Source organism: Ambystoma mexicanum, chromosome 5p, assembly GCF_040938575.1.
Source record: "Ambystoma mexicanum isolate Mex_15411 chromosome 5p, UKY_AmexF1_1, whole genome shotgun sequence".
In the NCBI taxonomy this organism is placed as follows: domain Eukaryota; kingdom Metazoa; phylum Chordata; class Amphibia; order Caudata; family Ambystomatidae; genus Ambystoma; species Ambystoma mexicanum.
In genome coordinates, this window is record NC_090930.1 from 711,081,477 (window position 1) to 711,225,655 (window position 144,179).

The following is a 144,179-nucleotide window of genomic DNA, read 5'->3' on the forward strand; positions in this document are numbered from 1 at the left end:
CAGAATGCATCACACCCATGTCACCTACTTCTGCATGTCCACACTGTACCCATCCTCCACCGCCAATGTCACATCTATGTGAGTCCAATCACACAAACCTCCCAACCAGCAGTGAGTGTCACAGTGTGCAGCAAAGTGATTGTCTGGCCACAAGCACACATACCCATATGCATGTGCCACAGACCGACATCCAGACATGGCTGCATTGCCTCAACAACCCCAATGACCTTGCCCCCCTGGTGTCCCTCCCATGCAGGTGACTTTGGATGCCCATTGCTGCTATGGCTTATGACACCTGTCAGGCATCCACAGACCCACCAGGAGAATGCGTACAACTGTGCGCACATCAGGACGAGCTGCACCATTGAGCAGACCTTTGGACTCCTGAAGTCAAGGTTCCACTGCCTAAGCCGATTGGGGGGTAGAGGGCACTGATGTACAGGCCTGTGAAAGTGGGCAAGATTGTCCTGGACTATGCCATGTTACACAACATGCATGCCAGGCAATAACATTCCACTTACCCCCCAGACATGGACATGCCTCTAGCAGAGGGAGATGGGAGTGATTCTGATGCAGACATACAAATGCCCTATCACAGGGAAGACAGGGGTGGGCGTGAAGCCCGCTATGAACTAATTCAGAATCACTTCTGAGCACAGAGAATAAGCACACAGTCCAGGCCATATATACACAAATAATAAAGCACACTACCACCAAAAAAAGAATGTCCAGTCATGTTTTGCAATGTGAAACCAGGTGTTTTGACTAATGCATGGGAAACAGAGAACTCGTGGCCCAACGCCCCCTACCCACACCCCCTCCCCAACTACTCCTCCCCACACCCCCTCCCCGACTACGCCTCCCCAAATCACCTCCCAAACTTCCCCTCCCCACACCCCTTCCCTAAAATGTGAAACTATCAGCACACCCTAGAGCACAAGAGACTCAACCCATGTATGTCCCATTTTCTTTTTTTAATTTCTTTTTATTTAATTTTATCGGTTTATCACAAACCTTTAAAATATTTACAAACAAAACACAAAACACAACACATCGAAGAATCACAGTCCTTTAGAAATTCCCCTCCCATTTGCTCTTCCGTGCGGTTTAATCACTATCCTCATTACTCATCAACCAACGGTAAATTCAAACGATTTTCAATTATCATTAGAAAACGTGTCAATGGTAGTATCAATTTCATGTCCGATCCTTGGAACATATTGGCCCACCAATCGTCGGCACAAAGGGAGGGGTAATTTAGGCCCCAAGGGCCCAGATGGATTGTCCTTTCTGATCGAAGTGTCGTGCAAAATAGCACCAAATGCTTAAGGGTTTCCTTGTCTTTAGTGCTTAGTCTACACAATGGATTTGTGATTTTATAACATTTCCATGAGGCCAACCGTTCTTTGGTTTTAAATATGTTTAGACGGAGCATCATGAACACTCTTCGTGCCTGAGGATCTGGAAACAACTCAATGTAGCGTTGTGGAGAATTAAATGCCCGAGTTTCGAGCGGCGCCTCACTCATCATTTTTGCTGCAGCTCGTTGTGTACAAGTTTGATCCCAATCCGCACGCCAGATTTTTAGTTTGGCGGCGATCGGGTCATTATGAAGCATGTCCAAACTGATTCCATATTCACTCAGAATCTCTTCCCATCTCTTAGACCACAGTGACACCATGCTGTTGTTTGTTGGTGTTATCTCGTGAAAGATGTCGAATTGCAGTATTTGCTCGCAATGGCGAGTTTTGCAAAACAAGCTCACCAGGGTCCAGCATACCCTAGCATGGAGCGATATGAGCGACAGTTCATATCTCACACATGCTGTCAAAATTCCCCTTGGGAGAGCCAATACCTTAGACCAGAAACAATTCTCCAATTCTCCCAAACTTCCCCTCCCCACACCCCTTCCCTAACGTGTGAAACTATCAGCACACCCTAGAGCACAAGAAACTCAACCCATGTGTGTCCCATTTTCATTAACGTGGCTTCTTGCCACATGGCCCGCCCTTCGGTGGCGCGGCTGACAGGCATGAGGACTGGTGCCTCGGGCTGCTCTGCTGGGTGTCTGCAGGTGTTGTACTGGAGGATGGTGGGTCAGAACCAGCTACCTGCCTGTGATGAAGCGCAGCATGCAGGGCCAGTGCAAGGTTCTCAGCCTCATTGCCCTCCCAGAACCTCTGCGCCATGAGGATGACTTCTGAGGCAGTCCAGCCCTGGGCACGGCAACATCACCGGCCAGTGGCCCGCACAGTCTCAAGGATGAGCTGCATCTCCTCCTGCATGAGTGTAGACTCCTGAAGATGCTGGTGCACAAGCTCAGCCATCTCTGCATGTCGCTCCTCCATGCGGCAGAGCCTCGCATCCATATCCCTGATGCTGAGGAACGCTGGTGGTGTTGGGCTGTGCAATCGATGGGGGCGCAAGGTTGGATGGTCATAGGCCCTATGCTCTGATGTGCCATCAGTGGTGTCACCGGTATCCAGCCCAGCATTCTCATCAGTGGATGCACTCATGTGCATAGGTGTCTGGGGTGGAAGGGAGGATCCCTCCCAGGAGAAGCTACTGCAGGAGTTGCCTGGGTTGAGGCAGCCTCTGGTGTCGCCTGGGTTGGGGCAGCTGCTGGTGTTGCCTATGTTGGGGCAGCTGCTGGTGTTGCCTGGGTTGGGGCAGCTGCCTGAGTAGGATCCACAGCAATGGTGGGGCATGCCTACTCATCCTCCATGGGGCCGACCTGGTTTTGCTTGGGTCACCTCCTTCGCTGTCTGAGGGCTTGCCTGTGTGGGAGAGAAGGGCAATGCGGTCAATGGAGTCTGTGGCGCGCCATGGCCTTGCAACGTGCTGTTCAGTTGGAGTTACATTCAATGCCTAGGCCTGAGGCATACAGTTCTTGCATTCATATATGTGGTATGGGGCACATTCTCAGGTGTCACGGGTCAACCCCATTTGAATGGCATTGGACACAGGCAATGTATTGATCCGATGCAGCCATAGTGGCCTTTGTGTTATGCTCAACATGCAAGTGCAGGGTACGCTTCAATGCTTAGATAGTCAGGCTGTGGGTATGAGTACGGGAGTGGACATAGTGCAAACGGGCACACAAGGGGCTGTTTACATTTTAATGGCAGCACCAGGGTCAGGTGCAAGTCCCTCCCTAGTACAGGTCAGGGTTCCCAAGGGCAGGTCCTGTGTGGTTCGGTAGTGGGGATGTGGCCTCGATGTCCCCATCCAACTGTGACTCATGGGGGTTGAGGCCACAGACTCCCTTGTGTGTGGGGCCAGTGATCAAGGTGTGGGTCTGTGTCATGACAGGGACCTGGTGCAGGGTTGCTAGTCCGTGAGGGGAGCAGTCACGGGGCTGGGTGGCTGATTTGTATCAGGGGATGAATACTCAAGATGTGCATGAGGGGGGAAAGGGAAGGGAGAGGTAAAATGAGGGTGGGCTATTGCTGTCGTCAGGCCCAGTGCAAACCAGTGCCTCACGGGCATTTGTGTTAGGGTGGTTGGTGGAGTTGGGGAGGCTGCCTCTGGGGTGGTGGAGTTGTGTCACATGTAGGATGGCCATGAAATTGTTGGTAGGCAGGACACTGTCATCATTATGTGGGCCTTCCCCATCTTGCATGGACCAGAGCAGGGAATGGTTAGCAGTCCATGTTGCATGATGTGCAGTCAGACAGTCATTCATGGAGTGGATGGGGTGGCTGTACAGGGTGTGGGTCTGAGGGTGGGCAGTGTGTCATCAGCTGTGGTGCATGAGTGATACCTCAAGGTTGGTTTCATGGAACATGTGTTGGTCCTCCTGTGTTCATTGTCAGTGCAAGGCCAGTGTGCATGTGCTGAGTTGTGTGTTTCTGTGTGTGGTGGGATATGTGTCTGTGCACACTTGGCCACCGAGTATGGTTGGTGGGATACTTTTGGTTTGGCAGTAGTCTGTTGATGTGCAGTTGGACATGTCTATGTGAGGTATGTGCTACATTGGCATGCACTCTGTTACATTCCTGTTATTGCACAATTTACTCATTGCCCTCTGCTTGTACTCTAGCATCAGCCTCCGCCTCCGCTGACCCGACTCCCTCTAAGCCTTGCAGATACAGCACGATGCTGCATCTTTCCTCCCAATGCATGAGCTTTATGGGTGACGCCGTCCCACCGCTTGCTGCCATACATTTCCTTCTGTGCGCAGACAGCAGGTTTCCCACTCTGAGTTAGAGGTCGTCCCACCGCTTGTGGCAGTTGCGTGCACTGTGGCGGATAGGGCCCACAGCCAAGACCTTAGCTATCACTTCCTCCCATATTGCAGACTTGAGTTGATGGCTGGTGCACTTGCAAGGCAGCAGAAAAGAGCACCCCAGCATTGTCCACTATTGTGTCAGGCAGCATGTTGAGTTCTAACTCTGTAAATCTAGGGTTCCGCATGCAGACTTGGGGCACCTGGGATTTTCCTCCTCCAGACATGTTGCCAGTGTTTCAGGACCCGGATAGCAACAGGAAGTGTTCGATTTTATATGGATTGAGTTTTCCAAAATGGCCACCACCGAGTTTCCGTCACCAGTGTTTCCCATGTGGACATTCCGCTAGCGGTGCCACCGGCATTGCGGGTCATGGTAGCTACGTCAACAGTGGCTTTCCACTGTGATTCCGTTGTCCTGGTGTTACTGTTTCCGTCAAGCCAGAATGCACATGCTCGTGCACTTGGGAATGGACAGTGATTCAGTGATTGCGGATGGTGGAAACGGTGCCACCGTCATCACTGAATCACCGGCGATGTACCGGATTACTTGTAATGAGGCCGACTGTATTGAACGTTGCACCTTATTGCGCTCAGAGAAAGCCATTGTTTTGAAATGTGCACCTTAATATGTGTTTCAATCATAGGGATCATGTTATGCTTTGCACCTTTCTGCGCTCATAATTAGCCATTGTGTTGAAATGTGCTCCTTGCTGTGTTTGTAAAATAGGCACTGTGTTGAACTTTGCACATTTCTCTGCTCATAATTAGCCATTGGCCCTCATTACAAGTTGCCAGTATTTTTCTGGTGATTCCGTGGAGGCGGTGGCACCGGTTCCAGCAACCACAACCACAGAATCACCAGCATCTCGCAATCTCGCTGGAGCACGCATGCCGCATGCTGGTAACGGTGCGAGCGGCATTATGGAAACACTGTCCTCCACCCTCAAAATTGTTGGCACTGGCACCAAAAATACCAGTGTCATCGTTGCCAGCATGACCCCCATGGAAACACCAGCAACGGATGCACTGGCACTGGAAATAACGTAATCGCCGGAACTGGAAGCTTGCCAGTGGCCATTTTGGAAAATACAATCCACTTAAAATCGCCTTGTTCCAGTTGCCATTCAGACATGTACACACCAGCAGCTCAACAGCAGGCATGTCACCTCAGGTCCCTGAAGTGTGGCAGCAGAAGCCATGTTTCTCTGAGCAGGAACTGAACATACTCACCAACACCATAGTGGAACATGCAGGTGAGCTGTTTGCACAGACCACTGGTGCAGCACACAACTGAGGAAAACTGCCATCTGGGAGGAGGTGGCGTAGATGGTGTCAGCTGTGGGAGCCGTGGCATGCACAGTATGTGACTGCCAATAGCGGTGGGATGACCTACGCCTGAGGGTCCACAACCTTCTGTCGGCCCACAGGAAGGAATGCCTTACTACTGGTAGTGGGACGACCTCACCGATTAAGCTCATGCCGTAGGAGGAGAAAAGCAGCAGTGTGCTGTACCTTGAAGGGATCAATGGAGTGGGAGTGGCAGAGGCCTGTGCTGGGACACATGGAGACACACACACAAAGCTGTTGATGCCGGCAAGACATTATGAGGCAGTAAGGTGTGTAGAGCTAATGTAAGTGTGAGTGGGAATTAAATGTAGGAGAGATTATGGGGATGAGAGAGGAAGTGTAGAGGAGAAAGAAGAAGAAGGTGAAAGCAGTTGGAGTGACGCGTGGGGATGCAGTGAGAGGAATGGTAGAGTTGATTCAGAGAGTAAAGAGAAAGGAGGTAAGGGAGATAACCTTGTCTAATCTTCAGTAAATAATTTTCTTCATTTTCTTTGCAGCTGTTAGAAATAAGCTAAACATTTATTTTTGATGTCCTATTCTACAACATAGATATCAATATGGTTACGTCCCACTTTTTTTTTATCAGGGGCCTGTTTCAAACAGGGACGAACATACTTAAAGCTGCAACAGACAAGGAAACAGGCTATCCCTCCCTGTAAGTACTAAGGACGAGTGTGTGTGTCCTTTTTGCATAGACTTGCATAATAGCCTGGCACTTAAGGGGTTAAATGCAAGCAATTATGATCAAGACTTCAGCAGGCAGTTTAAACGTTGTCAAACAAGTAACAAGATCCACAGCCTGTTTATTGTACCTAGAAAACACTAAACTAAAGTATGTAGAGAAATGGAGACTAAAGACAGAAAGAAAACTGTCTCCACATTCTAAGGTTATTGAACGTCTTCCACAAAAGAGAGTTGATAATCTCGCTGCACAGTAGGATGGTTTGTAGTGACTCAGGGATTGAATCCCTTGAGGGGATAACTGACATTGTTGTAATGTTTAATCAAGAACAGGTCGACACGCTGGGCCTGATTCATGGAAGTGTTTTATAATGGCGAATTCCCACAGGAAAACGTGCCATGAATCAGGCCCACTGTGTTTCAGCCCCACATTTCAGATACGTCCATCCTGAGACGTTCTTCACGGATTGAAAGAGGGCCTTCACCAGGATGTCAGCTTTCTTGAGAGATGCAAATTAATCTGGCAAACCCCATTTTCCCTTAAGGAGAGAAAGATAGAAGACCTATTTAGCCATATTACCCCTAAGGAAACCTGCAAGTGTGTATTTTAGTGGATGTCGTGATATACAACTGACCTTAATCTTAATGCTGTGCGTGTGGGGCTGTAATGAATCTTCTCTTCTTTTAGAGGGTTTAGATCTTCCACTTCATGAAAAGAAAAAGCCTATACATGTATTGCGAGTTGAATCGCACTCTATACGTGCATAGACGTATTTTGGATAGAGAACACTAGATACTACTGACCTTCGCCTTGTTCAGCATAACTCTTCAGTTTTAGCAAGGCAAGTTAATTTCCTATAGACGATACTAGGTTTAAGTCATCATGGCTGTGCACTGGTAATTGCAATGTGTGGGGCAATGCAGCCCTCCTCTTGTTACTAATAAACTCCTTTTGCTAACTTGGGGAAATATAAAGTTCCTAGGACTCATTTCAGGAAGACTTCCGGTAAAGGTGCTCAATTGAACGAGAGAACGCAGGAGTAGTTTTCTCATCAATGGCTTGGTAAAGTGGTTTGGTCTTATTGAGAGAAAACACCAGCCGGAATTATGGCCCTCTAGTTACTGAAAAAATATAACTGAAGACATGGATGGAAATACGGGAGCCCTGATGTTCAATAGCCATTGCAAACACGGTTAGTAATTTATAAGAAACATGCGGCACAGTCAGTCCATGAGGGAAGTGTGGCCACTGCCCACGGGACAATTGTAGTTCACGTTGGTCTTGCTGAACTCAGGCGTTAGTTGACTAAAGACCCTGCACCATACGCAGTCCATTAGGCGTTACCCTTCATGCAGCTACTTTTTTGCATTGTAGAACTATGAATCAAATAGCTTAATGCTGTCAATAACATAGCTCATGCACAGAAGACTTGAAGCCAGCAAGTGCTTCACTAACACTGCGTCTAGTCTTGAGGGATTCTGGACTTTTAATAATCATTCTGTCCTGTAGATGGCATAGTGGTGCATTTGATGAATGCTTAGGGACAAAGCCTGGTACTGCATGGTGGCCATCTTGGTGTGGAGTTCAGGGGCACCGAAACAGGAATAATCTGGCCACTGGTTAGCCATTTAATGGAATAGAAAAACTGTGTTTCTTTGGGTCACACTGGGAATTTTTATTGTGTGCAACAGACATTTGTGTCACTATACGGAAATTATGTGAAGAAATTGTATAAATGCATCCATAATTGCAAATGTATAAATCACACATTTATTAGAGAAAGACAGTGACAAAGTTTAATTTATGAACAAGCCCCATACAATGGTCGTGTTGAGACCCCTTCTTACAGAATCCAATATGTGGATCAATTTTTGTTTAGGTTTGCGCAAAGCGGTATCTCTGTCGCCACCACGAGGGAGTTCGTTGGCAATGTGAATAATGAACCAAAACAACTCTGTTGGTTTATGGTTCTTTTTCACATGGGCCGCAAATGGTTTGTTGGGTATGTGATTTTTTAAGTAGGATATTGGGCCTCATTACGAGTTTGCTGGTCTGGAAACATGTGTGCCGTTAAATTCACTGGCACCCTTGTTTCCGGGCCGGCAAACTACGAGTTTGCCTGACAGGGCATGTCTGAGTGTGCCGGTGGCCACGGTAGGCAGACTCTTTGCGGAAGCGTTGACACCTTTAGCGACGGTGCCAGCGCTTCCGATTCCCCACACCCATGGAGTCCTATGGGACTCCACCGGAATGGGGACTAACATTTTACCATCGCCTGACTTCCCGGGCCACCGGACTTGTAATGTCCCGGTGGCACCGAGAAGTCAGGCGTCGGTAAAATATTAGGAGTCCAGCAGCAACCCGCCCGAAGCACCGGCAGGGTTACCGCAGGACTCGTAATGAAGCCGGTTGTCGATTTCACATTTAGTTTTGCCAATGTAAATGAGTCCACAGGGACACTTAATCCCAAACATGGCCCATTGTGTTCTGCAGTTTGTCAAAGACTTACATTTCCAATTCAAACCATACAGATCGATGCTTTTCATATCTTTTGTGTAAGAGCAGACTGTGCAGTGGCTGCCTCCGAAAGGGGCCGCTGACGTAGTTGTGAGCGAAGCAGGAGCCGGTCTCAGATGTATTCGTTTGTATGGACTAAAGTTTGTCTCAAATTGCCTTGTCTTTTGAAAGCAAATCTAGGTGTTTCTGGATTAAAGTCAGGTGTTTTAACTGTATTCCAATCTTTTAGAATAGTTATCCTAAGTGCTTTACATATATGATATTATCTGCCTTCGTTCTGCGCTGTTTAGTGAGGCAACTATTTCCGCTGAAGTTGTGTGCATGTTTTTTGGCATCACATATCACTTTCCATGGATAGCCTCAGTGTTTGAGTCGTACAGTTAACTTTTCACTATGTGTATCAAAGTCTGTCTTCATTGTACAGTTTCTGCGTGTTCTTAAAAACTGGCCGAAGGGAAGGTTGTCTTTTAAACTCAGGGGGTGGAAGCCTCGATAGTGGAGCAAGGTATTTTTGTGTGTGGCTTTTCAGTAGTGAGTGTGGTTTCAATCAAGCCCTAGCAAGATTGTAAGCCTCCAAGGCCCAAGAATTTAATTGATTTGGAACCATGGGACATAGTGAACTTGATATAGTTGTCCTGGAAATTCAACCAATCTAGAAACTCAGCCAGTCGTTCCTCAGTTCCCTTCCTTGTCATGAAGACGTCTTCAATATATCGATGCCAGCTGGTGATGTTATTGATGAACGGATTGTCTCACCATGAAATGTGAGAGACTCAAAATGGTCCATGTAGAGATTTGCTATATCTGGGGCGAGCGTTGCCCCCATACGCGTCCCATGTTTTGAGTATAAAATTGGTCTTCACACAGAAAAATATTTTCAGTGAGTGCAATTTTTATGCCTTCAAGGCTGAATGCAGTCGTGACTTTATTGAGGGTGGTGGTGCGTCCGTCAAGGTATAATCTCATCACCTCTATGCTAGCCATTTGCGGGATACTGGTGTAGAAGGCCTCGACTTCAAGGGACACCAGCAGGACTTCGTGTTCCATACTAATCTTAGAGAGAATGTTAATCATCTCAGTGGTGTTGTATATGTATGATCTCATTTTTTGTATGAAAGGTCTTAGGAACAAATCTGCGTAAATGGACAGGGGTTCGAGAATTAAACCAATGGCGTAAACGAACCCTCTATAACATGACAACTCTGCAGACAAGTTGTTTTTAAATCATCCTTTATATTCTGATGATTAATTAGTAGTGTGCTTCCAAACGACATCTTACATAAGGCATGCCATTTTTTGGGTACATTTCTCTAAAATATGTCTGCTTTCTCACATCTCAGACCACAGGCGATCCATGGTATTTTCTCTTCCTCCTCGTCATGGCAATTGTAGACTATTACTATAGATACCTGCTGTCTGAAGGTGGGATAGAAATAAATGTTGTTTAATAAAATAAGCAGAACTGCCGATGATGGCTTGAATATTAAAAAAGATAAAATAAGATCAAGCTCAATTTGAAACTGAGGCCGCGGAAAGAGTGAATGGCGAAGAATAATTGTAGGAATTGTTTCTTTACATACCACTATTAAAGTTGCTATTTTCATTCCCGAGTAATTCGTTTCATTTCCTCCCTTTAATTTCCCCAGTGAGCTAATAAAATGATTTATCAGTGAAAATGCATGCCAGCATTGCATCGTAAAAAGCAGTTTGCTAGAGGGTGAACTGTAATGCAAAAGTGAAAGTTAATTTTACGTTTACTACCACATACCTGCACAGTATGGGCCTTTTTTACAAAATGTTTTTAATGAGACCCTATGTCTATAAACTCTGTTGGACAAACAGAAAGTGGCAAACTTAAAGTATTACTGTTAATATGTAATTATCCATCATTGAAAAAATAATAAATGTAAAAAGGGGGGTTGAGATTAGGAACATTTAGAATAAAAATAACATTGCATTCCAAGAAACAAGGAGTGAAGATAATGAAGTAACTATTTAAATCATTGCATATGAAATAGCGCCAACAAACTTCATGGGCAGAGGCCACAGATGGGTGCTTGCGCACCATATATGGCATATGGAAAATAGAGGTGGCACGCTGTGGGCCCCCTAAAATGCATATGTATTGGCATGTCAAAAGTGACATCCCAGACAATTATGTCACAGGAACTACCATGTGCCTGATACTCAAAGGTATAATGGGAATTCATAGTACAAGAAGTTACCCCGAGTAAGCAAGAGATAAATAAACTTTGTGATGTGCAATGCATAAATGAACACTGCTATCATTATTATATTATATACCATGAGTGGGGCTCTTTTTGAATAGCTTACAGTGTGAACTTACTGAAATACTTCTAGTGACTTCTAATTTTGGCAGACAAACCACAGTGAGATAAATTGATTTGTCCACGATCACACACTTCAGTTAAATGTGAAGCTGGGATTTGAGTGCAGTTTGCAACTCAGGCACTTGAGTGCATAGTTTGTGCAGCTCTAGTTGGTAGAAATATATGCTATTTGGTTTTCAAGAATATTGTGTTTTAAATAGATCACTTTCAAAAGAGCAGAAATCACATAATTAACACATTTGACAAATATATGAACAATTCTAGAAATGTCGTAAAATGAGTATGAATGTACCTTTATATTCCCTATCTTGAATGGGAGACTATAAGTACACTAATGCAAAGAATGTGAGGCTAACAAGTAAGTTTGGTGATGATCTGATGTTAAATCTGTGTAATCACTGCCAAAATAGTTACCGTCACTGCCACTTGGTCCCCTGGCAATACCATGTATTATGAGTGATGGTAAGGCAGTATAAATCCCCATTTCTGGGGTTCATAGGCGATTGTCAATGTATTCATCGTGAGCGTTAGTACTGCACAGTAAATCTCCCAGGTTTTGGTGGCTTTGTCTCCAGCAAAGACTGGATGTAAATCCTCCACTTTACTTCCAGACCTGTAGTAGAGCGGTGCAGTAATGCAGCAATAAACTGGTGGTTAATGGAATTACCCTCACTGCTGTTTTTACTGCACCACCATACTTCAAATGATGCCCATTGTGTGATCAAGTCGACTTTTTTGTGTGTCATGTAAGCACAGATGTAGAAAATAAGTGAGCCTGTTTAAAAGTGTTTTTTTCTGTGAGACAAATTTGATTTGTTTCGAATGAAGCAAAGATGTGCATAGATATCTGGAGGCATATGTGGGCTTTTTAAGAGAAATATATAAGTTCTTGTAGCCCTAATGTTAACACTTACTAGGGTTTTCTTGGAAACAATGGTTACTCCAATGTACAATCACTAATAAAGCCGTTGCAAGGCACCAGTGACCTGTTGTCTCTGCGGCCAGGGAGGCAGGTCTAGTTACCTCTCTAAGGAAGGCCATCTTCTCATCACAGCTCTGTCAATGAGAGAAGGCAGCAAAGTCTTGTTCTGCTGCTCATGCGGCCCATCACTTAAGCGCAACCCTGTTCAAGGAGCGTGTCTAGTTCTGTGAATAAGTACACTGTTGGACTTTCCATGCAAGGCTGTGGCACTGTGCAATGTGCGCATGCTTGCATGGACAAATCTGGGACTGGGAACTCTCAGGAGTTAGATATGAGACTAAGACGCAGGGTTGTGTTTGCCCATTGAGTTGTACTGACACGAGATTTGTAATCAGGGTGAAAAGTGAAAGGTAAAATATCAGGGCTTTTGTGAGAAAACACAGCACTCTCACTGACAGGAAGAATTGCCACAAATGGGAGTGTGCACAACACTCATTGGTTGCAGTCAGGTGCTAGTCCACATCACTATTATGAAATCGGTATAATAATGTTGCTACACCAGCACTATCATGCAGCAGTAGCTGTCCTAGCTGCTAGGAATCAGAGGGCACGGGGATGGGAGATGTCTTGAAGCCTGAAGGAACGATGAAAAAACAAAGAAGAAAGTTGCCCTTTTGGAGTGAGGGAGGCGGTGAATACATGTCAGTCTAAGCACAGGTGAAGAGAGTCACTGTGGGGAGAAAGAAAAGTAGGGTGTCACTGTGCAAAGAAAGATAAGGTGGGTGAGAAAAGGGAAGCCCATCTTGAAGGTGTGAAAGATAATGGGAATATTGTGAAGATGCAACTATTTGTTGTTGTCATGGGAGGGTGCCAAGGATGCTCCTCACTTAGGGTGCAATCTGGTCTAAGACTGGCCCTGGCTGCCACAATAAAGTGTCTTCTACTAAAGAGTTTTCAGGCAGCATGACAAGTTGTTGTTATAATGGCTTAACCATGATGGTAGTTAACCCGGTCTCTTTTAGTGAATATGTAAATATGTTGTCCATATACATAACACTTTAACCTCATGTTTGGCCATTAGACTATTTCTGTTTTTCCATCGTTCTATCAATCTATTTGCCCCTCTATCGGCCGATCAATTCATTGATCACCTTGCCTGTCTGTCTTTTTCCACTTGTATCTGTTTGGGAATCTAGCTAGAGCAGCTATTCATGTAGTCATCTATTTCTAACTGTGCATTCACGGTTTAACTTAATGAAATGAGCAAATAAAGAACATTAAACATGAACTGAATTCAAAGGCTGTAATCTGGAGAACAAGCATAAAAACATCAACGTGGCCTCTGTCAGGCCGAAAGAACTATTTATGGACACACAATTAAAAACAAAATTGGACAGGAGATTGACGTTTCTTCCTCTTTCATTCTTCAAGGACATACTTTGTTCCATTCAGATACAGCCAAATGCAATTGCCATGACAACGCATGCTTGGGGGGCAGCAACAGAAATGGCGTATTTAAATCAACAGTAAAACCTGAGCCATCTTGAATAGAAAACTCATCCAATTTTAATGTAAAGTGATTATTATTCCATAATGGGGGCCTGCACGGAAGAGATTTGAATTATTTGACTATATAATAGTTGCTCTTTTTATTTTACGTTTATTTTGCCCCGCAGTAAAATGCTACTTGTACTCTTCGTGTACTTAATGAAAAGATGTTCAAATCATAATCATGAACTTTTGAAACTAATATCTAATTGAACAGTGTGGCTATTATAGGTTTTTTTCCCCATCAGATTTCTCTCTGCACGACACACTATTTATTATACCATGAAAAGTGGCACTTCCTGTCTCAAAGGACTGACTATGGTTGTTTTTTGAAATCAACTATAACTACAAATAGGAGGAAGTCAAGAAATAAAAATGCAATTCATTTTACAGAAAATAAGCAGCACGCAGTCTTGAAATGTTGATAAATGTATTATGCAAATGCAAGTTATGTGTACCAGCTTTCATGATAGCATGCACCCCTTCTTCGAGCAGTTCTCAATGACATACAGTACATGTGAGTGAATTTTGTATGTGCCACTTTTTTTATTGGCCGAATTCACCTCATCAGCCACAGGTCTCGATGCTCGTTTAGCCCCAATGTATCTTTGATATTGGTCCTGCACGCCTGTTGAGCTGTTTTAAAAAAAAACATCATTTCACCACTAGGTGGCTCCTTGCCATTCCATGTGGGCGAAGCAGACGCACCTTCATACCCAAGCACTGGCCACAGGAATGCTGCAAGTGGAAGGGGAGTCTTCACTTTTACAATTTACAGATATGCCATTAATGTAGTATGTATTTATTGTTTTGTTTTTCACCTGTAACCGGTTTCTTTGCATATGTGTTCATATACCCTTCTTTTCAGTGTGCGGGAAATTACCACCAGAAATATGCACTGGCAACTATGTTTGGTGTTACTTGTTTATTGTTCATTATTTTAATGTATCTCCTACTGTTTTCACTGCACTTATAGAATGCATGGGGTAAACTGTCTTAGCATGCTCGACATACGACATACAACACACAATAGAAACAATCTACGGTACACTTCTTGATGAACCGGCTCTCGACTCCTCTAATTAAATGTGCTGTTCATCTCAGGCTCAGCCTATTTTTCCCTGGTGCAGCTATCCTCTGCCAGTTGTTGACAGCTGACAGCATCAATATCCCATGTGAAAAGCTAAGCATGAAAAGACCTTACACCTTTAGTAGGTTGTAAATACAACAACAAAAAATAAACAATCTTCAGTACACTTTACTCCTCAAATGCGTTGTTCAGCTCAAGCCTATTTTTCCCTGGTGCAGCTATCCTCTCACAGTTCTTGACACCTGAAAGCAACAATATCCCATTTGAAAAGGTAATCATGCAAACACCTTGTACTTTTAGTGTGTTCTACCTAGAACACAAAACAGAAACAATCTTCAGTACACTTCACTCCTCTACATGTTTCTTGGAAGAGTAAGAAATGACGAAAGGTGACCTAAACCTATAGTACAAGTTGCAATAAACTTCTCAGAACAAAGAGAAATGATTCTAAATGTTTGTGTTCGTTTAGCCAAAAACAAAAAACAACATTGGTTGTCAAGCAGTTCTGACAATGTCTATTTGATGCCTGGAGTAATTATTTCAAACTGTCCCTGGGCACATTGATCCATGAAGAGCCTATCTCCAACTAGCAAGTAAGTGAATAAAACCACTCTGCCAAACAAGCTGGTAACTGCTGCCCCACGTGTGCATGCGTGTACTGTCCATACAGAATGGTAAACTGCAACTAGCATTCATTGTCTGTTTTTAATTAGTTTCCTCCATCCCCTCTTGCAACATTAAGACATTGCAGTTAGAATGTAAGGTAAAGCATTGCAGTATATGCCTGTAAGAAAATGCTTAAAAAAGTTAAAGTTAAAGGCTTTATTATAGTGATCTGATTTTCTCCAGTCCAGCAGTGCTAGTTAACGATGTGTAGCGTACTTCCAGAACTTTGTTGCCCTGTTGTATCACGCAGGCAAATATCACCATCACACAAATTGTGGGAAGAGTTGGTGAAGTTTTTTTTTAGATGAAACTCAAAAAGATTAGAGCCCGTTTCTTTGTCCCAGAAAAAGTCTTTGCTGAAGCTTATGGGCAAAAGGTGTACAGCTGTTCTGTGACCCATATCTGGCATGGCTTCTGAAGGCCTTCCGATCCAGCGAAGTTTCAGATTTGAGGCAGAATATTAATTATTCACAGGTCAGAGCTTGGAACTGGCTCAAGTCGTTTTTGGCAGGCAGAGTTCAAACAGTTTTTATTTAGACTTTTTGTTCATTACAGAGATCTATCTCATGCAGAGTCCCTCAAGCTGCCTCACTCAGCCTTTTGCTTTTTTAATCTTTATTTGAAACATTTGTCAGATTTAATTCATAGGGCATGAATGGCATTCTCTATATACGCCGATGATTCACCGATTCCTGTATGCAGACAATAAATACACAGAGGATCCTCTGGTTTGGAAGTCCTAAAGATATTGCAGAAGAAAGTTATAAACATTAGGAGGAACAGGTCAGGGAATGGATGACTATGAATCAACTTCAGCTTGAAGAGCAGAATATGGACATGCATAACTTTCAAAATAAGGTGGCCCAGCTTTCAGTCAATGCTCCAGAAGCATCCTCCAGCAACCCTGATCTCAGCAACATCTAGTTCAATCAACAATGTTTAGGCCTTATCACTTGGGGCACTCCCTATGCCAGCCAAAAGATTTTGTATTGCAAGTACTTGGACTCTGGACTTTTTATGGATACTGAGATAAGTAAACTGACAAGTAGTTTTATTTTTAAATTGCGAACCCCGCAAAAGGTTCCAGGGCAAATTCACTTTTCCCACAAAAGTCTAAATGATTAATGCCTTTGTGGCCTGTCAACTTGATAACTGCTACTCAGTTTATCTGTTTGTCTAAAGAAATGTCTGGAAAAACTCCAGTATATTCTGAATGCAGCCCCAAGAATGATATTTCACTTGAGTGATCATGATTATATTTCTTGGGGCATCCACGACTCCACTGGTCACCAGTGGCACAATGATTGGAGTTCAAAGTTCTTTGTTTGGTGCATAAAGCCTATTATCGCAAAGAGTCTTCATTTGTTTGTAGTCATCTGACACATTACATGCCATATCTACACTTGAGATCATCCTCTGCTGGCATATTACAGAAAGTTTTCAGTTTCAAGTATCAAAAATCAGTGAGACGGTTCTGTTTCTGTTTAGGCAGCACGGTTATGGAATGCCTTGCCATTAACACTATGCCTTCGCGAAGAAGACGTGGTATTCAGGAAAAACTGAAAACCTTCTTGTTCTCTAAGCAATGTAATTGTTACGTTTTCAAAATAGTCAAGGTCCTGTAAGGTGTTTTATAAACCTATTGTTTGCCATTATGCCCCTTTGATTGTAAGATGTTTGCATGTTAGAAATTCCGCTACACCTCCAGTTGTCAATGGTTGTCAACGGTTTCAAGTCAACTCTCTAATCAATGCCTGATGACAGCAGTTCTCACAAACATACAGTAGCACATGTAGTCACAACTGGTCTAGAGCTGGAGGGCAGGCTGTGGCCCACACAAGTGTTATTAAATGTTGAACAATTATATGTTATAGTACAGCATTTTTCTAAGTGGCCGTTGTACCTTTTGTTCCACCCACATACAATAAAACATTAAAGATTGATAACCATAAGACAAGATGAGCATGGCTGCTCCCATTGGGAGATTAACTGCCACTGCCAAGGACTATGCTGCTAGTTGGTGTTATCAAGCAGGGAACTTTAAGTGATGTACAGGTATATCACTGAAGGATTTTTCAACTGGGACGACATTGCCACATAGCACAACCTCTGTCAATACTATCCCATGAAATGTGGAGATGAGAAATGAACAAGCCTTGGTGATACACCTGCTTCGATGTGTGTAACTTTTTAAAGTGATCCAATGTAACACTAGAATTGGTACACACAGATGTCTGCAAATGTTGGCTCTCCAGATGTTTTGGACTATAACTCCCATTAGCTCTAGCCAGCATCATCGACACAAAAGTTGTAGTCTAAAGCATTTAGAGACTAACAACCAAGACAAGGAACACTTTGTTAGCGTGCCCGGTCGACTAGCCGTGATATACCTTCATTCTCCCCTAACCCGCTCATGATCGTGAACAGGACACTTACCCGCTCTGGTATCTCCAGCTCAGAATGGCGACGCAGGGCTGAAGCAGCGCCTCCCTGTTGCCTATGTAACCAACTCTATATAAACACTGGCATGTCATGTGATCCTATTAATGCAGCCTCTTAAAGGAGCCACACGTGTAAATCCTACCACTGCCCAAGGCTCATGTTCCTCATTGTAACAGTCTGTGCCTGGGTGTGGACCACATATCTGCATGTGTCCGGCCTGTTTCCTCATTGAGGCCAGTCTCATGTGTCCTTAGTTCGTACATCCACCAGGATTCTTCATGGTTGAGTGTGCTACCACTATTAACAGATGTAGTGGCTATGGCAAGCACCCACCATAGAATGTCCTCTTGAGTGTGATACTGTTCCACATAAGGTGCCACCAGTGAGGCTGTCATTGTTCATCACATGATTCATGATCCATGGTCAATGATTCTTTTGTGTATGGGCCTGCTCGTTTGGCCACGTATCTCTTGCCACATAGGCATTGTATGCAATAGATTATGTTTTGGCACTTACAATTGGAGTGGTGCCTGAGTTCCCAACTTTTGCCTTTGATGGTGAAATATTTTATTTTTCTCGTAAACCTGCACACCACGCATGATCCACAAGGGTAATGGCCGATCACCTGTCTCAGGTTACATAAAGTTCTTTTAGCTGGCTCTCTTTTAAACACTGAGTGCGTTAAGTATTCTCTCAGGTTTTTGGATCTATTTAGGGCAATTCTAGTTTGCGGCTTGTTAGGCAATACAAATTCGTCTAGCATTGTCAGGATGTGATATGTGTTGCTTTTTTGTGGAAATATATGATTATTCTGAATTATGAATTATGTGAAAATAATTTTTTTTATTGTTTGTTACATTAAAGAGAAAGAAAAATGATTAAATAACGCAAAATAAATTCTAAAGAATTAGAACATATTTAATTCCTACCACCCTTCAAAGAAACATTGAATTCAATGCTAGGAAATAATCTAAATTGGTGAAATTGTTATAAGTGTGTCAGAAACACCCCTTGTGTTATATTTCACCATGATTCACAACCTTGGTGGTTAAGCATAGAGACCATTCATCACTGTTGGTAGAAGGGTCAGTGTGGCTGTTTCTGACTCTGAACCTCACCAACTCCTGTCTCTATTCGCACCTTGTATCTTTTCATATGGGACCCGGATGCTCCCAGGTGAAAGCTCCTGCAGGAGGGGAGGGGCATTGAAATAGGGAAGTGCAGCTTGCACTCCTAAAGGCTTTTTTGAAAAGTCACCCCTAACAGCTACAAGGCTCATGAAGCATCTGTTTGAATATAGGGTAGCAAAATTGCTTGTGATGGAGCACTGAAATGTGCACACTTTACATGGGACACCAGGTATATCCCTGTTTCTACAGTGTGTGGATTCAACTTTGACTTTCCAAAAGCAAAAAAAAAGATACAAATAGTTAAAAAAAATTAAATTGGATTTGGATGGCTACGCGGCTTATGAAAAATGGTGATTCGTGTGGAGCTGGAATTGTTAGCCTTCTCTTGACTTTTCCCCTATTTCTTTGAAGTTGGGTAATTAGCTGCATATTGAATTGCCTATTACCTGCTAGTTTTTTATAAAGCATCCTCTAGAGCAAATGTCACAAAAAAATATGCTTGGGGGGCACAATTGCGCCGACCTCCGGTCCCGGGTCTGCACACATCAAAGCACAGGTGACTGGCCTCAAGGGACTGCCTGCACCCACTCAAGATTTCCAGGCTGTGTTGGCTCCCGGCCCATGTGCCCAGAATCGCACCCTTTACCAGCTAGACCGAGGCGGCGTGTGGGACACTCAGCAGAGGCTGTGCCGCGGCGGGGACGGCTGGGTGGAGGTGGAGTGCAACACTGTGAGCCCTACTCTGCCCTCCTGATACATTGGTACAGCAGCTCCCCCCACTGCAGGGACTGAGCGGGGGTGACCAGCCTACATAACGGAGCGGGCAGTGCTGGATGCTGGTGCCTGTGCACCCAGTGGCACGGCTGTCCCACATGAGGGTCGTGGGCAGTGATTCACAATACTTCTGTCCCCTCTAAACGCTCCATGACTGGCCCCATCTGTGGGAGGCTTCCATGACCCTTGGCCTCGAGGGGGAAGGGCACCAGCGACGACCCATGCCTTGCAGGGAAGGGGCAAGGCTGTTCCCATGCTGAGATTGCGGTGAGTGTTCTGGGCACCATTGTCCTCTGGCCCCCAGCTGTGGGAAACCTGATCCACCCTCATACTCCCGCTACTTGCAGCCTTACAGCCCTTTGGCACCCACAGCCGCACTGGACTGCCCCACCAGCTCGCTGCTACTCCCAATGCCTGATGTCAGTCCCGCTAACCCCTGGGGCCCGGAGGGATATAGAAATGTGGATCCATATTTAGTAAAGTGCTGCTTATGACTGTGCCCTGGTCACAGACTTCTCTACACATCGAGTGCTTCCTACCCCCGGGTTTTCTGGTCTAAGCTGCCAAACCTACCTGCTACCCTCGCTCCATGCACGTTGTGCTGACCCAACCTGCTCACCAATCCTGTTTCTTGATACCGGCTCCTTGCTGCCGTACTCTGCCACAACTGCAAGTGCAACCCTGTACGGCCATGACTAAGGGAACAGGCACGAAACAGAGCGCAATCAACATGTCCGCCAAGGCAGCGCCAAAACCCACCGAGGCGCATTAAGTGGTCGAAGCACTTCCTTCAACATTGGGTGAACCCACTGAACTTCAGAAGGTGATGGCATATATGTGCGAGTGGTTCACAATGCTGCATATGAAACTGGATGATATGAGCGGGACGATTAGCTCCATTAAGGCCAGGATGGAAAAGACCAACACTCGAATTACTGAGGTGGATGCTAGAGTGAGTTCGACCGAAGACAGCCTTGCAGAACTCAGGTCCAAGGTCACCTCTCCGTCCAGGCAGGTCCAGACCATTAGTAAGAAGAACGAAGACTTGGAATCCAGATCAAGGCACAACAACCTGCGCATAATCAGAGTACCAGAAGACAATACTAATGGGCCCATGGAAGAATACGTGGTACGCATCCTACTCTCTCTGTTAGATGGCTCCAAGCTTTCACCACAGTTTGCGATTGAATGGGCCCACAGCTCCCTAGCTCCGAAGCCTCAGCCTATAGCTCCACTGCAGCCCATTATAGCCAGAGTACTTAACTATCGAGATAGGGATGCACTATTGCAGGCTGCCAGAGTCAGGGGGGAGTTAATGTTGGGCTCCACTAGGATCCACCTTTACCCAATTTCTCTGTTGCCATCCAACAAAAATTCAAAACCTTTCTAGCCTCCAAGTAACGACTTCGGGAGTTGGGAGTCAAATACTCCATGTTGTATCCAGCTAAACTTAGGGTCAAACATGCTGATTAGGTCTACATTTTTACTATTCCGGAGGAGGCCTTCAAGTTCCTCGACGATCACTTCCCTGGTTGATTGTTATAGGCCCGCTGCACTGATCAGGAGCCCTCCTGGTATCCCTCACAATTGAAGCCTTTTCCTGTGCCCTGAGAAGTGGGGTTCCACAGGCAACACTTTTGGATACCTGCAATGATGTTTTGATAAGTCTGAAATATGAACCATAGTATGATTTTTACGTCTCACGTCTGTGCTGAGGCCGACCTTGGTCAGCGCACAGCCCCCATGCAGACTTGCAATTGTTGCTGTCATTGGTTGAAGGGAAGTTGGGGATTCACTCATCTGATTGCGAGGGGGGTGGAGTGGGAGAGGGCAGGAAGGGACAAAAGTTTAAAAAGTAGCTTGACTTGCAATTGGAGAGACACGATTAATCTCACCCCTGGTTTGCTTATGCCATGAGTTACCTTTTCCTGGCCTTGACCAGGCCTCAGTTATCATGCGTGTACCAGCTAAATGGCAGATGAGGGTCTTGTATTTATGAGCTGGAATATTAAAGGCCTGGGCAACCCAGTCAAGATGCGTAAATTGCATCTCTATGCGGAATGACACAAGGCCTGGGTCCTTTTTTTACAAGAGACAAACAAATTCGCTAGGGGTTGCGATAGGTTTGCAAAGTCATGTGGCACACACCGCTACTACACCACCTATTCACCCAGAGCCATGGCGTGATGACCCTACTGCACAAGTCCCTCAAATTCACTCATAAGGTGACACATATAAATCCCCTGGGGTGCTATGTCCTATTTTACGATACTTTAATGGAACAAGAGGTGGTCCTCCTAAATGTCTATGGTCCAAATATCGATGATCCTGAATTGTACTCACAACTCACCACCTTACTGGCCCAGTTCCCCCTTGTCCCTATAATATGGGGTGGAGATTGTAATACTATAGTCGACACCGACCAAGACTCATCAGCTGATAAAGGCGGCTAAGACCATTATAGAGGCGCAAGCCTCACTAGGTTTAGTCGCTGCATGGAGACTACTACATCCATCGTCCCGAGAGTTTTCCTTCTACTCTACGGGGGCATGATTTGCACTCGCAGATTGACAGATGGCTGCTGTCAGATACTCTAGTTGGACGTGTTGGACGGATGTCAATTCTACCCAGGACCTTCTCAGTCCACTCCCCGATCACAATTTCATTGTTATGGGGTGAAAGGTGCAGGACGGTGCAGTCATGGAGACTGAAACCGATTTCACTGTTAGATCTTGTCTTTGAATTCAAGCTTGGATCAAGTATTGACGAATACTGTTGGACAAATACGGGGACCGTGGGCTCACAGCCTACTCTATGGGAGGCCTTTAAAGCCTACAGCTGTGGTGTTACCCTGACAAAGGATTCTGGGATCCTCAAAATGATCCGTAGAACTATCCCGGAGAGCAAGCTCCTACTTGCTCAGCTCGAGGTTCAATATGCCTCTTTCCCATCCTCTGACACACTTGGCGAGATCGGAGTTGCTCTAGACACTTTCAGGGATCATGCTGACCGGGAACGTAAGTTCCTAGATGACCCTAGATCTGCCAGACAGTATGGTGAGGGATAACTTTCCGGCAGACAACCGGCCAGATTGGTTCGGCAGGAAAGTGGCACTCATCATATTCCCCTGATCGAGAGAGCGGATGGAGCATATGGCTCAAGAAGTTAATGCAGAGTTTTGCTCCTCCTATGAATCATTATATGCTAACAACGACTCAGACCCCCCATCTGATATCGAAGACACCGGACTGTCCAATGGCAAGTGAGGAGATACTGAGAGCCATTGTTTCGCTCTCGGCGGAGAAGGCCCCCAGCTCCCATGGCCTCACCACTGACTTTTTATAAATGTTACAAAGGACGCTTGGCTTCTCGACTATCTGCCTTGTGGGAAGAGGCGTGCACAGTCAGGAGGCTGCCCCCCCTCGCTAGGTGAGACGGTTATCTCAGTGCTGCTGAAGCATGCTAAAGTGGCTACACAATGCAGTTCCTATTGCCACCTCTCACTGATAAACAGTGATGTCAAGATCTTTGCTAAGGTGCTAGCCCTTCGGCTGGCCCTTTATATGATGCATATCGTTCACCCCGATCAGGCTGGGTTTATACCAGGGTGCTCCACGGCGCTTAACCTACGGCACATTTTCAACATACTGTCCTGGATTGATCCAGAGACGCAAGCAGTGGCCGGAAACAATGGACCTGCAAAAAGCCTTTGATTCGGTCTCTTGGCGGGTCTTTTGGGCTGTGCTGGATAAGAGCAACTTTGGTCCCTGCTTCCTGTTATGGGTGAAGCTGCTATACACATCTCCTGTGGCCAGAGTTTGCACTGACAGCCTTCACTCCGTCCAATTTAAGATTGCCAGTGGAACCAGACAGGGCTGTCCGTTTTCGCCTCTTTTTTGCAATAGCCATCGAACTTCTGGCGAACAGGATTCGCCAGAGACATGCTCACAGAGGCGTAAGACTTACTGGTGAACCATGATGGTCATTTCACTTTATGCAGATGACGCACTGCTTTATGTCTGCACCCTTGATGAGAACCTGGCGCCAATTATACGTGATGTCACCCTCTTTGACAGGCTATCCGGGCTAAGGGTTAATTGTATGAAGTCCAAACTATTCCCACTGACGGACGCCACTGCGGTCACACAGGACCTCCTTGGGTTCGTTTGGTCCCCACTAGAGATAAAATACCTGGGGGTAGTTGTTACGCGCCACCAGACCTCTCTATATGACCGCAATTATGGGTTCTATCTGTCATCGCTTGAGAGAAAGCTTAGTGGCTGGGCGAAACTAGTGCTCCCGCAGCCGGGGATCGAATTTTTAAAGAAACTCACTTCAGCGATTAACAGCTTTCTGTGGCAATCGGGTGTGGTCCAATTGAAATTGGATACACTGGCGAGACCCTACAATCAGGGATGATTGGCTGCACCAAACCTCTAGAGATACCGGATCGCAGCCCAGGCTAATTTTGTTACAGTCTGGTTTGACCCTGTTCGATCTCACCCTGATGTCAAAATGGAACGGCAGGCGGCGGGAAACCGGGACATCCATTCCTTTGGTCTGTCCACTGGAAGCCACCGACCCCACGGGGGTCACGACATTTGCATGGAGCAGAATGTGGAAACTGGTTGGTGCCCCCTTCCCATTCCAGGGGGACTTCCCCCTTTGGAACTATCTTCCGGGGGCTCCCCCAATGGACAAAACGACTGTACATGATTGGTAGTGGCTGGCTTTGGCCTCCTACGAGATGTCTACAACATGAGGTTCTTCACGGAATGGCAGGATCTGCCTGTACCCCTGAGGGTGCGCCCCTCCAGATGGTTGCACTATGCAGGCCTGCGCCGGGCGATTAAGGAAAAATGGCAGGAATTTCCCTCGCTCCCCCCTGACGACCCATTATTAAGGATGATTATGGGTGGCACCTCGGCACGAGGCGGGTATCCAGGCTATACAGGCTCCTGCAGGACCGAGCATGCCAGGCACTGGACAAGCTCCTTGGGGCCTAGAGTAGAGACCTAGGCATTGACATAACAGACAAGATTTTGGAATCCATGTGCGCCCACACTAATGAGGTATCCTCCAATTATGGATTTTGCCTAATTCAATTTAAAGTTTTGCAAAGATACCACTACACCCCTGTTAGACTGAACTTTATGATGAGGGACCGCACCTCGGAGTGCCCTAGATGTAACACTGACAATGCATGATACATCCACATGCTTTGGGCCTGTCCTAGGATCGCCACCTTTTGGAGGGTTTGTGAGGCTATGTCACTGATGCTTGAATGTGCTAGGGAGCCGACCCCAATGTCATGCTTGTTCCATGAGTTTCCTCACCTTCGCCGCAGCTATAGCAGTTGGCCGGTCTCTGCATGTTATTAGCAACACGCTGTAAACTATTACTTTGGCTGCGCCCTGTAATTCCCACCATAGACCAATGGCTACACATGGTTACCTGGGCCTCGGACATGGAGGAGCGCTGGTCTGCTCTACAGCCAGCTGCCAACAGACCAATGAACATTTGGCCCCCTTTCCTGGCTCACCTGCAGTCCTTGATAATTGACACTGATGGAAGTACAGACTCCTCCCTGCCCCCCGAACTGTAACATTGGCGGTCTAACTGTCACCCGGCCCCTATCTCAAACTCTATGTAGCGAAATGTGTGAGATTCCTGCATCCGACCCTGCGTGGTCACGCTGTTGAAACCTAAATTGCTAAATATTGCTCGCCTGTCGTCGTAATGTCAAGCAGGTTAAATAAAGGTGTTTTTTTTAAATGCTTGGTGTGATGCTAACTGTAGAACTAATAAAGCAAAGATTTTACATCTTCTAAAAAATGTTGGTAAAGAATAAGATTCAAATGATAAGGGCAAGAGCACCGTATGAAAAGCTATTAATATTTGCAAGGCTGAACTGGATCCTTTGACCTGGAGGAATCGAGTGTTATTGCGGCCAAGCCCAAAACAAGAGATTTGGGGCAATTAATACATCATGGACATAGGCATGTTAGGGAAGATACTTGGCCTACTTCGAATGTTCAGAATTCGGAGTGGATTGCACACTTTATTAGATTGTGTAATCCTGCACAGAATAGTTCTATCCTAGGGCAATCAGTAGAGGGATTAACAGCATTGGTATGCGTTTAGTAAAGCAAAAATCCATTTGGCAATCCATTACAAAGCAGCTAACAGAGGTTTGGGTCCTGATGGTAGCACGCAGATCTTTTTTGGTTCCTTGAAAATGTATGGGCCCCACTTCTAGCTAACATATTCCATTGTATGCTGGAAAGAGGAAAGTTTCCAGAGTCCAGGAAACACGCTATTATCTTCCTGACATTTAACAAGTGTTCAAAGATTAACCCAGCTGCTTATCAAACACATTTATTTACTGGAGTCCAAGTTTAAAATCTTTTGGTGGGTGATTTTAGCCCGACTACAAACATGGGTGGCCTCTGAGAACATCTTGTCAAAATATTCAACTTGGTGTCAGAGAATGTCTAGGTGCTGATAAGCAGGCACTAAATCTTTATCTAATTATCTCAAATGCACTGTTCATTAAAACCGAGAATATATACCTGTCTTTCATGAACCTGAGTGTGGCCTTCAATAAAGTTAATAGGGCATACATTTCTATATCGAAGGTCCCTGCACCCCATGTTTCCCTATTCACTCTGGTATAAGACAGAGCTATGTCCTTACCCGTGTTTGTTTACTTTATGTACCAATAAGTTACAGGAATTCTTACTATGGTCTGGGGCTAATGTACCTCAGTTTGGGGATCAGAGTGCATCAGTTCTCACATATGCGGATGTACACTTTTAATTGCGTGAACTTGAATATCCATTCAACATCTTATTAACAGTTATAATGATTTTATGAATAACCTTAACCTTACAGTACATGCAACAAAATCAGCAGTCCTGGTATGCACAAATAGCAACAGACGTCTTAAACTGTTGTCCTTTTTAGTAGGGTAACAACGACTAAATCTTAATAATTCATTAGAATATATAGGTGTTTCCTTTCCATAGAGATTAAACAGTTTGAGCCATACAGAAAAGCACACAGTGGGAATAGCATAGGAATTGGGGGGGATTTTTCATTGTGTGAATATGTACACGGCTTACCCAATTGACATGATGCTTTAAGTATACTGAATGAGAGCCGCAAGTGCCATAGACAAATAAGGTACATGATTGTGGGCAATCTCAAAAGCTTCGACACATTAAATTCAGGGAAACATTTTTTTTTTAAAAGATTTTTGGTTTACCGCCTGGTGCTCCAAATTATGCTGCACGAAGTGAACTTGGATGAATTCAGCTTTTAACCCAATAAACTCTCGGTAAAAGTGTGATCTAATCCAAAGGCAACTCTGAAGCAGGCTATCCTAAAGCATATCCTGTCATCCCAGGGCACTTTATTTGTATTTATTTTATCGGGTGTTTGTAAAGCACCTATACGTAAAATGGTGTTTCAAGGAGCCACAAGACAAAAGAAGGGGGGGACAGGGGAGAAAACAACAATAACGGTCCTACTAGGCCTTGTGACATTTGGGTTGTGCAAGTGCTATGGCAAGAATTGCAAGTGGGAGGGGAGTGAGGAGGGGGGAACACTAGGGTGGGAGGGAAGTGGGGGGCAGAGTGGCAGCATACAAGTGCGGGGAGGGAGGAGGAGGGGAAGAAGAGGGCCCCTGGGGCAAGGCAAGTGCTAAGGGGAGGCCAGGTGGGCAAGTGCCAGGGGATGCAGGGAGTGCAGGGAGTGAGGACCACATGCTAAGTGCGAGAACAGGGGTGGACCAGGGTCAGTAGGGATGCACCTCCCACCAGGATAATCAGGCGAAGGGGGTCCAGAAGGGCAAGTGCAGGTTAGGGGAGGACAGGGCAATCGGTGTGCTGGGGTAGACTGGGCGAGGCTGGCCTGGTGCCCTGTAGGACTCAGAAGGGACCAGGTAGCAAGTCAGTTCAGCAAAAGGGGGCATTAGCAGGGGAAGGAAGAAGAGAAAAGGAGAGTCTTGAGAAGCTTCTGGAACTTAAGTAGATCCGGCTCAAGCCTGAGAGAGGCAGGGAGGCCATTCCAGTGGGATGCTCCAGCCAAATAAAGAGATCTACCCCCCACTCTCTGCTTGGAAAAGCATCAGATCGGCAGAGAGTTGGAGCTAGAAGACTAAAGGGCTCTAGCAGGGAGGTATTTAGAGATATAAAGTTGGATGTAGTGGGGTCCAGGGCCCCAGAAAGCCTTGTGGATGATGCAGAGGTTCTTGAACTTGATCTTCACAGCCACCAGGGGCCAGTGGGGAGATTTTATGGCTAGAGAGATGTGGTCCCTGGGCTTGAGGCCAAGGATAAATCTCACAGTCCTATTCTGGATTAGTTGAAGGGGAGAAGGGAGGATAAAGGTAGATTGAGGAATAGGCTGTTGCAATAGTCCAGCCTAGAGAGGACCAGAGCTCTGGAGACATTGACTTTCTGGGGGAAGGTGAGAATGCCTCTGAGGAGGTGCAGCTGAAAGTGGCCTTCTTGACAAGGTCCGCGGTGTGAGGAGAGAAGGAGAGAGAGGAGTCGAAGATGACACCAATGTTTTTAGCCTCACAAGAGGGTGGGGGGAGGGGACCCATGGTCCAGAGAGTAGGATGGAAGGAGGGAGCAGGGGTCCTAATGAGAAGGATCTCAGTCTTACTGGCATTAAGGCAGAGATTGTTAGCAGCGAACAATGCCCAAATAGCAGACAGACAGTCAGGAAGGAGAAAGGAAGGAGAGGAGGAAGTGGAGGGAAGCTTGAAGGAGAGCTGCGTGTTGTCCGCATAACACTGGAAAGGTGGAGAGAAGGTGGATATCAGGTAGGCCAGAGTGGCAAGGTAGATGTTGAAGAGCCACAGCAAGAGGATATAGCACACAGGGATGCTGCAGATAGAGAGTGTGTTGGGGTAGAGGAAAGGGCCCAGTTGACCCTGGGAAGGTCAGTCAGATAGGGAGGAGGTCAACCAGTACAGTGCAAGGTACTTTCTTGCATATTACGTGGTTGGTGTATGTCGATACTGAGTTGGCCAACATTCCTTTTGGACATTGCATCTCAGACCCAACCAATTTAAATAGAATACTTTGTGCTGCTACAAAAAAGATGTTCATGAACATCGGGCGTTAGAGAGAGAATCCAATGAACTTAGGAAACCCTCAAACCACTCCTATGAAATCTTGTCACAAAATTGTTTGTCTAATTTTTTGATCTGGTACATTTACAAACATGAAGATGTCTTGATTGTGAGAGCAATGTTCAATTTACTGCATCTGAGATTGGTAGCTGCCAAATGCCTACCTGCAATTGATGTTAACTGCATTTTTTTCCTTTTGATTGGGACATGGTGAGAATTTGATGTACTTTTCAAATTGAGTTATTGTTATATTTGATAATTTTGCATTTATTATATTCAAATGATTGATATTATTATTTATTATTTCATGCTTATACCCTGCCACATGCCCAAAGCCTCAGGCGCACATAAAACAGATATCCAAAGATGGCCCTGGGAGCCCACGGATCAAACCTTCTGCAATTTAAAACGTGGTTGTAAGATCTTTTTATCAGAATTCGACGAGAGCCGTCTCCTGCGTAGATCATCCTTAAGCAGGTCAACAAGATATCGGGGAGCATTGCCATGCTGACATTTATGAGTCAGTGTAAGGGTTGTGTGCGCAATTCTATCCTCGACAGGTAACCAGCAATGGGATTGTTTGACTGTGGAGTCATGATCCTACCTACTCAGGCCCCAGATAGCCCTCACTGCTCCATTCTGAATGGTCTGAAATTCTTGTAGATTAGCCAGAGAGGAGCCTGCTGTTACAGTAATCCAGTCTGGAGTTTGCAAGAGCAGAAACCAGAAGGGATAAGTTTTCCTCAGATAAGTATGGTTTGATCTGTCCCAATAATTTGATGACATGGGCACAGGATGTCCCCAGATGAGAAGTATGTTTCTTCAGAGAGAGCTGGGAGTCCAGGTACACTTTGAATGTTTTGACAAAAGCGGCCACACAATAGTACAGCCTTCAATCATGAACTGATTGTAGCAAGGCTCCAGCTTTTTTAGCTGAGGGCCTGATCCTACAATCAAATGTTCGTGTGTTATTCACATTCAAGGCTAAGGAATTAGGAACCATCCATGACTGAATCAATAAATAAATCCGATTGATGGCAACTGAGTGCAGTCGCAGTCACCCAAAAGTTCTAAAACTATCGAGGTGTTGTCTGCTTTGTTCATATAGCTAACATCAAAGCTATCCAAGAGATCGAAAAGGGGCCTGGTAAAGATGTTATAAAAAGTCAGGGAGAGACAGGAACCCTGTGGTAACCCACGCATCAGTGGAACAGGGCGAGCTTCAAAATCACCCACAGAGACCTTGGCAGAAAGATTATATCCATGCTGCTGCATTGCCTGAGCACCTCGCAATTTCCACAAACCTACTGACTAGCAGGGTGTGATCAAGCAGGTCAAAGGCTGCTGATAGGTCAAGCAACATTAAGAGAACAGTATGACCATTATCAACGATTCCCTATATGTTTGACTTGAGGTCAAGAAGTGCTGTTTCAGTACCATGCTTAGCGTGGAAACCTGATTGGCGAGCCCCAAGTAAGTTGGTAGCCTCAATAAATTCCTGGAAATGGAGTTAAGCTATCCTAGCCAAGATCTTTAGTAAAAATGGGACATTTGCAATAGGCCGTTAGTTGCTGGCCACAGCAGGATCCAGATTTTCCTTTATCAGCCGAGGTGTGATTCATGCCCCTTCAAGTAACCCAGTACACTAGAGGCTGCAAATGAGGCATTCACAATTTTGGTAATCCGGGGAGTAAGTGTTTTTAGAGAGTCCTTAATGACATTTGCCGGACAGATATCCCCTTTGAAAGAGGGTGGTTTCATGACCTTTAACATTTAGAGGACCTCACTTTCAGAGACCTGTTTCAAGAAGAACTTAGGCAGGTAATTGTTAGGAAATCTAAGGGATGTACCATGAGCTACTTTAGAAGGGAGATTTGTAGCTCCAGTGATTGTTGACATGTTCAAATGGCCTGTTGATGATTTGTAAAGTTCTTAGTTAATTTGTCTTGAATGTTCTGACACAAGACGTCACTCTTTTCCATCTCTGTGCTCAGAACCCTTTTCCCTTCTAGCTCTCTCAGAATCAAAAAGAGTCCTTGAACTCGATTTGGCATAGACTATTCTGGAGTTGCAATCAGCCTGTTTAGCCAAAGTAATGGCTTCTTTATAACCTGTTACTGCCTTCCTATAGGTAGCTACAGTAGCTAGACAATGATTATGATGCCAGGATCATTCACAGCCCTCTTGAGCTTCTTTCAACTAATTACCTCATCGCAGAACCAAGAGTTTTTATTATATTCAATCACTCTGGTGTCAAGGTGTCAATGGCCCCCGAGATTATCTGCTAAAATTGTTCAACTAGTTCACTTGTGTCAGAGATTGATGTCAGGTTAATAAACTTAAGTTTAATCAGAGATGCAAAAGCCTCCAGGGTAACTTATTTAAAGTTCCTTATCCTTTTAGTCACCCTGGAATTAACATTAACCCACTGCAGTTTATCTGAGAGCTGTAGATTAAAGAAAATCGGGCAGTGATCTGACATGGGACAAGGGGAGACAGAGACCGGGGAGATATTTATGTTGTGTGCTAAGATCCAGTCCAGACTATTACCCTCTCTATGAGTGTGTACATTAACATGCTCCATAAAACCCAAATCCTCCAGGGAAAGGGCTAATGAAGCTGAATCTGAGTCCATATCATTGGCGACCCTCAAATTAAAGTCACTCAGCATGATGAAGTGTGAGGTTGGTTTTATTATATCGCTGAGTAAGGCAAGCAGATGTTCCTCAATAAGGGGTGTTTTTTAGGAGCCCTATAAAGAATTAAGAAACTAATTGAGGTGCTATGATCCACACTCAACTTGACCAGTGAATATTCACAGATATCTAGTGCCATAGCATTAATAGAATACATGTTGTAGAGTCTCCCTATACATAAGAGCCACCCCACTCCCTCTAGAGCTAGTCTGATCGACCCTGAGCATTTAATAGCCTTCAGGGGTAGCAAGCATAGCTGCATGAGCCACAGCATTCTGCAGCCATGTTTAGGTGATGGCCAGTATATCCACCCCTGAGTCAACCAAATAGTCAGCTAATTCAACAGCATGTTGAACCAATGAGCATGTATTCAGACGTGACACTTTCAAGTGGGGGCCCTATAACAGGAGCCTTGTTTTAGGTTCTCCAAGTTATCCCACCCCTTGACTGGATGGCAAATGGCAGACAGCAAATTTCTTGTAACAAGCTGTAGTGCTATTAAAAAATGTAATATCTTTGCTATTTGAAATGCATTCTGGGCATAGTGAACATTTTACTCCAAGCCTCAGTGAAGGTTTCATTTCAACGTGACTTCTGAATACTGCCTGCATTCACTCGAAAAACAAGCTGTGTTCAAGAATAGTTTAGAGTTTCTGTTTGATAAATTTACAGGAGCAGAAAGCTCCCATGAGAAACAGAATGTGTTTACTTGTTGCAGTATTCTGCATGCATACTAGCCCAATGTTAGTGGAGTGCTGTCAGCAAATGAAACTTCTGAAAAAGTACTGTCACATTGGGGGGCACTGGATTAGGCTGGCAGAGAGAGACACAAGCTTCTGCTGGGCTGGAGAAGTTGGATGCATCTTGTCCGGTCTATTTCTGTTGTGAGGATTTCGCTGTGCCAACCTGGTATGGGAAGCTGTCCAGTGAAGTTCTTGGCAAGATGAAGTGGTGCACAACAATGCCAACGGTGATGTATTTCTTTCCTAATTCTGCGTTTTATTCTGTAATGTATATTCGAGTTAATAAATGGCCACATATGAGCCAGATTTATAATCTAACTGAGAATGAGTAAATTCTTGTGTTCCAAGTGTACAATGCTTTCCAACTTAGTGTATTGAGGAGCAAACTAAGTCAAAGATAGACATCTGTGCACTTATTTTGGGAAAAGCAAAACACAAGCGTTGTCATGGGTGTCAGCAATAAGTTGGATATCTAGCAAGTCTGCAGAAGACAGCGATATAGCTGGCCCATCCAGTTATGTTATCTGCAACAGACTCCCCCTTGTCATGCTTATCCAAAGAGATAAGGACGTCCAAGTTCAAGGTCCACCCAGAGGCAGATATACTGCATCAGGGGGTAGACCATCTACAGCTGGATGCATCTTGGACTTGGACCGATCACTCTCTCACCACATCAACACTGTGTCTAGAACATGTAATTTCCACCTACGCATCCTCAGGTGAATCTTCCCTTATCTCTCCTACCTTCACAGAGCCTCAGCAATCCTGGCTATCATCTTCTCCCACCTAAATTACACCAATTCCCTCTTTCTTGGCACTGAAGGGGTATTTTCTGAAGCCCAGAGATACAGGACTATCTGGTGACCTGGTGTTATTCATATATTGGGATTATGAGCGACAAGCCATAAATCGGACTTTGTGCACACTAGGGCACAATGTATCCGCGTTAGTGCTATTGCATTGGTGCTATTTTATTTGTAGTATTTCATTGGTGGTGGAGCCTCAGAATAAACTTTCCAGGTCACCTGGAACCTGCAATATGGGGAATCAACTCCTTATTTTTGACCCAGTTCACAGTATTTAGAGTACCTTACTTTTTACCAGAGGCGGTAAAAACAGAAAAATACCTCCTTAGCTTCATACCTCTCTATGAATTATTATGGCACCCAAACTGATATGTTTTGTTTGCATACTTTATGAGCAACTGAGATTCATGAGTGACACAAAACCATATGCAATTCAATGAGCTCAGTATGACATTTTCTGCAATGCAGAAACAAAGCACACATCGCTATTGCAGACTCCACATTTCAGGCCAAAACAGAGTTGTGGGCGCACTTCACAGTAACTGCCTCCCCCGGGATAAAATCCTTTCTGCCACAATAGATTCCAATTACATTTCTAGTGTTGTAATTCAAAATACTGTTATCTAATGGCCTTGAAACATATCGTTCACTTTAGCAGACCCTTGATCTTTCAGTTTATGTATGTGAAATCTCCTTCTTGGACGGAGCAGAAAACACATGAAAATAGTTATCTATGTTAATATTTGTAAATGTTACACATACCTCACATCTACTTTATTCTCATCTAAAGAATGCTTGAAATATTCACACCAGCAGACTCAGCGAGGAATAGGTTCAGTCTGCCCTTGGTCGCACCCTCCTTCCTCTGCAGCTGGACAAACCCAGCAAAACACCCACCTGATCCTCAGTCAGCAAAGGAAGCAGGTCCTCTGATACATGTGCCTTTTCTCTCTCTGCACCTCCTCTTTAAGGCCTCTCTTTGTGATATGCCCCTTGATGTATGTTTTTCTACAGAAAGTGTAAGAATTGACTGCCCCTGCCTGTGATGTCACCTACCAACCTACCAATCAGACACCACATCCCAATCGACCAAACCTCTAGCAGGTTCCAGAGAACATGTGTGTTGACTGTCAACTTTTCATCGAGATTCAGGGCAGCAAGCAAATGCCAAAAAGAGTTACATTTCTCTATGCTGGCTTCCTGCAGCAGAACATGAACAATGGAGCTACTTTGAGCAACACAACCTTTAACATTTCTCATCTCACATCTTCATTGCAGAAGCAGCTTTATTTCTAGTATTTTTCAAGCAACGCTGCACAGCCTGTGCTTGCATCTCATGCGATGTGACAATTTGTACCAATAGTATGCACCAATGTTTTGCACCAATGAGGTATGGACTGAACTGCCTTCAAGAAATTGCCTAAGCAAAGGAATTAAATGAAAGTGTGGAAATTAAGGAAAGAAACAACAAAAAGCAAGACGTGCCGAAAAACCAAGAAGACAAAATAACTGAGTTAGATGACTCAAACAACTCCTGGGAAATACAAGACTCCGTGAATATTGCTGCCAGATCTGAAGAAGATGCAATCGACGCACTGTGCGCCGAAATCTCAATGATGGAGGCAACACCATTTTCTGTAAAAGAAAAAATGGTCCACAAGGGCAAATAAAACAACAACATGAGTTAAAAACAAAAAAGACAACTAATATCCAGGAAAAGCCTTGTATAGATGGTAGCAAAAGTAATACACAAAGAGTAATCTCCAATTGTCAGAAAGGAAAAGGATCAGCCTTAGAAACAGTGTTGGCTCTCCAACTGGGAGACGTTTTAAGAATACGTTGTAATAGGAGTAGAGATGCTGCAACTAAGGGATGCCACAGAGGCTGACCTGGGCTTGGACAAAACTGAAGAGAAAAAAAACCCTCCTGTCGCGCTTCTCAATAGGATTAGATATTGACACAGGTGAGTGAATTTAAAAAAATGGAAGATTTAAGTATAGACACATATGGGTCGAAGGACAGGTTAGTTGCAAACAAGAAAATAAATCACACATGAAGTATCTGTTGTCAATGTAGAATCCAATTAGATGCAAAATAATAATGTCCTTAGTTACTTTCACTTAGTCTTAGTACTTGGATCACTTGGGTCTAGATTCTTGGTTCTTAAATCAGGATTTCCAAAAAAGTTAAAGAGATATGACCTCAGCTGTTGTCACTGGGTCTGGGTTTCCTTTGGTTGGAGTGGATCCTTAATGAAATTGTGGCCTTAGTTAGATTCACTAGGTCTTCTTATTTATGAGAGACAATGTCTTTCTGAGAGTGGCCCAAAGTTCCAAACTGGAATTACAAGAGCAATTGGCTCTGAAATTGGAGTAAGTCCTTGGGTGGACAGTCCTGTAGTGAACACAACTTGGAAGTAAAAAGTGCAATTCCTCGTGATTGGAGTAAGTCCTTGGGAGGACAGTCCTGTAGTGGACACAATTTAGAAGTGAAAAGTGCAGTTCCTCTTGGGAGGACAGTCCTGTAGTGGACACTACTAAGAAGTGGAAAGTGCAGTTCCTCAACACATGCCTCCCCACCGCATGGTCGCGGTGGTTCTTCAGGAGGAATATGTAGTATGTTGAGACAGAAGTTGTCTGAGAGGAAGAAGGAAAAAGAAGGGTTTAAAGAAGGATTAGGTCTTGTGCTTTCTAATATTTGAGGTGAAACACTGTTAGTAATTATTAGCACATTAAATAAGGTACTTACAGGTTTGTGGGTTCAGTATTATGAGAATGATTGGTTCAGCTCGGTAAGAAGAGCGCTTGTTGATTGTTGCAATAGGTCTGATCTGAAATATTTAGATCGTATGCTAATTATAGTTCTTGTGTTAAGATATTCTGAATTGGCAGCATCAAATACATATATTGTGATCTTAGATTGAGTGACTAGGAGTATATATATATAGTAAGAGGAAGATATTCTAAAAGTATAACTATGAAAACATTGTTAAATATGTGCATGTTAGGTAAAATGAAGATATTCTGAAAATGTGACTATGAAAACATTTCTAAAAATAATACAGAGCAAGTGATGATAATTGGTGCTACTTACTGCTGGCAGTAAGCCTATTCAATATTTTGAGTATGAGGCCACATTGAGAGTAGTAAGGTGAGCTTAAGTAGGATCATAGCCTTCTAGATTTTAAAAAATCAATGTGGACCGCAAAGAACGTGATTAAGCAAGATGTCAAGGAAAAGAATGCTTACCGCTGCTAAATTCCTTTGGTCCTTCTCGTTTGATCGCTGCTATAGTTCTGGTTAAGAGTGGTGTATTTATAGTGAGTTACGCCGTGTAATGGCGTGTTCGCGATGATGTCATACGCAAGCACGTTGCTGCGTGATGACGTCATTGTGTCCGCGTATGGTCGCGAAAATGCTGTGTTTGGTTTTGAAGCCAGCATATTGAAAAAAGAAGGTGAGAGCTCGAATAATGAAGGAAAAAAGAAGAAAGAAGGTGTGGAAACTTTCCACTTACCAAAGAAGAATTGAGTTTGAAATACAATATAGAATAATGATCACCAGCCAGATGTTAACTGGGTTGATGAAAAAAAGGATGCACATTATTGATTGTATGCTCGAAATGAGGATCAATTAGAAAGTGCAAGACATGCTCTATATTTGAAAAGGAAAAAACAATGGCTGATTCGATGATGTAATTAGGGGGTCATGCGGTCTAAGGTGGAAAAGGTAATTGATGAGAGTATTGGAAAACGTTCTTGGTAAGACAATAGAGGTATCAGGTATGTTAATGATGAAGAGCGTCAACATGTTTAGAATAATTGGGTAGAAGGCTGATGTGACATTGTGTAATGTAATGGTGTGGTGTTACCTAAATGGTGGAGGTTATTTGTGTTTTATGTTGAGGATTATGCCCACTTGGGAGCTTTACAGGAAGTGGCATAGCTCCTGGTCTGTATTCAAACCAGCGTTGCAGGTGTCCATTAAACAAATCCAGCGTGCTTCCTTAGTTTGTGTTCCTTATTGCCTCCTCTTGGGGCAGGCTTAAGTTTGTCGATTCCATAAAACTTAAGTTGGCTGATAACTTGAGTTGGCTGATCTGGGTCGATTTGTGTGATTCCAAAAAATAGTGAGCTATCGGAGATCTTATATCTTGATTGGTGATTGTCCGGATATGTTCGCTAATTCTGGTTTTTAGTTTTCTGATGGTGCTTCCAATGTATAGTTTGTTACAGAGACAGCTGATAATACATATGACATATTTACTGTTGCAATTGATGAAATGTTGAAGGGTGTGAATGGTGCAGTTTGGTTTGGTGACAGTGGTTCTTGCATTATCAGAGTACTTGCACATTGAGCATTGACCACATTTGTAATTTCCTTTTAATGGTTTTTGTAACCACATGGTCTGTAGATTAGGATTTATAGCAGAGGTGTTGATCTCAAAGTGCGATGGACTTAGTTTATCCTTAAGGTTTTTGGCTTTCTTGAAAGTGATGGTTGGCTGTGCTTCCAGTATAGTCGTAAGGTCAGGGTCTGATTTAAGGATGTTCCAGTATTTGGTAAGAGTTTTTCGAATAGTTAAGTTGTTTGAACTGTAATTTGTAATAAAATTAATTTTCCTGTTTTTGCTTTTTGTGATAGAGTTGGTTTTGGACTTTACTTGTAGCAGTGATTGCCTGGTCCTGGTGAGATATTTCTGATAACTATTATTAACAAGTTTAGTTGGATATCCTCTTGCGATAAATGTATGCACAGTTGTTATGGTCTTTTGTGTGAAGTCTTCATCCTTGGTACAATTCCTCTTTACTCTCAAGAATTCGCCGTAACGTATATTGCGAATTATATGCTTTGGATGACTACTGGATGCATGAAGTGTACTGTTGACGGCAGTGGGTTTGGTGTAGAGTGTTGTACAGATGGTGTCATTTTCGATGTAGAAGGTGATGTCCAGAAAATTGATGGTAGTTTGACTTTGTTCCGTAGTTAGTTTGAGATTATAGGTATTTTGATTGAAACAATGGAAATAATCCTGAAATGCTGTTATTGATCCATTCCAAATAAGAACGATATCGTCGATGTACCTGGCCCAGAAGATGATATTGTTGAGGTGAGTAAATGATGGGTGTTGCCACGCGAATTCTAGTTCATAGTGGCCCATATAAAGATTTGCATATACAGGGGCATATTTCGCACCCATGGCTGTGCCTTGTTTCTGCCGATAGAGAGATTTGTTGAAAATGAAAATATTGTTCTGTAATGTGAATTGTATCATCTTTAGAATCATGTTATTCTGATCATGGAAAGAAATAGAACAGGTTTTCAAAAAGTACACGGTGATTGTGAGTCCTTTACCATGCATAATGCTGGTGTATAATGATGTAACATCTATGGTTATCAGACAGTAGTCTTTCTTCCAGGGTATGTTGTCGGTAAGTTGAATGATGTCAATGGTGTCCCTGATATATGAAGCAAGTGAGTTTGCCAGTGGTTGAAGTTGGTGATCAATATACTCTGAAATATGTTCGGTAATTGATCCAATGCTATTGATGATGGTCCGGCTTGGTGGTAAGTTGATGATTTTTTAATGAATTTTGGGTAGAAAGTAAATGGTCAGTATTACAGGATGTGTTGTGATCTCCAATTGTCAACCTGATGGCACTATGAGAATGTTAAACAGTGTGCTTGAATGGCCCCTTAGACAACTGGATACAAATACAAAATGCAAAGATAAGTACCCAAGTTCCTCAAACTGAGACACTGAATATATGAACTAAAAGTAACAAAGGGAATAATAATGAGATGGACAAAGAAAAGCAAGGAAACGAGGAAGAAATAGTAGATAGACATAAAATACCATTGGAAGAATATGTGGCTAAAGTCAGGTGGGCCAACAGAACACACACGTCCCCCGGATGACTAATCAAGATTTAATGGCAGAAAGAAAGAGAGAAACATGGAAGACAAAATAACAAATAAAGAGAAGATGAAATTCAGTCTGGCCGTTAGACTGGACGAACTAAACGCAACCAATGAAAGCCCATTTCTAAATTGTTCAGCACTAATACAGCTATGGTCATCCATTCCAGGGCTACGGATGATACAAAGTAGGGACATGGCACAGATTGAGTTACTTAACCTTGATAGTGAGACAAACTGGGTGATAATTTGTTTTACATCATATACCGCAGTATCATTACTATGGGACAACACGCATGAACTGTATAGAGAAGGACTACAACTTACTGTTTGTAAAATGAATATTGATGATCAAAAGTATAATGTCAGACAAAAAAATATCACTGAAACTCCACGTTACCAAGCATTCACATGAAATATAATAGATAATGTAAACCCTGAAAGAGACAATCAGACAATCCCAAAGTGGCCACTGAGGATAGCCAGTTAGAACATTAGAGGTTACAAACATATAATAAATGATAACCAGTCACTTGGAAAATTACACACATGTGATATATCTATGCTTTAAGAGCTCTGGCTAGATTGTCCAATTTTTATGGAGGGGTACCACATATACCAGGAATTAGCCAGTAAAGGCAAGAAGGGAAGACCCTATGGAGGGCTAACAATATGAGTGAGACAGAAGTTTGGCTCTAAACAGATGACAATCGATCCCAAAAACAAAAATATACTGGCGGTAGAGGTTGAACAAGAGGCATTGGGAGCATCTTGGAAACTCTTGTTGGTAAATGTATATGCCCCGCCAAAATTGGATGATCTAGAAGAGCTCAAGGAAGGAATGGAAAGTGCATTAATAACAACAAAGGCAAATCTAAAGAATCAAATGGTTATAGTAGGAGGAGATTTGAATGCAAGATGCTATGACAACAAAGAATATGCAGAATATGAAAATGTAAAGAAAAAGAGTACTATGACCCAAAGATCAGGGAATAATAAGGACAATGGCAGGATAATGACCCTACGACAATGGGGCTTTTCAATGATGAATAGCAGGACTCAAGGGGACATACCTGCAGCATATGCCTGGAAGGGAAACAATAGTGAATACACTGTAGACTATGTTTTTGGGAATAATGAATGTTTAGAAAGAGCACACAGTTTGGTAATAACCCCAATGCTAAAGAGTGACCACAAAAATGCTAATTCTAGAAATTAATTAACAACTATACGGGAATTGCTCTAGTGGTTGTAAAAATATATTTGATAGTCATGCAGGAACAGCCATTCGCTGGACTGCAGCCAACCTGGAATTAATCAAAAAAGCGACAGAAATATTTTTCAAAGAGATAATGATTGAAATAAAACATCTAACAGTAGATGAAATTGAAAACAAGTTTTATGAGATAACAAAGAAAATAGGCGAAAATAAAATGAAACAACAGACGATATGTAAGAAAAATTCATACACATATGATGTGGCTGTCCGCAATGCAAAACGGGAAATGAGGAAAAAAAATACAAAAATTACAGAATTTAGGGTTAAATTTCAACCAATTTAAAGAACCAAGAAAGCTAATAAGAGGCCGTTATCAACGATGGCTGCGAGATCAAAAACACTCCATTCAAAATCAAAACTGCCAATCTAAGATCAAAATATTAGCCAGTAAAAACACAAAGAGTACATGGGCGAAACTGGCTAAGGACAAAGGAGAGACGTGTAAACTAACAATGAATCCCATCCAAGGAAATATATGGGTGACCTATTAACAACAAAAACAAAACAACAGGCCAGAGGAGCAGCTTAAAAGCAGTAACGAAAAATGGCAAATGCAGTTCACTGTGGAAAATATGAAACCTGCGATCAAAAACTTGAAAGACTCTAGAGCACCGGGATCTAATGGACTTGCGTATGCCATTTTCAAACAAAACCCAGAGGAATGGGCAGTGATACTGTGTGAATTTTTCAATAAAGTTTGCTTTATTCTCTACTTTTGTAAGCCAAAAACTACAAGATTGGGCTAATAGAAAAAATGTATTACACTTTACACAAACAGGTTAGGTCGGGAGCAGGCACTACTCACAATCTAAGAGTATTAGATTAATGCGTTGACGATACACGACAATCGAGAGGAACAACATTATATGTCATTTTTGTTGACTTTGCTGCCGCATTTGATAGCGTAGATCGCAAAAGATTGTCGAACAAAATACGGAAGTGGGATGCCCTAATTGGTTGGTAACTATTTTAGAACAACTGCACCATGGCACACAAGCACGAGTACGTTTAGATATAGATGGCAGCTCCACAGTTCCTATTGATATATCTTGTGGGGTGCGACAAGGTTGCCCGTTGGCAGCGCTGCTCTATAATTTGTAAATGGCAGATCTCCCATATTGGCTGGTACCTGAGCATGGTTGTTGCCCAAAACAACGAGGGAAATCTATACTGTGTTTAATCTATACAGATGATCTCGTGTTAATGAACTATAAATATCTAAGAATTAAAGAAATGTTCACATCACTAATCGAATATGCAAAAGAAAATAAACTAAAGATAAATATGGGAAAAAACAAAATTATGGCTTTCTCCACAAAAAAGTTCCCCACCCAGATATGATCACAGAATTAGGACTGATAGAATATGTGAACTCCTACCCGTACCTTGGCTTAGATGTGAGCAATGACAGAGGTTATAAAAACATAATTGAAAATAAACAAATCAACGCAAAAAAACGAATAGAGCAAATAGTAAAATTTGCAAGAGAAATTGCAGGGTTCACAATAGAAGGAATTAAAATATTATACACGCAATGCTTTTGCCCGATGATTTTATATGGGCTGGAAGCTCTAGCGATGGAAAAACTAGATTGGCTAGATGTACAGGAAGGCCAGTTCTGGTAAAGACTTCTCAAACTGAACCCAAATACACCAATACAATATATCCGCCTAGACTAGGATTAGCATCTTTAAAAAGTATGGTATGGATAAAGAGTGGATCATTACATCTAAAAATCCATTCATCCCCTCAATGTAAGGTGTTGGGCTTATTAGATGATAGATCCAGAAAAAAATATGGGTTTGAAAACTTAAGTGATACTGTATTCAATACAATACAATGGTATCCGTTGTATCACAAAAAGACCTCATACGAAAAGCTGAAACAGATATATGCAAATAAGATAAAAGCTTGGGATTGGATTAAGAATTACAAACATATTGAACAACTAAAAAATTATACTTTTGTCTCTGAGATAGTACACAAGCACTTACAATCAGAAACATACTTAATATAATGCCCAAGCCTAGCTGTCAGATGTTTTTGATTAAGGATGAGAAACAATCAACTTCCTTTATTGACACTGATGGGGACACAACAAGAAATTAAGTGAGAGGAAAGAAAATGCAGAATATGCACACAAAAAAAAAACATTCTGGAATCTCCACAATATGTTCTACTACAATGCCCTGAATTGAGCACAGAATATATGACAAATTTAGGTCACTTAGTACATAATTATGACCATATCAAAAGTGATGGTTTCTGGGCATACTGCTTGAACACTGAGTCGCAGGCAATACACAAAAGTTTGTACCAATTATGGAAGTGTATAAAAAAAAGCTTGAAAATGAGAAGTCTGACAATAATGTGAAGGTTAAGAATGTAAATTGGATGATCTACTATAAGGGCAAAGAAAATATGTTGAAAATAGATATTGAGAAAACCTGAATACAGTTGAACTATAATGGTATCGAAAATGTAAGGATCAAAGAATTTTAACAACAGAGTATTGTAATATTGCAACCAATGATTATGTTTTAACGATGTTGTGCATGTATGTAAATGTGATTTTAGACACAAGAATTTTAAATATAGAAAAGTATGTTGTGTTTTATCAATGGATTTTAAGATATAATTTGTAATTTACTGTAAAATTTGTAAAGTTTTTTAAAAACGAAACAAATAAATAAATAATAATAATTAATGCAACTACATCTTTTACTCCATATTAGCTTCTTCAATTTGTTAATGCTTCGGGTGAAATGGTTTGATTTGGTTAACATAAACACATTGTTCCACAGTTATGTCTCCTTCTTTTACAGCAATCCGGTAGACCACAGGTGAAACCTTATCCACAATTTTAAATTGCCCGCACCTGGATGCGTAGAATTTGGCATTTTTATGTTTACCTTTCCCAAAGTCAAACTTATACAACTGATCACCTATTTTATATTCTCTCACAGATGTCTTGCTGTCATAGTATGACTTTGCACTGGCAGCAGCTTTTTCCAAATTCTGCTGTGCAAATGCAAATGCATGTTGCAAGTTCTTTCTCAGCTCTTCCACATATTTGTGAATTGTGGCTGCATTTACCAGAACCTTTTCATTGGTCCGGTAGAGTAAAGGTTGTGGCAAAACCATCTGCCTGTCAGAAACTTGTGTGGGCTTAGGTTTGTTGATCTGGACAATGTTGACCTGATAGCCATTAGCATCACAGGGGGTCTAAAATACCAACTAGACCCTGCCTTAGCTACACACATCTTTAAAATAGCAACACTTGACCTCTTTTACTGTTTCACACCCCAGAAGAAGAGGGCCAGTATGAAATGTGCAATTTCCTTTTTACACCCAAGATTTGCTACATATTTGTCATCACTGCACTGGTAAAATGACTCCCAAGGTCTGATTCTATCCTTTGAAGGAAACCATACCTAGAGAAAATATGGTTGACTAACAAAGTGGCTGCTGTTTGTGCACTGCAATCAGGTGCCAGAATGCATTTCAGACACTTGGACATTAAACAATTGACCATCGACAAATGCCTGTTTCCCGTGCCAGCCTTTGCAATAGGGCCAAAAAGTCGATTTGTAAATCTGACCATGGAAGTGTCAGACCTCTTTTCATTAGTGGCTCCCTGTTTGTTGGGGAAGTAGGTTGAAAATGTGCACACACCAAGAACCCTCTTGTATATAGCTCTACATCTTGTGACATATGTGGCCAATAGTCATATTCTTTGAGGATTTCCAATGTTTTCTGGGAACCCTCTGTGACCTGCAGTTATGGCATCATGTGCATGATGTAGCATCAATCCCCGAAATGACAATGGTACCACCCATTGGATTTGGTATGACACAAATTCCCGAATCATCAGTCCATCCTGCAACTAAATTCTCTTTTTGTTCTTTAGTAACACCCTCAGTTCTTATTTCCCTTTACAGTCCTCCTGAGAGGAAGTTGTTCTGCATCTAGCATATGGTTATATAATAGGCCAAAAATAGTGTCTTCTTTTTGTGCTTTGATCAAGTCCTGATCGGGGTATCAAAACTCCACTGTGCCCCCTGTTGAGCGACTGTTATATGAATTTTGGAGCGTGTTATTACATCCACCTGGATTTCACCAGGTAGGTGCTCAATATTAAAATACTCCGCCCCATCACAGGCACAACCTTGGCTAACTGATCTGCCTTGTCATTCCCTTGCTTGTTTCCCCCTGGGGTTTTCAGAAGACCTTGTATCTTCCTCCAGTGAATGATCCTGTCATTTTCTGAAACAAGTTTATCGATGGCTTGGATCATTTTGCCATGTTTGTATTTGTATTTTATTATTTATGTAGCGCTTTACACCAAAGCGCTTTACAGCATAACAACCAGAAAAGATTAAACATGGAACATAGAAGCAATAACATGTTTAAGTGGCTTCTTGTTATATATGTGACCATTCCTCTCAATTTCCACACTGGTAAATATTCCACAAAGCTATTTCGGGCATAATCAGAATCAGTGGCTAAAACTTTTTCTTTTCATTTATTTTCTACCACAGTGGATAACGCCTTATAGATAGTGGCCAATTTTGCAACTTCACTGTATTTGGGCCCAATCTCATGCTTACCCTTGGAATGTCATTACACTTGACCCACACATTTCCTATTCCTGCCACTAATTCTTTTTCAGAATCATCTCCCACGTGGTATGCACATACATTTATATACATGGTTGGTAGATCCTTGCATGTTTCTTCATTGAATGATTTGTGAGGGGATTGCTCAAATGCAGTTAAGGTTGTCACTAACTCTGTGTCTTCAGGTGCGCAGACAGCAGCCCAATCATGTTAGTGCTAATGTCCATGACGTCATTCTTGATTGGGCTAAATTCCCTGATATGATCCTTTTACTCTGCAGGGACTGGTGGTTTGTTTCAACGATCACCCGTTCCGCTTGTATAATGGGTTCAAAATGTTGGAATGCCCAGACAGTGGTCAAAGGTGCTTTTTCACATTCGCTGAATTTAGTTTCTATCTGTGACAATGTCTTACTGGCATATGCAATGGTTTTGTTATTTACATGATATTTTTTGATACAGGACCGCTGACATACATTGATAATTATTGGATAAGCCAAACATGAGGCTTTCATCAAACAGCCCTTTAACTTGGCTACTGCCTCACTTTGTTCCTTTCCCCATATCCAGGGTACCCCTTGCTTCAATTACATTAGTCAAATGATGTGTGATTTCTGCATAATCGTCAATGAAATTCATGTTGTAACTTGTCATTCCTAACAAACATTTTAGGCCCTTCAAATTGGGGGGTCCTTTAGTTTCTGAATAGCCTCCACCTTTTTCTTTTGTGGATTTAATCCATGCTCTGTCACTTCATGCCGGAGAACGTTTACCCTTTTTCTACACCACAGCGTTTTCTGTAAAAATACTTTTGCTCCATCCTTTTGCAACTGACCGAGCACATGTCTAATTTCATTGAAGTGACTTTTTAAGTCTTCATTTTTTATTAGCACATAATCCACATGAATCCCAGTTCCTCTCTCAACTGCTTCTGGGAGTGCTTTACTTAGGAAAATCCCAAACTTACTTCCACTATTGATGAAGCCAAAGTGGTCCCAGGGCCATGCATACTCGAATCAATTAAAGGAGAAGACAAATAGATTTTGTATATCTTTATCTAATGGCACACACCAGTACCCAGCTGTAAGATACAGAGTGGTAAATATCTTTGACCCCTGAACTTGACGTATGCAATACCCTGATCAATAAATGGGAGAGGCCACCTTGAAACAGATACCCTCTTATTTAGTTCTCTCAAGTCTACACACATGCACCATTGGACATTGGGCTTTAGCACACCTATTATGGGAGTATTTAAAGGACTGTGAATAGGCCTAATTATGCCTCTGGATTCCAGATTGTTAATTATTTCCACCAAGGCCTCCATGCAGGCCAGCAGTAACCTATATTGTTGCACAAATACTGGCTCCATACCATATCCTTCAGGTAGTGTAGCAACATGTAAATCGATCAGCGCACAGTCATAGGCATCTTTGGGAAAATCCTCTTTGAACTCCATAAATATCTACATCAACTGACCTCTCTCTTCTTCATTTGTGCAAGCATCTGCAGCTTAGATTTCTTCCTCTACCATTTCAGGGCATTCTGGGAAGTCCTCCAAAGGAGGAAGCTCTGTGCTTTACTCTAGTTGTGTGGCAGTGTCTCTTTGGAGAGCTGCCACCCTCAGATATTTTGGAACATTGACCTCCATCTCAAGTGGCTGCATTTCACCTTACTGTTCTTCTCTTTCAGATTCACCTGTTTTGAATAGGATATAATTGTTCTGAGGACAGCATATTGCATCCTTTGGATGGTAGGGGTAAACAGAGTGTATCCTGAAAATCCGATTTGGTTTAGAATCCAGTGACTCAGGCTTCTCACCCCACGAAGTTGCATTGCCTTAAGGGATGTTCCCAATCACTGTGTTGTTTAGATCAGCAGTGTAGTGGGATTCCAGTATTTCCATCCCTAATGCTGTATTTTCTTCCAAATTAATTTTCTGGCATCCCTTGTTATTCGCCAGTATTCAAATGGGGCCATCCCCAATCTCTTCCAATGGTGTATATTCACATTCTAGCCCTTGCTGTCTCATGGATTCATTGAGGCACACAAATGCATCAAGACCTTCCATCTGTTGTCCCTTCCTGTACTTTAATGCTATTGAAAATTGTCTGGTGAAAGCAGGAATAGTGACATGCTTATTTACCTGAAGCTCTACTGCATATGGCATCATTTGGACACAATGGTAAGCTTGACTTTTGTTCTCAAATTCAGGTGCCTCTCCATCCAGCCTAGACCAAACCTTTTGGTTCAAGAAATCTACCACCATACACATTCTGTGCATGATGTAATTTCCCAAATAGAATTTATTTTTGGTTCCAATTACAATCCACATATTGTGATAAATGATTTTGGAACCAATTATGATGTCAACATGCATCTTCCACAATTCTTTGCCCCAATTCAGGGTCATTGACCCCAAAGATTTGTTGAATTTTTATTTTAAAACATGGCATTTCCTCTCTGTCAAGTATTTGTTTAAACACACTTTCATTAGTGAAACTCTTTTCTTCCTCTAGGGCCAACACTACCTCAATTATTTCTGGATGCCCATTCAAATGCACTGGGATCCAGGCCGGCCCTCCTTCCATGCGTATCTCTGCAATTGTTAAAGTATATTTTTCCTGATGTGACTCTGCAGCAACGTTCGGTTTATAATTTTCCTCATTTAGATAAATAGTGCAATGTGTTTTCACAATCTGTGTCTGCTAATTTTTCTTGGGGTCCAGAAAAACCTCTAAAGATTGATTTTCCTTTTCTCTTTGCAGTTCACTCTGGTAAATGACAATGACAATGACACTAGGTACACAGTCATTTTGAAGATACACCACCACTGAACTTTCTGATCTAGCAAAGATGTGACATTCTGCACTGTTTCTCTGGCTCATTACCTTTTTAGGTTTCAGGGTTTCCTTGGTCAAAGACCACAATACCCCATTAAGCCCATCAATATGAGGGGACAGTCTCCTAAAGCAATTCGTTTTTACAAGGAATGGTATCTCCTCTGTGGGTGTGACCATCACTTCCTGTCTCATTCTATGTCTCCCTATCTTGATGTCAACTTCAGTGACACCCACCACTGGTATTTCTTCCCCATTGAAATTACGTACAGGCACTTCACTCTGCCTCAATATCAGCAGGTCTTGTGGGGATTGTCCCTCATTTATGCTTTGCATTAATTTCTGGGACATCACGGTTGCCTGGGCACTGTGTCAATCATTGCCAATGCCTTGCGCCTCTCTTCGATAGTGATAGGAGCATAACATCTGTCCTCAAATTCTTCTAGTATATATAGAAAATGTGAATTGTTACTGATTTCAGGGTTTACTTTCCTTAGGCCTGTCTGACTTATTGCTAGGCAAAGGGGCATATGAAATGGTACTTTGCCCCCCTTTTTGCCCATCTATCTTTGTATCTCTGTCTATTTTCCTGGACTCAGAACCCATTTGTAGTGTAGCCGCTGACTTTCCCCCTGTCTCGGGACCATCGGTGTTCAACCCCATTTCCTCAACTTCTTTTTCCTCGTTGCCTGGGTCCTTTCCACTTACCCCCATTCTGGAGCCTAGTGAATCTATATTTTCACAAGTGTGATGTGGCAATATGTCAGTTTCTGGTGTGTGACACTTACCTACATTTATATGGTACCTGTCACATCTGCCCTTGGAACACCTGTGGCTCAAAACATTCTTCAAGTCACTGGTCTGCACCTGTCTCTTGGGGCATTTTCATATCTGTGGAAGCATGAATAGTATTTTGATTATCAGATAAGAATAGGTCACTTGTTCTTTCTCTTCATTTCTCATTGCTGAGATATTCAGTGCACCATTAACCCTGCAATGATCCACTTTGTCGCACTTTGTCGCGTGTGCTTCATCATTTTCATATTGCACACTCTTTTTCAATTGCCACCTATCATGTTGCTCTTTAGGTTATTCTTGTTCATTTTTTACTTCCTGCTCCTCATTTTCACACACCTGAATGGTCTGGTTCAAGTCTAAGTTAAACCACACAACCTTTTTATGTGTGTTTCCATTCCCTGTATCTTGTTTGCTCATTTGTTTTCTTGGTTTTAAATCACTAAGCAACTCAGTGTTTATATTTAAAGGTCATTCGTGGTCATCTGTGTTCTCATGATAGCAAAAATGACTAACAAGTAACTTGTCTCTGTGCACAAGATCACTCCTGTGACATTCTGCACTTTCATTTGGCTGTTGTTTTTGTACTGCATATAAATTCCCTATTTCCTCAGACAGCATTTTAACCTTGGCCTCCAAACACTGAAATCTGTCCATGTCCCTAAACACATTCTGCTGTGCTCCAGGCCAGAAGTGATTGAATTCACCCTGATTAGGCCTGTTCTGGTACCTTTCAGGAGATTGATTTATGTTTATGTTTCCCTTGAATTCCTATGACACAGGATGTGGGGAATGTCGGGTGGCCATCCTTTGACCATGGTCAACCTGTGGTGGGAACTAACTATATTGGTGAGGTGCATAATTCACATTATGTCTTTAATTTAGGTGGGGCTGTTGCCTCTGTTGACTTCCATTTTTAATGAACCTATCTACATATCTTGGTCTCGCTTGATTTCCATATACCATAGTGTCAGGATCAAATCTACTCTGGGCTCCTAACGCCTGAAATGGCCCATTATACATCTGATTCTGGATGTTATTAAGCCCTGGCATATCATAGCAAAATCCTGCCTTGGGAGCAAAACCAAGATACAGAGGACTAATGTATGTACTTCTGTCACTGGGGTTTATGGACTGGAACACAGGTGCTCTTTGTGGAGCCACGCCCCTTTGATTGTGTGGTGCATCATTCTTTGCCTGAATTTGGCCTGTTTCTAGGGGAATCTTTCCAGACTGTAGCTCTAGAACTGCTGGTGTGGATTCTTTAGCTTTAGGTTTAGGTTCTCTACTCTTAGCTGTCTCTTCCTTCTCATTAGATATCACCTAATAGATTTTAGTTGCCTTTTCAATGATCCATTCTAGGGGTTTTACCCTGTCAAATTCATGGATTAGCTGAGATATGAAATCTCGCTGGAGCCCATAAAAGTATGCAGTTTTGAATTCTACTGAATGAGGGCTAAACGTCACATCAAAGCATAAGAAAGCATTTTTTAAGTTTTGAAAACATTGTTGAGGCGAATCATTTGGCTGCGCTGTCATGCTATAAGCAGCCTTTTTGGCCTGTTAAATGGAAGGATGGGGTGAGAATTGCTGTCTAATCACTGTCAAAATCCTCCCAAGACAAGTTCTGTTGCTCATTTAGGCCTTGAATAACACTGGCAGCGGCAGAGTCCAATGTAACGTGAAAATAACAGCCATATTGGGCCCTAGGAATTCGGAGCATCTGAAAACTCTCAGTCATGACTTCGAGATGATCTTCGATACAGCTATTTGACCCCTTTTTGAATGATTTGATCAAAGCCTTGATATACTTCATTATCTTTAATGCACTGCACAGTGCATTGTGGGATGTGTCATTTCCCCCCTCTTCTCTTGTGGGAGAGCATGTGGGTGAGCAGTCCTGGGTGGTTCAGCCTAAAACACTGGACCATAGCCAGGCCTTGTCAAGTGGACAGATGCTGTTAAGTTTCACTGACTAGAGCTGCTATAAAATTCAGCTTCATTGAACGTGGCGCACCGTCGCTTTTCTTGGGATTCAAAATCAGAGATTTGTTGCTTTGTTTCTCTGCCCTGAGCATGAAGCTGCTATATTTCATGATAAAGTGTGGAATTCTCACCCCTTTCTTTAGCAATTTACCCTTGCAATTCATTAATTTGTGTCTGGTAATGATCAACTGTTTTGGTTTTTCCGTAATTTTCATCTAACAGCCTAAATATTTCATTTTCCATTGCTCGCAATTCCTTAGACTTCGTACTACTCTCCTTCCTAAGTGTCTGAACGTCTGATATGCCAACATCTCTTTCTTTTTCAGACACTGTCTAACACAGTTTTCAAATATATGAATTGTTCCTCACTCTCTGCAAACTGTCTCTTCCTGAATCAGCTGTGCACTGAGATTGTTATATTTAGTTTGAAGCAGCGTGTCCAGCTCTCTATGTTTCAAATCTGCTTCCGTCTGCATCAACCATTCATGTTCTGCATCCAAACTACACTGTAACTCAGTAATGACATCAGAATCTTTTTCCAGCAGCCTAATAAGCTTATACAAGGAAAACCACAACTTGGCAGATAACTGAATAATATAGTCAATCTCTTGTTTGCGATCTTTTGCTTGAAATAGTCGAAGTAGACACGTTTGTCCAATACCTCCCTTTTTAAAAATCCCATTGGGGGTTTCTTTATCCACTTCACTGCTAATATACTGTTTCACCAAGTTAACACATTTTCAGGTGACGTTGTAGCAAAACGTTTCATCTCAAGGTAATCGGAAATTCAGAAAACTCAGCTTCTATTTCCACCATGTCGGAACCCAATGCCAAAAAGAAAAGAATATATTTCAGCGTCCATCCACACCGCACAATCACTGCCACAGGTCAGGGAAAGAGCACACAATATGACTATGTTATAGTATGCAAAGCCATGCCCACTAATTGCATTACTGCTTCCCAGTTAATGCACCATAAATATGTAGGGGTATTTTGTGAGCCCCAGAGAAATAGGACTATGTGGTGTTATGTATAATTTAGGGTCATGAGCGGCAAGCCAGAAACCATACCTGGTACGCACTAGGGCACAATGTATCCACCTTAGTGGTATTGCATTGGTGGTATTTTATTGGTGGTATTACATTGGTGGTATTTTATTGGTGGAAGAGGCTCAGAATAGACTTACCAGGTCACCTGGAAGTTGCAATATGGGGAATCAACTTTTAATTATTTGACCCAGTTCACAGTGTTTAGAGTAGCTTATTTTGTTACTGTAGGTTGTAAAAACAGGAAAATCCCTCCTTAACTTTATACCTCTCTATGAGTTATCACGAGTGATTATGGCACACAATAAATAGACCAAAATGATATGTTTCGTTTGCATACTTTATACGCAACTGAGATTCATGAGTGACACAAAACCAAAAGCAATGCAATTAGTTCAGTATGACATTTTCTGCAATACAGAAATGAGAGCGCACATCGCTATTTCATATTTTCCGTTTGCAGTAATAGCAGACTGCACACTTCAGGACAAACAGATTTGTGGGCACGTTTCGCAGTAACTGCCTCGCCTGTGATAAAGCCCTTTCTCCCAAAATAGATTCCAATCACACTTCTAGTGTTGCAATTTAAAAAACTGTTAGCTAATGACCTTGAAATGTTTGTTCACTTTAGCAGAGCCTTGAGCTTTCGGGTTTATATATGTGAAATCTGCTTCTTGGATGGAGCAGAAAACACGTGAAAATAGCTTTCTACATTTGTAATTGTAAAAGATACGCACACTTCACAAAAATTCACACCAGCACACTCAGCGAGGAATAGGTTCAGTCTGCCGTTGATCTCAGCATGGCTGTCTTCCCCTCAGCGCACCCTCCTTCTGCTGCAGCTGGACAAACCCAGCAAAATACCAACCAGATCCTCAGTCAGCAAAGGAAGCAACTCCTCTGAGAGACATTCCCCCTTTCTCTCTGTGCACCACCCTTTCAAGGTCTCTCTCTGTGATCTGCCCCTTGATGTATGTTTTACAGCAGAAAGTGTAAGAATTGCCTGCCCCTGCTTGTGATGTCACCTGACAATCAGACATCACCTCCCAATTGGTCAAACCTCTAGAAGGTTCTAGAGAACATGTGTTTTGCCTGTCACCTTTCCACCAAGATTCAGGGAAGCAAATGGATGCCAAAGAGTTACATTTCTCCATGCTGGCTTCCTGCAGCAGAACATGAACAATGGAGCTACTTTAAGCAACGTGACTTTTCACATTTCTCAGCTCTCATCTTCATTGCGGAAGCAGCTTTATTTCTTGTATTTTTCAAGCAACACCACACAGCCTGTGCTTGCAATCTCATGCAATGGGACAATTTGTACCAGTACTCTGCACCAATGTTTTGCACCAAAGAGCTATGGACTGAGCTGCCTTCAATATTAGTAAGGAATTAGTAGGTTAGGGTATTAATGGTCATTAAATATTATTCTTATGCTTCACTGCAACTCAGTCCATGCTATACCATGGTGTGGCACAATGCTTTGGTATGGCTACCATGCAAAGCTAGGTTCAAACCCCCTTTTTTCTTACTGCCTCATATGAATACACAATCCTGGCTCACATTAGATGCACATCAGTCTCATACCAGACTCTCACACCTCTTGCTGTCAGAGTCTGAGTTTATGATAGAATTGTGCCCCACTGAAATTCGGAGCCTCACTTTCTCCTGCCTATCAGCTCAGGAAACTCCAGCGAATCAAAAAGTCTTCAGCTAGACTCCTCCTTGCTCTCTCACCCAGAGAACACATCTATCCTGCCCTTCGAGTACTACACTGGCTTCCTATCAGTGGATGGGTGCCTTTTAAGTCCATATGCATAACACACCATGCCCTCTACGGTACAGGCCCAGAACTCATGCAAGACAAACTTACATACTACCATCCCACCAGAATCCTTAGATCTGGCTCTGCATTCCTCCTTTTAACACACCTTTCAATTCCACCAGAACTGGAGTATCCTCCTTCTCCCTCTAAGCTCCGCCCTCTGGAACTCCCTTCCTCAGAACATCTGCTGCAATGAGGACCACACCTCCTTCAGAAAGGCCCTCAAAACCTGGTTATTCCCTCCAGCAACTTGAAGATCTCCCCCTTCTCACTCTTATCTCTTGACACAAAGGCCTTGACACAGTATATTCTACAGAGCAAGGTGGAATTCTCAGAGCAGACTGGACGACTCAGATCACTGAGCTACACCAAAAGCAAGCTCCATCTGAGCCTCTACATATGTAGTCAAATACCACTTCAGTGGACTGCAGCCACGGGCACGGCCACCCACTTGCATGCATTCAGCCCATGAACCAGACTAAATCATGAAGCACAACATCTCTGCCATCAGAATGCAGCTATGACATATGATAAAAATGTGGTCTTGCTGAACACAGCAAATCTCTTGCATCAGAATGCAGCTACGACCTACGACAAGAAATCCAGTCGAGCTGGACACATAATGAGTCTCTTACACTTGCGCACTCTCCTGTCCACCTCTCAGCACCCATCCACATGCCTGACCACCTAAATTCCTATCTTTGTCTAATGGTCACACGCATTCTAATCTCTCTTATAATATTTCCCATTCACTGTACTTGGGTCCCACCAGAGCGTTCATCCCTACAAGCACATTGAGGCCTTAGAAATGGGATAAAAGCACTATATAAATGATAAACTACACAATATACAAAAAAATTATGCAAGGAAACATCTGTTAATGCGGTCGTCCATGCACAAAGTTGTCATCAAAAATCAGTTCTCACTAACCTCCCGAAAGGGGAATATATTAGGGCAAGGAGAAATTGCTCTGATAATGAGGAGTTTAAAACAGGAAGGTTGTTGATCAATGAGAGATTCAGAGCAAGAGGATACAAGACCAAACTACTAGCTCAAGCAGAACAAGAAGTGTCTAGTATGAGGAGAGTTGATCTACTTACACCAAAAAAACACCCTACTACTACCACATCCAATAAATTAAGATGTATTACTTGTTACAATGCTGACAGTCACAACATATACACAATCTTAAAACGCCATTGGCATATACTCCAGCTGGACCTTGAGATAGCCAAATGACTTGAAACAAATCCTTGTATTACATACTGCAAAGCGCCAACACTTAAGAATATACTTTGTCCTCCGTTTATGTCAAACACAGTTATTAGCCAAACATGGTTATCTAAGGGCCAGAAGAAAGGATTCCACAAGTGTGGGGGCTGTACTATGTGTACCCATGCTTCTGAAACTACGTTTGTTGACTTTGGATCATTAGGCGAGTACTATATTAATACCTTTATCAACTGTAACTCAAAATTTGTTTTATATTGTATCACCCGTATTTGTGGGTTACACTATATTGGGAGCACTGTTAGACCTTTCAAAATCTGAATCAGAGAGCATTATTCTACAAGCTCTAACCAAGAAGTCAAATACCCTCTAGCAATACACTGGCAAAATGTACACCAGATGGATAACAAGAAAGATATACAATTTGTGAGTATGGCTAAGGTGAGATTATCACAAAGAGGTGGAAACCTTGAACTAAAATTAAGACAGCTAGAGGCAAGACTAATCTGTCAGTATAGGACAGTTACTAACATCCTTAACACTGATCATGAGTTTGTTGGCTTCCTTTTAAGAATTATTACAAACTTCTAACATTACCTTAAATATAATGTTGCACAACACTTATGACGATTCTATTTGTTTTCTGATGATGAGCCTGATTGTATAATTAGCATTCACAGGACGTCATGATATATGTGTACACAAATTGTTGTTCAATCTACATGTAACGCAAACTCAAGACCAACCTGGGGCTTTGCTTGTAGGATTGCTTTCTCTTATGTCGATCATATGATAAGTACCAACTTTATGAATCTTTTGGTTTATAATGCCAATGTCCGTATCTTTGATTGTACCTCACTCCAATTTTGACTAATTATTTATCTACCTGAGGGTCTAATACATGTGAAGTTACTTGGGCCATCTGTGTCACATCAGGCATGCACTCAGCAATTTTACGATTACCATTAGGTTACTCTCAAATATATGAGATTTATTAAGCCAATTGTTCCCTTTACAGCATAGCATCTTTTTACGATCCAGAGCAATCTGGCAGATCCAAGCAGCGTGGCGCTAACATTTTCTGTTCATTTCTTCTCCCTTTCGTATTTAACAATGATAATGCAGTATTCAGCATTCACCTTTATGTATGAATGAGTCGGGTCGAGCAGGGGAGTCCTGAGTATCAGTATTAATTAATATATACATATATTTAGCTTTAGGACCAAGCAGCGGTTTTTAAGTACGATACTTTCAAGTAATCTCCCTCGATGTAACTACACTGAATCACAGAATGCGATTGTATTCCAACAATTGTGGCCAGCCTAACGAGGGATCTAGAGTCAGTGTTACACTCAACCAAGATGGTTGACAGAAATGCACATATGCAGGCGCTCCTCAAGGCGTTGCAGGCACCCAAACAAGAGCATTTATGTAGGTCGCTCACAGGGACGTGGCTCCCTTGGTAACGTGAACGTGTGCCGAAAGGCTGTGTAAGTAAGAACGTGCTGTATTTTTGTTACGGCCCCTAGTGGGACTTTTACTATGTAATTGGAGGTGTCTTAAGCGTTTTCACAGCAAGACTAATGAAGAGCTTTATGCCCTCGGGAGTTTCTCTCTTTCTCTTTCCTCGTATCGGCTGCCCCTTCCTGACCGCTGACTTCACTAACGGCAATAATATATGCGCGCTGGACGATTACATCATACTATGTGGTATCCCTTTAGAATACGGCATTTGAAATAGTGTACTGTTCTTATTATCTTATTTACACATTATTTATGTAATGATACATCTAATGTTTACCACAAGACTACAGGTGATTATGCTTAATATCTTTTTGTAGGATCACAAATTGAATTTTGTACCTTGCTACTAACGCATGGATAAGTGACAACATCTAGATGTAGTAAATATAATAGGTGGCGTAATGATTGGTACCCCAATTTTGGAGAGTCATACATATTATTCTACGTTTAATTCTATTTTAAGGACATGTAAACAACAAGAACACTCCAAGGTAACAACACTCAATATCAATTTAAAAGTAGTGGTGATGAGGCACACCTCCCAAATAGCTACATGATCAGATATAATTTTCTTTGCACATTGCACAATCATCCATTATATTTTTGTTTTTCTACCTTTCTCTTAAATGTATGTCCTGTGTCATTATGTTGTAATGTAATTGACTTGTTATTTTTGATATCTCAATATAATATGGCTCTATGAAATGGTTGGATCACGATTGCATATTATCTGCATGTATTTATGTATTAATTATTTTTCATACATTTTCTATTACCCTAGTTGATTGTCTGTATATGGCACCTCCTGTTAAACATTGGACGTGTGCCGCTTTGATGATGTATTTGTCCACTAATGCATCCAATTAATTTGGATATACTATGTATTATTCAGCATCAGAAGAAGAGCTTTAGGCTCAAAACACGTGTCAGACTGACCTTGGAATGATTAAACGTATATCCATCTATGCATGAAAATCGTACATTGTTTGGTGCAGTGTGATTGTATACCTTGCAAATATTAAATGATAAACTACTACAACTACTACAGCAATCGAGCCATTATCTGTGGGCATTCTCGGTGAAGCTATCGGGGCAGTCATAGGAAAAGGTTCCACTCTGGCCAAATAATAAAAAGGCTCTGCACAAGAATCTCCTCCTGCACATAGAGAGTAATCTCTTTTTGTGATAGTTCTGATAATTGAGTAAATGTTTACATGCCTACCAATATACATTCATGGACAATATCATCCAAAGAAAATTGATTATGATGATGATGATGCATACTGAATTTCCTATGACACCATTCTGCTTATTGTAAATCTGTAGTTCTATTATACATTACATCTAAAAACACAAGGCCAATAAAGCATTGTCAGAAGTGGAATTCAAACCCAGCTCTCCTGACTGCCAATCCATTGCCATGATAGTGAAGCCTGCAGACATGCAGATGAGCTTTAACACATCCCCATACGGCACCATACACTCTACTCCGGTAAAACCCTGCACTTAGGCAGTGAGGTTTCTGTCTAGCACCACTTCATGGATAGAGTGTGGAGAAGCAGTTACTTACCCCTTAGACATATCGGCAACAGGATCAAATAAATAAATGAAGCAGACGTCACTTAAAGAGGGGTCTCACATACATTTTCCTGAAAGCTTATGAAATCAGACATTGTCAAAGACAAGAGTTTTGCCTTTATTATTGGCAGATATGTTCCTTCATTCAGATATTTTGTAACATTAAAAATGTGTTATGTTGCAATTTTATACAAATGTTCCCAATAACCATAACATAATGTAACAAAAAGAAGAGTAGCAGATGCTACTAGCAGCCTATACCTTTTATATGGAAGACAAAACAATTAAACAGGCAATTTAAATAAAATGTGCATCTATTGACCTGACCTATTTGGCATACTAATGGACATTTTACAAGCATTTCAACAAATAAGAATAGGGCTGCACAATGTCACTGAATGACATGTGCTTTAGCAGACATGCTTTACAAAGAGCATATTTGCAAATGTAACACTCTGGAGTGACATTAGCATAGGTATTGCACACATTATCAAGGTTTCAAATAACAATTTTTATTGCACTCACTAACATACTAATGGAACAAACTTGTAACGTGACTAGGCAGAAGTAGGGAGGGATAGTGAATTTGGCTTTTGTATAAAAGAAGAGCAATGTTGAATTGTTTTGTAAAGAAACTATGGACTTGTGTGCTACAAGAGTGATAAGCAAAGAAAAAAGAACTGTTGTAAAACGTATATTTCTAATCCCCAATTTTGGAAATTAACTGTTCCATTTTGATGATAATCATATCTGTATTTTGAACCAGAAGGTCATCTTCTATTACTCAATCAAATATCATTGCAAAATTCTGTGACTTAACAGAAAGGAAAAACGTGCTTGTTCATTTTATATTCAAGTTTTATTTTTAATGTTTTTAAAAATATCTTATTTTATGTATTTATTTAATGATTTTTTTATACACATTTCCTTTTTTAATAAAAGAGAAAAAATCAAACAAAGTGGAATAGAACTCTCAAGATACGTCCAATTCGTGATTCAGGGGACAGGGCCTGATCAATGATGTGCTTCCCCCACAACCATGCAGGAACTTGAATCCCTGCAGACTCTTATGTTATAAGACTGCCTAAAACCTTTTTAATATTCTGAAATATGGTGCAATTGACAGTCACTAGCATTATATGTACCGTCAAATTTCTGCAATCATTTTGGCATTTACGTTTTAAGCCTTCATCAGGAGTGACATTCACAAGAAGATCTCCCCTCTTTTATACTGTCCAGTTTTCAGCATATGATGAATTTTAAAAATTCCCCACAACATTCCAAGTATTTTCTCTTTCTTTTCGGTCCCCCTTCTCGCATGCACAATACTACCTTCATACGTTGACATTCATTATCAACATAAACAATAGTCTCCATTTTTCATTTTTATAAAAACCATTTCTTTAGGGGGCCAATCTCACTCTAAAAAATATTGTATTATAACATGCAGAAGATTTTTCAGCCAAGTTGATATCCTTTTTTCATGACATATGAGTATTCACAATATTATTTAGATAAATAACTCAAATCCCAAATAAATAGCATGTAAACATCTCCACCATTAAATACTCAAATGGTCAGATATTATTCATGGGATTCTGATACTTTTCATAAACCTTCATGAATGCCATTAGCCAGACCCCACTCACATTAGCATGTTCATAAAAAGTGATGTGGTTATCACGATTCTCATTTATTAGTTCAAGTGCATATCAAGCTAAAAAGGCACAATTACTTCCACAGGTGAATTATAGATTTTACGAAGTGAATCTCCTTATTCCAGTTTTCGATTTCAGTAACCATTATTTCCCATGTGTGCCTGCCCCTCATTTATATTTCACTCTCAAAATGGAAGAACATTCCTTGTGACTGTGCACCTTTACATTTTACAGACGTGTGCCCTGAGCACATTGATCTATGGACAAACAAGAGGTAAAATATGCAATATTGTCTTGCTCTCCACAATCCAATGAAATTCATTTCAAATTCCCATTGTTTAAAAAACCATGCTTGTGTCATTTGGTGAGTTCACCCACTTTTCTGTATGAATTCCAATATGTAGAATGTCTGTTCCCTGCCGTCAATGTGTTGGTCCGTGTGGTCTGTCCTGCTTAAACATGAGAAATCGTAGATAAGACTAAAGTTGTAGAGTGTGGGCATACAATGGCATGAGCCAACCTTCACCATCAGATGCACTCTTTTGTAAATATTACCAATTCCCAAAATGTATATTTTTAAATAAAATGAAAACTAAAAATTTGATAAATAATTCAAAAACATGTTTTTAGTTTCTGATAGATCCTAGAGCTGTTCCATGATGGTTGATAGGGTTGTGTGAATAGCTATGGATATCCTTCTGATTCAATATATAGATGTGCTTAAAATCTACATTAACAAACAAAATAGTTTTAAAAAGTGCTTAAAAATACAAAAATGTATAAATGTTTTTGTAACTTCTTGCCAGGTATCTGAACCCCTTCCTCCTGCTCATTCTGAACCCCTTCCTCCTGCTCATTCTCTCTCTTTACACCTACTGCAGAATGTTATCTCACTAGAATTGCAATCTTTGAACTGCCGATTACTCCACTCTGCCCACAGTAAACACATTATCCCACTGAGCTTAGTAGGATTGATATCTGTCACCTACATGGTTCGCAGAGCACAGAGATCTTTGAAGTAAGTACATGTACTTACTGAGCTATCTCTTAGGTCTGGTACCTGCTACGTATAACCACATTTCTGTAGAAGGTGCATCAGCCCACTGAGCTCTCTGTCCAAGCTCAGAGCCAATGATTTGCAGTTAACATAGATTCCTGTAATTCATCCCTTACATGAGTAAACTAGCTTGCTAAAATGTGAACCTGCTGGGTCCCCATACAGGAGATACTGGAATGTATGAATTTGGAGCGAGGAGGTAATGCATGGGTGTATTCAGAAATTCTGAGATCATTAGGGTTTGAAGCAGATCTGGGACACACACATTAGACCTGAGGTGGTAATACATGATTGTTCAGCCTATGTGATGGCATTAGAGGTTGAAAGAAAACCTCAAGATGTGTCCATGATAAGTCAAGTGCAATGAAGGTGTGATAGTTCGGTGTGAAAACGATGTCACTATACATTCCTTTATGCTGCTTGCTTGTTTGTTTGTTCGCATCCAGAAAAGACAGATTGCCCAATCACAATCACACCTATCCCAGGCACGGTTGTGCAATCAGCGCCCGCACCGCAGCATAAAATACAAAAGGGACTAGGTCCCTTTTCGGATGTCGGCAGCCATTTATTACCATGTTTTTTATGGCCGCCGTTATCTGAAAAGGGACCTAGTCCCTTTTCCATTTTAATGGCGGTGGCTATTTACTTTTCCTTTATTTACACCAGGAGATGGGCTCACGCACGCCACAAAGAGCTGACCTACCTTAGTTCGGGCTGGCGGGCCGTTAAAAGCTATGTCCGGACCCACCGCTGTGGCTTGAAATCTACATTATGAAGACATTGGGGTTTTACAGAGTTTCTCAGGACACCATCAATACAATGCTTATTAGTTTAAGCATTCTGGGGACATTAGAGAGATTCCAAGACACACAGACATTACAAGTCAGCAAGTGGTCTGTAATGGATAGGCATGCAGACATTCTAGTTACATTATGACATAAAAGAGGTCCCAGGTCACAGGCATTCAAAGTCATGTTTGAAGTATCTGCATTTAGCCAATATGGAGTTACTGGGACATTCATGTGGTTAAAAGACTCGTGCTTTTCAAAGCAAGTATTTTCAGCCATTCTGAGGACATTATAACTTGAAGGCAATTTCAATACATGCACATGTGGCCCTATATCACTTTTGGCACCTTCAGCCAGTCCTGGTTTTGCATATTATTCGCTAGGATTTGTAGTTATGTTTCTCTCGTTACAGGACACATACTTCACAAGTCATGTTTAATGCAAATGTGCTCCCCTATCCTGAAGACATTTAGAGTTTGAGGATGTTTAGGAAGGTAGGAAAATTCAGGAAATCTCAAAAAGTTGGAATCCTGAGCACATTGGGTAAGGGCATTTCAGTAAAACAGGCATCTAGGCAGACATGCAAGTGTGTTCAGCGAACCTGAGTACATTGGGGTCTCAGGAGAATCTCAGAAAACAAGCATCTATACATTAATGGAAGCGTGTTCAGCTTCAGAGATTGCAATGAGGTGTTAAGGAAATCTCAGGTGACAGGCATCTATGCATTCATTCAAGTGCATTAAGTACAAATGTAAAAATAAATAAATAAAGTGCATTCAAGCTCATAAAGGTGTTAGGGGAATTTCATAAAACAGGCCTCTATGCATTACCGCAAGAGTGTTCAGCCATCCCGACTACGTTTGGGTGTTAGAGTAATCTCATAAAAAAGGCATTTTTAGTTTAACCATTATCAGTACTTCATGGTGTTAGGAGAATCTCAGGGAAGAAGCATCTATGAATTAATGAGGCGATATGCCCTGAGGTGGCCAGCAGACCCTGTAGGGAAATGGCCGGCTGCCCAAGTTAAGGGCCGAAGCGCAGCAAGGGTCCCTCAACGATGGTGGCGGTGCCATTACTGAAAGGGTCGGCATGTCACTGAGAAGCATATCGCCATTACCACCCGTGTAGCTGTCTACACGGGTGCTAATGGTGTCTTTAAAAAAATAAAATGTAAAAAAGGAAACTTACCCTTAAAGCACAGCACAGCCCGGCAATGTGCAGTACTGGTGTGCTGGAAGTCCATGTTCATAGTTGGTGATGGTGACATTCAAAACGGACTTCGATGACACCAGCACTACATGGCGCTGCCCCGCACTGTAACGGTAAGTTTCCTGTTTTTCCAAATTAAAAAAAGACACCATTAGTACCCGTGTAGTAAATTAAGGTGAGGGGAAGGGGCAGCAGAGAAGATAAGGGAAGGGGGCACTGGCTAACCATGGTGCTCAGAACTCGGGCCTGTACCTTAGAATACATCCCACGTTCCGAGCATCATGATTGGTCAGCACCCCCTCCCAGGGTGCTAATGGAAGTGTGTTCAGCCTCTGAGTGCAATAAGGTGTTTGGGGAATTTCAGGAAACTGTCTTATATGCGTTAATGCAAGTGCATCCAACTATCTTGAACACATTCGGAATATAAAGAAACCTGTGGGTAAATGGCCCGCTATTCATTTATCAAACAATTAATTCACTCTATAATGGTGCTCATCCATTTATAATGCAGGCTCACTGTAGCCATAGTACCCCTTCTGTCCAGTCTGCCCCTATGCCAGGGGTGGCCTAAAGGGGTATGCAGTCTTTCCATCAAATTAATTTCCATCGAATCATTATCCATCGAAATTCATTCATTGAAATGTTTTTCCATCGAAAAGCATATTCATTGAATGAATTTCGATGGATTGAGAAATCAAACATAGCTTTAAAACAGATATATGGATGTTTAATGGGCTGAGGAAAAGGTTAATTTAGTTGATAATTCAATGGGTTAAGTAATGGGGGCTGGGGGGATTAGGGAGAGAGGACCCCTTGGAGCTGGAGGGATTTGGGGGCTTTGGAGGGATCCCCCCCAATAAAGAATAAACACCACAAATTAGAGGGAACTGGCCAGTGCTGAAATAAATTATAGATTTCAGCACTGCACAAGGGTTCATTTTTGAAAATGGGGGTTAGTGGGGGGTTTAGGGAGAGGGGATCCCTGGGAGTTGGGAGGGGTTGGGGAACACCCCCCCCGGCAACTCCTCCTACAATAAACACCACACATTAGAGGTGGGATGTCCAGTGCTGAAAAACATTATAGATTTCAGCACTGAAGAAGAGTTACATTTTGAAAATGGGGGTTGGGGAGGTTCGGGGGGACCTCTGGAGGTTGGTGTGGGTTGGAGGGGTCCCCCCTATAAACATTAAACACCACAAGCAAGAGGAAGTTGGCCAGCGCTGAAATACTTTATAGATTTCAGCACTGGACAGCTCCCTGTAGCGTTATAACTGTTAAGTGACTTCAAGTCAGCAATCCCACTAAGTCAGTGCCTCGTCTGGGACGCCCAAGGGAAGCCCTTATTTATATATTTTTATGACAAGTTATAATCTGGATGATGAACCCTTGTATAACGCCCCTCTCTTAGAATCCCCCTGACGCCACTGAGCCAAGAAGTAGGTTTGTTTTGCAAATTAAAGATTTATTGAAAATTTTACTATATATATATATATATATATATATATCACACATTGATAATAAATTCATATTTGATATCACACTTATGAGTATAATGTCGATCAACAATGGATAATGTTATACTAGCACACTTATTTTATTACTTAGGAGTTGGTACAGAAAGAACAAGGTAGCTGGGTATGCTTTATGGTTTCAAGGAAATGCAAGCTGGAAAAGAAGCAACACAGGAATAAACTTGATATGATTTCAGCAAAAGATAATATAATCCCTTTTCCCCTTTTGGCAATTCAAGAGATTCATGGTGGGTGATAGCTACTTTAAATTAGTTCAGGATCACTTTAGCAATGCTCTATGAATGATTGTCAGGTTGCAAACGAATTTCAGCAAAGGAAAGCAAGGAAAGCAAGAAGCTGCTATTTTGACAAGTGAAGAAATTTGAGCCAAATCGCAAATTGCGGCACTTTTTCCGAGTGTGTCGAGCAAGATTACGGAAAAAGTATAATGAATAAAAAGTTGGAAAGCACAGAATCTTAGCTTTAGAATAAAAGTTAAAACTCACTCCTAGCACAAACGGTTCAAGAGATGCGGACGATTTCATGAAGGTAGTTTTTCAGAAATGAAATAATGATTCAAAATGGCAAAATGACACTTTACAGGTTTAAATCGGAGAGGGAACACACGATCCCTATGATGCAGTTCTGGAGAAAGGTTCAAATGTTTTCAATCAGATTATTTTAAGCTAAAAGATGGGTTCTGCACAGTTCTAGCTTGGTACTCACACTATAAATTTGAAAGGAATGGCCTCGTCACGGATATGGTCAACACGTTTAGCTGCGGTTCTCTCTGCTCGGCGGGTCAATCAGGCACCGGTTCTGTTCACAGCGGTCTGGTCTGGTCTGCGATTCTGGATACACAGGACTCTTAGCAAGCAGCAAACCGCATAGCCCGGCGGTTGAATAGTTTGCAAATGATTTTGAGGCCTGCTGAAGAGTGCAGCTCTTTGGAGTTTTTGTTCTGGAGTTAGTCTGGATCTCTGGAGTTCTGAATTCTTGAGTTCTCGATTCTGGAGTTCTCCGTCAGAATGCTGCGCAGGAATTCAGTTGATGGTTGGAAAATGAATGTCCCTGTCTGGCTTCCAGTGGCTCTTTTTATGTCTTTAGAAAGTGGGTGTGGATGCTAACTTTCTATGCCCATCCCACTCACGATTTGATAGGTCAAGGATTTCTCTTTGACCTGATTTGAGAAGGGAGCAGTGAGTCAGAGTCTTAGTCTATTGAAGAAACACCCCTTTGCTTTAACTTAGAAAATGAATTTTTCATAACTAACAGGTTTCCCAGATACACATGTCGTTGACATTACATGTACATATCATATATCACATAAGGTAGTATCTGTTCCAACTCTGTTTCTAAGAGCTTGGATTAAGAAATGACAACATTTTGCGCTTTTTGATTGGTTTTCCAATATTAGATTTTTACCAAAAATGACACAGATGTACACTGCCTTTCTACACATATTCCAGTAAATTTTCATTTTTCTAGCGTGAACCCCGTGTCTGCAATCTCCATAATTCATGAGGTTTTGCCTCAGAACATGGTACAGAGTTCTAACACCTCTTAAAATGTGCACAGAAAAATCACAAGAATAATGATATTAATTATATAATTTTGACAAGTCCGTACTATGAATTATCCATCTTTTTAAAATTATGCTCTGGCCCAGAGGGGTGTGGTTTCCCAAAGCACATGGTGGAATTTCTGGTTTGTCCACTTCCTCCAGCTCACGTTGCTCACAAAGGCACTGCTCCTCCCAGTTTCTCTCAAGAGGAAGCCATTTACGACCTCCCCTAATTTAACATTTGCCTGAGCCAAGGAAGGCTCATTGTTCAGTTTCCTGCAGTCCCCAGCTGCTCCTCCCCTGATTCAATCAGGGAGGTGTCATCTCCTTTTGGTGGGGGCAGCCGAATGCAGCCAGGCCTGGGAAGAGTGGCTGAGCAAGTTTCAACTCCTGTCGGGGGTAGTTGCCGGGCAGAATTCACTCTCTTCAAGCCAGGCTTCAGCCAAATGTCACTTTTGTTCCCAGTTTTTCTTCATCCAAATCAAACTTACAATTTGTACACATGCAGCTAGAACGCTGATTCTAAGTTCAAAACTATGACATTTAACAGTTGCAAACTATGTGACACTCAACAGTAGGTCACTCATTTATTTTAAACATTTAGATTTTAGTGTCTTTCAGTCCAATTTCACTTCAGCTGCTGACATCCACAGCTCAGCCAGTTTTGTTATAAACATTGTTTTGGGCTCTTTCCATATTTTGTATACACACAAGAATACATTCTGCCAAATGTCTGCTGGTGTTCAGTGAGATTTTTGAATATCTTCCAATGTTTAAAATAGGCATTTTTAGCTTGCATTTCAGAGAAACAAAGGTGATTTCAAAGTGCTTTTTGAGCCAACCGGCACTGCTGTTTTTCCTTTGGCACACATTTCACCCATGGCACTCCTGGCCCATCACGCTCGCACTGGTGGGTGGCAGGTCAGGGGAACATTTTGGTGTGCGCCAAAACTGTGCGGTTCTCCTGGATTCTGGCGCAACGTGGGCTTTTCGGCCATCTTGGATTTTCTAATCCCACAGCACCAACTGTTGCAGCATAATAGTCCAAACGTGGGTCAGGACACCAACATAACGTTATGCATGTTTCATGGACTTTCCATCCAACAAAATGTAAAGTGTTTATATGTCAATGGAAACATTTCAATGGAAAGACATGGAACCGCCTAAAGGTTGTAGCCTAATCTGCTTTACTACGTCCAGGGACTTCTTGAGTGACCTAAAGTGGGTATTCTCATTCCTCTGCATGATCCTCTTTCCATAGTGTCTTCAATCTCCTCTCCCTAAGCCTGCATCCACTATTCTGCATGCTCTTCCCTGTCTCCCTCTTTCTCTCTCTTGACTCTCTATACTCCATTTTATACTCCGTCTTCAGCTCTTATTGCTTTCTTCCTACTCTGATAGCTACTCTCTAACTCCCACCTGATCTTGTTTGCTTCCCTCTATATCCCAATTCTCCTCTCGCCACCTCTGCCTCACTCTTCTCCACCCTCCTGCCTCCCTCTTCCCTCCATCTCTGTCTTCTCACTCATCTGACTCTCTACTCTACCATTCACTCCTAGTTTAGCTTCTCACCCCTCCTATCGTACCTCCCCTTAACTATCCTGATCTAATCTCAATAACTCCTCCTCTCTCTTGCCCTCTCATTCTCTGACTCTCTCTCTCTTTCTCTCTCTCTGTCTATTTTCTCTCACCCCTCACTCCCACCCCAGACAGATATCACAATTTGTGCCACTCTCACTGCCAAAGCCTCCCCTTTTCTCTTTGCAAACATGCCACAAACTCTCCTCTAGGTTCTCCTCCATCTGATACAACCTCCTCTCTAGTCACTTGGTCCCCCGCCAGCTCCTCCAACATCATCTTAACACTTCTTAATGACAGCTGACTTTGATGGATTTTTATAGCCCTTTACTTCCTGACAAGAATGCCTAGAAGGTTCTCACAGCTACCACATAACACACAGAACAATTGTTTTCCTATGCCAAACTCTTTCTTCTCTACCGTCCAACTCCTACTATCTCTTCACACTTTTGGGTTGGGACTTCCCCTGGAAGTCTTCATGTGGGCTTTTAGCCCCACCCTCTTTTCAGTCTCCATTTTCCTCCATCCAGCAATGCAGACACTGGGGTTGTTTTTTTCTCTGTTTCCCTGTTGGAGCAAATATAACACTGTCTTAACAAAGTTTGGGAAGTCTACTTCCACTGCTCCACTGTTTCCTTGGATCAGTCTTGAGATTGTTGGGTTGGTATTCGGGTCTTTCATTTGGCACCTGAATGGAGAAGCATAGTCCATTTTAAATTAGGGAAACTATCTATTGAGTGGGGTGCATTGTGTTACTTGCAGTTTTTCTTTGGATGGTACTGTTTCACAGGAGTCACCTAATTTTCAAAAGTAGAGATATGATCATGTCAGAGACTGATGGCCATCGGGTCACAGAAAGCAGCACCAATGTACAAAAATGGCTCCATGAATTTCAGGAACAGGGTCCTCCTTCACTCCTCCACACCACCTCTGGGATAGATGTGACTCTGGCCATGCGAGGCCACCTACCTCAGGCTGAGAGGAACATTGCCCCCCCATTGACAGGGGCAGACCCATGACCCTGTCAAAGTAACCTTGTACACATGCACCCAATACCGGTTTACTGCATGTGCATCCATAGATGTTCATTCTATGAAATGGACATCATGTCTGAATGATAATCCACATATGGTGAGACTTTCCTGACAACATGTTTTGATAGATCCAAGACATATGATTTACAAGTCAGGTAAATGTAGGGTGACCTGACCCTTCCCTTCCTTCACAATATGTTTGACAGTGCAAACATTGCTACATTTCAAATAATGTCTGTTAGGGAGAATTCTCTGTTTAGGCTGAATTTCCTAACCTAGTGAGTCCCCCAGCAGCTTTGCTGGATTTCTGGAGTTTGTTTTTTCCATCCTGCCAAGACTGTGACTCTTTTTCTCCCACTCTTGGACATGAATGTGTGTAATTCCTTTGACTGTCAATGTGCTCTATGGGCTATGGGGTCTTTTACTCCATAGGGTCTCATATGTTTTTCTATGTGTGTTACACCGCACCCTACGTGCTGTAACACTGTGGCGTCCTAGCGGACCCCCGTCATAGACTCCATACCCCGGGACTGACTACTGTCTCCCCGGGCATGTAAAGTCACCATTGGCTTTACTAGACCTAAATTTACTAACAAAACTAGTACAAACCATCCTATTGTGGACGTACTAGTAGGGGTAATTCGATTACTCCTGGATCTGTTATTCGAGGGGGCACTGTCCCGTCCCCCCTCGTCGAGTTTTGGCTGGTGGCAGTGGAAACTACTTGTTATGTTCGACCCTGAATATAACTCTATGGGATTCTTCCCATTGTTGAAGATTGATACTTTTTCTCGTTAGTCTCTAACATACCACCGGTCTACTTATCTTAAATAAGTCTATCGGATGGTATTTTCTGCCAGAACTCGGTTTTCTAAAATGGCGTCTGTGTTCGTCTCTGTGACTCCTAAACCAAAGGTTGAGCCCTTTGTTCCACCTTTGGCGGGCCTCTGTACAGAGACCCTCCAAAGTGGTGCCATTCTGTCTGGGTTACCACAGGGGTGTGGGAGGGGGTTTAGGCACCCTGGACCGAGTTGCCTTGCCAACTCCGGTCGCACTCTGGTGTGATTGGCCCAGGTGGTGAGCCTCCCCGCTCACCACTTAGCGTGTGTTGATTGACAGCTAGGCTGGATAAATGGGGGTTTTCTGCATAAAAGCAGAGCTTTTGGGACTGGATCTTCAGAAGTGGCCACAGGACCTAAGAATCCGACGAGGGTAAAGCTGCTGAGCCGACCTGCAACGACGACACCTCCGGTGGCGCCCTGCTGAACCGACTCACCACTTCCCAACGACAGAGGAGATCTCCCTGCCAGAGAGTCTCTTCCCCTGACTGGTGGGAACAACCAGTCCCCTTTGCTTTTTCTTCGCCTCAGGACGCAGTGGTCGAATTGCCCGTGCACAGCACCTCGGCAACCGGATAGCCACTACCCCTGTACCGCGACCAAAAGGTGGTGCCTTGTGACGGAGCACTCCGTGGCTAGTCTCTTCCCTGGTGGTGCACCGGACTTCACTTTTCTTCGACGACGAGATCATCTCTACTCTTGGCAAAGACCCGACGTGCATCCACCACCAGGAACAACTGCCCCCGCCGGAGCTGCCCTCCACAATCAAGGTACTGTGTCTGCCTGGCTTCCCTTGTTGCCGGATAGAGTGAGGTGTCTTAATCCTCGCCTCTCCATAGGGTCGCCTACTAACTTTCTCTAGCGTATTGTTCTGAACTGGTTCAATCTTCCAATAACAATTTGCTACACAGACTCGAACGCATTTCCACAAAGAGACTTTTTGGGACATATCGCCTTGCCTCTCTCCGAGTAGGCCTGGCCTCTGAACTTTATGATCTATTGTGGTTCTTGTCTTCTTGCCTTGCATTTTTCCCGTGAAGTATTGAATTGTGTTGATTTCGTAACCTACTTATTTTTCTCTCCCGTCCTAACGAATACTAGAGTGCCATCTAGGTGGCAGCATACACCTCTGTCTGCTGGTAAAACCTAGACTTGTCGAGCTATTGTTAGGGGGATTGATCTTTTGCTTCGTAGAGTAATTGTAATTGAATTGTTTGCCGTGATAGTGCCAGAGTGTTTTCTATAGATGTTCCGTTATAAATAAATACCTGTATATCTATACACTGAAGCCTTGTTGCGTGTTTGCTTGTCTTACTGTGAAGAATTGCCCTATATAGTATACTCCACATACTGCTTAACTCTTCTTGAGGGAAGTCTGACTGCTCAGCCACAGCTACCAAGTGAAGCTGTGTGGTACAGACTGCTACCAAGTGGGTTTACTGCCAAACACCTGTAGTCCTAAATCTTTTGCAGTGGTCCCAGAGGGAACTACACAGGTTTCCGCCTAACAATGTCATGCCTCACTTTAAATTACAGTGTCATGCTGCATTACTAGGTGCTATGTCACGCTATGTTGCAATTTGCATTTCCATGTTATATGGATGCTACCACTGACCCATGACCGCTTCCCCATACCATGAAAATAACACATGTTATGAAAGGTATGGAACCTTACTGTTCTATTAACAAATATCTTTAACCAACACCCATTCAAATGTACACTAACACGCTGCATTGCCTTCTTATCTTCATGTGACATTTATCACACAAACCATTCTTTCACTCTACAATTACATTTCCTTTATCGCTACCAATGACTCTGAATATGTCAAAACACCACCTGCTATACACTCAGTTAGCAGGTTCTGGTCTTCCAACCACCTAACCCAATTGCAGCATGTTGACACTGTCAGATATTTTGGGGATTCAATTATAGATAGCGCTAAGGAGCATCCCCTAATTTAACATCTCTTCGTATACAATCCCACCCTGCAATTCTGGGACAAGACATAGGCTGGATTTAGAGTTAAAAATCAATGGTTGTCTCCAATCTCTATGCTGGGGAAGTCATCACAGTAAATTATGTGTACATTTGTAGCTGGTTTTTAGAAATTAAAATTGGCCTGCCTGTGCAAGTCTTACTAAGGTAAAGTACACAAATGCAGTCATTCCATAAATCAGATTTTTACATGTCTAAATCCCTCTAAAAGGACAGTCTAATTTCAAGCAACACAATCTAAGTCCATGATTACACTGCCGCTTATCAGTCAGAACAACACGTACATAAAACTGAATTTCTTTTATGATTCACGCACTTTAAATAGATTTAACAGATTTTATTGTCTTCACTATCAATAATAGACATCAAAGAAATTTCACACAAAAAGATGCATTAGCTATATATATTTACCAGTAGAAATGTGTTCCCATGTACAATCTAGTGTTGTTGGTTTCTAGCCGTTGCATGTAAATGAAAAGTTATCTCTGGTGGGTTGTACTATCAGTTTAGAATGCACAGAAAGTTGTTGTATCAGCTCTATGTAGCAACCCAAAATAATGATTTTCTGAAAGGGCAACCAGTGTATCGCCCTACCCCACATTCGCCTTGGATAATTTGGGTGTATTTAATTCAGGGTTTTCTCAAAGTCATTGGTGAAATGTTACTGTTCATTTGAAAGGTCATCTTTTCTATAGAAATGGAAATGCTAAATTTCCTTGCACCCCAATATGTGTTTTAAAATATCTATGGCTTTCTCAGGTGTTCATTAACACATTCCCAGTCAGATTGTGGCAAGTGTGTATCCGTTCCTGGCCTATGTTGTTGACTATGCCTGTGAAAAATGTCAGATTGCGCTTGGCTTTATAATGTGAAAGCACTGTTGTATTTTACACTAAAATATTAAATCATTCTATTTGAAATGAGCCCTCCCCCCGCCTCCCTATTGGCAATATCCTCCTGAGTCCACCGACTCCTGTGACTTAGCAGAGAAATGGTTCCCAGAGAATACACCTCTCAATTTTAATAGGTTTATCACATTTCTGAACAAGTGACAGGATGGGGACTGTAGACGCTGAATGATTTTAAACTCAAAATTATATTTGTTCCATATCGCTTCATAGAAACATTGCACATGGATGGATTCCTGGATTCCCACAATCCTCACGAATTCAGAATGCACAATAAAATATGACTTACTTAGAATCATACAGTTTCACAACATCTTTACCTTTGGTTCTAAGTCATATGGTTGTGGAGTTAGAGCCATAATAGTTTTTTGAAAACATGAATAATTCAAATTCAGATGGCCCATTAGATTGTATATTTGTGTCAGCACAATACCATGTGAGCAGCTCTCAGAGGCCCCTTTGTTAAATCGTCAGTCAGTGATTAATAGGGTTGAATGACAGGCTGTTACGCTCACCTGATATCCCCGGGGGCATCTGGAAGGCTCTGAGATCTAGAACCATGAATGCATAGTTGCCCAGTGCTGAATAATGAATCTGCAATTACAGGAAGGGAGGATTTGAGATAACTGTCTTTAATGGGTGAATCTCCCACCTCCCTCTGACCGATTCCCTTCCCACTGGGTTCTTTTCTTACCTTAGTTATTTGTAGGGTGAGCTATCCGTCCTGCGTTTCTTGTGCAGGGGCGCTTCACATTTGTTGGTGAGCTGCCCGAGTTGCTTCACTGGTGCAGTTCGCCTTTCTTGGGCCCAGGCCTGCTGTGACCCTGAATCTGCTGGTAGGCAGGTAGGTTTGTTAATTATAAGTCTTTGTTCTGTTTATGGTGGGAATTCGTTAATGTCTTTATTTCTTTCTTTTCAGGTGCGAAGGTCTTGATGCTGGCGTGCGCTGTGCAGTTGTTTAATATTGAAAGCAAACCTGAATATGTCTCTTTTCCTTTGCTGATGTTGCTGTGGTGCTCCGGTTGGAAGCGTGGCGTAGCACAATGGAATTCAGGTAAGACTGATGGAATTCGATGTTTTGGAAGCGCGCGTTCTAATATTGGTTTTCCCTTTCTCATTATTGCAGGCCGCAATGTTCGAACAGCAGTCTTAGAACTAGACTGTGTGGGTGCTTCTATGTTGGATTTAAAGGCCTATGTATATAAATGGGACCTAGTTTGAACAGCCCTTCCTTCCTACATATAAGACTAGTGCCAAAGGCACCAGGACTGGCTCCAGGAGCCCTTTTGCAGTGGTTTTAAGGCCCTCAGGGTTCTGGTGGGAGCCTGCTTGTGGCACAACTTGTGCCCCCTCACAGTGGTCATGACAGCACTCCCCCCCCCCCCAAGGCCCCTCTCATGGTATACTTCCTGTCCGGTCCGGGTTTGGTGGGGCTATCCAGGTGAAACCTCTTAATCAGACGTGGTGCGTAAATATGTTCACTTGGTTCCCAAGTTCTGTCTTGAGGCCTATACCCTTTCCAATCCACTTAATAGTATAGCTTATACCTGGTAGGTTTCGAATCCAGGATGTTTTTAACTTCAAGTTCAGGCTCTCCATCAACTAGCACAGGTTTTGGTGGTGTTAAGACTCGGGTTCCTGGTTGTACAGGTTTTACAAGTGACACATGGAACACCAGATGAATTTGCATGCTTGCTGGTAAGGCTAACTTGACCGCCACTGGACTTATCACCGATTCGATGGTATAGGGTCCTAGATGTCTTGGACGAAAGGTCTGGGTTCCTTTTATGGGCACATGTTTTGATGCCAACAAGACTTCGTCTCCAACTTGGTGATCGGGAGCTTTCTTTCAATGCCGGTCCGAGATTTTTTCTGTCTGTCTTTGGCTTGCAGTAAATGTTCATTTGCCCTTTTGAAGGCTTGAGTTATGCTTGTGTGTAGAGTCTTTACCGCTGGCATTTCCAAGGTCGTGGGGGAGTCTAGTTCAGAGGTATGTGGATGTCTTCCGTATATAGTGTAGAACGGGCTTTGTCCCGTGCTGGTGTGTATGGAGTTATTGTATGCGTATTCCGCTATCCATAACAAGTCTTTCCAATTCTCTTCCACTTGATGCAGCATGCAACGTAGATACTGTTCTAATGTCTGGTTTGTTCTTTCTGTTTGTCCATCCTTTTGGGGCTAGTGGATAATCGAACATCGATTTGTGCCATGGTATAACATTTCCTCCAGAAGTTGGATACAAATTGTCTTCCATGATCTGAGATTAGAGCTGAGGGGAAACCATGCAGTTTTATAACCTGTTCAAGAAATGCTTTTGTCAGACCGGTAGCGTTAGGAAGTCCTTTGAATGGAATGAAATGTGCCATTTTAGAGAACAGGTCTACAACCACCAGAATGGTATTAAAACCTTGACAGGGAGGTAAGTCCGTAATAAAATCAGGAGAAATAGTATGCCAGGGAGCCGGTGGAATATACAGTGGTTGTAGGAGGCCAGCTGCTTTCTGTTTTTGTGATTTATTCTGTACACATATCCCACAGGATAGAACCAATCAAGCAATGACCTTATGCCAGGTTGGCCACCAATAATTCCGTTTAACCTTGGCTAGAGTCTTAGCAATTTCCGGGATGGCCTTTGATCAGGGAATCGTGATAACCAGACATGACCAATTCTTGCAGATCTTTACTTGGTAGATATAGTCATTCCCTGAAGTAGGGTAATCCATCCAGAACCGTGTGATGTTCATTTTGGGAATTCCATTTCTGCAAGATCTCGGGGTTCATTAAGGTTCTAATCTTATCTTGAAGTTCACTCAGTCAATGTGGTGATGAGTCCCAGTAGTTTATCACTTGGGATGATGGCAACAGGGGTCAAGGGCACAGTTTGTTTTCTCTTCAACACCCATATGAGACAAGGCATCAGCCTTCCGTTTCCAAACTCCCGGTCGGTATGTTATTACTTAATCGTATTCTGCGAAGAATAGAGCCCACTGCAACTGTTGTGATGATTGGGCTTTTGCTGACTTTAGGTATTGAAGGTTTCGGTGATCTGTGATTACTGTGATGGTATGTCTGGCACCTAATAGATACTGCCGCCATTCTTTGAAGGCTAATTTTATTGCCAACAATTCTTTGTCTGTAATTGCATAGTTAAGTTCTGGTGGTGAGAATTTACGTGACCAAAAGGCCATGGAGTGTAATTGGCCTGTCTCTGGATCTCTTTGAGAGAGAGCTGCTCTCATAGCTACGCTGGAAGCATCAGTTTCCACTACATAGGGGAGATCAGGGCAAGGATGACGTAAAATTGGCAGAGAGGTGAATCTTTTCTTGAGTTCTTGAAAGGCCTGTTCCGCCTCTTCAGTCTATTGGATTTTTTTGCTGTTTTTTCACAGTAACGATGTGATTGGGTGCACTAACTATCCATCAGAAATCTGGAATAAATCGGCGATAATAATTCACAAAGCCGAGCATGCTTTGGGTTCCTTTAAGTGAAGAAGGTGATGGCCAATTAAGGATGGCATCTACTTTGTGTAAATCCATCTTGACTCCCTTTGGCAAGAGAACAAAACTGAGGAACTCAACTTCGGTGACATGGAAGGAGCATTTGTCGAGTTTTGCATATAGTTTGTGCTGGCGAAGGACTGAGCGAGCATGTTCCACATGATCTCTTTCAGAGGGGGAATACACCAGGATGTCGTCAATATAGACCAGGGCACAGACATCGATTATTTCCCGTAATACATCATTCATGAAGTATTGGAACGCTGCGGGGGCGTTGCACAGCCCAAAAGGCATTACCTGATATTCGTACAGGCCATACTTGATGCGAAACGCGGTTTTTCATTCATCCCCTTTCTTAACACGTACAAGGTGGTATGCACCTCTGAGGTCTAGTTTGATGTAGATTTGGGCATCCTTGACTTGGTCCAACAGTTCTTGGATAAGGGGCAAAGGGTAGCGTTTTTTACTGTGATTTGATTAAGTGCGCGATAATCGATGCAAGACCTCAAATCTCCTTCCTTCGTGGGTATGAAGAATAAGGGAGAGGCTGCCAGTGACTTTGACGGGCAGATAAACCCATTAGCCAGGTATTGATCCAGATAGGACTTAAAGTGGAGATTTTCGGTTTCCGTAAGTGCATAAATTCGTCCACAAGGAACCTGTGTGCCAAGTATCAGGTGGATCTGACAGTCATAGGGCCTATGTGGCGGTAATGTGTTAGCCTGTTCCTTCTGAAAAACATCTTGATAATCCTGATATTCTTTTGGTAAGGTGTCCATTGGTTCCGCGATCCCCATTGCTATTCCTTGAACAGATTTCAGGTTTAGCTGTGGTATAGATTTCAGGTAGCAAGCGTGGGCGCATTCGTCGGAAAGGGTCAGTCTCTTTGCACGCCAGTCTATGTGGGGATTGTGAGTTACTAGCCATGGCATCCCTAAGATCAGCCGGAATTGAGGAACTTTGTTCTGTGTATGGTGGGAATTTGTTAATGTCTTTATCTCCTTCTTTTCAGGTGCAAAGGTCTTGATGCTGGCATGCCGGATGGAGAGGCACGTTTTCTAGGTAAGAGAAAGTGTGAAGCGCAGCGCCTTTATTGTCTTTTAAAGCTAACCTGTGTTTTCATCTTCTTCTCCTCACAGGCCGCTGTGGTGCTGCGAGTAGATGAGAGCGCAAATAAAAACAGGCCCCCGGAATCCGTTAAGGTAAGTACAGCGCTGTGCGGTTGTTTAATATTGAAAGCGAACCTGAATATGTCTCTTTTCCTTTGCAGATGTTGCTGTGGTGCTCCGAATGGAAGCGTGGGGTAGCGTAATGGAATTCAGATCAGACTGATGGAATTCGATGTTTTGGAAGCACGCATTCTAATATTGTTTTCCCTTTCTCGTTATTGCAGGTTGCAATGTTCGAACAGCAGCTGTGTTAGCGGTTCCCCGGAAGTCCTTTAAATGTATTGTCTCAGAACATTTTTCTTGAGATGGGCCCATGTGAGTGACGGGCATCTCATTACCCAGAGGCCTTATGCAAATGTCTACAGTAAACATAATGTGTTTCATCAATGAAAGATCCATGTGTCTTTTCCTCTACAGATGGCCAAACCAATCCCCTGGTACTTCAGCCCTACCCCAACAGTGTATGCAGAGTTAACCAGAAATTAGTTCATACCAGGTTCACTGGCGAGCTTGTAAATCTAGCATTGTCAAAGCCACATCAGAACATTGTATGAATTTAATTTATATGCTTGAAAGGTTTGTTTCCTTCTGTTGTTTTTACGGTGCACAAACCATTCTTACAGTGATCAATCTCCTGTGTGTTCACAATAGCCTGAATAAACAGCATATTGCAATTTACACACTATAATTTTTCCATTTGTTCTTGCTTAAATCACAAAGGTTCTGTATCATCTGTGCATTACAAGTGCAATTACATGTGTATTACTTTTCAATAATGCAAACTAAGTTGCCTTCTTCATATGTAGCAGGAAGTTTAATGCTTTTATTTAGAAAATATGCTTTCTTGTCTTTTCCCCTTACAGTTCGGGAATGTTCCTGGTGTGGGTCAGAAACCGCATCATATTTCGGGTGCTGTCCCTCGTGTGAACAGGTAATACCTGCATCCCACAGGTGAATCATTTTGATGGTGATAGATGAAAATATAAAACACACGTTAAGGAGAAAGGCACCATTTCAGCATTTCTCTGTTTAGATTCAGGCAGTCTCCATTTTCCACAACACAGCATACACCCACCCTAAAATCACCAAATGCATTTAAGTTGCCCTGGCCAGCCTAACAACAACACTATTAAAAAAAAAACCACCACACCCAGATGGAGACAACTCCCGGCTTGTGCATCCAATCAAATAATTACTCCTGCTTAGCTTCATATGCTTTCAATATCCCACCTACAGTCCCAATTTTCTTCTTCAGTAACCTGAAACACCAAGAAGACATGAACATGGGAAAAGCTGCCACAAATATCCTATGCAATCCAAACTCATAATTAGGTGTTACTTTAATTTAAATTTTCAATTTTTAATACAAGGGATTTTTTATTAGCAATGTATTTGACAAGCATTATCATCACATGCTCCGGTACTGACAATCTTTGACTGTTTTTGGCGTCATATTTCCAATTACTTGCAACATCACCAATGATTGGTATCAAATGTCACAGCATACAACATTACTAGATACTGCCTTTAAATGCCCAAGTACCTGCACCAGTAGCATGATGTCCTTCAAATAACCAGGAAATCACTGCATGGCCATGCACTGCTATTATAAAATTGCTTGTAGTCATTTCAACACCAGGGATTCAAATGAAATGGCCAGGTACTCGTACCATTCCAGGTATTGTCAAATCAATTGGCCGCATACTCACAACATTTGCATGGATGGGATTCAAGTGTTTAGGTATTCACCCTTTTACCTTGTCATTTTTTGTAATGATCATCAAATTAACAGTAATTTGTTCTGACTGCTCTATTATGCCAGTGTGCAGGAGTCTTCGCTCGTAGACAGGTGACATGGAGTGTGAGGGTGTATGTGCAGTGAGGGTGTGTGTGCAGTATGGGTGTGCATGTTCACCATGTATATGCAGCATGAGTGTATGTGTATGGGGACATGTGTAGTGTGTTGCGCAAATGGGGTGTGTGTGTGTGTGTGTGTGTGTGTGTGTGTGTGTGTGTGTGTGTGTGTGTAGAGTGAGGAGGCATGCACAGTGTGAAGCATATATGTGCATTGTGATTGTAAAGTGCAACTATGTATGTGCAGTGTGTACATTTCTATGTGAACAGTTTTGGTGTATTGGTGGTGCTAAAGCACCTCCTATGATCCAAAACAGAAAAAAGGGCTGAATTATCCTCACGGCTGATGTGGGACAACGAGCCATCCTTTGGAGGTTAAAACCATATATGTGGTAGTATGTGCTTTAGATGTGTACAGTGTGAACTTCAAACAGCCTTATTTACGAATATCGATGAAATACTATCAATAGAAAAGTAATGAAGTGTCCTGATGTAAAATATTTTCTTTAGTGCTCTTTTAGTGCAATAACAGTCTTGATATAAAGAAACATTCTTACAGAAGAACAGTTTCCACGCTGCTAATACATTTTGAAGTGGGGATTCTCTATGTTAATCTCTTTCAAGCAATCTGCCTTTTCTCATCAAAAGATGAGTTATGAAATTGTCGCCAGTCTGAAATACACTGACATTTCAATTTTAAGAACAACGTTTTCAATATATGTTCTTTGCCAAATGCGATCGCCTGTCTCTGATTGTCTCTAATTCTTCAATGAATTATATGGTGTATATTAATCATCCAGCCCATATTAGTTTCTTTGCTGATGCGAGGCAGATAGATGCAAGACAGCCATGCAATCGAGCCCTCGGCTTTCAAGTGCTGTAATAACTGGTGGCGTTATCATCCAATATAATCCAGCCGCCTTAGAAGGATGGAGGACTGCAGCAGGAAAGGTAACCGGTCAAGGAAGGTCGTTCATTCATGTATGCTGGCGAAAGGTCATCAAAGAATGGGCAAGTACCCTCTTTTTTGGTTTCGGGGGGCCCGACTCGTGAGGGTGCAGTTTATTTGTACATGAACAAAGACTGAGTCGAGGTTACCCCTCCCTTTGACGCTGGGTGGGTGTTGACAGAGTTACATATGGTGTACCAGTATTAGATCACACTCATCTCACACAGAGGCAGTTAAAACAAAATGTATTCTAAAATGTTTACAATACAATAACATAAAAACAAAAAAAACATCTGCATATAACTGATCTGGTGGATTTGCAATTCAAGCAATGCTAGATGAGTGAGGTGTTTATGTGCTACAGAAAAATGCATGGCACATATCCAACTGCAGGCAGAATACTGGGGAAAGGTGGCAGAGGCAGGTTTTTGTGCCAGGAGGGACAAGGAGTGCAGCAGGGGGTGTCAGTAGATTCCAGTTCTCTTCTTCGCAGAATTTCTTGTCTATATTAGGAACCTTTTTGTATGTTGGGTGGTTTATAGTGATTTTTTCGAATGGCATATTTTCGAATGCCATTTTCTCGACACAATTTTACCGAATTTTCTTTTTCAAATGTTTATTTTTTTTATTTTATTTTTGAAATGGGGTGTTCCTCCCCAAACCCCCCTTTTTTAAAACACTTTTGTTTACTTAAGAAACCAAAAAAACATATACAATAAAAAAAGAATACATTCGAAAAAAAAGAATTCGGCAAAATTTTTTCGACAAAATAGTGTTTCGAAAATAAGTTTTCGAAAAAATGACCGGATACCATGTTGGGTATTATTCCTCTACATTGTATCTGTCTGTTGCAGTATGCTATTTGGTGATCAATTAAATATGAAAACAGAATACCTCTCACCATAATACAGAAAATTAACAAAAAAAATGAATGTAACTAAAATGGCCATCAGATGTGCAACATTAACCGTCCTGAGAATTAATGTGCAGTAAAGTAATGCTTCAATGAAAAAAAGTTTACCACAGTTTTTTCCAGTCTTCTTTAAAGTGTGCATAGTAGGTTTTAATGACCTATTATTGATTTTATATTTGCCATACCAAGAATAGGCCTGGGCCTGTACGCAGTCCTTTCACACCCCCAAGACAACAAATATGATATGATATGTTATGTTATTAACATTTGTAAAGCGCACGTTCGCCCGAAAGCATCATGGCGCTGGAAAGGAAGCTACCCAATCGAAGAAGACCAATGGAGTGGCCGGGCTTAGAACAGATTAGTTTTCAACGCTCTTCTGAATCCAAGATGGTTAACAGTGGCCCTAAGAGATACAGGGAGGCTGTTCCAAAGTTTGGCCGCGGTGACAGAAAAGACTCTACCTCCCAGCCTTGCCCGGTTAAACCTAGGGACAGTAAGCAGGTTAGAGGTAGCAGAGCGGAGGTCCCCGTCCGGACGGTATCGGGTAAATTTAAGCTAGAAAAATTCGGCTCCCTGACCATGAATTGCCCGATGAACAATGCACAGAGATTTAAAATGAATTCGCTGGTTCACCGGGAGCCAATGCAGTTGGCGAAGCACTGGCGTGATGTGGGCACCATAAGGGGAGCCAGTGGCCAGCCTAGCAGCAAGGTTCTGCATACGCTGAAGGCGGTGTATAAGGCCGATAGGTTGAGGCAGATAGAGCGAATTGCAGTAGTCCAGTCCTGTGAGGACTAACGCAGCCACCACAGGGGGGCAGAGGGCTTCCGGGATCAAGGGCATGACCCTCTTGAGGATTCGAATCTGGTGGTGGGTGGACTGGCACACGGCCGTGACCTGGTTAGACATCGACAAAGAAGCGGAAAGGATAACTCCTAAGTTCTTTACTTTACTAACTGGATTGGGTAACGGGCCCAAGGCACAGGGCCAAAAAGCAGGGGTCCACAAGGAGGGGTTAGTGGGGCAGCCTTCCAACAGTACCTCAGTCTTATCACCATTTAACTTTAGCCAATTCTGATCCATCCAAATCCCGACTGCCTTAAGGCAATCGTGGAGGCAAAGAGAGGCCTCAAACTGATCCTGATCCAGACGGATCAGGATTTGAGTATCATCCGCATACAAGCCCATAAGAGCGGATGAGACAGATCAGGGCCCAGATGTAAATGTTAAACAGAATTGGCGATAAAGAGGATCCCTGAGGGACACCACAAGTGAGAAAACAGGATGGGGAAAGAAACGGTGGCATAGCGAGGGTCTGTGTGTGATCCGAAAGAAACAAAGTAAACCAAGCCAGAACAACACCAGATATCCCGATCTGTGAGAGGCGAGAGAGAAGGATGGAGTGGTCCACTGTGTCGAATGCAGCAGAGAGATCTAACAGGATCAGGGCCCCAACTCCGCCCGCATCGACAAGTCTGGACATGTCATCTTGTACCGAGACAAGGACACTTTCCGTACCTCTCCCAGGCCTAAAACCCACCAGGGCATGGTTGAACATTTTGGAAGATTCCAAAAAAGAGGACAGGAGGGGTGTGACTAGTGATTCCAGAAGTTTAGACAAAAACGGAAGCAAAGAAATAGGGCAGAATTTAGCCGGCATAGTGGGGTCCAGAGAAGGCTTCTTAAGGAGGGCAATAACCCTTGCAGATTTCAGTTCTGGGGGAACAAACCCAGACTGACACAAGTTATTTATTGCCAATGTGATTTCAGTCAGAATGTCAGGTGCAATCACCTTCATAATAGAGGCGGGGATGGAGTCCTCAGGAGATGATGATTTGATCTTTAAGATAGCTGCCAGGACTTCTACTTCGGTAAATAGAGGGAAAGAGGACCAACTAGCCAAGGTGTCAGTAGAAGAGGCAGGCACAAAGCTGGGGGTTTCAGGAGGCAATATCGCAAGAGATTTAGCAATGTTGGCTCGTATAGCATCAATTCTAGTAGTAAAGAAGGAGTCCAGGTCATTGCACAATTCCTGAGAGGGCTTAACCATAGAGGTAAGAGTCTCAGAAGAGGCTAACAAATGCACAATAGAAATATGCATTGCTGGCCATGTGGCAGAAAAGTACACCAGGGCTGTAAGGGAATCAGAAATATCACATACATCCTCATCTTATTGACCTTCCTAATTAGGCCTTTGATCGATTCTATTGATATAGACAATTGGCAAGGGGCTTCTGCCAGAACAAATGAAATATCTCTTAATGGCTCCCCATATACATGGAGGAAATATTTAACCCACTCCCCCTCTGCTATGGGGTTACTCTGTTGGTGGCCCTTGCTCACATTCATACTGTTTATCAATTCCCAAAGGTTCCTGGGATCATACTGGGTCCATATTTGCAGCATTACTTGTCCTTATTTGTGAGTCTGCATGAATGTATATCCCTTGACCCAATTTTAAAATGTTTGGTTCTGTTTTTTGCATTTAACCCTGTATGCCTCTGCTCCATGTCCACACTTCCCCAATGCTCATATCTCATTTCTTAGTTCTTTCTTTTTGTTTTGGATTATGGTGTTGAAAGAGTGGGTTACAGATCATTTAACTATCTTGTTACTGCAAGGTTTACCGTTAAATCCATTAAGGAAAGCTTGAAATAGACCAGATTTGAGGTGGACTGTCTTTTGATTCAAAGTAGATATTGTAAGAAACTCTTGTGTTAAGGCGTTGTACTTATTAACGTTTCCAATATATCTGGAAATGCAATTCCCTCATGGATTCACAATTAAGTTGGTTAGCAGGGGATTACATCCACTGGACACTTTGAATCTAATCCTAATTTTGTTACTTTTGATGGTCAATTAGCCCAGTCTCATCAACTCTCATTTCTTCACAAAGGTCAAATAAGGTTGATGAGAGATCAACAGTAGTCCAGGAACAATGATTTCTAGCCAGATCTCCACATTGGCCTCTGTGCAATGTCCCCAAAAGTGATCCTCAAATTCCATAATTTAAACGATTCCACCCATAATTTGCCTTCAGATGAGGCTCTAGAATTAGAACCTTGCTTCCTACCATTTGGCAGCAATCCTTATTCAAAGTAGAAATACAATCCGCATTAAGGTCGCCAGCCAATAACATAAAGGCGCAGTTTTTATCACATAAGAACGTTTCACATAAATCAGCCAATTTACTAAGGAAATTTCCCACCTCACTGCAGCAAGGATTACTATAGATGTTTACCAAGAGCAGGGATTTAAGGGAGGGGGTGACCCTTCATACCACCCTGATTGCCAGCAGACCATAGGTGTTTTCGGAGATGACTTCAAATTTCTCAAGGATGGAATTTTTCACCGTTATTATATGACCACCAGATGCACGCCCACCCACACCCTTAGCTGCTATTTGCTGTAAAACACTGTGATCATCTACAATTAGTGGTACCGACAGCCACACCTCTTATAAATAAATTATGTTGTGCTCCTGAATTTTTTTTTGTCTATTAAATCCTCATGAGTTCCAACTGGTTGGATAAATACCACTCTCCTGCCACCATTATCAGTGGCCAAACATGTAATCTTCACAGGAGAGCGGGAACCCAAGAAGAAAGGCCCAGATCCAGACGGTTCCACTTCATCAATCACCATCATATCTCCTAGACATTCAGTCCATAAATCGTATCTCATAGCCCTCAATTGGTCAATTTCTGATATGATCATCAGCACCACAATATGTGACTTGAAATCAAGCTGAACATAATCAGTTCTCTCATCGTACAGGAAGTAAACCCTATCAATATCTCTGGGATTGTGTAATCAAAGCTGGGGAATTTTGTGAAAGAGCTTAATTGTGTTTGTTGTATTCAGCAATATGTCAATTTGTCAATTTCCCTGTCTTGCCAGGAAAAATCTTGTTGTCAATACCAGCTCTCTATGTCTCCTTTCAGCCAGAGGCAGAGACTCCGAGGATGTTGCTGGGTGGAGCAAAGAGAGCCCTTCCTCACTCTGTAGGTTAGCAATCTGCTTCAATGGCTGCCTCAAGCCACGGTGTCGGGTCATCACCCCACTCGTTCACATCACACCATCATTGAAGGCCTGTGGACCCTCGGGAAGAAAGTGTTGGGGACAATTTTCTTGATCCCCCAAGGGAATGTGGGCAAATCCACTCTACGGTTGACTCATTTGGCACCTCCTGCTCAGTGCACCTAGTTGCTAAAAGGATAAAGTGTGAGGGCCCCCTTCAGTTGCTCCACCAGACAAATCCTGCATTGGAGGCCCATGTTTTTTTTACTGAATTTGTGATTGCTCATGATCGAAGTTGAAAGGTGGTCTCCATTTCTGGAATCCACTGTTATCAAGGATATGGGAGCCAAACCCTGCGTACGACATGGTCCGCCAATTTCACATTGCAAGCCCAGGGTTTTGTTGCAAGCACTGACCTCTCCAGTCTCCTGATTAGGTTTGTGCAAAGCACCAAGTTTTTCTGGGCCAGGCGCTGAAAGCCCCCCTTTTTTGTCAGTGGGCCTGTACCAAGCTGACCATTAAACATCCACACTACTGCAGGGCGGCATTGTAGGCCACTATCCTTTCTCTTGGTCTCAGAAGCCATCATCAGTGTATCGCAATGGCTCTTAGACAGTTGCAATAGGGCTATATCATCTGCCTCCAGAGAACACTGGAGACCACTTTCCTGTTTCCCAGTCTCTGAAGTTCTACCTGATGCCTTTTGATTGTATGCAGGCAGTTTCAGCTGAGCTTGTTCACTGTCAATCACATCACTCCGAGGTGGACACTGTCGACCACAACCTTGAGGGCCAAAAGCTTTAGCATCTAGAGTGGCAGCAGATTAAAGAGCAGTTGTCTAATGGGATGAGAGTAAAAAAAAGGTAACTCTTTGTGCAACAAAATTCCTGGGCTTCATCCAAGAGCACATTTGTGATCCAATTATAATTATTTACATTTCTGGCGGATTCACAATTTTTGAGCCAATTTTTCTTTCATCTAAACAGATTGGACTTTGGCTCCGATCTTTGCCACTTATGTTGTTATAGCCACAGGAATAACAAAGTCATTTGATCGTTCTTGTGTTATTTTCCTGAGCAACAGAAGCCACTTCCTCTGTCAAGTTAAGATTTCTCAGGAACTTCCTCTAGTTTGTTTTATTGGCTTTGTTCAATTTTACCGTCCTCTTTTCAAGTACTTTGAGCAGTGCCATTCGGCATGACTGGGACTCTGGTAGGGGCCAACCACACACAATGATCCTGAGCTGGAATAGGTACCCAAGTACCAGGTGTTTTCTCTAGCGATCCCAGTGCTTCCATAATGTCCATCAACGAGTTGTGTATCATCTCAAGATTGATTTTGACGTCACTCAACAGAAGGGTATGAGTGGATGATTCAAGGCAGATAATATGGTGCTGAGTTTGTTTTCATCTTTATATGATAATTCAAATAAAGATGAAAACAAACTCAGCACCATATTTAGTGCTGAGATTTCAGGGGCCGTTATTAGCAGGCTCAATCTGGGTACCTGCAAGTCGGAATCTGATCTACTATATCAATGTTTTGATAGGAAGGAGAGATGATCTTCCAGAACTGCAGGAACAGTCTGTTCTGCTGCTATCCTAGGTTCCAGAGGCAGCCTTTGGTCCGAGTCCAACTGGGGGCCCAGATCTAATAAACTCTGGTCACTAATGATGTACAATGTTGTGCTTTTTTCATCCCTGCCCCCATTCTGGCCATGGCCGGAGGTCTAAGGGATAGTCGGGCCCATCTTCCTGAAATATTCAGACATTATAATATTTCATATTGCCAGGTTAGTAATCCAGCATTTTTTTCTTAATTACAGGGCTTCTTGCACGCTCCATGGGGCACCCTGCACACAAACCGCTGCACGTTTCACCATTTGTGGCAGGCTAAGTGGTGATATACATGTCGATTTATCAAAGGTCTTATTCACAGAGCTCAGATCCACCTCAAAATTCCCTGATGGTGCTCCCATGACACTGCCTGCCCCCAGTCCTTCATTTGTCAGGGATCCTCAATGCTGGGGGTAGTCCCATTCAGTGCTTCCTTCCCACTAATCAGGGTGACCCTGCCATCCTCCGATAGTAGGGTCAAGACGGCATTTACATCTACAATAGCTAGTGATATAGGGGAGGCCAAGCAGAAGTTATCTCGGCCACAATTACCAAAGTCGAGTGGCATCCCCTTACCACCAGCACGCATGCTGACACTAGGAGAGTTACGGTTACCAAGAAGGGGGAGATTGGCCTTGAGATTTGATGCATGATCCAGACCTACCGTTTTTTTTTGCGGGCGTGCTTGCAACAATAACAGGCTGGCAAGTCTTTTGTGATTCGAACAATGCTAGACCAACAGGTTTGTGCGATGGCCAAGAGACTGTGGGGGTATTTGTAGGAGAGACCCTCTGTGCACAAATACTGCTCAAAACCAGGTATTTTATGTGGGTCATCAGAACTATTGAGACTTCAAGGGGCAATTCCACATATGGGGTATTTTCCTTGGGTGAGATTGAGTTACGGGGTCGTCACAAGATCAGGTCTTCACTGTTCGTGTACAGAGATGGTGGTATCGACAAACTGACCCCCTGCAAAGAGCCACACACACTCGTCTGACCAGCTTCCAGCCCCCCGAGGCAGGGATTCATTAATTTGGGACGAAAATGCTTCTGCTCCCGAGCAATCGTCCTCCCCCATCAGGTTGATTTTTAAATTAGGGGATCTCATTCCAGGAGCAAGCTAATCACCTTCAACTGTGTAAAAAAAAGCAGATTGCATATGTCGCCACAGCCAACAGAAGTAGAATTGAGACATTTACTCACAGTGAAGATCAAAGCTGGAAAAGAACCACTCCCGACACCGGCACCCGACAATGACACTGACCACTTTGCGTCCGCTTTGCATGTGCTTCGCGCACCCGGAGCAAGGTAGGCATTCCGGTGCTGCAGGTGTCTCTGGAAAGTCTGCCGTAAAGGTGCAGACAAGGGAATAACAGTAGACAGCAAATCGATTACACCTACCCATGCAATTCTGGGCTAATGCAAAAGCCTTTGAGGTTCTACAACAACAGGGAAGTGACCATAATCCCCTGTCCTCGACACTCATTAATCTGGGTAAGCATAAGAGCAGCCACTTTGGTAACCCCAGCTACTCTATCCAAATCTAGGGGCAATCCAAACAAAGAATCAAATGGCTGGATCTTGAATTGGAACCATTGAGACCGAAAATATATGAGTGGTTCCTGCCAGATCTGGAACGATTTTCACTGATAGACCTTGACAATGCAGATATCTATCTTATAAATGACAATTTGGTTTCGTCCATACAAGATTTTGTTACTAGACCCAGCAGGAGTATAAAGAAAAGTGCCATAAAAAATCAACCTCTGGTTTGATGGAGACTGCACATTGGCCAAGCTTGACATCCTGAATTGCCTAAGAAGTCATCAGGGGCTTGATAGAAAGAAATTGAAGTGCTCAAGGGCAAGTTGCAAATCCCTGATAAAGTCTAAAAAAGATGGCTATGGACCTCATTACATGTTTGTCGGTCCGGAATTAAGGTGCTGGTAAAACCGTACTAACACTGTTTTCCAGACCAGCAAATTACGATTTCTGTGGGCAGGTGCCGTCGCACACGCTAGGCCTGACCTGGGGGCAGAACGGCACCCTCCCGCAGAGAAGCACGGAAACACCAGCACCATTACGCCATGGTGCCAATGTTTCTGTGGTCCCCATTCCGGTGGAGTACTATGGGACTCCACGGGAATGGGGTTAACAGAATTGCCAGAGCCAGATTTACCGGGCCACCAGAGTTGTAATGCCCCGGTAAATTCGGCAAGTCTGGCGCCGGTAATTCACTAAGGGTCGAGCGGCAGCCTCCCGGTTTTACCGGCATGGCTACCGCCAGACTCATAATGAGGGTCATGTCTGGTGTGAATGGGACAAACTACATGAGGTCTTTCAATCTGGGAATACTGGTTCATTTTGGAAGCTTGTTAGTGGAAACAAAGGGTGTGATGCGGATGTGGTAGTTAACATCAGCCCAAGTAACTGGAGAAAGCACTTCCAAACCTGAAAGCACTTCCAAAACCTGTATGGAATGGAAGTCCCATCCAACACCCAGGGTACCACACCTCAGGCTTGGGGCAGAGGGGACATCCCAGCCCCAATCCAATTTGACCTACAGCAGATTAACGATGCTATTTGCTCCCAGAAATCGGGAAAAGCCCCTGGATCACAATTCCTACCAATTGACCTCATTAAGGAGGAACCAACGGTTTGGTGCCCATGCTATGGCACTTATTTAACACAATTCTTAGACTTAACAAGGCCTCTTGCTCTTGGCAAAATGCCACAATAATTCCCATCTAGAAAAATGGAGAGCGGGAAGATCCGGGGAATTTCAGGCCAATTTCCCTGTTCGATAGCATGGGGAAAGTATTTGCCAGAGCTAGCTACGAACATCTTCAGGCGTGGGTGGGTGAGGAAAATGTGATAGACCATCTCCAGGCAGGGTTCATGCCAGAACAAGTACCATGGACCAGGCATTCCAGTTACACTTGTCACTCAGAAATATAAAGTCCTGAAACAGATGAAGGTGTTCTCTGTGTTCATCGACCTCAGGACCGATTTTGACTGCATGTCACGGGAGCTGTTGAGGACTATATTGGTAAAGAGGGGGGTACCAGCTAACCTGCTGTGCATCATAGTGCGACTTTATTCTAATAACAGCACGGCTGTACGCTGCGGGTTGGGGGAAAAATTAACCGACCCATTCAAGGTGAACAGAGGAGTGCAGCAAGGATACGTCCTTGCACCCCTCCTCTTCCTGATATACATCAACAAGGTCATACGTCTTGTAAGATTGAACTGTTAGGACTACCCAAAATTAGGCCACAAAGCGATCCTGATGCTTGGCTTCGCAGATGGCACAGTTCTTCTATCCGCATCAGCGAAGGGACTTGCAATTACCCTTGAAGCATTTGTGGAGAAATGTTCAGAGCTTCATTTCAAGATTAACAATAGTAAAACGAAATTATTAGTCTTTCGCCCCCAAATTAAGAAAATGCATCAAACGCGAGTTGAACATTAACACACTCCCCTGGAACAGGTGCAATGTTACGATTACCTTGGGGTTAGACTCAATGACCAGAGCAATTGGGCATCGCAGGTGTTTAAATCCAGCGCAACTCTGGAAAAATATGGGGGCAAATATGGAGATTTTTCACTACCTATGGTCATTTGGTTATTTCGATCTTCCTGGACAGATTGTCCCATTTTGTATTGCGCATTGTGAAGAATAGTTTAATAGTTTTCGTTGTTTTAGAATGTTGCTTAATTTTATTCACCCTCTGCAAATACGATGATACGATCATATGTGAATTATGTTACATCAATCACAGTATTATGTCCGTACTCACTCTGTTCTTATTCTCCATTTAATCTGATTGTGATGCTACGTTTTTGGCAAAATGACAAAATGTCGAATAACAGCTCTATGGAATGGATTGTCCCAAAGTTTCAAAGTTGCTGTAAAATCTCTAGATACAGAAGTGGCCGCCAAAGAAAAGCCTTGGGAACTTTAAAGCGTTGAATAAACCACCTGTGCCAACGCACCATCACCACTTTGCTGCCGGACTGCGGCTGCAGTGGCCTCAGCCAGGCATTTACAGGAGGCTGATGATCATCATAGTGGGATGGATCACTCTGGGCAGCAGGCTCAGACGCCCAGTGCAGACAAGCAGTGCTTCATGAGCCTGGTCTGGTGCTGGATCAGGAGAAGCCCGAGGGCCCGGGCCAGGAAAGTAAAGGAGACAGAAGAAGGGAGAGAGGAAAATAATTGTAATTGTTTATTTGTAATTGTTTATTTATACAGCGCTTATACACAGGTGGAGGTCTTCAAAGTGCTTCAAGGCGGGAGGGAGCAGGGGAATAAAGTAATAATTCTTAGGCCTTGAAGTTTCTGAATGATCTAACAGAGACAAAACTAGCATACTAGGCCTAACGGCATTTCTCCTAGTGCAAGTGCATGCAGTGTTACAGTCGCAACCAATCTAGGCCTGGGGGAACGAAAAACGGCAGTGGGGGGAGGGGACAGGACATATGAACTTACTAGTTCTAGTACATTCAGGTAATGGATGGGGGAACAAAAAAAGGGGGTGGGGACAGGACAAACAAACGTACTAGTCCTGGTACATTCAGGTTGTGCATGCACACAGACGGAGGCGGGGAGGGGGGCAGATGCGTCTAGTCAAGCAGGGTTCTGGTAAAGTGCAGAGAGGTTGCCCCACTCATGCAGCGTAAGCTTAAAGTGCAGTAATGTTGAACATAGTGCAGCCGCCCAGAGGCAAGTGCAAAAGACTGGCGGGGAAGCCTGGGACCTGTAAGGCTCTGGAGGTGAAACCAGGCAGTCAGTCAACAAAAACTGAAAGAGAGTTAGAGTGGAGAAGGAGGAAGGAGGGTAGAGAGAGAGAGAACAGACGTTAGCACGGGGGAGCGAGAGAGAAGGAGGAAGAGAAGGGGAAGGTCTTGAGGAGTTTCTGGAACTTGGGGTGCTCCGACCAAAGACGAAGAGCAGGACGGAGGCTGTTCCAGAGGAAGGCAACTGCAGAGGATAAAGATCTACCCCCAAATCTCTGTTTGGAAAAACAGCTCACCCACAGAGAGTTGGAAGAGGACGAGCAGAGGACTCTGGAGGGAGAGTATTTAGGAAAAGAGCATTGTATATAGTGTGGGCCCTAGAAAGCCTTGTGGATTATGCAGATGGTCTTGAACTTGATCCTTGCAGCCACGGGGAGCCAGTGGAGGGATTTCAGCACCAGAGAGATGCGGTCCCTGGGCTTGAGGCCAATTATAATTCTTGCCGTTCTGTTCTTAATGAGTTGTGTAGGACCGAGAGTAGAAGAAGGAAGATTAAGATAAAGGCTGTTGCAATAGTCCTAGAGAGAACCAGGGCTCTCGAGATGATGAGCCTCTGGGGGAAAGTTAGAAAAGATAGAAAACCTCTGAGGAGGTGCAGTTGGTAGTGGGATGTTTTATAGATGTCCGAAATGTGAGACTAGAAGGAGAGAGTGGAGTCAAAGATGACCCCCTAGATGTTTCGCCTCATTGGTAGGTCAGGGCACCAAGGGAGGCCGGCCAATGTGAAAGCAGGAAAGCGGGAGCAGGGGTCACAATGAGGATGATCTCTGTCTTACTGGCATTCAGGCAGAGATCGTTCACAGCACACCAAGACTGAATTGCGGACTGACAGTCAGGGATGAGCGAGGAGGAGGAGGAGGAGGAGGCCAATGGTAGCCTGAAAGAGAGTTGCGTGTCATCTGCGTAGCAATAAAAGTTAGAGGTAATGGTAGCGATCCTGTAGGCTATGGGGGCATGTAGATATTTAAGAATCTGGGGATAGGTTAGTTCCCTGGGGGACACCACAAGTAGAGAGAGTGATAGAGGAGAGAAAGGACCTATTTTCCACCAGGGAAGGCCGGTCAGAGGGAAAGTAGGCGAGCCACGCCAGGGCCTGATCTGTGATACCCAGGGTATCATGGAGACTGGAGATCAGGACGTTGTGGTTTACGGTATCGAAAGCAGAAGAGAGGTTGAGAAGAATGAGGACAGAAGGAGAATGAGTGTCAAGATTTGAGAGCAGGTCTTCATAGGTGTTCAGAAGAGCAGTTTTCATGCCTTGAATGCTTTAAAGCCAGACTGATGGACATGGAGACAGCCAACATAATCAGTGTGGAGGGTAAGTTGAGTGATAGCCAGCTTCTCCAGGAAGGGGGTGATGGAGATAGGGCAATAGTTTTTTCGGAATAAGAGCTGGGGTGTAGTGTCAGGACAGACGAGACAATGGTATACAGACAAATTCTAATCTGGGCAAGGCAACAAGGCAGCATGCCATAGAGATGCAGCCGTGCTGGTGATGATCATGAAGAAAAGAGTAGAGAGGTAAAAAAAAGACTGAAAAAGAGATGCAGCCTAAACATAAGATTCGGAACCGAGAGAAGCTAGAGTCAGAAATAAAGAGTGGGAGGGAATGGGAGAGAGTGCAGAGTAAACAGAGTGCCTAAGAGAACGGTCAGAGAGGGGAAATGTCATGAACTGAGCATGAGAGAGGGGAAAGCAGATAGGCTGGAGAGATACAGAACGAGGAGTAAAGACTGCAGGAAAGAAAGAGCGAGGGGCTGTATGAGAGGGAGATGTCAAATTGCAGAGGGAGAGGACCAGAGACCAAGGGATTGGCCAAGGAGGTGACATGTCATGTGAAGTGAACATGAGAGAGAGGGGAATGAAGATAGGAGAGACACAGCGAGGAGCTAAAGATGGGAAGAAAGAAAGAGTGAGAGGGACTGAGATAGATAATTAAAGGAGAGAGTGCAGAGTCAACATAGAGCGAGGGGAATGAAGAAAGGAGAGACAGCGAGGAGCTAAAGATAAAAAGAAAGAAAGAGGGAGAGGGACTGAGATAGATAATGAAATGAGAGAGTGCAGAGTGAACAGAGACAGAGAAGCCTAATGGAAAGGTGAGAGGGGAAAGAAGATTGGAGAGACACGCAGTGAGGCGCTAAAGTCGTAAATAAAGAGGGAGAGGGCATGGGAGAGAGAAAATTGACTGAAATGGAAAGTGCAGATGTCGTGAAATGAGCGTGAGAGAGGGAACAGAAAATAGGAGAGACACAGCAAGGAGATGAAGTCCATTTCCCCATTGGGCTCTGGTTCCTCCCTCATAGTCCTATTAAGAGAAATAGAAGATAACAGGGTATAAAATTAAGAAAAGAAAGCCACACTTGATGTCCCTAGGCGCCATTATATAGGACACACTGAGCAAGGATAATGAACGTGCTGCGCTCACTCGTTTGGCGAAATATGGGGTGACTTTGAGAATATTTTCTAGCTCCACATTTGGTTCCCAATCCAGCCCTGTCCACCATGAAGGGCATGAAATGCATGTTCGTTAGTAGTTCAGCGTGGTCATGTGTGGCGTACAGTGCAGGCTTATGTCCCTTACTTTTTCTTTACTGTGTGTACAGCAGAAAGTGTGATATCGGAGGATACCACGTTTGAGGGCAATGTCTGTGCTTCAAAGGTCCACTGATATGAGTGATGGGAGGTGGTATATAGACACCTAAAAACAGCAGGACGACCTAACATTGTAGCCACCCTTATTTGGTAACACCTCGTAGCAGCGCACTAGATAGCTGAGTTTTGGAAGTTATCTCAAAGCCCGTTTTGCCAAATGAAAGTCATAGGTGTATACATCGGTGCCATGTTAGATCAGCCAAGGCGCATAGGGGATTTCTGGCTGCACATCCTGATCCAAGCCTGGCAGTTGCTGTACACCCCATTCAGGGGCGTAGGAGACACATAAAATCTGGGGGAACAGGGGACACCTTGGGGACTTTGCTTTTTCTTTTTATTTATTGTGTTTTAGTCAAAGAACTCGACTTTTCACAAAATCACAAAATGAAAATAGCAGTACTTATTAAATGACATATATCATCACTGTATAAAACAAGAAAAAAGAAGAAAAGAAAACAGAAGAAAATTAAGAAAAAGAAAAGCAGGTCAGCGTATCAAATCCTTCAATTTGGCATCTCACTTCAGAAGTGCTGATTTTAATGTCATGTTATCCCCCTCTCTGGCACTTCTCTCCGCCCTCTTCCCCGCACTTGCACGATATGAATGACACAAGGCCTAGTAAGGCCGTGGTTTTGTCCTCCCTCTGTCTTCCCTACCATATCTTGCCGCACTAGTAGAAACACTTGTGTACAGGCGCATAATAAATGTCATATCAAATCACATCATATCATACTTTAAAAGTATGAAAGCCTGAGCAATACAAATCCTTACACGTGGCAGACTCTTCCCCAGCCCTTCCAGAGTCGTATAGGTTCTAACTTGTAATATTAAATCTCACCTTTTAATATTTACCCATCTGACCTTTACTCATCTCCTCATCCTTAGAAGGATGAAAATCGTAGTCAGGCACGCCCGATATGTGAATGATCCTTCCCCACACATACCCGCTTTTAAGAGGTAGCGTCCTTTTATGAAATCTCCTGTATTTGACCCCTATAGTTACACTTTCTAATTAATTAACTTGATTGTGAATGGAAAAGAAAACCTCAGGCTCTACCTGCACCCCTCCCACGGCAACAGGTAATACCGACTTTTCACTTAAAAAAGGGGCCTGATGTGTAACATTTACCATGCTTGCAGGATGTATAAAAGCTTTGTTCAAAACATGCTGCATGATAACGGAGCCACTTGTCCTCAGAAAATGCAAAAATGAAACCTTTAATAAAACTTGCCAAAGTGTCGTTTACGGCCTTATTGTCTGCATGAAAACTTTCATAGGATCTCTCCAGATTAGTCTAAGTGAAATTCATGGCACACGACAGTGGACACTGGAGGGCTGTGTTTGTGGCAGCAGGAGAAGACGGAGGGAAGAGTAGCTGCTTCTCTGTGCATGGATACTTGGTGAGAATAGGCCGGGCCCGCGCGCGCGAAGGCTTTTGAATGTCTGTCTGTCCCACTCGCCACCATTCTGAAGCAAGTAATGGTGGCAAGTGGGACAGTCTTGTGGGCGTAATAATAGACGATATAATTGAACCCAATGGTACATAATTAATTGTTGCTTGCTAATTTTATGTTGGGGAGCAAGAGAAGGAATGCGATTATGCGTTCCAGCAGGTTTATGTTCTTTATCCAAACAATTATGGTTCATAAATGAAACAGAGGTGTGGAGGGGCGGGGCAGCTGTGAACACACTGCACCGCTGTACCTACTCAAACAATCCCAGGCGGGAGATGCTGAACGTGCACAAGTGCACTTTCGTATCTTGCTCTTGAATGCAGCACTGCAGCAGCGTCTCATTCAAGAGCAAAATATGTCCACTACATACAATACAAATGCAAATGGCCAATGCTTGCCTCGCTGAGGTTCCAAGGGAACCCTTACCCTATATATCATCACACACACTCACGCTGGCTGTCCCCCCCTACATGACATCATCACACACTAGTACTCACAACTCACTTAGCTTAGCTCGAGTCGAGTCAGAATCTCTCCCAGTCTCCCTCGCTAATCAAACGCCTGCTCAGTCTCAGCATGCGTCGCTGTCTGGCTGCTCCATTTCCCTTTGCGTCGACGATGAGTCACACTGACTGGACAAATGCAGGCTGCGCAGCAATGCACTGTGCAGGGGCACCTGTAGTTTGTTTCCTGTCCTGGGCACAGGCACATACCAAATGCACAGGTGTAATCATAATGTGAACGTTTGTGTATATGGCAGCTTGATGTTTGATATACTTACACTTTAACACTTACACATCTTTTATGAACTACAGCTTTTAATTAGCATCAAAGGGTGGATTTAATGTTTGATTGTGTAAAACACGTCCTACTGCAACTAGAGAAATGGCGATTCCGGACTGGTTCATTGAACGTACCTAGTCTTGTATCACAGAAAATGCACAAAACATTGTTCCCAGTCAAAGGCTGTAGCAACTCATGGCCATGTAAACACGGTGTGGGGTGTACCACACACATTCATGAAATACCACTCACAGCCAAAGGTAGCAGAGTATTTTTGTTGTATCTCAGAAGTCTATACACCCCCTCACAAACTCATTGTGCGCAGAACATTTATAGGCAGCCACTCAAGTCAGGTTACAAAAATATGTTTGAAAGACGGTTTACTTTGCACAGTGAATGTGGGTTCTTTCCAACACCACGTTAAATGTCCATACATCTCAGCGGTGTTTTTGTTTCTCTCCTATGTTTGGCCTTTTAAATCCCCTTTTCCCCTGCTCAGATGGCCGCGCTGTGGGTGGTGGGTGAGAAATGCATGGGGCTGGGACTGGCTGCCTGCAATTGTATAGAGCCAGGAGAGAACCGAAATATAAAGAAGGAAACTCTGCATTGAGGGGCCCATCATTGATGCTACACTGTGTTTCTTTACCTAACTCCACCGAAAAATAGAAAGAAATATCTTCCCATAAGGGTGAAGAAAGAGCATGTCAGGTTGATTGTATAGTTTCATGGAGCTGTTAAATGATGTTGGGCTCTAGTCTCAGGCAAACGGAAACAGCTGCTAATGGCTTCCACAGCTGCTGGAAGAGCGCTAACCACGCCACCGACACCTGCTGGAGAAGTGAGATTCATTGGCGTGCTGCAGTGGGGGGCAGAGTCTCGGGGTCATGTCAAAGAGAGACACTTAGAACTTTTCCAAAAGGTTGCACAGAGGAGTGGGAATGTTCCAATGTCTGATGTCCATGCAGGATGACTTTACATGTGGCCGAAGCTGTCATCTCTGACAGAGAGAATTCCACCTTGGCAAAGCTGCACCATCTGTGGAGGCAAGACGGAGCTCTCTGCTCATACGGAATTTACCTTCTGGACTCATCCACGTATTTTTACACGCTGCATGATGCAACTGGAATGTGAAGACAGTCGAAGAGACACAGTGCACTGTGCACCACAGAGACATATTCTGGGGGCGATGAATGCCATTATATCCCCCCACTTAAAACTGTGGGGAGATTTGTCCACCCTGCTCCCCCATGTCCTACGCCCATGACCCCATTTCTACGAATTGGAGGTCAGGCTGCGGACCCAGACCATGATCTGTAAGGTGGCAGCCAAGGTGCCTCGCGTGTGTGCGCTCACTCTCAGTCCTGATCACGCTATCAGGCGCTACACTTTCATGAAATGGGCATGGGCGTATTGCAAATGTGTGCCCATCCGGTTAAAAAAACAGCACATCGCTAGAGAAAAAGATTACATTTATAGGAACATTATCACTAATTGCTGCATTTGAGGTTTTAATTCATTGACAGTAAGTTCTCCGTCTGTTGGTTCCCTGGAGTGATTTGTAACACGACTATATCTCGCTTTGCTAAATGATCTTCATGCACGTGAATCAAAGCATATGTGCTTCCATTGGTACAATGCTTTTGGCAATAAACCCCAGGTGAGAATCAAAACAACATGTTCGAGGCACGATGTGCTTGCTATCAGGGTTGATTAACCTGCCTTAATTTATTATTCAAAGAATAAAGAATGCTGCAATCTACTCAGTCAAGGAAGGAAGTTAAAATTTGCTTAACTTAGAACACTTGGCTCAGACTGGAGAAAAAAAAAACTTACAATGAGTGAAGCAAAATACGGGCAGACATTTATTTTATAACATTTAAACACTTAGGCCCTAATTAACCGTGTTTAGGTTTTGCAGGTATTATCAGAGGTAATACGCCAAGACTTATTTACACTTACTGCATGGGTTAATTACCGGGTGGCCTGATAGGTCCGCATGATTACAAGTCATACTGGCCTTTCAGTAATTTCCCATTTTGGAATCCCATCGGACTGCAAGGGGGTCCAGTAATTAGCACAGGTGGTAATTAGTGCAGGTATTTACCACCACACAAAAGCAGGTGGCAAAAAGAGTTTCGGTAATGAAACTCGGATCTTGATAGAATGCCTTGTAATGGTAATTACAGGACGTATGATCTCGGGGGTGGCTTTGCTGCATGCAGTAATTCATGCAGAGATTCCGAGTCATGCAGTCTTTCAGTTTCTCCACTTTTTGGAGTCCCATATGACTCCAAGAGGAGCGGTAATTACTGCACTGCTTTTGCATAGCAGGGTTTGCCCCCATACAAAACATGCCAAAACGAACAAATGCACGTCTGACAGTTTGGCAGAGTAGCAAAACATCTTGTTTTCTAGAATACCAGATGTTTTACTACTCTGCCGAACTTGGAACTAAAAGGTTTCTGCAAGAAGCGACACGGCCTCTGGACTTTTAACAATCCATCCCATCTCATGTCATAAGCCAGTTAATATGTGTTTGCATGTAACAGGGACACATAGCACTGGAGAGCATTTGACACTGTTGATCATGTTCTTTCAGACTTTTCCAAGAGATGTCGGCTCCATCACACGTCTTAAAGTCACTCTGAAGGAGTGCTGTGCGCTGTTGTGGTATATTATATTGTGCCGTGTTATTTTGTGTCAGTTTGAGTTGCACATCAGAGTGCACATGGGTGCAGATAACTATACAAGAAAACACAGTTACCTACATGCTATTGATTGGGTGAAGGTCATGAAAGTGAGGTGACTGGTTCCTGGATTTTCCGTGTTCATTTTTATGAATAGTACATTCTAATGGTGTGCCCCTTTCAACTTATACTGAACTCCATCTAGCCTCTCCCCATCCCACCTCACCTCACGCTTGGTGTTGGGTTTGTCCTCCATCGCCTCCTCCTGTCTGACTCTGTTTCGCTGCCTCTATGTTTGGGTCAAGGCGAGCGTTCCTTCATGAGGGCCTGCACGACTCTCCCTGGTAGGGGCCAATCCATGGGCGTCCACCTCCACGGCAGTTCTCCTCTCTATTGGGGTCCTGCATCCCAGTGCTTTCGGTGTCTCCGTAAAGATGCAGCTACTCAGATCCCGGACCCGGGACTCCTCCCCCAACAGGCCCTGCTCATCCTGGGGCACCTCAACCACATCTCACCCACCGCTTCTTTTAGACTTCCTGTCATTCTCGTCCAAATCATTTTGCACACTCATTATTGTTAGAGGCTCTGAGGTACCCATTTCTATCAGAAATAGTCAGAGCTCTCCATTCACGCAGCCATCTTTGCCGCGCGCCCAAGCAGTCTCCCATTTCATGCTTTTCTTTTTTTTTTTAAGAGTTGGAGTCCTTGTCAAAAAATGTTAGCTTCTTAAGGGAACTAGCTGGAGATGAGGATAGAACATTGTATTTCTCTGTATGCAGAGAATGGTTTATTTTATTTAGTGGATTTGATGTGATGAATCCTTAGACTGGTGGTTATTTTAAAATAATTTTAAAGACATTCACGGATGACAACAACATGGACTAAATCAAACATATTTTGTTTGATAAGCAATGGAGCAAATCTCATTCAACTTTTTTTGCATAGTCCAAGGATTGATTCTTGTGATGTTGTCACTTAAGTTAGACTCCCCCACATCGTATGGCAAGGGACAAGGAGCAACGGGAAGGGGGGGGGGTGCAGGTGGCGGGATGTTTCAGTTTACGTTTGGGAGTTGTAGAATAAAGACGTCCTTCATCCTCCTCCAGTCTCCGCCTCCTTATTACTGTCAAGGGTGAGGGAGGCCGTGTGGGTAACCTGCAAGACCATAGAAGTCTGGACATCACATCGGCGAAAAGCAGGTCAGAGGGACCTATGGTGCCACCATTCCTCCTCGCGGCAGCGTGAGTAGCGAGGGAAGAGCACGAACGAACGTCGGAGTGCGGAGGCGTCGGGCCCGTTCCAAAGTCACGCCGTGTGAGGCAGCCTAGGCAGCAGAGGCCCAAGCAGTCGGAGGTGAGGAAGGTGGAGGACAAGTCCTGCATGACCTCCCGATCAGCAGGGGCATGTGAGAGTAATCTCTGCCCATCGAAGCAACATTCGAAATACAACGTGGAAATACACGTGTTTGGCTGCAGAGAAGCTGCAACGGCCGCAGAGGGTACCGGAGATAGCCTGATCTGAAAACAAGTTGGTGTTCATAGGCACACGTGATCGCAACAGCATTCCACAACCACATGGACAACAGAGAGCGCACCAGCACAGAAAGAGCAGAAAGGAAATAACGCACTGCCAGCACCGGAGACAGCCTGGACCGGAAACAATTCAATCTGCATATGCGTGCGTGCACAACAGCGTTTCACGACCACGTGGCCAACAGAACATGCACCAGCACTGCAGGGCAGAACGAAAGCCATGAACTACCATCACCATGTGTTGTTCTCCCGCCTACAGCGTCAAAACGGCGTGCAAAAGGTCAGTTAACCCTCTACAACCCTGGGAAATGCCACAAGCCATCCGCATCAAGCCACCTGCAGATAATTAAGTAAAATAAACACAAAACAATGTCGGGGGATGATTCACTCACTGTTCCCCTCACCCCAGCCCAAGCAGTGTGGAGCCTCACTGGAAGAGATGGGTAAGATATTTTGAAGTATGTATCAAGGCTATTGGCCCCGTGGATGAAGAAAAGAAACACAGCCTCCTTACTCTGTCCACAGGCCCCAATGTCAGAGACATAGAAGATGATCTCCCGAAAGGCACGACAGATACGTATGCAAACCTCAAATCGACATGAAGTGGGAGAATGGAAAACCAGACTCCCGTCCTTCACCTCTCGCGCTTGGCCTAGAGGGTCGCGGCCCAGACACCCGCCACGAGAAGAGTTTGCCCATTTACCAGATGACCAAATACCCTGGTACAGAAACATACGGATGTGTCCATCTGCCTGCCCAACAGCCCGCACTGGCCATGCCGACACCTGCGGCACGGACCAACTAGACTGAAATCTACACATCGTTAGAGATGCCATGACGACCTAGATAACGGGAAGCACCGCTGAACTATTATACACGCTGAACATTTCCACACCAATCTACACGAAGAACATACTCAGTGCTCTGACGTAGGCGACAGGCTTATTCACGGACGTGCATCTTTATTATTTTTACATAGGCTTTCAGAATGCAGAAACGCAAGACGCACCATGAGCTCATTTATAACGCTTGCTCACGCTTCTCTTGAAACCCGTTACCATCATGAGAGATATAATGGAAACACGATACTGGCCATGAAACTGTATGCCACTATAACCTAAAGCATCCATGCACTAAATGGATTACTCGTGCACCAGGCCCAAGTAGGCCTCAAGCAAGAGTTCCCGTGGACATTAACAAAGCAAAAGTCAGGTTGCTGAGCCTGCAGAAAGAACCCAGTGGAGCAACCAGCCAAGGTCGTAATGTTGCAAACCCACAGTCAAGAAACAAATCTTCAAAGGCACGATGTTGCAACCTCGCACTCCACGTACCAATGTTAAAATCATATCTGCAAATTAAACCAGACATACAGTGGAAAAACAATATTAATTGTGCAGAATTATGCCTCAAACACGGTCCCTCCCCACGTGACCAAGCCGAACCTGACGAGATGCCAAAACCCAGGAGAGAAAAGGCGTCTGGGTACCTCGCTACGAGACGCAGGCCGACACACTTGAAAGGCTCAATGGACACCTGCTACAGTGGGAACGGTCAGTCTCCCACCTATGAATAAATCCTCACATTGCCTGCACGTACCCATATTGAAACACTGTTGCAACCACAGGTGCACCGTGTGCTGGGAACAACGGTGGTCCCAGGCTGGGGAGCTCACGGATGCACCAATCAGAACATGAGGTTCTTATCTCAGACGTCAGTAACGTTAGCCAATCCTCAGGGGTCTTCATGTAACAATTCTTATGTATCTAATTGTAGGGACAACCCAGATATACCACCTGACTACATCTTAACCACTAATATCATTCTCTATATGCGTACTATACTAACCCCACCACTCGAGCAACCAATCAAGAGTGGCGATAGGTTCTTTTGGTAACTTTTTGGAATGACGCAAGTAGCGCGTCATAATGTAGTAAAAAGGGCCTGCGAGCCCCACTATTGTGTGTGTGTCAGGACGAACGCGTACGCTCCTTGACCCATCCCTGCCGTTTGCATAATAAACGGCAGAAGTTGCCTTGCTCCTTGTGTGTGCCTCATACTCTGTCTCGATCCGAGATATACACGGGAGGAGTTGGGGCCTCCCTGCCCGGAGGTCTGCGGACGGCCCGGCCGACCCCGGCAGAATCCCCCCCGACAAGTTGGAGGCACTGCTGAGATCTGTTTAAGATCGACTTTTATTTTTTATTTTTCCAGGCACTCCCGTTGCGGGGAGGCCCGGCGGCGCGGCCCCCTCTGCCGTTGCCCCCTTCTGAGGACTACAGGACCATCGCGGAGCTGCGAGAGGACCGGACAGCGCAATCCGGATATTGGCCCTCGGGAGCCGGTTGAGAAGTATCCCGCCCGCGGTCGGCGAGTGTCCAGACGTGGTCCAGACGAGGGGAGGTGGCGAGCCGCTTGGAGGGGTGCACGCAGTCGAGCGGCCCTGCATCGAGGGAACTTGGTGAGCATGACACGCACAACAAGCAATGCGAAATTGTGAGGGAGGGGGCGGAAGTAAATAAGGGAGGAGGGAGGTATTGTAAAAAGGTGGGGTGAAGGTTTAATTGAGTGATGATAATGGAATGAATGGTAGTGAATTGAGTGCGAGAGAAGGCGGCTAACGTTACGCGAAAGAGGGGGGCAGGGCACGAGAACAACACGTGCAGACGCTCGCAACAAAAAGCTAACGTTACGCGAAAGAGGGGGGCGGGGCACGAAAACATCACATGCAGCCGCTCGAAAGACACTGATTGGCCTAAATCGCGACTACGTGTGAGGGTGGGTGTGTGTGGTTTCCTACGATTTGACATTTATCATTCAATGAGTAGATGAGGTTCCCTATTGTTCGAGCAAGAAACTCGATAGGTAGATGAGGTTCCCTATTGTTCGAGCAAGAAACTCGATAGGTAGATGACGTTTCCCTGTGGGCGGTGGCTAGTTACGTAGTTGCCCAAAACGGAAGATAATTGGCTGGTTAAGCCCTCCTGTTGAGGGGCGTATCACACGCGAGGCGACGCAGCGTGCGCAGTCCGGTTATAGTATTGATGAGATTACCTTGTTCAAGGAGAGACAGGAAGACAGCTGTAGGGTTAGCGGGGTAGATTGCAAGTGTATTTTGAATTTAAAGAACATAACACGAATATACCAGTAGTTCGAAGAAATAGGTGACGTCACCAGTAGGGATTTAGTAAGATATCGTGAACACAAGAAGCTTTGGGTTTGACATTGGTGGGGAAGAGAAACATGATAAAGGAGCGGACACGGAGATAAACGATAAACGAGTGGATCAAAGAGGAGAAGGGGAAGGGGGCGTGGCTGCGCACGGAGAACGCCGGCCACGGCAAGTGTAAAGGTGGGAGGAGAACGGGGAAAAAGGACGACTGTGTAAGATCGTCGTAAGGGGTACGCAGCTGCAGGGGGCTGCGTGCGCTTCGGCCGCAGGGGGCCGTAGGGGAAGGAATATAATATAACATCATAAATATATTTGTTTTATAATTTTTTTTTTTTTGTGATTATTATCATTGCATAATTTGTCAAAGGATTGTCGTAAGTCCCCACACTTGCGGGGCAAGGTAAGCAATAAAAGGTTGTATGTTGCAAACTGGTAGCAAGGGGAAGGGTAAGAAAGGGTGCGCTAGTATGTCATACGGGAGAGGGTTGGGAGGGTGGGGGAATACCCTCACTACCCCACTACAACATATATGCACCACACTGCCACCACATAGGGAGAAGTTAATTAAGTACAGCATAGAGTGGACCCAGGGGACGGACAACAAAATGTTGACACCATGGCCGCCTAATGGTAGCTTTGACCCATATGCCCAACATTCACTATTAAACCATCTGCACAATACATACAAGGGGAAGAAGTTGGCAAACCATGTGGAGGTGTTTAACTTATGGAGGATGTTCCAGGGGTCTAGACCAGGACCAAATGGAATGTTCACTATGGGGGAAACACCGGAAGAAAAGGAGATTAAGAAAGAAGGAACGGATGGGGAAAAGGAGAGTGAAGGAACAAAGAATATGGGGAATGAAAAACTGGGTGGAGGAAAGGTTGATAAATTAGCTGACATAAAACAGGAACCGAGCAATGAGATACCCTTAACACCGGGAGTGAAAACAGAGGGGGGAGGGTTGTACCCTTTAAGAGAATTAGGAGAAATAAAAGGACAGTTAAGGGCGGCTGAAGGATACTCAAACCCGGCATACAGCCCTCCACCATATGTGGCTCATGGAAAGATACCAATGGGGGACGGGAGGAGAGAAGAGCAGACTGTAGAGATAGGAAACGATGAGTGGGTAGCTGCACAGATATTGTTGAAATTACGAGGATCACTAACTGGAGAGGAAAGGGAGGCGGTAAAGAGAACAAACGAGGATAGTGAAAGAGAGAGTGAAATGAGGGGAGAGGAGCTGCTACGGCAGAAGGAAGAGATTTTGGAGGAAAGATTAGCTAAACTAAGGGATGAGCAGAATGAACTGATAAAACAACTTGAGGGGGAGGAAAGAGAGAGAGTGAGGAAAAGGAAAGAAGGTAAGGACGAATTGGAAAAATTAAGGGAGCAAAGTGAGGAGAGAAAGAGGGAAGCTGTAAGGGTAAAAGCAGCAGCAGAAAGGGTATCAAGAGTAGTGATGAGGGAGAAGAAGAAGGAAGAAGAAGAAAATGAAAAAGAAATGGAAATATGGAGGAGGAGGATAATATCAGAGACAGCTAAAAAATATGAAGAGGGGAAGGTAATAGAGAGTATAGTAGAAAGAGAAAGGGTGAAATGGGAAAGGAGGAGAGAGGATGAAAGGATATTGGAACAGATGAGCAACGAAGTAATGGAGGAATTAAAAAGGAAAAGAGAGGAAAATAGTAGGGAGATGGAGGAGAGGAGTGAAGGGGAGAGAGAAGAGAGTAAGAGGGAGAGTGAAAGATGGGGAGAAGTATATAAAAATAGAGAGGTAGCAACAACGTCAGCACTAAGGGGAACAGGTGGTAACAACGGAAAGGAAGAGGGAGACCTAATAGACTTAAAAACTGTAACAATAAAAGGAAAAAAGGCAGAGTGGGGGGCGCAATTTATGAATGATTTTTGTAGTGAGGATGGAAGGAAGAGTGAAAGGGAAAGCTTAGATAAGCTATACCTCACTAGAACAAACATAGATTCGCCATGGGTGAGTAGAAGATGGGAGGAGCTGGAGAGAAGTAAGGAGGAAGTGAAAAGAATGGGAGAAACACAAACTAACGAACCCACGCATCACACGCCACCGACGCTCACCAACCAACACACGCCACCCACATCACCATCACGCTCTCTAACGCCACACCCCACATGTTCAACAACTGCACGCTCTCTGCACAGAATAAAGCTCGCACCCTTCATGGACGAAGTTACACCTTATGCATGTCGGCTTAGGGACCTCCCTAGTCGCAGGCAAGACAGGCAAACAGACGTGCCAATATTGAACACAGGAAAGGATGAAAAAAGGGGAAAGGAAGAAGAGGGAGGTAGGAGAAGAGGTAGTAAGGAAGGATTTGAAGTAGTAAAAGGAATGGGGGAAGAGGAGGGGTGTGAAGAGTTAACATCATGGAGCATAAAGGATGACACAAGACAGAATGTAATGCCACTGCTGGAGAGAGGAGGGGTTAGACCACAATATGTACCTTGGAAACATACGGATAAGGAAAACATAAAATGTAGGCTCCCATCATTAAGTGGAGGTGCGGGTAAATGGATATATGAAATGGAAAAACACACCGCAGGACAGAAACTAGCAGTGGGAGATGTTAAGGGCCTGTTAATATCAATATTAGGGGATAGAGCGGATGACATTTGGAAAAGAGCGGGATTCCATGGGGTAACAATAACAAACACATCGCATGATGGGGCACCATTTGCAAACTGCAGACATGCGCTATGGCAGGCACTAAGAGTGCAGTACCCAGACACATCAGACATAGGAGCCATTACTTCCCGTAAGATGGGTGAGAACGAGGATCCTGTTGATTATATCCAGGATATTCAAGAGAAGTGGCGCATGGAAACTAGAGAACAATGGGACAAAACACCAGCCATATTTTATCATATACTAGTACAAGGGCTCCCAGAAGGAGTTCAGAGACAATTAAAGAAAGTAGTGGGGATGGAAGCAAAACCATGGCCGGAAATACAACTGACTATAGTACATCACTGTAGAACATGGCAAGGAAAAATGAAACAAAAGGAAGAGGACAGGAAAACAGAAGAGGCCAAATTAGTACAGAAAAAACTTACTAAATATACCATGGAAGGGGCACTAATAACTGCGCCAACACCAATGGCCCAAAGCCCAACGCAAGTAGTGGCTGCACAAAATCCAGCTCAAATAGCGCCTCCACAAGAGGTAATAGAGCAAGTGCTGCCTCTGCAATCACACGCACAGAACATGGGAGGAGGGTACCCAATGCAAGGAGCTGGGTATTATAATTATAATAGAGGGAGAGGAGGGTTTATGAGGGGAAGAGGATACGGATATAATACCCAACAACAGGCTGGGGGACTCAGAAATAACTACCAGACAGGGCAACCAGTATACCAGGACAACACAGGGAACTTCCCATGGCAAAACAGGGAACCACCCGTGTGTTGGAGCTGCGGACTATTAGGACACATGTCACGTACATGCAGGGTCAGGCCAGGAACACCAGCATGGAACGAACAAGCACAACATAGGACATCACAAGAACAGCAGGGCATACAACCACAGCAGATGTCACCACAAGGGAGTGACCAACACTACTCCCTACCACAACAACAAATAAAACAATACCTGCCACAAGTAACTGGTGCAGCGTTAATACAACCACCACCACAACCTGAACGAACGCAATTGGGTGGGGTGACGGTGTTGGGGCACAACCCTTACACAGGGAATGGCCAGTCATTGTACCCCCAATAGGACAGCCCACAGACGGCCTTGGTGTGTCCCATCCTGTCAGTAACACCTAATAGTGCGGAGGAGCCACGCATAGAGGTAACGATAGGTGACAAAAAATTATCATTCCTTGTTGACACCGGGGCAACCCGGTCTTGCATAAGGGAAGGTAAGTTTAAGATGTCAGGCGAAGCCATGAACACACAAGGGTTTTCTGGGGCTAAAGGGTTGGTTCCATTTACTGATAACGTTCCGCTATCTATTGGAGATTACGATCTGTCAGTACCACTTTTGTATTATAGTGCCTCACCAGTAAACATACTGGGGAGGGACATAATGAACAGATTAAATATGACGATCTCCTTTACAGAGGATGGCATAATTTGCTCTACTCCAGGGATTAACATGCTTGCAGCACGACAGATTTTGCAAGCATACTGTGGACAGATAGCGATCAGGGCGGAGCCGGTAGACGGCGAGCTATTCCAGTACGGAACAGACATGGCATTTGCATGGATGCCAGGGATAGGAGGGAAAATATGGAGGAGACCAGCAGCCTATCTATTCCGACCAGAAACACCAGCTAATGAACTGGAAGGGAAGGTCCTTGCAGTGGACATTGAGAGCATTATTGCAACAGCTGATTATGTTGCTGTGCACGCCCAAGATAAAGAAGGGAGAGCATGGAGGGCGGTGATAGCACTAGCAGAAGGATGTAGGCTGACCCAGGTGTCAGATGAAGAGTTGTTTTCAGAAGAAAAGGAGGAAAATGAAATGGTGTTCATGATGAGTGTAGAAATGTGGCTAACAGTGGCTCACAAACAAGTGGCACAGAAAATTGCAATGGCACTTGAGGCACCCGCTGGCACACCAGTCCCATTTTTTAAAGAAGATATGTCAAAGGTGCCAAAATCATTATGGACTATTAGCCCTTATGATGTAGGATGCATTAAAAGCATAGGGGGTGTAAGGATAAAATTAAAAAAGGGTGCCATACTACCAAGAGTGAAACAATACCCATTGTCAAGAGAGGCAGATGAGGGCATATACGAAACCATAACAGCCCTTATAAACAATGGCATATTGGTCCCCTCAGAATCCCCATGCAACACAGCTGTGTACCCGGTGCGCAAGGCTAAAGGAGGGTCTTGGCGGTTCATACAGGACCTCAGACCGTTGAACAACATAGTAGAAGCAGAGTATCCAGTAACAGCAAACCCGGCCACAATTTTGTGTGGCATTCCAGCAGAAGCATCACGGTTTACAGTGATTGACCTTAAAAATGCTTTTTTCTCAATACCATTACACCCAGACTCACAAGACTTGACAAGCTTCACTTACCGAAATAGGAAGTGGAAACATACCAGATTACCACAGGGATATTGTGAATCACCTTCAATTTTCAATAGGGTAATACAGATGGATTTGGGTAACGTTGAGTTGGAAAGCACAGTGTTACAGTATGTGGATGACATAATAATTTGCAGTACAAATGAAGATAAATGTAGAGAGGACTCATTAAAAATGTTGACGATATTGGCTGAAAAGGGGTACAAGGTAGACATGGAAAAGATACAATACTGTCAGGAACAGGTACTTTACATTGGCCAACTGATATCACAATATGGAAGAAGGATTGCACCACAAAGAGCACAGGCAATATCAGGCACTCCCGTGCCACAGACTGTAAGAGAACTGCAGCAATTTCTGGGACTGTGCAACTACTGTAGAGCATGGGTATTTGATTACAGCTCTTACATAGGACCCCTGCTTGAGGGTTTGAAGGAAGCAAATAAAGGGGAGAAAAAGTTGGGATGGACTATGGAAATGAAGGAGGCATTTGATGAATTAAAAGAAGCAATATCAACTGCTCCAGTACTAGCATCCCCAGACTATGAGCGACGATTTTTTATATTTTCACATTGCGACTCAGCAGTAATGAAAGCAGTATTGGCCCAAAAGACTAGCATGGGCTATAAACCAGTAGCATTTTACAGCGGTCACTTAGATCCAATAATGTTAGGACAATTCTCTTGCGAACAAGGCCTTGCTGCAGCTGCATTTGCAGTAGAAAAAGCATCATCAATAACTATGGGGTGTCCAACTACACTATTTGTAGAACATGCACTATTTGCGATATTGAATAAACCTAAGTCCACACTGACGACACAGAGGGCAACAGGTTATGAGATTATTTTGTCCAAAGCTGAACTGGCAATTGTTAGATGTAGCACGGTTAACCCTGCAAGGTTCCTAGCAGAAGTAATTGAAGAGGGAGATTACGCCCACGACTGCACCCAAGTAACTGAGATGTACTCATGTACTAGGAAAGTTGAAGAAAACGCACTAGAGGGAGGTGAGCTTTTGTTTATTGATGGGTCATCAACTATTGATCAAGGAGACGGGATAAGGAGGACTGGGGCAGCAGTAGTACAAATGATGGAAGCGCCAGTGTGTGTGGCTATTAAGTGTGTACAATTACCACAGCATTACTCTGCTCAAGCGGCGGAACTGGTTGCACTCATATTGGCACTAAAGGAAAGTTTTGATAAAAAAGTTACTATATATTCCGACAGTGCATATGTTACATCCACTGTCCACTCAGGGCTATCAAAGTGGAGAAGAAGAGGGTTTAGGAGAGCTGACGGCACTCCAGTACAACATGCCCTCTTGTTGGCTGAACTAATTGAAGTAATAAACGATCCCCAAGAACTAGCCCTAGTAAAATGCACAGCACACACCAATGGAGAAGACTATATATCAAAAGGAAATGCAGCAGCAGACGCACATGCAAAATATGCTGCATATTTTGGTGAGATATGGAACCCCACAGACTCACAGAGAGGGAGAGGGAGGGGAATAGCGAGGGAGATGTTAATAAAAGAAGGGTACACCCATCTCCCAGCCACCCAGATTATGGAGTTACAAGCGGCTGCACCAATGGCCGAAAAAGAAGTATGGGTGAAAAGAGGATGCACAATGTCACCAACCGACGCACTATGGCGCCAGGGTGGCACTGGGAAAGTTGTAATACCATTGGCATTGTTAAATACCGCCTTGAACCAATTACATCACCCTGCCCATACAGGCAAAGAAATAATAGCAGCACGAATTAGAGAAGATTGGTTCTGTCCCGAGTTAACATCCCATGTGTCAAATTTTATCAGCAATTGCCTTACATGTCAACAGTTCACGGCCGGTCATACTTTAAAGGTGATAAGAGGTACCATACCCCGACCAGAAGGACCTTTTCGGCACCTCCACATTGACTATGTTGATATGATCAACATTTGTCAAGGCAATAGATACATGATAGTAGTAGTATGCCCATTTTCTAGGTGGATCGAAGCAGGGCCCTGTTCACACCCTGATGCGTTTAGAGCAGCCAAATTTATAGTAAGGGAGGTATTCCCCAGGTGGGGAGTGTGCGAGGTGTTAAGATCAGACAACGGACCCCATTTCGCAAATGAAATGTTCCAGCATATCACATCCCTACTGAACATTAAACACAAATTTGCATGTGCGTACCACCCACAGGCCAATGGTGTATGTGAACGCCTGAATGGCCTATTGAAGGAGGCAATTGCTAAAATACAGCAAACAACAAAGAAAAGTTGGTTGTATTGCCTTCCGTTAGCACTGTTCGAACTTAGAAACAGGCCAGGGTCCGACCACCACCTCACCCCACACGAGGTGGTTACTGGACGCCAAATGCGCCTTCCCCTAACACCAACGTCAAGGGCATTCACCGACCAAGAAAGTTCTGCGAATGTGTTAGGTGATGAAATGTATCAATATGTGTCTTCTTTGATTACTAGCGTTGTGTTTGTGTCTCAACAGCTCGAGCGCACACGGGGCGGGTCCACCAGCAACCAAGAAATAGACGAAAATACAGAATTGGGAAAGGAGAACTTGTGCCAACTTGCCAAAGGTGACCACGTACTACTTCGAAATTTTAATAGAAAGTGGAACCAGCAGAGGTTCACTGGCCCCCATTTAGTAGAGGACGTATCAACAAGAGCAGTAAAACTAAAGGATAAGCGTGCGTGGAACCACCTGCATGATGTAAAAATTTACAAACTGCAGACCCGCCCCAGCGCCAACGACAGGTCCATTGGAAAAACGCCAACAACATCCCCGGCAGCGGAAGAAAACACAACCACAGACAACGACCCAATTGTTCCCTCGGAGAGAATAACGGACGAAGAAGGGGGTGATCCCCACACTGCCCACCCCATGGTCACACGTTCAAAGAGTAAAACTGCTCCCGCCATCTGAGCAAACCCCCCCCCCATTGACTACTAAATACAATTGTAATAAAAACTAAGGACTTCGCTTGCACCAATACACATGTAAACACGTGAATGTTCTCTTTTTCTCTCGCACATACAGGAGCTGCGTAATATTGTATTGTTAAGAAAAGTTATCTAACAAATTCAGTGTGCAGGCGTAGATGGTGCTGCCAGACGATAGTTACCCAGAAGAATTGTCACACCAATTTGTATACGAAATAAAAAGGCCAACATACTTAAAAAAGAAAAGGGTACGTGTATACTACACGGCCTTCCTCCTGGCCATAGAAAATTACATGCCCCACCTCCGCCCATACTTGCCGGTCTTGAGAGACCGATCACTTAGAGTAGCGTGGGAGCAACTCTTCACCTGGGCACTGAATGACTATTTGATAGGGAGAGCTTAATGAAACAAAACTAACATTTAATAACAAGCACTTTTTGAGAATTTGTAGGCGGGCAACTTTAACGTCGCAAGAATACGCTGCCAGGACTGCAGCAAGGTAAGAGCAAAAATGTCGGTGAGGTTAGCATATGTAATAAAAATAATAGGGATTTTTATGATCACCGGAGTTTTGGCTGCCTCTGTATGGCAGTACAGCTATGCTATGAGTTTTTTTGCTGCACCCAAACCTAATGTACCCCACCTCCCTGCTGCAACAGGTGTTACGTCAGGTGGTAACAGTAACAATGAACAAAAGCGAAATAAAGTTAAACGCAGCACATACTCAGACAATAAAGGTATTGATAATTATGTACAAGATTCAGCACACGTCACAAACAACATATGGTACAGCACATGACCCGCATTGGTAAGCAGACAACTGAGGATAGCTGTTACGTTTGCTCATTAATACCATACGCCATGAGCGCTTCACGAACATTTGTTGCCACAGAAATAGATGAAAAAACAGCACAGTGCATAATATATTTGGCCCTGTTCCAAACGAAAGGAAGATTCCAAGGAACAGTAGTGCACATGACATGGAAAACACGAGACTCATACCCATATGAAAACAACTTCCTCAAGACCTATCTGAGTTATCACAAGACCAGTTTACATGCTGAAGCATTCAGATACATAACAAGTGGCCCTGAAAAAGGAGAAACAAAGAAGGTAACACTGCAGTATCTACCATGTGATTGGTACGCCACGGAAGTTCCGGGTAAACAAGGATGCTGGGAGAGGCCATTACTGACGATAACAGGAAAGGTGTTCCTGGGTACCAGCTGGGAGATAGGAGTGGTTGGCAGCAACATGGTAACAAAAGAAACTATCTCAACCATCGAGACACACAATCATCGATGTTGGACGACATGGATCAAGTATGTACCAATGCTCACGTGGGTAGAAGAAGATGAAGACCCGATAACTATATTACCATTGACTGCGCCCAAAGTATGTTACCAGCATAAAGGAGAGGTGGACGTGGGATATAACACCAATTGTGCAAGTGTGATGGAGTTACCTGAGGGGGGAGCGGGAACAGCAGTAATAATGGACCATTATTGGGCCTGCGGAGAAAAGGCATATCATACACTGCCTCCCCTGTGGAGTGGTGTGTGCACAATGGTACACGTCAATGTACCATCACTAGTGGTACCTAAGAAGCATGTCGATGTGGCGAAATTTCCGAAAATGGATGAAGGAGACAGGAGAAGAAAGAGATCTGCACCACTCCAGAAGGAGCAAGAAAACAGGACCAACAGCAATGATACTGTCCTAAACAGGAGAAAAAGACAAGGAGAGCCATTAACAGGAAATTATCTGTGGGGAAGGTCGGAAACGGAACTAACATCAATACCGCCAGAACACAGACTATTCAGCAGAGCAGCAATGTTCTTCTCCTCAATAATACATCCGGGACTGCAGGCATACGCAAACGCAAAATGGCTGCAAATAACCAGATGGGAACTAATGATGACCATAAATTCGACAGTAAATGGGTTTAACGCAATTAAAGAGGAGCTGCGAGCTGTAAGGATGGTAGCACTACAGAACAGATATGTATTGGACCTTCTCACAGCAATGGAAGGAGGAGTTTGTGCAAAGATAGGACAATCATGCTGCACGTTCATACCTGCCAACGATGCCGACAATGGTACACTAACAGAAGCAGTTTCACAATTGGCCCAGATGCACTCCAAAATGATGGACGAAAGTAACGGCGTAAACAAGGATAAAAGCTGGTTTTCACTATTATGGTCATGGATGCCATCTTGGCTGTCAGATGGACTGAAAATAATAGTGGGATGTGCTATTTTGGCTGGAGCTGCACTGATAATAATTAGATTTTGGAAAGCCCGGAAGGCGCGCTCAACTGATGAGTTGCTGGAAATGGTGGGAATGCACCCCTTGATGCCAGCGGATGACGGCCAGCACACAGGTGTAATAATACACGAAAGGGAGAAGTTGCGCACCCAAATCATCGCCAATCATCTAGACCCACCATCAGTGAAGATCGAGAACCCAAGGAACCCTAGGAGCTACATAGGAAGATGGGTGTACTGTACTCCTGGAGGAACATGCGAATACATGTATTGGTCATTTGAAGATCACGTAAACCATTATGGACATCTCGGAGGGATAACCAAGATATGGAGAGTAAGAGGAGATAACGAGAAGGATATGTTTGTGGTCGACAAGTCGACCAGAGGGGGGACTGAAGTGGGAGAATGGAAAACCAGACTCCCGTCCTTCACCTCTCGCGCTTGGCCTAGAGGGTCGCGGCCCAGACACCCGCCACGAGAAGAGTTTGCCCATTTACCAGATGACCAAATACCCTGGTACAGAAACATACGGATGTGTCCATCTGCCTGCCCAACAGCCCGCACTGGCCATGCCGACACCTGCGGCACGGACCAACTAGACTGAAATCTACACATCGTTAGAGATGCCATGACGACCTAGATAACGGGAAGCACCGCTGAACTATTATACACGCTGAACATTTCCACACCAATCTACACGAAGAACATACTCAGTGCTCTGACGTAGGCGACAGGCTTATTCACGGACGTGCATCTTTATTATTTTTACATAGGCTTTCAGAATGCAGAAACGCAAGACGCACCATGAGCTCATTTATAACGCTTGCTCACGCTTCTCTTGAAACCCGTTACCATCATGAGAGATATAATGGAAACACGATACTGGCCATGAAACTGTATGCCACTATAACCTAAAGCATCCATGCACTAAATGGATTACTCGTGCACCAGGCCCAAGTAGGCCTCAAGCAAGAGTTCCCGTGGACATTAACAAAGCAAAAGTCAGGTTGCTGAGCCTGCAGAAAGAACCCAGTGGAGCAACCAGCCAAGGTCGTAATGTTGCAAACCCACAGTCAAGAAACAAATCTTCAAAGGCACGATGTTGCAACCTCGCACTCCACGTACCAATGTTAAAATCATATCTGCAAATTAAACCAGACATACAGTGGAAAAACAATATTAATTGTGCAGAATTATGCCTCAAACACGGTCCCTCCCCACGTGACCAAGCCGAACCTGACGAGATGCCAAAACCCAGGAGAGAAAAGGCGTCTGGGTACCTCGCTACGAGACGCAGGCCGACACACTTGAAAGGCTCAATGGACACCTGCTACAGTGGGAACGGTCAGTCTCCCACCTATGAATAAATCCTCACATTGCCTGCACGTACCCATATTGAAACACTGTTGCAACCACAGGTGCACCGTGTGCTGGGAACAACGGTGGTCCCAGGCTGGGGAGCTCACGGATGCACCAATCAGAACATGAGGTTCTTATCTCAGACGTCAGTAACGTTAGCCAATCCTCAGGGGTCTTCATGTAACAATTCTTATGTATCTAATTGTAGGGACAACCCAGATATACCACCTGACTACATCTTAACCACTAATATCATTCTCTATATGCGTACTATACTAACCCCACCACTCGAGCAACCAATCAAGAGTGGCGATAGGTTCTTTTGGTAACTTTTTGGAATGACGCAAGTAGCGCGTCATAATGTAGTAAAAAGGGCCTGCGAGCCCCACTATTGTGTGTGTGTCAGGACGAACGCGTACGCTCCTTGACCCATCCCTGCCGTTTGCATAATAAACGGCAGAAGTTGCCTTGCTCCTTGTGTGTGCCTCATACTCTGTCTCGATCCGAGATATACACGGGAGGAGTTGGGGCCTCCCTGCCCGGAGGTCTGCGGACGGCCCGGCCGACCCCGGCAGAATCCCCCCCGACAGACATTAACAGACTATTTGACCCCACGCACAAATGTGGATTACGAAAGACACATATTCCACACAACGAAACAGATCAAAGGTTAGTCCATGGACACTTTTGTCATTCGACTGAGGTTAAAAATGAAGCACTGCAATTTCAATAACTACTCAAACGACGAAGCCGTGTGCTCACAAATCATCGCTGGCTGTGGGTATGCAGACTTCAGATAGGGATTACTTAAAAAATCTCGCACATTAGAGGAAAATCATGCATCTCGCTCTCTCAGGCGCAGCCCTAACGCCCAAAGTTGAAGGTCTAAGTGACATCAAAATATCTCATGGCAAGGGTGAAAGCATACACAAGCTAGACCAAACGTCCAAAGGAAACAGTGAAGCGTTCTGCTATAGATGTGGCTATGAATGCCCACATGACGGCCCATGTCCAGCCATCAGCCAACAGTACTCAGCCTATGGAGGAGACAACCACTTTAAATTGGTATGTCGCATGTACTGATGTCAAATGAAAGGGGAAGGAACAGGAGGGAAACCATCCCAAGGCTGGCAGAGGCACGCACTAAGCCTCCCCAGGCCATCGAGCCACCCATACGAGCCACCTCAGTGCAGAACCAGAGACAAAAGGGTGGACAAAAGATCCCAGGAGAGAATGTCAGGTGAATGGCGTGACAACAAATCCAATTCGTCGAGATCAAGGAGAAGATCCAGGAGGTACATACGCTACCATGTCAAACACTCACAGACGGATATCAGATCCAGCGCCTCATCTGAAGAGGACACCAGGAGGAGGGAGGAACATCAAGAGGAGCCAAAGAAGCGGGGCTATCTGTATACCTTGGGAAACCAAACCGCAAAAGAACACAGCCCAACCCTCCTCTTTCAAGTAAACAAAATGGCGGCTGAGTTCCTAGTGGACACATGGGCGACCGTGAATGTTATAAGCAAAGAAGAATATGACAGCCTGCCGCAGGCCCCATGCCTCCGGACAGCAGAAGTTCACATTTACCCGTACCCATCAAAGACACCACTACAGTGCAAGGGATATTTTATGGCGTCATGCACCTATAAAGGGCAAACAAAGAAGATCCCCATGCATGTACTAAAAGCAGCTGCTGAAAGAGGATGTATTCTAAGCTAAAAAGCCGCCATCGACATGGGCCTCATTCATGTATTATACAGGCTCATAGCCCATAAGTACCTCGATCCAGCCGCCAAGATCAAGCAGCTGTTCCCGGCCTTGTTCAAGGGCCTCAAGAAACTAAAAGGAAGACAAATCGGACTCCACATTGACCCTCAAGTACCTCCAGTGGCACAAAACTATCAAGGAATACCAATACACATACAGAAACAAGTAGAGGAAGAACTCCTCAAACTCTTCGAGGCAGACATCATAGAGCCTGCAGAAGAGCCCACCCCGTGGGTGTCCCACACCCAAACTAAAAGGAAGACAAATCGGACTCCACATTGACCCTCAAGTACCTCCAGTGGCACAAAACTATCAAGGAATACCAATACACATACAGAAACAAGTAGAGGAAGAACTCCTCAAACTCTTCGAGGCAGACATCATAGAGCCTGCAGAAGAGCCCACCCCGTGGGTGTCCCACATCGTCCCTGTACCAAAAAGAGAATCCACTGACATCCGCATATGCATAGATATGCGTTGACCCAATGAGGCCATACTACGAAAACACCACCAAGCCCCCCGCATCACCGGCATGGTGCATTTGTTGAATGGAGCCACAGTGTTCTCAAAGTTAGACCTCAACAAGGGGTACCACCAGCTAGAACTGAACAAAAACTCCAGATACATCAATACTTTTGTCATGCACTTGCGGTTATATAGGTTGAAGTGCCTCTGCTTTGGGGTCTCTTCAGCTGCAGAAATATTTCAGTCCGAAATTGACAACGTCATAAAACACATATCAAATTGCTTAAACTACAGCGACTACGTTTTAGTTTTCGGACAAGACCAAGAGCAGCACGACAACACCCTCACCCGCATCTGCATGACACTAGAAGAGGCTCAACTCACCCAAAATAAAGAGAAGTGCGAATTCAGGAAACAAACACTTCATTTCTTTGGCCACTTATTCTTGTCAAATGGAATGACCCCAGATCCAGAGAAAGTTGCAGAGGTTCCATATGCAGAAACACCCAAGAACATTTCAGACCTGGGCTCATTCTTTGGGCTTGCCAGCTATTGCACCCGCTACACACAAGAGTTCGCATCAGTCAGCGAACCCCTCAGGGCACTAACAAAACAAAACACAGAATTTGTGTGGACCGAAGAGTGCCAACGAGCATTCCAGGCAATCAAACAAAGGATATCAAATGCGAAAAACAAGGCCTACCTTAACCCCAAAAGAGAAACGGAACTTATCATAGACGCCAGCCCAGTAGGTCTAGGCGCAAGTCTGACACAAATAGACACAAAAGATAGACACAAAAGACAACCACACAAGACATGTTGTATCATACACCAGCAGGAGCCTGTCAAAGATGGAGCAGGCCTACTCAAAGGCAGAAAAGGAAGGACTAGCAGTGGTGTGGGCCTGTGAACATTTCCACCTCTTCCTATATGGAAAACCTTTCACAGGCACTGTCATGCATATATGGAAATCCACAAGCAAAGATGCAGCGGAGAATTGCCAAATGAGCGTTAAGACTACAGGACTACAGCTTCAATATCATACACCGACCCGGAAAGGACCATAACACAGCAGATTTCCTGTCACGTCATCCCTGCAGGGAACTCCAACCCACATCCTCCATCGCAGATCAGTACATCCACTATATTGTGCATTAAAACACGCTGAAAGGCCTGAACCTGCATCAAATAGCACACGAGGCGGAGAATGATCAAGGCTTACAGGTGAATCTTTGTTGTCTGGAAAAAGGACACTGGAAGCAAGCAAAGCAGACGGGGGAGGGCACCTGCGAGGAAAAAAAGCAGGACATCAGCTGCCTGATAGCTGTCAAAGAAGAACTAACCAAGACAGACGGAGGACTACTACTTAAAGGAACAAAAATAGTGATTCCTCTGACACTACGGTGGAGGGTGCTGGAGCTAGCATCACGAGGGCCATAGAGGAATAGTATCCACAAAGAGAAGGCTCAGGCAAAAGGTGTGGTTTCCCCACCTAGACTCACAGGATATGAAGACCTCCTAAAACAATGCCCCACATGTGCTGTCATCAATCCACATACACAACCAGAAAATGCCTAGGATGAAATCTCTGTTGATTTCTTCGGATCACTGGAAGGGGGTGAGTACATCCTAGTCATTGTGGGCGAATACTCCCATTTACCTGGCCTACAACTAGCGCCTTCCACGTCCGCATGCCACACCATACCCGCCATGGACAAGATGTTTGCCATATATGGCTTCCCGAAAATCTTGAAATCGGACAATGGAACCCCCCTTCACGGGACAAGACTTCAAAGTATTCGCCGAATACATGGGTTTCACACATCGCAGAATCACACGACTATGGCCACAAGCAAATGGCACAGTCAAACTCTTCATGAGCAATAAAAAAAGAAACGTGCACATTTCCTGGCTGACTGGGGAACCTGTAGAAAAAATACTCTGTCAACTGTTGCAGGATTATCGCAATAACCCTCAGAGCACGACTGGAAAAACTCAATCAGAAGTCATCTTTGGAAGAAACATATAGACGAAACTACCTCACACAACTAGCTCAGAAGAGAGATATCAAGGAGATGCTGAGATGAGGGAACAAGACACTCGACACAAGGAGAGCATGAAGAAGCGAGCCGATGAAAATAGAAGGGCCAGAGACAATGACCTGGAGCCAGGGGATATTTTCAGAGTGCGACAACAACAAAGCAGAAAGAAAGTGGCGGCTTTTGATGAAAAGACCTTGACAGTGACCCAGGTAAAAGGCTCTCTTATATCCGCAGAAGGTGAAAGAAGGAGTGTCACTAGGAACTTGTCTCACTTCAGGAAAATTCCAGGTATCATCCCCTCCAGATCAAGCACCTCAGACACACCAACGCAAGAATGGGACCCGTCCTATGAGGGTGATGGTGAGGGCTCCTGTGACGAGAGAGGCCAGGAATGTCTGGAGAGCTATGATGAGAGTCGGACTCTGAGAGTGACAGCCCGACCTCAGCGGGCGAGAAATCGACCTCAGATACTGATTGAGGAAATTAACTAAGGTACATCATTGTGTTTAGTACCGGGAGGGTGTGATGTTGTCACTTAAGTTAGACTCCCCCACATCACGTGGCGAGGGACAACGAGAAAGGGGAAGCGGAGGGGCGGGTGGCGGGAAGTTTCAGTTTACATTTGGGAATTGTAGATTAAAAACGTCCTTTATCCTCTTCCTGTCTCCGCCTCCTCTTTACTGTCAAGGGTGAGGGAGGCCGTGTGGGTAACTTGCCAGATCGTAGCAGTCTAGACATCATAATTCTCACCTTAAAAATGTCTGTGTTCTGCAGAACACTTTAGATCCCAAGCAAGAACTTTGTTTTGGAAATATGGGAGTGCTCAGGATAGTGTGGGATAGTCAGTAAACGCTATCAACAGTGGAGGGTTGGGCTGGTCCATCCGAATATTACAAAATATTGCTGGGCCTCCTAGTGAGTTGTTAACAGTTGATAGACGAACACCAGGGGAAGATACAATATTGAAAGTTGAAAAGAAGGTGTTAGAAGGGAAGGCTTGTGATGAAATCAAATTACACATTTGCTGCCAGAAGCAAAGTGCTTTCCTTTGAAAAATAAAATGTAAATATACATCTACAGCGCAATCAAAACGGCCACTTCTACCCCTACCCACGATCCCAGAGGTTCTATACTGCTTGAAGAACTCCACTAAGTCTGAAGTGTAATGGGAGAAACTCCCCTTTTGTCAATATGAAGAGGAGGCATGCTGAAAGAGAAATACAAATTAAAGAACTGCAATACGTGTCTTATTCAGGGAGCGCCTTAGACAAAATATTGTGTGACTTAATGGACTGCATACATTTTTTCGAGATACAAGAAGAATTTAGCCACCCAGGCAAGTTCTCAGTGAATATTAGCAATTGGGAAAGTGTGTGGCTTCAGACAGGGTCTGCAACGGGGGAAGTTATTGGTGGGTCTGGATTGTTGTGCTAGCCTAAATAATCATCCTTTGAGTAATCAAAAGTTAATCAGAAGAATAAAGAATTTGAATAGTTAATTGTTGTAATTTTTTCTTGACAGTCAAACATTTCAGCCCTTCAGCCACCATGGGTTTCGACAAATTTTCTTTCTCAAGGCAATAGTGAGTTCTTGAAAGACCTGGTTGGTCTGGTTTTAAACTCTTTTTCTATGAATAGTTGGATTCTCAGCTCTGGTGTGGTTCACTCACTTATATTTAATCAGTTTGGCAGGAATGTTCAAGTGTGCAGCGGCTGTGTAACAATTATATATCCCTAATGAGAGGCAGTATATACCTTGGATTCCTTTTCGGCTCTCGCTTTTGGGATACTGCAGGAAACTCCATTAGACTCAACTCCGTGTGGCAGCTGTGCATTGTAATTCCTAATAAAAGCAAAATGTTTTTTTACCGAGCCAAAGGTGTCCATTGCAATACTTAGGCAAGAAACGAGAAGGGCTATGTCTTCTGATTAATGAGGGATGATCTAATGGCAACAGTAAAGATTAACATTTGATACATTCAAATATCAAAATATGTTCTGCTTTCATAGCATAAAGAGGAAGACGACTGAAGGCTAGCTCAGATGTGTCCAGACAGAGAGTAGGTTGTTGCACACTGTGGGAATTCAACAGAACTTCAATAATTAGGACATTATCAACACTAGAATAAACAGAGGCTCACTGGTCTAAAATCTGTTTTTTGGTACTGGATTTATGCCTCTATGTAATGAAATGCACATGCAGAGGGTATGGAATGACAAAGCATGTATTGGGTGTGGTAGGAACTGGAACGAAGCATGAGAGACTTTCATTTATCTTTCACACTACAAAATATATTGTATATACTATTTGCATATTGTGGGAGCTGAGTAGTGAGACACGTCAGACTGTACAAGCTAGGTTCAAGCGTCTTTATTGATTTACAGGGGAAATGTGTGCAAAACACTTCAAGTATCCAGGGTTTAACTAGAACTCAAAACTGTCCACCATAACGGTGATAGGGTTTGGATAAAAAATAGGAGTGCCTCCCATGACCTCATAACACCATTTCCACCGCCTGATATACCAGTGCCACCGGGATATTACAGGTGTCGACTGGGCGGGATTCCCAGCGGCAGAAACTGTAAGTCCACATTCCCGTGGAGTGCCATAGGACTCCACGGGAATCGGGACACGGAAGCACCAGCACTGTTGCTAATGGTGCCAGTGATTCTGTGAAAACCATGTCTGCAGGGGCCGGTACACCCAGGAAGGTCAGACCTGCCGGGAGATCTGGCCCCTGCAGGCAGTCTCGTAGTCTGGCGGTCCAGAAGGGTGCTGGTACGTTGCTGCCGGCACCCTTAATTCTGGACCGCCAGACTTGGAATGAGGCCTCTCCGGAGACATCATAAACTATAATTGAAAATGAAAAGGATGGTCCACAAAAGTCTCAAAACCTCCACCAAAACAAAAGTTGGTTTATAGTCATTGCATCAAATGCCAAAGCATTGAATGCCTTGCCATAGAAAAAAAAGCATTGAAAAAAAACATCAAATGCATTTTTTTTTCTTTTTTTTTAATGGGGGGTCCCCCGCCCCAGCCCCCCTTTTTTTAACCTCAAAAACCCATTATAATTCAAATAAACCCTTTACCATTGAAAAAAATGCATTCCATGGTTGTTTTTTTGACACATTTTTTTCTATGGTAAGGCATTTGATGCTTTGGCATTCGATGCAAAGACTAGATACCCAAATGTTCCAATGCAGGCCTCAACTCCAAGATTAAAAAAATCCCTATCTTTCACAAGTCCAACCCTAAACTAATATATACTGTTCTTGAATGAGTTACATACCGTCTTGGTTCCTCCTCACCCTCTCTGCTTTCACTTTATTGTCTTTGCCCTTGAGTATTCTCTTGGCTTTTTATTGAATGCCCCCATCAACTCCTCCTCTGAGACAACTTGTCCTTGAATGTGATGCACCAGATGATTGTCTTCCTTCTTTAAATAACAACTCTTATGCAGGTTACTTTCATTAAGGATTTTCTGCTCCCTCTCTGCATTCACAGGTTGTCAATTTCTTCAGATACTATCTTGGTTCATTGCTTGTTGTATCAACAGTTCTCACATGGGTTACTCACAGTGTGGGTTCTTCTACCCTCTCATTGATTTCACCTAATGTGTGCTCCCTTAAAATACTATCTCTGGCTTGCTTGTATTTTTCATTATGGTTATCCACAGCCTTGGTTCTCTCTGCTTTAATCCTCTCTTGTGGTACTTAGCCAGAATTGCTTGGCGCCTTTGTTCTGCTATTCACAACCTTCACCTGGCTTACTCGCTGTCTGGGTTCTCCTCCTGCTTCTCTGCTTTCACCCAGATTTGTGCTGTACCCCTTTGCCTTGATGGGCAACTTAAATGTTTCTTCTCCTTTTGTCACAAAACTTCCCTTCTTGACTCCTTGCTGGCTTGCAAGACTGCTGTTTCTCACAGGTCTTTGGTATCAAGGTTGACATGGATAAATTCCTGGTTACAATTCCCAGCCATGGTTTCATTCTTCCTTCTCTGATTTCCAGGTTCTGCTCTGGTTCTTTAGTAGCTCATAGGTAGATCAGCATTCATGTCTCTTTCCCCACTCTTCTCTCTGGGGATCTTGTCATCCGACAGCCATATTTCTTAGTCCCTCCTGTCACAAGCTGGCCTTGCTGAGTTGCTGGTGGAGGCATAGTATGTTACCTTCAATTCCCAGAAGATGGATTAGTGCCTTTGTACAGTCAGCACCCTTTTTTCCCATTACGGGTGTCCTGTCCGCCAAGCAGAAAATTGACCACATTCTTGTTGGATGTCACCAGGCCTCCAGCGTCTAAATATTCCATGCAGCTATGCCTTCCATTAGTATCAAGGTTTCTATGTGTAATGTTTCTGCTTTTCTGGGGGTGTCTCCTGGACTCTCCCTCTGGATTTCCCCTATGATCTCTCCCTAGAATGGACTAACCCAGTTCCATGTATCTTCTTCTTCCTGCAGCCAGGTCTTGTTCCTCACCCCTCGATTGGTCACTTTGTGTTGAATCTTGAACCTAGGAGGCTGATTGTTTAATTATGTAATAGTTCCACAGTGTCCTCATTGAGGTTATGAAAGTTTTAAAGGTTGTCACTGTCATCACTTCATATTGGTTCTCAATATTTTGCGGAACACGTATTTACACAATTCTGCCTCTTCTCCTCTATGATTGTCTTGTCATTGCACTCAAGTCAATGCTCATCTTCACTAATATACCTTCACATTTTACAGGTATAGTTTGTTATGACTTGGCAGAGTGGCTCAGACTGCATCCTCAATGGTGTACTGGAACACGCCATGGTGTGTGGCCTTCAGTCATCTGCCTCCTTTGTTTTTTCCAGAAAAGAGGCACCTTAGTAGATCTGTGATCTTTCACTTCCCTCTTCTATATTGACACACCTTCTAAAGATTTATCACATTACATTCAGGATAATGCGCGCATGGGATGCCACCTCAGTGACTCTCGGGGTGGCATGTCAGGTAGGAGTCAGGCCATCCCCTTCTCTAATGGCCCACTACCCCTGCAAGTTAAGGTGGGGAGTCCAGAGAAATCACCACATCATACAGTAACGTATTGATAGGTTAAATAAAAATGTGGGAAATATTTAACATTGCATAGCAATACAAATTTCTTATGTGAATCATTTGATGAAATGTTGTTAAGAAATTGAATAATACTGCTTATTGGATTGGATTGGTTGTCAGGGCTATATTGACTGCGCCACTAAGATAGCTGATTGGGCTTTGGGAGATGCTGTGCAGGGATGAGGGCCCACAACCTAAAGCCTTTCAGTAAATAATAATAAAAGAGTATCCCTGGCTACAAGTGCTTGCCCACAGTGAAGTTATAACACAAAGTAAACAGGACTGTATTTCCAATACTATACAAAGACAGTTGGTTTAGTAGCATTGTGTACATAGTCTGAATGCACAATACTTACAAAAACACAGATGTTGTTACTGAATCAAATTATGAAATCCTAGGACTTTTCCCTTTGGCAATATATAATCTTGCAAAGGAAAAAGGGAAAATCATAACACTTTGCCTACTGCACGACCATCAGTTTCCCCCCTGGGCTTTGTCAAGGCAATTCAAATGATCCTTTTTTAAAACTACGCAAAAGTATGCATCCAGGGGAAGGGGTGTTGGAAAACAAAGGTAATGAAGAGAGAAAATATCATTCAAATAAAAGGCCAATATTGAAAAATAGACCATGAAGAGCATTTGTCAATTGGCAATATGTAAGTAATATTGTGAAGAATTCGACCATCCGCAAGGTGGATGTGCGCTCGCCTGGGCCTTTTTGAAATTTTAAATGAAATTAAATGATGGTAGATCAACCTCTGGAAAATGTGTGTGGCTAATCACCACACATTTTCCTATGCTCATCGCACAACATGCACATAGACCCGTGTACTCTGGGTGGACAGAGCCCACAGGCGCCGCACCCCCTGCCATATTTAGTTGGAATATGACAGCCAAGAGTACATCAAGGCATCTCAAGAGGGGGTGGGCAAAACCTGCCTCCTGCCATAGCCAACCTAATTAACTAACAAAGGCTCCATGGATCCACCTTTTCCTTTGTTAGCTGCTGGTGGCAGCCTTGCATACTAATTCAAACAGTCCCATGTGAGGCCTGGTTGTAGGACAAACAAAGGACAAGAAAACCCAACAACCTTTGATATGCACTGTGTGAACTTGAAACCAGCTCCCGCCTCAGTATCAAGGGCAGTGACCTGTCATATCTGGTACATGGGTTTACAGTAGGCAACCCCCACAGGGGTACCACATTCAGAGGGTAGGAGTATGTGATTTGATGGAGACAGAAATTCTGTTCTCGCTCTAGCTTCAAGGAAGACTTGCCATTTTAATCAGGAACCACAGAGAGCTCAATGAACTAGAGAGACCCTTTGATCCACAACAGACAGGAAGATGGGTGGCACTTAGTATTACATGTTTTCTCCCTTTAACTTGTCAGTTGCAAAGCACTCTGGTTATGATCTTATTCATACCGCAGAATGTTGGTGGGGACCCAGGATTGGTTCGTTAAGGTAGGTTTAGCCTATACCAATCACTCTGGCCCATTTGTCTTTAAAGGGGGCTGAGCCCCTCTTTTGGGCAGATCATCTGAAAAATGTGCAAGGGGAACAAGAAGAACTCATTTTGACCCTGGCTTCCTGGGTGGGAAGAGCCACAGAGTCTCTGAACCAAACTCAGGACAAGCCTGGTGTCTGCAATACTCTCCTCAACTTTAGGTCGTCTACCTTAAAGGATGACACAAGCCCAGTGAAGAAGCTAGGAGGAGTGCATCAACAAGCATCAATCAGTGTCCGCCTTAAAGGACATTTTTGAGCCAGTCAAGCCCCTCAAGCTGCAACCGACTGCATTGTTGACTGCTGTCATGCCGCAGTCGCTAACGTCATCCAAGATGTCTTGACCAGTACTTCAGACCCGTCAACCAGCACTGAGACAGCGATTCCTGTCCCTGAGCTGCCATGTAGGCCAGTCTTAAGCTGTCCGTCCAGCCTCGCTCACCAAACTGCCTGCCACCTGATACCCGCAGCTGTCTCCCATCTTGAACTCTGTTGCAGGAGCTGCAAAGCACCCTGAAACTGACTCTACACTGTCGAGCAACAAGAACTTCTACAAGCACAAGGCACATTGTGGTTCTGGCCCCCTGGTCCTTCTCGAAGGCCCTTAGTGATATTTTATGACCCATTGCTCCCTTTGTGCTGAAACCAAATGTCCTTGAACTATTGCGATTAATCACTTTACCGACTACCATCCTGTCAGTATCCAGAGTGCATCCCTTTTCCTTCTTGAAACTATCTGTCCTTTTCATTGCTTTACAGGGTGGGTTGTATTTTTTAGTTTGATAGAACTGTCTGTTGAATAATAATAAAATGGATATTTTTAAACAACCTTGCCGGGACAGAACCTTTTTCTCATTGGGTAATAATTGTATTTTTGCTGTGTTGCAATAACCAACGATCCACGACCTTGCGGAGATCCACGTTACCAAAATTGGACAAGGAGGTTTATAATTTGCTTGTGTTTCAATCTATTCGGATCCCTTCTGGTGTACAAGAGGTGTGGGACTGTTAGATGGTTAAGAAACAGATATTCATCCCTGGACTACTGGTGCCCGGAAGTTGATTCGTCATATTGGTGGCCTTTGGGTTGGATCTAGTTGGAGCCTTGTGCACAGCTTAGTCACCCAACGATAAAAGTACTGTTGCAGACAATGTTTAGACACTGCTAAGTATTTGTAATAATCATGGATCTTGACATGGAGACTGTAATGGCATGACCATGGATGTCCTGTGCGTCCTATGTCAAGAGAGGGGACTTCCCCACAGCACTAAGGTTAATAAACCTGAGCTGCTGACAAGCCTCAAAGCTTGGGTAGAAGCAAGGGCAGTTGCAGCGCAGACCCCAGAGGATGGGCTAAGCCCTGTGTACGCAAACGGAAAGGACCTTCCGGAGGGGGAAGTAGAAGATGACGAGAAATGGAGCATGAGCAGTATTTCACGCCAACCATCCCACGGGGGGCAAGCGTGGTTTCTCAACACTCTAGAGTGCCAGTGAGGTCAGGGGCTTGAACAGCATCCCACAGGTCGCAGGCCTTAGCACACTCTCTAAGTGGCCCAGTAATTGTTCCGGCTGTTAACGAGGTAGCAGCTAGCAAGCACCTGCTCGAGGAGAGGAGACTAGCGCTAGAAGAACAGAAACAGCGGGACACAATCACTATAGAACTGAGCAAACTGCTGCTTGAAGAGAAGAAGGAGGTCAACAGATGCACCTGTAGCACAAGCAGCAGTAGTTGCTCAAACCAGAGAGCCCGGGAAAAGCCCTGGCGGCACATCTTCAAAGACTTAGTGCAGGCTTACGAAGTGGTGAAGGATATTTTTGACTGGTTTGAAGCGCTCAAGCTGTTTTTTCAGCTACAGGAGGTGGACGTGGTACTGTGGGGTGCAGCCCTAATGAGTCGCTTACCGATACCAGGGACTGAAGCAATTCTTCAGTTAACCCCTGAGGAAAGGCCCGTTTATGAGAGCATGAAGGGGGCCCTCCTCAGGAAGTTCTGTAGAAAACCCCAAAACAGTATCTCAAGAGCTTTAGAGAGCTCAGAAAGAAAAATGGGCAGACATTTGAAGCGTTCATACACTTGTCACTGAAATATCTGAGTGGTTGGGTGGCTGGTGTCAAGGTTGACACATTTAAAGGGTTGTACAATTTGTATTGCGTGTGAGCATGTATTGAAGTATTGTGAGGTTGACCTACACCACCATCCTGTGGACAAAACTACCAAAGCAAAGGCTGCCAACAGGTTTGGGAATTCTCAAGTCCAGAAAAAGGCTTAGGTGAGCACACTCAAACCGTAAGAGAAATCTTCGGACAAAAAAGTAAACAAGGATGCCAAGGACAAAGGTCCAGCCCACTCTTCTTTGAAGTCAGGTCCCCAAAAGCATGACAGGAAATCCCACAGCTCTAGTTCAGTCATGCACTCCAAAAAAACAGAGCGCAGGCACCCCTAACACTGGGACACCTATGTTCTCACCACCCAAAGGTTGTTTCGTGTGTAAGGAGTTGGGCCATAGGAAAGGGGATCCTGCTTGCAAGGGCTTATCCAACCAAGCCATAGTGAATGTTGGACTTGTAGAAAAGGCCATCATTAGTGTCAGCCTCCTAGAGGAGGGCTTCCAAGTAGGCCAGGGAGTGGCCAAATGTGGCTTGGTTATACTGAGTGGGAATGGTACCGGGTCTCCAGAAGAGATACCAGTTCCCATTAATACTCACCTCTATCTAGAACATGTGTATATCAATGGATACAAAACTCCTGCGGTCCGAGACACGGCTAGCGTCACTGCTGTCACCCAGCAGTGGGTACAGCCAGGCCAGTATATTGATGAGCCTGATTGTAGCATCAGTGGGTTTGATGGAAAGAGTAAGTGCCACTTGGCGATAGTAGAGTACAGCTGGAGAGGTGAAGCGACCCAGCACCGGGTAGCGATGAAAGACACCATCCCTGTCCCATGTCTGTTGGGTAATGATCTTCCTGATACCAAGAAAGTTGTAGCGGCTACCCGATCGAGGGCCAAAGAGATCACCAGATTGAACACTCTCAGAGTCTTAGGGCCTGGAGTGCTTCCAGAGGGCTTGTTGGAGGGACCGGTGTGGCTGTAGCCCCTAGTCCAGTTCCATAGACTGCTGAGTCGCCTACTCCTGCGGGAGAGGGGCCAGTAGCCACTGAAGACCCTACTTTGGTAGCAGGGGACTCAGTGATTTCAGAGTTGCTTGGCGCAGTGCAGGAAACTGAGGTAGTGGGCCAGGTGATCTCAGATCTGAAGGGCCTGCCCAAGCTGGATGAGTTTGCATCAGATGGCGGCCCAGATCAGTCTGACTTCTTTTAAGCCCAGAAAGAGTGTCTCACTTTCACAGTCCTGTGGAAGCAGGTGGAGGTACAGGCTAAGGGCGAGGCCCCTGGCCTTTTCAAAGTGTACTGGGAGGATGGATTCCTGTACAGTGATTCAAAAGACTCTGAGGGCAAGAGCACCAGAAGGTGCATGATTCCCAGTGCCACAGAAAGTTCCTATTGGATTTGGCTCACCAAGTTCCTTTAGCGGGTCACTTGGGAGTGACTAAGACATCGAACCAGTTGTCTGCGCACTTTTACTGGTCGCAGTTCATAGCAAAGATCAAGGAATTTGTCCAGTCCTGCCTGACTTGTCAAGCTTTTGGCAAGTCAGGTGGTGCCACAAAGGCCCATTTAATTCCACAACCCATGGTTGGGTGGCCTTTTGAGAGAATATGCATGGATATTTTGCTTCCTTTGGATCCTCAAACCAGCTCAGGGATCAGATACATCTTGGTGGTGGTACACCATGCAACAAGGTACCCTGAGGCTGTCCCACTAAGGAGCACCAAAGCGCCTGTGGTTGCGAAGGCTCTGATTGGGATATTCTCCCACATTGGATTCCCCTAGGAATTTATTTCTGACGGGGTGTCAAACTTCATATCAGCGTATATGAAGGCTATGTGGGAAGAGTGTGGAGTCACCTACTGGTTCTCTACCTCCTTCCATCCACAAACAAATGGGCTTGTTGAGCGGTTCAACAAGACCCTGAAAGGCATGATAGGTGGCTTGGAAGAGCACCTGAAAAGAACATGGCTATTCTCCTACCATGCCTTCTGTTCACTTACAGAGAGGTGCCACAGAATGGAGTATGGTTTAGACCCTTCAAGGTTCTATTTAGACACCCTGTATGAGGTCCCCTCAGTCTAGTGAAAGAGGGATGGGAGGGCAGCCCCTCATCCCCTACATGAGATGTGGTGGACTATGTACTTGGCCTTTGGTATAGAATGGCAAAGTACTTGGAACAGTCAACGCGAAATCTAAAGGCCAGTCAAGAGCTGATGAAGCTGGCATGACCAGAAGGCCACAGGGACAGTCTATTCTCCAGGCCAATGGATGTGGAGCCCGTCAAACCCAGTGCCCTTCAGGTCAAGTGGACTGGTTGATACTGTGTGCTGGAAAAGGTCAATGAGTGGAATTATCTCGTTGCCGGGAAAGGAACTAAACAAATGTTCAGGGTCTTTCTCGTCAACCGGCTAAAACCCCATTATTGCTGGAATTACTTGGTCATGGCATTAGTGACTGAAATAGAGACTGACTAGGAGACCAATCCCCTCCCAGACCACCTTCACACTGAAGCCATAGATGGGTCAATTGAAGGTTCCAACCTTGCAACTGACCTTCCAGAAAGGCAACTGACAGGCTGTCGCCATTTACTGGGATAGTTTGCCGCTCTGTTTTCTCAAACACCAGGTCTCACAGATTGGTGCACCCATGATGTGGACACTGGAGACAGTAAGCTGGTGAAGAGTATGATTCACCGGATGTCCGAAGAGGTCAGGGACAGCATCAAGGAGGAAGAGTCCAAGATGTTGTCCCTAGGAGTGATAGAGCCATCCCACAGCCCCTGAGCTAGCCCAGTGGTACTGGTTCCTAAAAATACCAGTAGTGGGAAGACTGAAGTACACTTTTGTGTGGACTACAAGGGGCTCAATTCTGTCAGAAAACAGATGCTCACCATATTCCTCGGGCAGATGAGCTCATTAACAAGCTCAGCACTGCCACGTACATGAGTTCCTTTGACCTCACGGCAGGGTATTAGCAAGTTGGCTTGACAGATGAAGCGAGAGAAAGGTCCGCATTCTCAACCCCATTAGGACATTATCAGTTCACTGTGATGCCCTCCGGATTGAAGAATTCCCTTGCCACTTTTCAGCAGATTGTTAACCAGGTTTTGTCTGGTCTGGAGCGCTTCAGTGTTGCCTATTTAGACAACATTGCTGTGTTCAGCCACACCTGGGAGCATCACCTATCCCAACTGAAAAAGTGCTTCAGGCGCTGCACAATGCAGGTCTGACTGTCAAGGCCATGAAGTGCCATATAGCTCAGGGCACAATCCCTTACCTAGGCCACCTGGTCGGTGGAGGTAAGAAACAACCTCTCGAAGCAAAGGTACAAGCTGTGAAGGATTGGGACCCCCTGCACCACCCCACACACAGACGCATGTGAGAGCCTCTATATGTCTCACCGGGTACTACCGGCCATTCATCAAGGGGTATGGGACCATTGCCATGCCCCTGAATGATGTAACTTCCAAGAAAATGCTGAAGTAGGTAACTTAGACCCCTGCCTGTCAAACCTCTTTTCAGGATTCAATGGATGAATTGTGCAGGGCCCCAGTACTGAAAGTGCCATACTATGATCAGAAGTTCATTATCCAGACAGACACCAGTGATTTTGGGTTTGGAGCAGGGGTAGAGCAACCTGTTGCCTACATTAGCAGGTGATTGATAAAAAGGAAAAGGAACTGGCCGGTCGCGGAAAAAGAGGCTTAAGCGGTTTTGTGGGCCATGAAGAAGCTGAAGCCCTACATCTTTGGGTTACACTTTACGATCCAGACAGACCACCAGCCTCTTCAATGATTAATGGCGATGCAAGTGGAGAACCCCAAACTTCTCCGTTGGGCCATATCTCTACAGGGATTAGAAATGGACATCCAGCACAAGCCATGCTCCCAGCATGGAAATGCAGGTGGCCTCAGCCAGTACGTTCGCCTTCATGTCGAACCAGACTCTCAGTAGGGTAGTGGTTCATATGTTGAGGCTGGGGGGCACGTGAGAAATTTGACCATCCGCAAGGTGGGTGTGCACTCACCTGGTCTTTTTTGAAATTTTAAATGAAATTGAATGATGGTAGATCAACCTCCGGGAAAATGTGTGGGGTTAATCTGCACACATTTTCCTATGCTCATCGCACGTCATACACACAGACCCGTGTACTCTGGGTGGACACAGCCTACAGGCGCTGTCCCTCCTGTCATATTTAGTTGGAATATTTTATTTATTTATTTATTTTGACATTTATAAAGCGCACAAAACCCACAGGCATTTTGGCGCTATATCATACGAGAATGTAGTACATCAACAAGTACTGTTGCACTTTAACATATAGAACAGATTACAGGCTTACAGGTATACAGATGCATGGAATACAAGTATACAGATATGCAAGACAGGCATGGTATGTATGGAATGCAGGTATACAGATATGCATAACAGGCATGGCATGTATGGTGAGTGTAAAGCACTTCTTCTTTATATGGTTGGGTGGTTGATTGGGAGTGAACTGTCTAGTCTGGGCCTGGTGTCTCATTGTAAAGAGTCTAGGCTGAAAAGTCTGGGTTTCAAACCTTTTCAGAATTACCAGAGGGAGGGGTCCTTTCTTAATCGAGTTGGCAGAGTATATGACAGAGAATATGACAGCCAAGAGTACATCAAGGCCTGGTCACAGGACTAACAAAGGACAGGAAAACCCCAACAACCTTTGATATGCACTGTGCCAGCATGAAGACAGCTCCCGCCTCTCATTTTCAAGGGCAGTGACCTGTCATGTCTGGTACATCTGTTTACAGTAGGCAACCCCCGAAGGGGTACCCCATTCAGAGGGTAGGAGTATGTGATTTGATGGAGACAGAAGGTTTGTTCTCACCACAGCTTCAAGGGAGACCTGCTGGGGGGAACATGGGGAGCTCAATTAACCAGAGAGACCCTTTGATCCACAACAGACATGAAGATGGGTGGGACTTAGTATTACATGTTTTCTTTTTTTTTAAAGTTATTTTTATTTGCATTTCTTTAAACATGAACATCGGGACTCAACATTGTCCCTCCAACCTCCCCTCCCCATCCCTCTCCCTCCCACCGGGTTTAACGTCTTTGCATTGTCCCTGCGACCCTTTGATGCGTTTATCTTAACCTGTGAGCATATCCAGGATACGGATATTGTGGGGGCACCATTGCAGCATGTAATCACTTTGCAGGAAGTCTATGGCGTCTCCCCAATCTGTGGCGAACTTCTGTCTGTCACCTTGAAGATTATATGTAATTCTCTCCATTGCTACAAAGGTCCAAATCCTGTGAAGCCACTCCTGTGTGGTTGGGGGGGACTTTTCTTTCCATTTTTGTGCTATGGCTAGCCACGCTGCAATAAGGAAGCCCATAAAGTTCAGTTTTTGTGTCTTTGCGAAGGACTTGTCTCTGGGGGCCCATAAGCCACACATTCATATTTCTTCTCCTAGTTTGGCCGCGCCCTTGAAGATTTCTTGCATCTAAGTTTTCACTTCCCCCCAGAATTGTTGTAGTTCCTTACAGTCCCACCATATGTGTCTCCAACTTCCCATGGAGTAGTATCCCGTCCAGCATTTCCCTTGTGTTGTTGGGGACATTTTGTGGATTCTCTCCGGCATATAGTGCCATTGAATCATCACTTTGGTCCAGGCTTCCCTCGTTTGTATCGCCCGTGTCCATTTCGGGATTAGTTGCCAGAGGTAAGTCCATTGATCCCTCGTTATTTGTTTCCCTAGTGTTGTTTCACACTTTTTCATGTACTGCCAGGTGATGTTTTCATCTTGCGTGTTTAGGAACTTGTAAAGAGAGGAGACACATTTCTTTTCGCCCGTTTGGGTCATCATATATGTCTCAAATGGGGTGAGGTCCCTTGTCAGTGCATTTGTTATTCTTGGCGTTGTGAGCCAATGGTGGAGCTGTTCGTACTGGTATCTGTCCCTTTCTGTGAGGCCCAGCAGTTTCTGGCATTCTGTGAACGTTCTGATCTGATGTCCCTCCACCATATCTCCCACTTTCGTACAGTATGCTTCGTGGCATTTCTGAAACGATCCTTTTTCCATTCCTGGGTGGAAGTCTGGGTTATCGAGAATTGGTATAAAAGGGGCAGGATCTATCGTGAGGATTTCCTTCTTGGTTGCTCTGTTCCATTCTTCCATGGTGGCACTCACGACTTCGCTTAGTTTGATGTTTTGATGTCTGTGTTCGGGTTTTCTCCATAGGAGGTGGCACAGATTTGATCTTGCGACTGCTCTATCCTGTGCCTCCCACCATTTTTCTGAAGTGTCCGTGATCCATTTGTGTATGACCCAGAGTTGTGCCGCCTCGTAGTACTTCTTGAAGTGGGGGAGCACCATTCCTCCCTCTAGTTTATGTGCTGTGAGCGCCTGTTGTGACAATCTCAGTGTTTTATTTTGCCATATGTATTTGGTGATTATTTTGGAAATTGTCTTAAAGAATGTCGGCGGAATTCAGATGGGAAGAGCTTGGAAATAGTACAATAGTCTGGGTAAGATTGTCATCTTGATGACTGTTATCCTGCCCCACCATGAGATTGTCAGCGGGTTCCATCTGTTTAGATCGCTTTTTACGTCTTCTAAGAGTTTAGGGTAATTCCCTTTGTTTAGGTTTTTGATCTGTGGAGTTAATGTTACGCCCAGGTATCTCACTCCTTCTTCGGCCGTTTGTAGTTGAAGGTCTTTAGTCGTCTTGTATATTCCAACTTTGTCTCCTGCCAGGGCCATTACCGAAGATTTCTGCTTATTTATTTTCAGCCCCGAGATCTTTCCGTAATCGTCTATCTGCTGGATGAGGAGGGGGAGCATGTTGCTTGGGTCTGCTAAGGTCATCAACATATCGTCTGCGTAGGCAGCTGTCTCGTGCATATGCCCTCCCATTTCTATGCCTCTTATATCAGGGGCTGGTATTACATGTTTTCATGCCCAAAGCACTCTGGTTATGACCTCATGCATACAGGAGATTGTTGGTGGGGACTCAGTATTGATTCATTAAGGTAGGCTTAGCCTACAAAAATCACTGTGGCCCATTTGGCTTTAAAAGAGGGCTGAGCCCCTCTTTTGGGCCGATCATCTCAAGACTTTGCAAGAAGTAACAAGAAGAACTAATTTGGACCCTGTCTGAAGGTACAGTTTGCCTTGCAGCTTCTGCCAGTGAAGGAAGGCCAGGATTTCCAAAGAGGGAAGCAAGATCCCTCCCCCAAACATCTCCCAGGGAACAGAGGAAGATACTGAATCCAAAGGACCTTACAGCAGCTCCAGAATCGGTACCCAGCCATCACACAGTGTGTACAGCGAGGCTCTGCAAGCAAGCTTCCTAGGTGGGAAGTGCCAGTGAGTATCTAAACCAAACCCAGGACAAGGCCAGTGCCTGCAACACTCTCCTCAGCTATGGACCATCTGCCTTAAAGCACAACATACGCCCAGTGAAGAAGCTAGGAGGCGTGCATCGACAAGCATCAACCAGCGGAAAAAGGAAATTTTTGAGCCAGTCGATCCCCTCGACTGAACTGCTGACTGTTGTTACGCCGCAGTCACTAACGTTGTCCGAGATGCCTTGACCAGTGCTTCAGACCCACCAACTGGCACTTTGCCGCTGTGTAGGCCAGCCTGCATCCATCCGTCCAGCCTTGCTCGCCAAACTGCATACTACCTGATACCCGCAGCTGTCTCCCGTCTTGAACTCTGTCCCAGGAACTGCAAAGTTCCCTGAAACCGACTCTACACTATCGAACACCAAGAACATCTACAAGCACAGGGTACATTGTGGTTCTTTCCCCCTGGTCCTTCTCTGAAGGTCCCTAGTGGCATTTTACGACCCATTGCTCCCTTTGTGCTGAAACCAAGTATCCTTGAACTATTACAATTAATTACTTTACTGACTACCCTCCTGTCAGTATTCAGAATGCATCCCTTATCCTTCTTGAAACTGTCAGTCCTCTGCATTCCTTTTCATGGTGGGTTGTATTTTGTAGTGTGCTAGAATTGTCTGTTGAATAATACTAAAGAAGATATTTTTATACAACCTTGACTGGACAGTCCCTTTTATCATTGGGTAATAGTTTTATTTTCGCGGTGTTGCAACTAAACATCAATCCATGACCTTGCGGAGATAAGCCTGCCGTTCTATCCTTGTTACCAAAATTGGACCAGGAGGTTTATAATGTGCTTTTTTCCAATCTGTTAGAATCCCTTCTAGTGTACTTGAGGTGTGGTGCTGATCGATGGTTTAGACACTGATATTCATCCCTGGACCACTGGTGCCCCAGAAGTTACTTTGTCACAAATATACCGTATAAAATGATAATACGAACAATCACATTGGAGAGAAAAAAAAACACACATAACAATCATTAAGTACACTGTATTAGAACATAGAGAACATCAACAATTGGCAGCAAGGTAACTTAATGTAATAATAACCTTATATGGGTCAAAATTGTATTCTGTGTATCCTTCATAAATATGCTTAAAATATATAGATTCTATAAAAATTGTGAGTAAATGAGGTACCATGGGTTGCTTGGTACAGAAAACAATTGGGAAAGGAGTACTCTTGTACAACATACTACAACTCAGAGCAAAGACTCAGAGGAAGGAGAGGAAGAGGTGAGGGAAAGGTTAGAATATGGGTTAGCCAGTGACTCAAGGGGACCACAAGCAAGATCTCAGATCAGAAATCAGATCCCGAACCGTCAGGACCGTTCACAGAGAACTTGATCACTAATTTGTCAAACAGAACACTGAACCTATTTGAAAGACAGTAAATCAACAAAGGTTTATCGTATGTTCCTACAAAACCTACGGACTTTACACAAGTACAAATCAGCCTTTTTAAGTTCATTAGGAAGCTTAATTTGAAGAAATATTTCCACAATAGACAAGACTGGCAGGACGATACCACCAAAATAACACAAAGTACTTTAACAAGGAAAGATATTGAAGACACCAGGTTACTTGTATCGTTGAATAGTGACACAATTGCCTCAGGTTTGCAAATAGTGAGGGATTTAGAAATTGAATTTGACACAATCACTGATTTGAAACTATCCCATAAATCCAAATTCATTCCACCAACACCTACGGATAGGATTATTGAGACATTTTACAAGGCCATTTCAGCTGAGCTATATCAGCATATGGATACCCACTCACACTCTGGTACACATAAGATAAGCAATAATATTTTCCCTCAGGATCAACTAGCTCTTAATAACCTGACTCAAGACCAGTCAATAATTATTAAGAAAGCTGACACAGGCAGAAATATAATAATTCTAAACGGTACTGACTTGAAGATAAGGGCACCTGGCAGAGCCCTGAAAAACCCAGGTGGGTATACTTAAATTAACAGAAACTTCGGGGTGAGAGGTCACAGAGTTCCAGCATTATAGTAAAAATGACAGTTACTTCTTACTGCATCATTTTTCACAAAATGTATTTAATGACATCTGGATAAAGTTGGTGGGGATAGAGAACCCAGAGATGTTTAGAAAAAACAATACATATAGATATGATCCAGTAAGACAGTCTGGATCCCAATGCAATAACAACAACAGATAACTGCCACTATTGGTTGATCATTTCAATTGTGCAGTCACAAGAATAAACATAAACCCACATCAATGGACATACATACAAAAAAGCACATTAACAATGCTTTAGATGTGCACTGTTCAAATGGTGATATCGTCGTCACCTTGAAGATTATATGTAATTCTCTCCATTGCTACAAAGGTCCAAATCCTGTGAAGCCACTCCTGTGTGGTTGGGGGGGACTTTTCTTTCCATTTTTGTGCTATGGCTAGCCACGCTGCAATAAGGAAGCCCATAAAGTTCAGTTTTTGTGTCTTTGCGAAGGACTTGTCTCTGGGGGCCCATAAGCCACACATTCATATTTCTTCTCCTAGTTTGGCCGCGCCCTTGAAGATTTCTTGCATCTAAGTTTTCACTTCCCCCCAGAATTGTTGTAGTTCCTTACAGTCCCACCATATGTGTCTCCAACTTCCCATGGAGTAGTATCCCGTCCAGCATTTCCCTTGTGTTGTTGGGGACATTTTGTGGATTCTCTCCGGCATATAGTGCCATTGAATCATCACTTTGGTCCAGGCTTCCCTCGTTTGTATCGCCCGTGTCCATTTCGGGATTAGTTGCCAGAGGTAAGTCCATTGATCCCTCGTTATTTGTTTCCCTAGTGTTGTTTCACACTTTCATGTACTGCCAGGTGATGTTTTCATCTTGCGTGTTTAGGAACTTGTAAAGAGAGGAGACACATTTCTTTTCGCCCGTTTGGGTCATCATATATGTCTCAAATGGGGTGAGGTCCCTTGTCAGTGCATTTGTTATTCTTGGCGTTGTGAGCCAATGGTGGAGCTGTTCGTACTGGTATCTGTCCCTTTCTGTGAGGCCCAGCAGTTTCTGGCATTCTGTGAACGTTCTGATCTGATGTCCCTCCACCATATCTCCCACTTTCGTACAGTATGCTTCGTGGCATTTCTGAAACGATCCTTTTTCCATTCCTGGGTGGAAGTCTGGGTTATCGAGAATTGGTATAAAAGGGGCAGGATCTATCGTGAGGATTTCCTTCTTGGTTGCTCTGTTCCATTCTTCCATGGTGGCACTCACGACTTCGCTTAGTTTGATGTTTTGATGTCTGTGTTCGGGTTTTCTCCATAGGAGGTGGCACAGATTTGATCTTGCGACTGCTCTATCCTGTGCCTCCCACCATTTTTCTGAAGTGTCCGTGATCCATTTGTGTATGACCCAGAGTTGTGCCGCCTCGTAGTACTTCTTGAAGTGGGGGAGCACCATTCCTCCCTCTAGTTTATGTGCTGTGAGCGCCTGTTGTGACAATTGAAGAAGGCACGGCACCATGAATTAGGTAAGAGTTCGTTTATTAAAACGGAGCTCCCCGGAGCCCCAACCAACATTCGTCACGTACAATTATTTTTCCTCTCACTCCAACCGCCCACCTGGTCACGCGGCTCTCGCTAAACAATCACAAGAGCGCGCGTGACCACCGCGAGCTTTAACATTCTCACCAGAGACTTGGATATCTCTACACATCTTTCCCCTTTACAGAAAATTTAACAAGATAATTTGATATTAACAGAGTAAAGAAAACATAACTTATTATATAATGAACACAATAAAATTAAGAGTTATCTGAATTTTAAATATGAAGTGTTAACATATTCTTATTTAAATCCACATACAATTTGCATTTCAAGATGAAATTTCAAGTTTCATAATCTCTCATCCATACTGGCTTTGACCTAGACCTATGCGGACCTTCTTCATTGGTTATCAGACCAGCATCATCATTCTTTTCTGTCACCACACTTTCTTTCATCTCTTTTTCCAATTCCTTTCCATTTCTCATTTTTTCTTCTTTTCCTTCTAACTGTTCTCCCACTTTACTCTCTTTCACGTCCCTTACTTTTGCCAACCTTCCTTTAGACCAAACTTCTCCTCCTTCCAAAATGACAACATTACTTTTTACTGAACAAATTCTCTTCGGTCCCAGGAACTTACTTTCTACACATTTGTTCACTAGTCTGGGATTTTTAACATACACCATCTCTCCAATCTTCCATTCTTGTTCCTTCACTCTCATCCTATCATCAAACAATTCCTTGTTCCTCTCTTGATTCAACGCAATGAGTTCCATTATTTGGCTCCGATCCACATTCACCACCTTGGCCATGCCTAACCAACCTGGACATAACTTCGTTCCTGGTTCCCTACTCTTCATTGACACAAATGGAGATATACCAGTTACCGAGTGTGGTGTAGTGACATAATTCCATGTTAACATCCTTAATACTTCTCTCCATGGTTGTCTTGATTTCATGGCCATTTGTAAACCCCCTTTTATGTACCTGTTAACCCTTTCAACAAGCCCATTAGCCTTAGGGTTATACAATGCCGTTCTCGTGTGTTTGATGCCATACTCTGCAAGAAATGTCTTCATTGCTACTGACACAAATTGTACCCCATTGTCCGATACAATTTCCACAGGCACTCCTTCTTTAAGAAAAACTCTCTCCAGAAACACAATCAATTCCTTAGCCGTGACTTCCTTCACCGCCTCCCACTCAAACCATTTAGAATGATAGTCCACCACCACAAACACAAATTTTAATCCATCTCCCAAACCTGATATTGGACCCATTATGTCCACAGCCAACTTACTCCAAGGCTGGTCTGGCACTACATTAGGTATTAATGGTGCTTCTCTTACCACCCTGCATTTGTCACTAGTTTGGCAAATCATGCAATCCTTGACATACCTTTCTGCACTTCTGTCTATTCCTGGCCACCAATAATTCTGCCTCAACTTCCTTTTCATGGCGGCTTCTCCTGGATGTCCCTGATGTGCCAGTTTTATCAACACAGACCTGAGTGATTGTGGTGGAATAACACATCTACCCCTCCTTAGTCTGTTTTCACACAAATTCAACTCATCCTTTATCTCCCACCAGGTATTGAATTTACTCTCTAACTCTCCTTTCTCTGGCCATCCCTTCACAGTCCAATACTTCACAAGTTTAAGATCTTCATCTAGATCCTCTTCCTGTATCCACTCTTCTTTACTAACTGCACTCTGTATTTCAGCCACTACTGACTCTTCCTCTGTCTCCTTTTCTTCAACAATATCCTTGTTTACCGGTAGCCTGGACAAACAGTCCGCCACCACATTTCTCTTTCCCGGCAAATAACTCACATCAAAGTTATAATTTTGAAGCCCCAAACCCCATCTGCTAATCCTTGGAGAGCCTAACGCCCATCTCCCACTCTCAAAAAGCTGAACCATGGGCTTGTGGTCTGACCTGACTACGAACCTTCTTCCCCACAGGAAAAACTTAAAATGATTTACGGCCCAGAACATGGTCAAAGTTTCCCTTTCTATAACGGAATATTTGCACTCCGCTCCTCTTAGTGTCCTCGACGCAAATGCAATCACTCTTTCCGTATTGTCCTTGTCATACTGCACTAATGTTGCTCCCAGTCCAAGCATACTCGCATCAACCACCAAAACACTCCTGTCTTTGGGATCAAATCTTCCTATGGAGGGCGCTTCACATACTGCTTTCTTGACTCTCTCAAAAGCCACATCACATTCTACTGACCATTCAAATTTCGCCCCTTTCTTGAGTAACATTCTAAGAGGATTAGACACTCTGGCAAAATCTTTCACAAACTTATGATAATATTCAGCTAACCCCAAAAATGATTTTACTTGTTCCTTATTTTCTGGCACAGGCGCAACTTTCACGGCCTCCACCAAATTCCTCTTAGGTCTCACCCCTTGTTCGTCTATCTCATGTCCCAGATATTCCACTTTGTCTACTGCAATCTTACACTTGCTCCTTTTCACAGTTAACCCCGCCTCACCCAATCTGTTTAACACCTGTCTTAACACCTCATCATGTTCCACTGTGGAACCGGCATAAATTAGTACATCATCCTGAAACACAATTATATTCTTTACTCCATTCAACACTGTCTCCATCACCCTTTGGAATACAGCCGCCGCCGAGGCGAGTCCAAACGGCATCCTGCAATACTTAAATGTTCCAAACACTGTAATAAATGCCGTCAAATGTTGACAATCCTCTTTCAATGGGACTTGATGATATGCCTGTGAAAGATCAATAACTGAAAATATCTTGGCATTGTTCAACACAGATAACTTGTCACCAATTATCGGCAAAGGATGTCTATCTATTAAGATGTTTCTGTTCAGATCTCGCAGGTCTACACATAGTCTAATGTCTCCATTTGCCTTAGCTGCTACCACCACCGGCGACAACCACTCGGAGCTTTCAGTCCTTTCAATTATTCCCCTTTGAAGTAGCAATTCCACTTCTACTTTTAGCTTTTCATTTAAATCATGAGGCACTGGCCTCACTTTGTGCACTTTAGGATTGGCTCCTGCTTTCAACCGGATTTGATGCTCAAATCCCTTTAACATTCCCAATTCTTCTTGAAACACTCTAGGATATTCCTTCTCCCATTTATCTTTCAACTCTGCTACATCTATAGGCCTTTCCGCATTCGCTTGGATTCTGATCCCTAACTTCCACTGTTCACCCCACCCCAGGAGTGACGAGCCTTCTTGAGTAACATATATCTCAGCTTCACAGCTTCTTCCTTTGTATTTGATGGATGCTTGAAACATCCCTAAAATCTCAATTTTTACATTTCCATAAGCATAGGGTTCAATGTCATGTTCTTTCAACTGCTTTACATTTCCCTGCATGCAACCCAAAAACGTTGCCTTCGACATCAAAGTCCACGGTGAACAACTGTCCACTTTCATTGTTACTATTCTCCCGTTGATCATGAACACATCCGTAGGTGCCCCTCCTTTATCTGAAACTTCCAATATTTCTAGCACATGTTTTGCTTGGTGGCTCACTCCCATTGCATGGTCCTCTTCTTGTTCATGTACTCTTCCTCCTGCTTCGATGTTCTGTACCATACCTGATTCACGACATACTCTCGCAAAATGACCCTTTTTCTTGCATTTCAGGCACGATATATTTTTTGCTGGACAGAACATACTTGTTGATATGTGGCGGTTACTCCCACACTTATAGCATCTTATTTCCTTGTTAGGAACCCCTTTACGGAATCCCCTCACTGCTGCCACTTCTCCATCTGACTTATCTCCTTTCATAGTATTCATATATTTATGGGTCTGTTCCATGCTTCTTGCCGTGTCTATGGCTAACTCCAGTGATGCATCTTTTGACAATAGCCTCTCCTGTATTTTTATATTGTTCGTGCATCTAACCAATTGGTCTCTTATCAGAGAGTCTGTGAGTAGTCCAAATTCACACGTGTGACTAAGGGATCTTAACGCTGCAATAAAGTTTTCCACAGGTTCTTGTGGATCTTGTACCCTCTGGAAGAACTTGTGTCTTTCAAATGTTATGTTCTTTTTAGCTTCAAAATGAACTTCCAATTTCCTTTCTGCCATTGAATACTGATCCACATCTCCTTGGCCTTGCTGTGGAAGATCTGGCAACCCATCATAAACGCTCCTGCCTTCGGTTCCTAAATTGTGCAGCAAAATCGCTTCTTTCCTTGGTGATGCGAATTTATCACCTCCTATGGCAATCAAATACGTGTCAAATAACTTCTTCCACCTGTCCCACCTAATTGGCGGGGCACCTGGTTCTGCCAGGAACGGTGGTGGCGGTGACATACTTGCTGCAGCCATTTTATTTGTATTATCCCGATTTGTTGGTTCCAATATATATATATACTTTTTTTTTTTCCACAGACAGTCACTAACTGGTTCCTCCTTCCCCACTGACAATGTTTCTTTGGCTATACTATTCTCTACTCCAAAGTTCTTTAAACCTTGACTTTTTATTTAACCTCTTTTGGCAGCACTTCACTTTTATATACCATCTGTATCCTCTGGGTGGCACTGTCTTATAATGCAGGTGGCCCTGTTTTCATTTTGGAGTGTATCTCTAATGTGCCTCCCCCTCTTGTTATTTGTTGTTAGTGCTTGCTTAGCCCAGCCTCACCCCCCTCCACTCCTCACGTCTGTGTCCAATGAAGCTGGGGTGGGTGGGCGGCACCGACCTGGATTGACTGCTTTGGCTCTTGTCAGTGAGCCGCCGAGGCGGGGAACAAAAAGCACTACGATCCTCCTTCTCCGCGGAAACCGTCTCCCTGCAGCACCTCACCATCCGGCTGCTGCGGAGACAGTCCTCTTGCGGTCCCCCACTTCCGTGTGCTGCTCTGCACGGCGTCTGGGGTCCGCTACTGATTCCGACGTCCCAGCACTCTGCCTCTCCACAGAGGATCGCTCTGCCGGCTCCGTGGCGAGCTCCGTGCCTCGTCGCCACTGAAGAAGGCACGGCACCATGAATTAGGTAAGAGTTTGTTTATTAAAACGGAGCTCCCCGGAGCCCCAACCAACATTCGTCACGTACAATTATTTTTCCTCTCACTCCAACCGCCCACCTGGTCACGCGGCTCTCGCTAAACAATCACAAGAGCGCGCGTGACCACCGCGAGCTTTAACATTCTCACCAGAGACTTGGATATCTCTACAACAATCTCAGTGTTTTATTTTGCCATATGTATTTGGTGATTATTTTGGAAATTGTCTTAAAGAATGTCGGCGGAATTCGGATGGGAAGAGCTTGGAAATAGTACAATAGTCTGGGTAAGATTGTCATCTTGATGACTGTTATCCTGCCCCACCATGAGATTGTCAGCGGGTTCCATCTGTTTAGATCGCTTTTTACGTCTTCTAAGAGTTTAGGGTAATTCCCTTTGTTTAGGTTTTTGATCTGTGGAGTTAATGTTACGCCCAGGTATCTCACTCCTTCTTCGGCCGTTTGTAGTTGAAGGTCTTTAGTCGTCTTGTATATTCCAACTTTGTCTCCTGCCAGGGCCATTACCGAAGATTTCTGCTTATTTATTTTCAGCCCCGAGATCTTTCCGTAATCGTCTATCTGCTGGATGAGGAGGGGGAGCATGTTGCTTGGGTCTGCTAAGGTCATCAACATATCGTCTGCGTAGGCAGCTGTCTCGT